The sequence below is a fragment of the Myotis yumanensis genome, unplaced genomic scaffold (assembly GCF_028538775.1).
Source record: "Myotis yumanensis isolate MYYU_CA2020_CCGP unplaced genomic scaffold, mMyoYum1.0.hap1 SCAF_1, whole genome shotgun sequence".
Classification (NCBI taxonomy): domain Eukaryota; kingdom Metazoa; phylum Chordata; class Mammalia; order Chiroptera; family Vespertilionidae; genus Myotis; species Myotis yumanensis.
Genome location: NW_027223752.1, coordinates 115178356 through 115321538, shown reverse-complemented (window position 1 = coordinate 115321538; position 143183 = coordinate 115178356). Strand labels below are relative to the sequence as shown.

The following is a 143183-nucleotide window of genomic DNA, read 5'->3' as shown; positions in this document are numbered from 1 at the left end:
TTTGAGAAAAGAAAATTCTTCCTTGATTTTCACGCCCATGGTCCATTGTTCAGCAAGACAAACGCTTACACGGAGACTTCCTAGAAAGGAGTCTTCCTAGCACCATGGGACCCCATTATCCAACTAAAGGTTGGTCATCAAAATGGGAAGTGTGGATGGAAAAGGGGCTAAATAGTAAATCTGACAAGCTCAGGGCAGGCCTGTATGGCAGTCTTGCAAACTCAGAGACCTAAAGTAATCACAGAGAATAGTCTGAAATTAAACTTTAACTAAAAGCAGTTACGATGGGTAGTTATGTCCTAGACCGGTATATTCACTGACAAGGTCAACCTCTACCTTAACTGAGCCTATTTGTCTTTTTGCATCTATGATAACATACCCTTGAAATGTCTAGGTAACTTGTAACTTCCCTTTTTCTGGACTCCTTAGGGCACAACCTAATGTGCCTGGGCGCCAGGACAGATACCACAGAGTCCTTCATTGTTATTGTTATGTTAATTGTTGACTGTTAACTATCCTGTACCCACCTAAGTATGTGTCTATCATTTTACTTTTTACCCAATCACAGAGGTCCCCCCCCTTTGCTTTCTCCCACCTCTCTAATCTATCACCAATAGACTTCATGTAACCCGCGTACGTCCCCTTCTTTGATTGCAAAGTATAAAAATAGATGAAAAAAACTGCCATTCTCTGGAGCATTATCCCAATCCGTTGAGATACTGCTTCCTAGCAATTGTCGACAGTTTGGCTCAAATAAACTCACAAAAAATTCTTTACAGGTTTGAATGTTTTTACATTAACATCACTTAGTTTTATAAATTTCCATCGAAGGGGGAGACGTAAGTGGGTTACATGAAATCCACTGGTGATAGATTAGGGAGGTGGGAGAAAGCAAATCAGGGAAACCTCTGGGATTGGATAAAAAGTGAAATGATGGACACATGCTTCTTTTACATAGGTCGGTACAGGATAGTTAACAGTCAACAATTAACACAATAACAATTACAATGAGGGAATTTGTGGTTTGGGGGAGCATTTGTTGTGCCCTGAGGGGTCCGGAAAAAAGGGAAGTTATGTTACCCTGACTTCCACAGGTATGTTATCTTAGATGCAAAAAGACAATAGGGTCAGTAAAGATCGATGTTGACTTTGTCATGGGAGATCCTGGCCAGGGACATGACTACCTACTATAAACTGCTTTTTTTTCTCTTCTTTTTAAAATATATTTTTATTGATTTCAGAGAAGAAGAGGGAGAAAGAGAGAGAAACATTAATGATGAGAGAGAATCTTTGATTGGCTGCCTCCTGCACGCCCCCTACTGGGGATCGAGCCCGCAACCTGACATGTGCCCTTGACTGGAATCGATCCTTGGACCCTTCAGTCTGCAGGCTGACGCTCTATCCACTGAGCCAAACTGGCTAGGGCCAAACTGCTTTTTTTAATTAAGGGTTTTAATTTCAGACCATCATTTGTGGTTACTTTATGTCTCTTGAGTTTGCAAGGCTGCCACGCAGGCCTTTCCTGAGTTAGTCAGGTTAGCGTGTGGCCCCTTTTCGTCCACACTACTCAGACATGACTCTTCTGATGTCTCCCTGTTTTTTGAAGCTCATATTAGCTTTCCAGTGTCTCTCAAATGCATCCACCTCCAAGTCCTCAACCTCATCCCTCAGAATTGATCAACCCTAGAATTCCTGCCCCCTCCCAACCTCCAAGCCTTTGCACGTGCCCTGTTCCCCCACTGTGTCTTCTCCCTGCTCCCCCACCAGTTCCAGTCCTACCTGACCCACCTCCGCTAGGCGCTCTCTCCACCTCTCCCTTCTGTGCCTCTTCTTATTGATCACTCTGGGGAGCCCTGTCCCTCAGGCAGACAGTGTGCTCCCCAGCAACTGGAGCCTCCTCTGAGTGCCAGCACCAGCTCTGGCTGGAATCTCAGAGGGCTGGCTGGGTGTGCAGTCTCAGCTCTTGGCCCTGAGCAGCGTCCCCAGCACCTGCTTTCAAAAGTGCTTGATTTCCTCCTCCCAGAAAAGCAACTCCCTCCAGCCCACCAGCTCTGGCCCGAGCCCCTCCTTCCTCCTGTAATTCCAGAATCAAAGAAGCCCACCCCACCCCCACCTCTCCAGCGCAGGCTCACAGCAGGTCTGCGGCCCCACACCACACACAGGACAGATTGTCTCCAGAGAAGCCTCTCTACTCCCAAACCATTTGCTGGAAACTTGATCTCCTTGGCCCTCAGAGTCACCTCAGTGGAGAAGTCTGCACAGGACTTTGATGGCTGAGTTCCCCAGCTGTGGTTGTGGATGGGCTCAGAACCCCCTACCTACTCTCATTTGTTACCATCCATCACATGGGGGGAGGGGTAGAGGGGGAAGGGTATTGCCTGAAGAATTGCATCAAGCCCTAGGGCAGTGGTCGGCAAACTGCGGCTCTCGAGCCACATGCGGCTCTTTTGCCCCTTGAGTGTGGCTCTTCCACAAAATACCGACTTCTGCACATGGGCCACGAAGTTTCAATCCCACTGTATGTGCATGCCTGCACGCGGTATTTTGTGAAAGAGCCACACTCAAGGGGCCAAAGAGCCGCATGTGGCTCATGAGCCGCAGTTTGCTGACCACTGACTAGGGGAACCACCAGCTAAGCTTTTAATATCCCAAACCGCCCCTTAGCTGCCCAGCTGGGCTGAGGGCCCTGAACAGGATGGGGGAGTTCGTCACACTTTCATGGAGCTTTGGGGCTCAAATTTTAGGTATGATCCATTTCAGGAGGACCAAAAGGCACAATCAGAGAGCTTTCTCTTCAATCCCTCATAGCCCAGTCCATGCCCAGAAGAAGGCTGAAGTTCTGGGGTAACTGTCCTCCCAACCACACTCCCCCAAAGCTGCAGGGACAGTCCCCTGATCCCCATCACTAAGCCTGGGATGGGCTTAGGCACACCATGCTCTCCCCTCCCCTTCCTAGAGGGGTATAAACAAGATTGGAGAAGGGAAAAGGGCTCATAAGGTGCTAAAATGTGGTGCTGGGCAGGCGGGAGGGATGGGAAGGGGTAAACGTGGGGGCCCTAAATTCTGAGGAGAAGGACATCTGAGACATCTTTATCTTCCTGGAAAGAGAAAGAGTGGGAAGCCCAATGATCCCAAAGTTTAAGAAGTGAGATTGGCTTCCAATGATGGTGAAGAACCCAGAATAGCGGGCACAGCAATGAGGGTGGTGCCAGGGCTGTGCCTGCTGGGTAGAAGGAGGGGTGGGAGACCAGCCCAAGCCAAGCTGAAAGGGATCCATTGGCTCTGACCTGGCCAACTGTCTTCCCCAGGGAGAGGGTATTTACACAAAAAGGGTTAACCCCACAATACAAAGAGAGAATTAAACTCTGGCCCACTTTTAGGAATCTATCCTCTAGGAACACCTGCATATATATGCAGAGAAAATGCTCAAGACTGTTTGTAACCAAGCCCAGTATACATCAGTAAGCTTTGCTATGTTAATACAGTAGGTACTACTCAGCTGACATAAAGAAGGAGGCAATATTTCCTTATGGACCGACTTGGTAGAACCTCCAAGACATAATGCTAAGTAGCAATAACCAAGAATGCAAGTTGCTAAACAATATGTAAATCGAAATCCCATTTTATGTTCTTCTAAGCTAGGTATACAAGTATGGATGTGATAGAGGGGGTAAATACATAAAAAATTAATCTGGCAGACACACAGAAAATTGTTCACAGTGGTCACACCAGGGAAGGAATAAGTTTGGGAAAATGAAGAGGATATCACTTGTTTGAAATGTTTATTTAAAAGCTAGCTATGTAATAAGCGAAAGACATCATGAGACTCTTGAAGCCTGTTGTAAAGGCATCACTGACTTGTATGAAATGGATTCCATCCACAGCTTTCCTCAAAGCTAGATGTAGTCCTGAGACTAAGTATTGGCCAATAAGATGGAGAAAGAAGTGTTTAGAATAACTTCTAACAGAGGTGTTCTTTAAAAGAGAGGTGTTTTCTTTCCCTTCTTCCTCCTTCCAGCTAGTTGACATGCAATTGTGATGCTGAATCTCAAGCAGCCCCATTGGCCAAAGAGGTAGAGGTTGTGAGTTAAATAGGATAGAGCAGTAAGTTAGTTACAAAGACAGAGTTTGAGCTAAGACCAGATCTTAGAACCAGAGGAGACCTCAGGGACTGCTACTCTATCCATACTCATCATCAGACACAGGAAATTGAGGCCCAGAGAGGTCACATGATATTTCAGGGATAGCAACTGATGTTTTGCCCAAGATCCCCACCACCATCACTGCCCCACCTACAGAGCTCTTTCTCTAGAAACCTTCCTTCCCCCAAAAAGTAACAGATTAAAAATGGCAGCAGAGTGAATGGATGCTGCACGAACATGCTCCCAAGAACAAGCTGGAATTACAAATGAAATACAGGAAAACTTCCTGAATAATCTACAGAAGACTCACTGGAGAGAATCCTGATACCCAAGGACCTAAAGTGGAGACTGCATAGAGATTGGCTGGCCAGGCACCCCCAGACATCAACTGAAGTTCAAGAGAGATATCTTAGCTGTGGTGGGTTGCCACTGAGAATTCTGGGATCTTATCCCCAAGCAGGGCCCCCCCAGCAAAGAGCACCAGAACTGAGAAGGATATCCACATAACATCTGGCTGCGAAAAGCAGCAGGGTTGTTGTCTCCCAGGGAGAGACAGCTGAGAAATTGGCAATCCTCTTAAAGGGCCTATGCACAAAATGCCTTGTGGAGCCACTCAACTTATGCTCCAACACAGGGAGAGCAGAGTGAACTGGAGCTGTGTGAGCAGAAACCAGGATTGAGGACTTGGTGATTAGAGGTCAGAAGGCAGACACCCCTGGTTTCCTGTGCTGAGTCATTCCCTCACACAGTGGAAGACATCTTTCCCACACAGACATTTGCCTTGCCTGGGGGGTGGGGGGAGAGACAATTGATCCACCCTACTGGAAAACACCTTGCCCTGAGGCCACTTAAGAGACTAAAAATAACAATTAGCCTCCAGGCAGAAGCAACTGCCCCACCCTGCAGAGAAAAAAAAACTTTTGCCACTTCTGAGGATGATTGCCTGGGGACAATTCAAGAGGACTCCTATCAGTCTGTAGGCAGAGGTGGTCTCTGGAGGATTTGAGTCTTTGCCTGATCTAATTAGTCAGAAACAGTGTCTGACACTGTCCTGTACTAGAGATTGAGAGACGTAGAGGATCTACCTAATACATAGTCACAAACCCAAACAGGCAGCCAAAATGAGGTGACAAAGAAACAACCCCAAAATGAAAGAACTAGCGAATGCTCCAGAAGAAGACATAAATGAAGCAGAGATAAGAAATTTATCTGGGACAGAGTTCAGAGTAATAATGGTAAAGATGCTCAACAGAATGAGAAAAGATATAGTAATTATGAAAACAGAAATAATGACATAGCACAAATAAAGAACACATTGGAAGGAATACACCACAGATTAGAGGAATTGAGGACTGAATCAGTGAATTAGAAGACAGGGTTGAAAAAATGATTCAATCAGAGAACCTAAAGAAAAAACAATAAAAAACAGGACAGCTTAAAAGAGCTGGGGGACAATGTGAAACGTACCAATATTAGAATAGCAAATGTGCCAGAGGAGGAAGAAAGGGTGAAAGGGATAGAGAACCTATTTGAAGAAATAATGGCAGAAAAATTTTTTAACCTGGTAAAGGAAAAGTCACATAAGTTCAGGAGAACCCCAAGCAAGAAGAACACAAACAGGCCCATGCCCAGACACATCATAATTAAAATGCCAAAAATTAAAGACAAAAAGAGAATCTTAAAGGCAGCAAGAGAAAACAAAACTGTTACCTACAAAGGAGTTCCCATAAGACTGACACCTGATTTCTCATTAGAAACTCTACAGGCCAGAAGGAAATGGCATGAAGTACACAAGGTAATGGAAAACAAGGATCTGAAACCAGATTACTATATCCAGTAAGGCTATAATTCAAAATAGAAGGTCAAATAAAGAGCTTCTGGACCAAAAAAAAAAAGGGAGGGGGGGGCTAAGGAGTACATCACCACCAAGCCACCATTAAAAGAAATGCTAGATTTTAGAAAAAATGGTGGCAGAGTAGGAGGATGCTGCACGGACATGCTCCCAGGAACAAGCTGGAATTACAACTGAAATATGGAAAGGCTTCCTGAATAATCAATGGAAAACTCACAGGAGAGAACCCTGATACCCAAGGACTGAAGGTGGAGACCACATAGAGACTGGTAGGAGATGTGGAGGCGCATAAGGGCTGGCCAGATACCCACAGACAGCAAGTGAAGTCCTGGAGAAATATCTCAGCTGTGGGGGGTGCCACTGAGAACTCTTGGGTCCAATCCTGAAGCTGGCTCCCCAGCAGAGAGCACCAAACTGAGGAGGGTACCCACATAACATCTAGCTGTGAAAAGCAGTGGGGAACTGTCTTCCAGGGAGTGGCAGCTGAAAGTTCAGGCACCCTCTTAAAGGGCCAACACACAAAAATTCCTTGTGGAGCCACCCACCTTGTGCCCTGGCAGAGGGAGGGTGAAGTGGACTGGAGCTATGAGAGCAGAACCCAGGACTGGGGACTCGGGGGATAGAACTCAGAAGGCAGGTACCCTAAGTTTCCTGAACTGAGTCATTCCCTCACACAGTGGAGGACATCTTTTCCACATAGATATCTGCCTTTCCTGGGGGTAGGAGGTGGGGGAAGAGAGTCGACATACCCTATTGGAAAACACCTTGCCCTGAGGCCACTTAAGAGATTAAAAGAAATTATTAGCCCCCAGGTAGAAGCAACTGCCCCACCCTGTTGAAAACATTCTTGACACACCTGAGGATGATTGCCTGTGGGCAATTCAGATCAGAATCCTATTAGACTGTAGACAGAGGCAGTCTCTGGAGGCTTTGAGTCTTTGCCTGATCCAATTAGTCAGAAACAGCCTTTAACACTGTCCTGCACTAGAGATTGACTGGTATAGAGGCTCTACCTAAAACAGGGGTCCTCAAACTTTTTAAACAGGGGGCCAGTTCACTGTCCCTCAGACCATTGGAGGGCCGGACTACAGTTTAAAAAAAACTATGAACAAATTCCTATGCACACTGCACATATCTTATTTTGAAGTAAAAAAACAAAACAGAAACAAATACAATATTTGTATTTGCATGTGGCCCACGGGCCGTAGTTTGAGGACCCCTGACCTAAAACATAGTCACAAACCCAAACAGACAACCAAAATGAGGAAACAAAAAAACAACCCTCAAATGAAAGAACTAGTGAATGCTCCAGAAGAAGAGATAAATGAAGCAGAGATAAGAAATTTATCTGAAACAGAGTTCAGAGTAATGATGTTAAAGATGCTCAATAGTATGAAAAAAGATATAGTAACCATAAAAAAAGAACAGTCTGAGATAAAGAATGACATAACACAAAGAAGACATTGGCAGGAATACACGGCAGATTAGGGGAAGCTGAGGATTGAATCAGTGAATTAGAAGACAGTTGAAAATATCACTCAATTAGAGAACCAAAAAGAAACAACAATTAAAAAACAGGAGGACAGCTTAAGGGAGCTATGGGACAATGTGAAACGTAACAATATTAGAATAGTAGGTGTGTCAGAAGAGGCAGAAAGGAGAAAGGAATAGAGAAGGCGTTCGAAGAAATAATGGTAGAAAACTTCCCTAACCTGGTAAAGGAAAAAGTCACACAAGTTCAGGAGGCACAGAGAACCCCAAACAAGAAGAACCCAAACAGACCCAAGCCCAGACACATCATAATTAAAATGCCAAAAATTAAAGACAAAGAGAGAATCTTAAAGGCAGCAAGAGAAAACAAAACTGTTACCTACAAAGGAGTTCCCATAAGGCTGACACCTGACTTCTCATCAGACACTCTACAGGCCAGAAGGGAATGGCATGAAATACTTAAGGTAATGGAAAGCAAGGATCTGAGACCAAGATTACTACATCCAGCAAGGCTATCATTCAAAATAGAAGGTCAAATAAAGAGCTTTCCAGACCAAAAAAGGCTAAAGGAGTCCATCACCATCACCACCAAGCCAGCATTATAAGAAATGCTAATGGGATTGCTGAGAAGAAGAAACAGAGAAAGAAACCTAGCCATACAGAATTAAAATGACTAAAATAAGTACCTCTCAATAATAACCCTAAACATAAATGGATTAAATGCTCCAATCAAAAGGTGTAGGGTAGCTGAATGGATACAAAAACATGACCCAACTATATGCTGTCTACAAGGACCCACCTCAAAACAAAAGACACACACAAGATGAAAGTGAAGGGATGGGAAAAAATTTTCTACACAAATAGAAAAGAAAAAAAACTGAAGTGGCAATACTCATATCCAACAAAATAGACTTTAAAAGCATCATGCTAAGTGAAATAACCCAGTCGAAGAAAGATAAGTATTATATGATCTCACTCATTTTGGGAATATAATGAATAACATAAACTCATGAACAAAAATTGAGCCAGAGGGGAAAAATATATACTAGAATAAAATAGAAGTAATCCTGTTATTTACAGATTTTTAATATTTCCTATAACTTTTGTGATATCATACTATGTTAGTATAGTTTTGGTAATATTATTATACTTAAGATCCTTTCATTCTTGATATATTAATGTTTATTGTGTGTAACATTATTATATTTAAATTTTTCTTGAAATAAAAAAATTGAAAAAAAGAAAGAAAAAGAAATGCTAAAGGATCTGCTGTAATGAGAAGAAAAAAACAAAGAGCAAAACATAGGCATACAGAATTAAAATGGTAATAAATAAGTACCTATCAATAATAACACTAAATGTAAGTGGATTAGGTGCTCCAATCAAAGGGCATAGTGAAGATGAATAGATACAAAAACATGGCCCAAATATATGCTGTCTACAAGAGTCTGATCTCAGAACAAAAGACACACAGAGATGAGAATGTAGGGATTGAAGAAAAATTTTCATACAAATGGAAAAAAAATAAAAAGCTGGAGTAGCAATACTCATATCCAACAAAATAGACTTCAAAATGAAGGCCATCACAAGAGACAACAAAGGTTACTACATAATACTAATGGGATCGACTCAACAAGAGAATATAACCCTGTTAAACATGTATGCACCCAATATAGGAGAACTAAATATATAAAAAAACTTCTAGAGGACTTTAAGGGAGAGATCAACAATAAGACAGCCATAATAGGGGACGCTAACACCCTGCTGACTTCACTGGATAGATTTTTCAGACAAAAACTTAACAAAGAAATAGTGACTCTAAAGGACACACTGGATCAGATGGATTTAATTGACATTTTAGAACAATGTACCCCAAAGCAACAGAATAAACATTCTTCTCAAGTGCAAATGGATCATTGACAAAGACAGACCACATGTTAGGACACAAAACAAGTCTCTACAAGTTCAAGAAGATTGAAATCATATCAAGCATCTTCTCAGATCACAGTGGGATGAAATTAGAAATCAACTACAGTAAAAACACCCAAAAACATTCAAACACATGGAGGCTAAATAGCATGTTATTAAGCAATGAATTGGTAATCAATAAGATCAAGAAAGAAATTAAAACCTCCTAGAAACAAATGAAAATGAACACAAAACAACCTAAAATCTCTGGGACACAATGAAAGCAGTCCTGAGAGGGAAGTTCATAGCACTACAGGCATACCTCAAGAAACAAGAAAAATCAACAATAAACTATATATCCCTACACCTTAAAAAACTGGAAAGAGAACAAGAAAATCCCAGAGTTAGTAGAAGAAATAAAATAATAAAGATTAGAAAAGAAATAAATAATAGAGACTTAAAAAAAAATACAAAAAATCAATGAAACCAAGAGCCGGTTCTTTGAAAGGATAAACAAAATTGATGAACGTTTAGTCAGATTCATCAAGAAACAAAGAGAGAGGACCCAAATAAATAAAATCAGAAATGAAAGTGGAGAAGTAACCACTAACACCACAGAAATACAAAGGATTGTAAGAAAATGCTAGGAACAACTATATGCCAATAAACTGGACAATGTGGATGAAATAGACAAATTCCTAGAAAAATATAATCTCCAAAAACTGAATCAGGAGGAATCAGAAAACCTGAATAACCAGCACAAAAAAAAAAAAAAAAAAAAAAAAAAAAAAAAAAAAAAAGCCCAGGTCCAGAAGATTTCACAGGGGAGTTTATGAAACATTCAAAGAACTAACACCTATACTCCTTAAACTATTTTTAAAAATCCAAGAGGAAGGAACAATTCCAAACTTTTTTTTATGAGGCCAGCATTATCCTAATTCCAAAATCAGATAAAGACACTACAAAGAAAGAGAATTACAGGCCAATTTCCCTGATGAATATAGATGCTAAAATCCTCAACAGAATATAAGCAAATCAGATCCAGCAATATATTGGAAAGATCATACACCACGACCAAGTGGGATTTATTCCAAGGATGCAAGGATGGTACAACATTCGAAAATCAATAAATGTGATACATCACATAAGCAAAATGAGAGATAAAAGTCACATGATCGGGAGAAAAAAATGGCGGAGGTTTAGACGGATGTGTCTTGTCCCAGAGCAGATAAGGGCGAGCAGCTGAAACGGGTAACATACAGCCCGAATAAGCAGAGAAGATTCAGCTGAGAGAGAGTCTGCAGCCAGGAAAGACAGAGAACTCCTAGAAAAAGGGAACGGTTAGAGACTGAGGCTGAAACCTCTCCCGGTGTGCCGGCTCAGCCACAGAGACCACACCATCTTGAGTGGCTGTTACCGGCATTCAGAGACCGGCTACTAACCCGGAAGCAACGGCTCTCAAGCAGCGAAACTACATGAACTCAGAGGAGCCCTGCTTCTCCCCACAGAAAGGTTAGACTTCCCCCAAAGGTGCAGTTTGCAATTTAGGTTGGAGAGTGGAACGCGAGCGGGGGGGAACTCTGCGCCCCACAAAGTCCACAGCCGTTGGGGCCAGCGTGACCCACAAGTGTGGAAGGGCTCCCCCAGGGCTGCTGGCAGAAGGGAACGCTATAAATAAGCCCACAGTTGGACTGGACGCAAACGGGCAGCCTCAGATTTTGCCAGTCTGCCAGCTACTTGGTGCCAGGGGCCAGAGCACGCAGAGACTCCGCGCAGATCTGTAAGGTGGAGCCTTGCGAGTTCGCACAACTTCCCAGGCTCTTGTTTTTACACTTCCTCTTAAATCTGTGCGTTTGATTGTTGAACCCAGTGCATGGGATTACCCAGTTGGAGTCAGTCGCAGAGCCTGTAAGGGAAGGTTGTTTTGGGGGAGCCTGGGAAACAGAGCGGGGAGCAACGACTGGGGAACCAGCTCTGGGCGGAGGACTTTCCCAAACCAGTTTCAGGTACAATAGAGAACACTTGGTCAGAGAGGACCTATAGCCTCAGAGGTCAATCCTGACACACTGCCACCCAGAGGCAGAGCCATGAAAGGAATCTTCTGTAAACACAGATAAAGGCTGTCTGGGAAACCAATACGGCCTGCCTTAAAATCAGGACTGTGGCTTACAACACGGAGGAACAGTATATCAGAGGGAAATTCAACATTCTCCTGAATACCTGGCGTGCCAAAAAGAAGAGTAGATCTGAAGCACCTTTATTACTGCACATTTTTTAATTATTATTTTTATTATTTTTTCACCTTTTAACTAAGAAATCATTTTTTTTCTTTTTTCATCACCTGATTTTACCCTTTTAATTACTACATTTTTATTTTTAACCAGTATTATTACTGCTACCATTTTACCATTTTTTAAAGTGCCATTTTATTTTCTCTTTATTTTATTTTGGGACTAGTGTTCTCCATTCTATTTTCATCGTTCCTTTAGCATCATTTTCCTCTACCTCAATTTTGCCTCTGTGCTAAAACCCTCTTCCCCACTTTTCCCCTTTTGCTGTCCTGTTTCTCTTACCCTATTCCTGCTTTAGATTTTCCCTATTCTTTTTACCCCCTTTCTAAATTTCACCCTACTTATATATCCCTTTTCCAATCACCTGCTCTAAATCCTTATACACCTCTCCCATATCTTTCTTCACTACCCAAATTTTTTTTCTCTTTTCTCTATTGTTTTGTTGTTGTTTGCTTGATTGTTGAGTATATTGGGTTTTTTTTAAGGATTGTTTGTGAGGTTGTACTGCTTTTTCTTTTTCTTTTTCTGTTTCCCACCCCCACCCCCCTTACCCCCCGATTATTTCTGTGCTTCTGTTTTCCCTTGCCTCGCTTGATATTATTGGTTGTTTGTAGTTTATATTCATCTCCAGGGATCCGTTGCTGGAATTTGTTGGGATTAGTGGCGGTTCTATCGGAGTTTTCTCCTCATATGAATAGTCTCCTCCCCTCTTCTACTTCATTCTCTTTTCTCTCTTACTTTTTTTTTCTGTTTCCTATCTTTTTCTCTTCTTTCTTCCTTATCCCCCAACTCTCTTAGCTCGGGTGGTCACCTTTATTTGGGGTTATTAATACCATAAATACATTTGTGTTCAGTGCCTGGTACGTTGTGCCTTGTTGTGTTGTATTTTGTGCCTTTAAATCAACGCAGCAGATCCAAGCAACAGCGGCCTCCTGATCACCACACGCTCTGTCTGAGGAACAGTTGCTGTGTGTGAAGCTTCCCTCCACCAGCCAGAAGAGCCACCACAGCTGTGAACAGCACCCATCAGAGGACCTGCTACCAACGGAGGAGCAGCTGCTTACACAACCGCCCAAGGAGCAACCACAGCCCGAGGAGCCACTGCCACCCAGGGAGCAGCCAATGAACGACTCAATATCTATATATGTCGGTGAGATCAAACATGGGTAGACAAAGAAACCCCCAAAGGAAAGAAAAGGAGGACTCGCCAGAAAAGCAGCTAAGTGATACAGAGGCATGCAACATGACAGAAAAAGAATTCAGAATAAGGGTCCTAGATTGCATAAACCGGATGGAGGAAAAATCAACAACATATACAAGAAGGCAAGAAGAAACAGATGAAAAAATTAACAACGTAAGTAAGACCCAAGAAGAAATGAAGAGCGATATAGCTGCAATAAAAAACACCATTGAAAGTACCAACAGTAGACTAGGAGAAGCGGAGGACCAAATTAGTGCATTAGAAGACAGGGAAGCAAAACACACCCAAACTGTACTTCAATTGGAGAAAAAAATTAAAAGACAGGAGGAGAGTCTAAGGGAGCTTTGGGACAACATGAAACGAAACAACATACGAATAATACGGGTGCCAGAACAACAGAAACAGGAACAAGGATTAGAAAACCTATTCGAAGAAATAATATCAGAAAACTTCCCTGAGGTGGGGAAGAAAAAAGTCACACAAGCCCAGAGAGTCCCAAACAAGGTGAACCCGAAAAGACCCACACCAAGACACATCATAATTACAATGGCAAATGTTCAGGACAAAGAGAGAATCTTACAGGCTGCAAGAGAGAGACGGAAAGTTACATACAAGGGATCTCCCATTAGATTATCAACTGATTTCTCAACAGAAATACATCAGGCCAGAAAAGAATGGATGGAAATTTACAAAGTGATGCAAAGCAAAGGACTGAATCCAAGAATACTTTATCCGGCCAGGCTATCATTCAAAATTGAAGGGGAAATAAGAAGCTTCACAGACAAAAAAAGGCTAAGGGAGTTTATCACCACCAAGCCAGCAATGCAAGAAATTCTAAAGGGACTGGTGTGAAAAGAAGAAATAAAAAGCTCAGAAAGAAAACAGCCACACAAAAAAAGAAATGGCTACAAACAAGTACCTTTCAATAATAACTTTAAATGTAAATGGACTAAATGCTCCAACCAAAAGACATCGAGTGGCTGAATAGATAAAAAAAATCATGACCCATACATTTGCTGTCTACAAGAGACCCACCTCATTAGAAGGGACTCACACAGACTGAAAGTGAAGGGATGGAAAAATATCTTTCAGGCAAATGGAAATGAAAAAAAAGCTGGGGTAGCAATACTTATATCAGACAAAATAGACCTCAAAGTGAAGGCCATAACAAGAGATAAGGAAGGCCACTTCATAATATTAAAGGGATCAATACAACAAGAAGATATAACCCTGGAAAACATATATGCACCCAATGCAGGAGCACCCAAATACATAAAAAAAACTCCTGGAAGATATCAAAGGAGAGATCGACAACAATACAATCATAGTAGGGGACTTTAATACACCATTGACATCACTGGATAAATCCTCTAGAAAAACAATCAGCAAAGAAACAGCAATCCTAAATGACTCACTAGATCAGATGGACTTAATTGACATCTTCAGAACACTTCACCCCAAAGCCACGGAATATACATTCCACTCAGATGCTCATGGGACAGATTCAAAAATAGACCACATATTGGGCCACAAGCAAAGTCTCCCCAAATTCAAAAAGATTGAAATCATACCAAGCATCTTCTCAGACCACAAGGGCATAATATTAGAAATAAACTACAATAAAAACAACCCAAAATACTCAAACACTTGGAAGCTGAATAGCATGTTATTAAATATTGAATGGGTTAACAATGAGATCAAAGAAGAAATTAAAAACATCCTGGAAACTAATGACAATGAAAACACAACAATCCAAAACCTATGGGACACAATGAAAGCAGTCCTGAGGGGGAAGTTTATAGCTCTACAGGCCTATCTCAAAAAACAAGAAAAAATGGTAGTAAATCATCTAACTCTACAACTCAAAGACTTAGAAAGAGAACTACAAGAAAACCCCAGAGTGAGCAGAAGGAAGGAGATAATAAAGATTAGAGCAGAAATAAATGACATAGAGACCAAAAAAAACAATACATAAAATCAATGAAACCAAGAGCTGGTTCTTTGAAAGGATAAACCAGATTGACAAACCTCTAGCCAGGCTCACCAAGAAGCAAAGAGAGAGGACCCAAATAAATAAAATCAGAAATGATAGAGGCGAAATAACAACAGACCCCACAGAAATACAAATGATTGTTAAAAAATACTATGGACAGCTCTACTCCAACAAACTAGACAACCTGGAGGAAATGGACAAATTCCTCGAAAAATACAACATTCCAAAACTCAATCAGGAAGAATCTAAAAATCTCAATAGGCCAATAACTATGGAAGAAATTGAAGCAGTCATCAAAAAGCATCCAGCAAACAAAAGGCCAGGCCCAGACGGCTTCACAGGGAAGTTTTACCAAACATTCAAGGAAGAACTAAAACCTATCCTCCTCAGACTACTACAAAAAATTCAAGAGGAAAGAACACTTCCAAGGTCATTCTATGAAGCCAGCATCACCCTAATACCAAAACCAGGGAAAGACAACACAATGAAAGAGAATTACAGGCCAATATCCCTCATGAACATAGATGCCAAAATCCTCAGAAAAATCTTAGCAAATCGGATCCAGCATTACATCAGAAAGATCATACACCATGACCAAGTGGGATTTATCCCAGGGAGGCAAGGATGGTACAATATACACAAATCAATAAACGTGATACATCACATAAACAAATTGAAAGAAAAAAACCACATGGTCATATCAATTGATGCAGAAAAAGCATTTGACAAAATCCAACACCCATTTTTGATAAAAACTCTCAGCAAGGTGGGAATAGAAGGATCATACCTCAACATAATAAAAGCCATATATGACAGGCCCACAGCCAACATCATACTCAAGGGACAAAAACTAACACCATTTCCCCTAAGAACAGGAACAAGACAGGGATGCCCACTCTCACCACTCCTGTTCAACATAGTCCTGGAAGTATTAGCCATTGCAATTAGACAAGAAGAAGAAATAAAAGGCATCCAAATTGGAAAAGTGGAAGTAAAACTGTCCTTATTTGCAGATGACATGATATTATACATACAAAACCCTAGAGACTCCATAAAAAAACTACTAGACTTAATACATGAATTTGGCAATGTAGCAGGATACAAAATTAACCCCAAGAAATCTGAGGCATTTCCATACACCAATAGTGAACTTTCAGAAAGATAGATTATAAAAACAATCCCATTTACCATCGCACCAAAAAAATTAAGCTACCTAGGAATAAACTTAACTAAAGAGGTAAAAGATCTCTACTCAGAAAACTACAGGAGGTTGAAAAAAGAGATAGAGGAAGACATAAACAGATGGAAGAACATACCGTGTTCATGGATTGGTAGAATCAACATCATTAAAATGTCCATACTACCCAAAGCAATCTATAATTTCAACGCACTTCCCATTAAAATACCAACGGCATACTTCACAGATCTAGAACGAACTCTCCAAAAATTCATCTGGAATAAAAAAAGACCCCGAATAGCTGCAGCGATCCTGAGAAAGAACAAAGTAGGTGGGATCTCAATACCAGATATCAAGCTGTATTACAAAGCCACTGTTCTCAAAACTGCCTGGTACTGGCACAAGAACAGGCATATAGATCAATGGAATAGAATAGAGACCCCAGAAATCGGCCCAAACCAATATGCTCAATTAATATTTGACAAAGGAGGCAAGAACATACAATGGAGCCAGGATAGTCTCTTCAATAAATGGTGTTGGGAAAATTGGACAGATATATGCAAGAAAATGAAACTTGACCACCAACTTACACCATACACAAAAATAAACTCAAAATGGATAAAGGACTTAAATGTATGACAGGAAACCATAAAAATTCTAGAAGAATCCAAAGGCAACAAAATCTCAGACATATGCCGAAGCAATTTCTTCATTGATACAGCTCCTAGGGCACTTGAAACTAAAGAGAAAATGAACAAATGGGACTACATCAGAATAAAGAGCTTCTGCACAGCAAAAGAAACCATCAACAAAACAACAAGAAAGCCCACTTCGTGGGAAAACATATTTGCCGATGTCATATCTGATAAGGGCCTAATCTCCAACATTTATAGGGAACTCATACAACTTAACAAAAGGAAGATAAACAATCCAATCAAAAAATGGGCAAAGGACCTAAATAGACACCTTTCAAAAGAGGACATTCAGAAAGCCAAGAGACATATGAAAACATGCTCAATCTAATCATCCGAGAGATGCAAATCAAAACAACAATGAGGTACCATCTCACACCTGTCAGACTGGCTATCATCAACAAATCAACAAACGACAAGTGCTGGAGAGGATGTGGAGAAAAAGGAACCTTCCTGCACTGCTGGTGGGAATGCAGACTGGTGCAGCCACTATGGAAGACAGTATGGAATTTCCTCAAAAAACTAAAAATGGAACTCCCATTTGACCCTGTGATCCCACTTCTAGGAATATATCCCAAGAAACCAGAAACACCAATCAGAAAGGATATATGCACCCTTATGTTCATAGCAGCACAATTCACCATAGCTAAGATCTGGAAACAGCCTAAGTGCCCATCAGTAGATGAATGGATTAGAAAACTGTGGTACATCTACATGATGGAATACTATGCTGCTGTAAAAAAGAAGGAACTCTTACTATTTGCAACAGCATGGATGGAACTAGAGAGCATTATGCTAAGTGAAATAAGCCAGTCAATGAAGGAAAAATACCACATGATCTCACTCATTCATGGATAATAGAGACCATTATAAACTTTTGAACAATAATAGATACAGAGGCAGAGCTGCCTAAACAGATTGTCAAACTGCAGGGGGAAGGCCGGGGAGGGTTAGGGGAGGGAGGTAAGAGATCAACTGAAGGACTTGTATGCATGCATATAAGCATAACCAATGGACATAAGACACTGGGGGGTAGGGGAGGCCAGGGGATTGTCAAGGGCAGGGGAAAAAAAAGGACACATATGTAATACCCTTTGTAATAGTTTAAGCAATAAAAAAAATCACATGATCATATCAATCAATGCAGAAAAAGCATTCGAAAAATAATAATAAAAGTGTAATATGCTAATTAGACTGGATGTCCTTCCAACAAAGCCAGGCTGGAGCGAAGCCGCCTGGGTCCCGGGTCCCAGGTCCTGGGTCTCGGGTGCCGGTCAACAGCTGGAGGGAAGCCACCCTGATCCCGGGTGCCAGAGGGAAGCTGGTGCCGTCAGCTGGGGGACAAAGGCCTATTCTTGCACTAATTTTCATGCATTGGGCCTCTAATATTTAATAAAATCTCTCAGCAAAATGGGAATAGAGGGAGCATATCTCAACCTAATAAAAGCCATATATGACAAGCCTACAGCCAACATCATACTCAATGGGCAAAAACTAAAACCATTTCCCCTAAGAACTGGAACAAGACATGGATGCCCGCTTTCACCACTCTTATTCAACATAGTACTGGAATTCCTAGCCATAGTAATCAGACAAGAAGAAGAAATAAAAGCTGTTCAAGTTGGAAAGGAGGAAGTAAAACTGTCATTATTTGCAGATGACATGATATTGTACATAGTAAACCCCAAAGACTCTACCAAAAAAACTACATTTAATTTAAATGAATTTGGCAATATAGCAGGATACAAAATCAACACCCAAAAATTGATGGCTTTTTTTATACACCAATAATGAATTCTCAGAAAGAGAAACTAAACGAACAATCCCATTTACCATTGCAACAAAAAAAGTAAGATAATTAGGAATAAACTTAACCAAGGAGGCAAAAGACCTGTGCTCAGAAAACTACAGGACGTTGAAAAAAGAGATCAGGGAAGATATAAACAAGTGGAAGAATATACCGTGTTCATGGATTGGTATGATCAACATCATTAAAATGTCCATACTACCCAAGATAATCTACAGATTCAATGCAATCCCTATTAAAATACCAATGGCATATTTCACACAGCTAGAACAAATACTCCAAAAATTTATATGGAATCAAAAAAGACCTCAAATAACTGCAGCAATCTTGAGAAAGAAAAACTAAGTTGGAGGAATCACAACACCAGATTTCAAGTTATACTACATGCCCCCATAATCAAAACAGCCTGGTACTGGCACAAGAACAGGCATATAGATCAATGGAACAGAACAGAGAACCCAGAAATTGATTCAAGCCGTTTTGCCCAATTAATATTTGGCAAAGGAGACAAGAGCATACAATGGAGTCAAGAGAGTCTCTTCAATAAATGGTGTTGGGAAAATTGTACAGGTAATGCAAAAAGAATGAAACTAGAGCACCAACTTACACCATACACAAGAATAAACTCAAAATCAATAAAAGACCTAAATGTAAGTCGTGAAACCATAAAAATCCTAGAAGAAATCATAGGCAGCAAAATCTCAAACCTCTCTCGTAGCAAAATATTTATGGATACATCTCCTAAGGCAAAGGAAACTAAGGAGAAAATAAACAAATGGGACTACGTCAAAATAAAAAGCTTCTGCACAGCAAAAGAAACCATCAACAAAATGAGAGAGAACCCACTGTATGGGAGAACATATTAGCAATGATACATCTAAGAAAGGGTTAATATCTAAAATATATAAGGAACTCATACAACTTAACAAAAGGAAGACAAACAATCCAATTAAAAAATGGGCAAAGGACCTAAATGACCCTTCTCCAAAGAGAACATACAGATGGCCAAGAGACATATCCTATATAATAAAACCCTAATATGCAAATCAACTGAACTTCAGAATGACAGGTGGAACGACCGGTTGCTATGACACGCAATGACCACCAGGGAGCAGATGCTCAATGCAGGAGCTGCCCCCTGGTGGTCAGTGCACTCCCACAGGGAGAGTGCCGCTCAGCCAGAAGCTGGGCTTATGGCTGGCGAGTGCAGCGGTGGTGGCAGGAGCCTCACCTGCCTCCACTGCAGGCAGGTGTTAAGGAGCGAGGAGTCCCAGACTGCGAGAGACCAGGACTGCAAGAGGGATGTCTGACTGCTGACTTAGGCCTGGGGTGATCAGGCCTAAGCCATCAGGCAGCCCTGGGCCTAAGTTGGCAGTCAGATATCCCCTAAGGGGTCCCGGACTGCAAGAGGGCACAGGCTGGGCTGAGGGAACCCCCTCCAGTGCACAAATTTTGTGCACCAGGCCTCTAGTGAAAAAATATTCAGCCCTAGCTGGTTTTGCTCAGTGGATAGAGCATCGGCCTGTGGACTGAAGGGTCCCAGGTTCAATTCCAGTCAAGGGTATATGCCTGGGTTGTGGACTCAATCCCCAGTAGGGCCCATGCATGAGGCAGCTGATCAATGATTCTCTCTCATCATTGATGTTTCTATCTCTCTCCCTCCCTCTCCTTTTCTCTCGGAAATCAATTAAAAAATATGTTTAAAAAAAATGTTCAAAGTCACTGATCATCAGAGAGACACAAATTAAAATGACAATGAGGTATCATCTCACCCTGTCAGAATAGTTACCAAAAACTAATCAGCAAATGACAAGTGCTGGTGAGGATGTGGAGAAAAAGGAACCCTGGTACACTGTTGGTGGGAATACAGACTAGTGCAACCATTATGGAAAACGGTATGGAATTTCCTCAAAAGATTAAATATGGAACTGCAATTTGAGCCAGTGATCCCACTTCTAGGAATATATCCTAAGAAACCCGAAGCATCAATTGGAAAAAATGTATGCACCCCTACGTTCATAGCAGCACAATTTACAATAGCTAAGATCTGGAAACAGCCCAAGTGCCCATCAGTAGATGAGTGGATAAAAAAGCTGTGGTACATTTATACCATGGATACTATGCAGCAGTTAAAAAGAAGAATCTCTTATCCTTTGAGACAGCATAGAGGGACATAGAGAGTATTATGCTAAGTGAAATAAGTCAGAGAAAGAGAAGTATCACATGATTTCACTCATATGTGGAATCTAAGTAACAAAATAAACTGATGAATGGGATGGATCCAGAGACATGGAAGCATGGAACAGACTGTGGAATCTCAGAGGGAAGGTGGGGGAGGGTGGGTGCGAGGTAATCAACCAAAGCCCTTGTATGCATATATGCATGTCCCATGGACACAGACAATAGGCTGAAGGCCTGGGGCGGGGCTGGGGTGTGTGTGAGGGGGAGTGGCTAGAGGGGGTCAATGGCAGGAAAGGGGGGATATATGTAATACTTTCAACAATACAGAATTATTAATTTTAAAATAAGAAAAGAAAAGAAACTCCCTTCCCAGAGCTTGGAAGCTGCTCCCTTCTGTAGCTGGGAGCCCAGTCTGTGGGGGTGGGCAAAGGCCTCCAGAGTTGGTTAAGTGACAGGCTGTAAGACACCTCTCAGCATTCTGTTTGGTGAGATTACAGCAGAACCCCCAAACAGGAGTTTGGGTCCTTGGAGCCAGTGGAGCTGCAGGGTAAATGGGCACATGCCAGGCAAAGGTCAGTGCTATCAATGCTGCCAGAGGCTAGCACCCTCTTCCTTTTGCCACCCCAGGAACTTTATCCCTCCCAGCCAAAGCTGGCAGAGGCAGCTGACAGGGTGAGCCCAGGGACTATGGGTACAGCCCAGCTCCTGGTCAGCTGAAGGCCAGAGCTAGAGGGCTTCAGGAATGACCCAAGAGTCTCCTGATAGTGCTCTGTGCTGGAGCCTGGAACAGGGGAGGGGAAGGGTATGCAACCTGAGGGGACAGGGTCAGAGTTACCATTCAGAGGGCAGAATTCCAAGGTAGCCAGGCCCTGACCCCAACCACCATAGTCAGTGGAGGGAAGAGATTAGGTTTCTAATTTTGCCTTTACCACTTACTAGCTGAGTGGCCACACAAGGCCCTTTTCTGCTCTGGGCCTCAGTTTTCACATCTGTGCAATGGAGAGAGGCTGGCGGCCATACCTCACTTTACCAGTCTGAGTCTGTGATTCTACCCCTCCATGAGCCCCTGGCACTGTGGACTTTGAGGGTGTGGGGTGTGGCCTGAGACGATTACACTGTGGGGGAGGGGAGGCTGCTGGAGAGGTTGAGTACTGACATCTCAGTGTGGAGTAGTGATGATCACATGATCACACTGGCCTTGAATCCAGAGGCCTGAGGTGCAGACCCATCCCTTCACTCACACCTGATTTCTCTGTGCCTCTGTTTCCCCATCTGTAGAAGGAATAATAATCTCAGCCCCCACTCTTGGGAGGGTCCAGTAAACTCACAAAATCTAGGATTCAGTTCTGAGCAGAGGATGGGAGTGGGGTGAAGTGAGAGGAGTTGAAGGTGGGTCCTTCGGGTAGGGATCTGAGGACCCACAGGAGCCGGGGGGCTGACAGTGGTGGTGGGAGGCTAAAAGGAGCGATTGTAAGAAATAGAAGGGGGAGGTGCTTATCACAGGCCCAGGCTTTTCCAGACAAAGCCAGCAGCCTCTGAGCAGCCATTCTTCCTGGGAAGGAAGAAGACTGGAGGGCCCTTAAGGCCTCTTATTCTAGGCTGCGGAAGGAAAGCCTTTTGAAAAGCAGCAGTTGCCTCCTCTGCTCACCCCATACCCCACCCCATCTTGACTCTTTCTGTGGGAGCCAGGCTTCTGCCTGGAGTTTAAACCTTTTGAAAATCACAGAAGGCTGAACCAGGGAGGCAGCTGGGAGTGGCAGGAATCCTGGGAAGGGAGTAGGGATCTGGTCCTGCTCTGCTATTCTGAGCTCAGTTTTTCTGTCTGTAAAATGGGAATGCTATCCAGCCCCGACCTGCTAAAATTCATTGCGGTTTCCATGTGGGACTGAGACCAGGCCAGGAGAAGTCTGAGCATTAGAAACTACCGACTGGTTTGCCACTTACCCCTGGGTCCAACCTCCTGGACACCAGGATGCATATCCGAATCCAAATATGGGTCAAAAGCCCTAAATGGTCTTCATTTCTCACGTGGAATCAGGATGAAAACAGCCAAAAAGAACCATTTCTTATTCTTTTATGCACAAGCAGACGCTGGGTCAAGTTTATCCATTAATTCACTTATCCTTCCATTCCTTTGTTCATTCATTCATTGTATAATGAATGCTTTAATGGTCCACCAAGCACCTACTTTGTGCCCTGCCCTGAGCTGGGCACGCAGACATGGCCCCTGAAGAATTGTCAGTCCCGTGTGGGCAAGTCATCATTTGAAACAGGAGAAGGTGCAGTGTGGCAGAGAAGGGAGTCACTAACCAGGTTCCAGAGAAGTAGGCTTTGGCTGTCGGAGAATGAGTGGGGTAACATCAGGTGGGTCTGCAGTTTGGGTAGAGGACAAAGCACTTACAAAGGTGGGGAGGGGAGACAGGGCAGAGCTGGCTTGGGGCAAGAGTGACCCATCCCCAGAACATGATGCTAAGTGAAGCAAGCCAGTCACAGAGGGACAAATGCTGTGGGATTCTGCTTCTATAAGATGCCTAGAGTAGTCACATTCATAGACAGGGACAACAGAATACTGGTTGCCAGAGGCTGGGGGAGGGAAAATGGGGATTTTAATAGGTGTAGAGTTTTAGTGTACAAGATGAAAAAGTTCTGGAACTTGGTTGCACAACAATGTAAATATACTTAACACTACCCAACTGCACACTCAAAAATAGTTAAGATGGTAAATTTTGTGTTATATGTACTTTACCAGTTTTTTTTAAAGTAACCATACACACACACACACACACACACACAGGAATGAGCCTGCCCCAGAGGCTGAGTATGGGAAGGGGGCCAGAAATGGGAGGGGTGGGGATCAGAAGTGGAGGGCCCTCAAACCAATCTAAGGCCAACCCAGTCGCCACAGGTCCTTTGTAGAAGGTTGGAGGGAGGGAAAGAAGCAAGGAAGTGTGAAGTGTTGTGGTGAGAACAGTGTGTGCATGGGGCCTGCTTGCAGGGACATGAGGCTGGGTGCAGTGCAAAGAGTTTGGACCTAGGGTAGAAGGGACTGACTCTCACCTTATAACATCTCTGAGGGCCTTGGCTGGGTAGCTCAGTTGGTTAGAGCATTGTCCAGACACCCAAGGTAGCACATTTGATTCCCAGTCAGGGCACATACAAAGAATCAACCAATGAATACATAAATAAGTGGAACAATAAATGTCTCTCTCTCTCAAATCAATCAATAAATTAGAAAAAAACACATCTCTGAGGACTACTTCAAACATGCCAGGGAAGAAAGCTGCTTCTACTGAACCTCTAAGACCTTAGGCCTGGCGGAGGAAACCCATGGCCTCTGGCCCCAGGCTCATTGGCCAGCCCCAGCTGTTGAGGTAAAGGTTTCCAGGCAGCCTCTGCCACCCACCTTCACCCCCAATGGCTAGACTGTGGCCTTTCCCAATATGAATCACAGAGTTTCAGACCATGAGAGCTGTGTGACGACATCTACCAGACTCCCACCCATCACACAGATGGGGCTACTGACATCCAAAGAGGGGAAGGGATCTTCATCTGCAAGTCAGGTGACAAGAACTTGATCTTCTGAACTCTCTTTGCCTTGGCTTCTCCTTGGGAGGCCTTAAACTGAATTGTAATCACTGCAGAGGAAACTACCACATACACTGGAGCCTTTAGCTGAGCTGGCCAATACCATCTTCAGACTGGTTATCTTTTACTTTATAAAAATGATGCATTCCAGTCAAGATGACTTCAAATAAATCTTTTGAATGAAATCTATGCTGTTCTCTTCAGAACTGTACTTCTACAATTTTAAGGCACAGAAGTTTCTTTTTTAAAAAAAAAATACATTTTATTGATTTTTCACAGAGTGGAAGGGAGAGGGATAGAGTTGGAAACATCGATCAGCTGCCTCCTGCACACCCCCTACTGGGGATGTGCCCACAACCAAGGTACATGCCCTTAGCCGGAATCGAACCTGGGACCTTTCAGTTCGCAGGCCGATGCTCCATCCACTGAGCCAAACCAGTTAGGGCGGTACAGAAGTTTCTAATAGAATAAATCCTTGAGCCAGTCTCAAAGCAGGTTTTGTAGGGGAAAGTGTAGATAGAATCTCTAAGTTCAGCTCTGCTTCTGAGATTCTCCCAGCCTCAGATTCTTCATCTGTAAAATGGGGATAATTAAATCTACCGCACAAAGTCATGTAGAGTACCTGGTACTCAACAGCTGCTCAATGAAGTGTATTGTAGATGATGATGATGATGATGATGAGGATGATGATGGAAGTGATGCTGGCTTGAAGACAGTCGGACATAGTGTGGACATCGTGTGGTCCTAGGAAGAACATGCTGGGGAGCTCTGGGGGGTGGGGCGGGGGGATGTGTCTGATTTTGAAGCTTAGGAAAGAGATTTATTTTGAGATGAATCTTTCATTCATTTGTTCACTGACTCACTTATCCATTCATCCATCAAATATTTGTTAAGTGCTGACTCTGTCAGACCCCACTTAGGGATGGCAATTCTGGGCTTTGGGAGAGTATTCTAAGAGGAGGGACCAGAATAAGCTGGCTGAGGAGAAGGAAAGGTTTTGGCTGGCAGCAGGAGAAAGAGCTGAAGTTGAAACCAAAAGTTTACAGTGAAAGATGGCTGGCTCTCCTTCAGTACCTGTCTCCCAGCAGTGCACTGATCTGGGGCTGAAGCGAAGCCCAGGGTGGTGTGCTGAGCTGAGCTGGGAGGGGGACGGTTGGTGGGAGACAGTGGAAGGAGTCAGGGTACAGTGGCAGGAGAGCAAGGTGGCCATTCAGTTCAGGAGGCAGCGGGGACACCAGAGCGGTCTGTGCAGGAGAAAGACAGGGTCTGAACTGTGGTTTAGACAGAGTGGCCTGGCAGCATGAGCCAGGAGAACCGGAAGGACAGGTCAGGGCCCAGGGCCCAGCTTCTCTTGCCCACATGTCATCCTGGTCCTGTATCCTATTCTGTTTCCTCAGACTACAAGTGCTCTGACTTCAGGTCTTGTCCAAGTTTGTCACAGGACTAGATATCCAGAGCTCAGGGAGAAGCATGCCTGGCCACCGGGAGCCAGAGCCTCATGGGCAGTGCTTTGCAGGCTGCAGTTTTGAATGCGTGTGAGGGAGGGGTGGGACTGCTTTGGGGAAGGGGGCTGAGAGATGGCTGAGCCATCCTAGGCAGCTCTCATTTCTGTCATTTAATGCCATCATCTCCCTGCCATTCTCCCTCTTAAAGTGTCAGATGTCTGCTGCTAGCAAGACAAGAAAATGGCTTTAAAGGAGAGGAAAATCACTTCCCTCCTGGGCAGGAGAGGGGCGAAGGGAGGAGGCGTCAGCAATCACAACTCTGACAACAGGGCCAGCAGCCTGTGGTGGACAGACAATGGGAAGGGGCCTTCAGAGTAGAGAGGAGATACTGCTTTCAGCTCAGCTGTTCCCCTGAAGAAGGTGGGCACTTTTCTGGGGTCTCCACTTGGAGACTCAAAGACACAGCTGGAAGGACAGCAGCAAGACCAAGGCAGGGCTCTCAGTGAGGTATGGGGCCACAAGTTACCCTGGCATGTGGCCAGCTCTCTGGGAAAGTAGATGTGGCCTGGAACCACAAGGACCCTTAAAACCACCCTCCCCTCTTTGTAGATGGAAAAAGAGGCCCAGGAGGAAAGGACTTAGCCTAGACCTCTTTACTAGTAGTTCTCAGCTAACGAGGAAAGAGGCCCTGGCTGGGTAGAACAGTTGATTAGAGCATCATCATCCCAATACACCAAGGTTGCAGATTTGATCCCCCTCCCTCTTAAAGTGTCAGAATCAACCAAATAATGCATAAATAGGTGGAACAACAACTCTCCCCCCCCTCCCCCGGCCTCTCCAAAATCAATCAATTGGAAAAATAAAATAAAAATAAAGAGGAGGAGAAAGGGAGCTGAAAAGGGGGGTTGCTGAGGAGAGGAGCCAACTTCAGCCATATTTAATTCAAGGCCAGGAACAGATTTCTGGGTGCCAGATGCAAATGGACAGGCTCAAGGCCACCTCCTCCAGGAAGCTGTCTCTGCACTGATACTTGTCCCTTCCAAAGTATCCTGTTCTGTCTGTTATCAGGTATTTCAACTAGTGAATCTATTTGGTGTAGAACTTTATCGAAAGTTCACAAGTTCTTCAACTTGCGTCATTTTTAAAAACCAGAACCACCAGTGGTAATGGAATGAGGGGTGGGATGAGAGTGGAGCAGGGGGGCTGAGGCCATGGGGATTAGGAATGCAATGATCCAAAATGAGTAGGAAGCAGGAGGCAGGGTTCAGTGTGAGTTTCAGTGACTGGCTTAGAATCTGAATCAATTACTTTGCTTTTTAGCCATGGCCCACAGGTTACATAGGCCTAAATGGCCACACCAATGCTGGTCACAGCCTTCTATAAATCCTGGCGATTCCACTGGTACAATCAATTCACCCGAGCTAACATTATATGGACAGTGAACACCTACCCATCTCCAGTCTCCAAGTTTCCTTCTGTGTGTGTGTGTGTGTGCGTGTGTGTGTGTGTGTGTGTGTGTGTGCGTGTGTGTGTGTGTGTGTGTGTGTTGGGAGGTCATCCCAGACCCACGGATGAGGGTACTGGGCGTGCAGGGAGGAGCTGAAGGGTGGAGCTTACCCTGCAAAGGAGGGAATCAGCATCAGCCTCAGGTTTGCTGCCAGCTGCACAGGGGGCTCAGCAGCATCCTTTCCTTCCTTTGGGCAGAGCTCCCCCAGATTAATCCAGTTCCCTGATGCTGCCTCCTTCACCTCTTGGCAGGCTTTGAACACATGGCTGACCCACCCCAGCACCCCGAGGCTCTCCTTCCCAGAATGAGGGTGGCCTGTCCCTGAGGACCCTTTTAAGAGTGAATGAGGCAGCCTGGGAAGTTGGGCCACAACAACCTTGGGCAGAGCTGCAGGGTCCCAGGGCCACATTCCTCCTGGCACCTCACTCGCCTCTCTAAGATATCCTGAAAGTTTAAGGACAACCTCCCACAAGCAGAGCTGTTTCAAAGGGAATCCTTGTGCTGGAAATTCGCAGTGATGGAATTTCTGGAAACATGAACTTAAAAATTCCTTGCTTTAACTCTGGGGTTTGCATCTTGGAGGCTCTTTCACTGGGCGGAGCTCCCTCCCACTCAGAGAGGAGCAGACAGGAGGAGGGGGAAGAGGGGGAGGAGGGGAAGGAGGGGGAGGAGGGGGAGGAGGGGGAGGGGGAAGAGGGGGAGGAGGGAGTGTGGTGAGCTCCTCCCCCATTCCCTCTGGCATTTACCACTTCCAAACAATCACACTTTTGTTTCACTGAAATGATTATGTTCCCCAGGAGCCTTTTAAATGGCGCTTTCAAGGGTCTTTTTTATTCTTTCCATTTAAAACGCCCTTTTTCCCCCTGGAGGGGGTGTGGGGAGAAAAAGAGAAGAAAAGCTTATAAAGCAATCACCAAACGCTGAGCACCAGACTCTAAGCCTGTGGATTCCAAACGTGGCTCTGGCACCAACAGGCTGGGGACTTTCCCGACGGAGGTGGAGAACGGAGCTGTCAGTGGCTTGCCTGGCGTCCCTCTGCCCTGTCCCTACACCTCCGTGTCTGAGGCTCTCTCCCTTTGTTCCCTCATCCCCCACTCTCTCTTCCACCCTTTCTCAGATTCTCTCTTGCCCCAATTCTGGCTGGGCCCCGGGTCTGTACTCTCCCAGTCCCAGGCATCCTTCTTCCTTGGGGCCAACCCATTCCAGGTCACCCTCCTCACCCTTCTCACCTGGGCTTTTAAATTCATGATGCCTTTCCTTGTTTCCTATTGCATACACAATTTCTATTGCCCTGGAGACTGGACTGGTGCAAGCAGGGAAAGGCATACAATGTGGATTTCGTTAACTCGACTTCCCAGTAGCTGGGCACCTCTTTGCTCAGCCCCTTCACCTCAGTGCGTGACCTTTTTTGTGGGTATTCGCTTCCAGTTTTGTGTCGCATCCTCTTTGCAGCTCCCCTCCTCTCCTGTGGAGGGAATGCCCGGCCCATATCCCAGGTAGGGCAAAAGGCTGCGGAAGGCGGTGCTCGGACTGCTACCAGCAAAGTGGTGAGAGGTGGGACAGGTTAGACAAGGTCTGCTAGCCCCCTCCCAGGCCGATGCGCCAGTCTCTCTGCTTTGGGGCCTCAGTGTACATCCCTCCTCCCCCTTTCCTGTGCTTCATAAAACTCAGAGACTATGAATGGGTCAGCACCTCCTTGCCAATGAGGCAGTTTTATGGGCTTTAGAAAAACACTCCAATTGTTCCCTCAATTACTGAGCAGATTGAATATATTAATCTCTCTCCTAACTGAATGAAAATGTCGGCTGCCGCCCCTCCCCCAGCCACCAGTGCCCCTCCGGTAGCACGTGCCAGGAGCAACTCCCAGCTCCTCCCTCCTCCCTCCCTCCCTCCCTCCCCCCTCCGCCCCCCCTTTCCCTCGCCCCAACCCTCTTGGCCTTCAGCCCAGGCAGGTTAGCCTGGGTCCAGACGGCATGCTTTTGCTGTGCAAAACAACACACACACACACACACACACACACACACACACACATCACAGCGGGTCGACAGCTGCTTTACATTTTTCTATCAATTTTCATTGATTTTTCTCCTTTGCTGCTATTTGGAAGAGCCTTTTCTTTGAGTAAACTCAATCATGGGGGCAAAGGGGGGCAGGAGCGGTACTGTGGGTGGCTCCCCCTTCTGCTCTTGTGACAACTGCCTGCAGCTTGAACACACTCTGCCCCAGGCAGCTGAGCCTTGTTAAAAGCTACCTGAGGCTTCTCTTTGAAGCTCGATTTTCTTTTATTTCAGGGGAACAAAGGCACTGTCACCCACTCAGGAAGGGGTGCAGACCTGTCATCATGGAGGAGGGCTGAGGCTGGCTGGAGAGGCAGGGTCGGCTAGCGAGGGACAAGGCCAGCCCCCTCAGGAAGAGAAAAGCCATCCGTAAATGCATCACAATGACCCTGCAGGCCTCCTGCTGTCCCCCTCTTCCCCCTTGGAGGCACTGAAAGACTCTCTGTCCCCTCTGGCCCTGAAGGAGACCTCAGACTGAGTCCCTAGGCACAGTGGATAAGACCTGAATATATGTGAGTGTGGGGTCCCATAGTTCTGTCCTTGCCCAAGCCTATTCTTTCACCCCATCCTGCCTGATTTCCAATCTACATATATGCCTTTGGAGTCATTTTAGGGTCCGTGCCAGGTGGAGGATAGGAGAGCTTTGGGGTCTAGCCAGCTTACAAGGAGAGGCAGGTGCATTGAAGTCAGGTAGATCTGGGTTCAGATCAGTCTCTGGCACTTAGTAGCTGTGTGATCTGGTGCAGGTTAGGTAACGTCCCTCAGCCTCCATTTCCCACTGTTGGGCGGGGGGGTTGCAGGGGGCGGGGGAGTCCCTGTGTCCTCTATTGCCAGGAGGGTGAGATGAGCCCCTTTAGAGTAGCCCTGCCCTTCAGGAAGTGTTTCATAATGCTTGCCACTCTAGTAATGAGTTGGGATGTCTACACTGGGCAAAGCAGATGGGTCTGGGCTTCAGTTTCTGCATCTAGAAAATATGTTGGTCTTTATTGCTTAGCCGGCCTCCCAGGGCCCCATTGTCTCTGGTGCTGGGGGTGGGAGGCAGTTTGGGGGGGTCGGGAAGACTGGCCCAGCCTGGATGCTAGTCTGGGAAGAGGCTCTGTTAGCAGATTGTTATAACTGAGCACACAGATGGCCCTGCTGCTCCTCCCGGGCTGCCTTCCCCACCCTACTCAGGATTCTCGGAGGCCCTGTGAGTGTGAATGTGTGATGTGTGTGGTGAGGGAGATGGGGAGGAGGGGGATGCCTGTATCTGCAGTCCTCCTAGCCAGCCAGGCCCAGCACCAAAGAGCACCTGATAGACTCCAAGGAAAGAGAGGGAGAAGGGGCAGAAAGGTCCAGTTTTCATAGCCTTTTAGGTCATCTCCCTCTTTTCTTCCTCATTTATAACCCTGGAAGGCAGATGTAGCCCAACAGACACTCCAAAACATAGATGCACAGACACACAGGATGCAAACGTGTTGTTATACACATACCCACCACATCTTGCACATGCGAGAGCACCCATCACAAAGATAGACTCACTGATGGATACACATGGGGCACACACCCTCCCACAAACAGGTCCCCACTCCTTGGGACCATCCTGGCCTCCTGGCTTCATTCCTGTATAAACCCCCAAGTGCAGCTTCTACTAGAAGAGGCTTTGGGGACTTGGCATGTGTGATATATGAGGTGAAATTAAAACCCAAGCAAAATCTATCTTTAATCATTGATCTTTAATAAAACTCTAAGAGCAGATGGAATAGGCAGCAGGGAAGGAAGGCTGACAGTGCCCAGCACCCGCCCTGGCCCTGATGAAGGGTTGGCCTGTTAGAAGTCAGCTCAAACACCCAATCCTGGATCCTGGACTGCTTCTGCAGAGTGCCTGGGCTCAGGACAGATGGAGGATAAGTGGGGGGTATCCCTCCATCTGGATCAGACATCCTGCCCTGGGGTCCCATGGCCCAACGTCCATCAGCTCAGGGTGGTCATCCATCCATCCATCCATCCACTCCCTCAGCACTAAACCAGGTAGCTGTATCTCCCAGCATTTATGGGGCTGCCAGGCTGGGTTGGGAGAGGAAGTAGGAGGAATTGGAAGACAATTACTTTTCAAGCTGACTATGATGGCTGGGGAGAGAAGATAGGCTGTGTGGTCATTAAGGACTCAGTTGGCTGTAGAAAAAAAAAAAAAAAAAACCCAGTTCAAAAGACCCTGGTTTAGGAGAAACCAAGATGGCTGCATAGGTAAACACCTGAAATTGCTGCCTCGCACAACCACTTCAAAAATACAACTAAAAGACAAAACGGACATCATCCAGAACCACAGGAAGGCTGGCTGAGTGGAAATTCTACAACTAGAAGGAAAGAGAAAAGCACACTGAGACTCAGAGGAGGTGCGGAAGTAAAGTGCAGAGGTACGGAGGCTCAGGGGAAAGAGCTGGCAACTGAGGACGTGGTTGTCTTTTTCAATCTGGAGGGAGACTCAAGCTCCTGACTGCTCTGAACTCCAGTGCCGGGCGAGTCTCTGGGGACCCAGACTCATACGGGGAGAAACTGGACTGTCTGGCATGGGGCAGAACTCGAGGGCAGCTTTCTCTCAGAGGTGCTTTCAGCGATTACCATGGGACACTGAGACCCGGAGCCTCTTAGGGCAGGGCTGAGGATCAGCCATAACTGTTTGCTCAGCCCTGTTGACTCCCTAAGACCCCGCCCCACCCAAGCTGTGTGCAGAGGCTTTTGCATATGAAAGGCCTGGCCCTTTGCAATCTAAAATTACCTAACAAATTGCAGCTGGGTCAGAGAGACCCAGAACATCCAAAAGAAGGCCCAAGGCCCCACAGCAGCTTGCATTGCTTCACAGCTGGGCCTCATCTGGACACCTCCAAACCCCAAACAAAGAAGAGGAATCTGCAGATCTCTCCGTAGCTCCTGCTGGGTAGCCTCAGGCAGAGGCTAAATTAGCACCTCCTTAGAGATCCAAGAGCCAGTGTACCCAGTGGTCAGAGTGGGACCATCCAGATTACAACTCCTCAGATCCATAAGGGACACACTCAGGGGGCAGACTCAGTGAGCACCAAAGCCCCACTGAAGCAAGTCTTGCCCCTAAGGGTGTCTCCAGCACAGATGTTCTCCCACCATAGACACAGCTGATTCTCACAGCCAATTGGCCTGGAGGTCAATTCATCCCAGTGATACTAACAACAATCAAGGCTTAACTACAACAAGACTGTGCACACAGCCCACAAAGGGGTGCACCAAGAGTGTTCACCTCAGGTAATTGGGGAAGCTGAGCCACTGGGCCCTATAGGACACCTAGCACAGAAAGCCACTCTATCAACACAGGGAAGCAGCCAAAATGTGGAGACAAAGAAACAGGTCACAAATGACAGAAATGGAGGAAAGCAAACTACTGGATATAGAGTTCAAAACCACGGTTATAAGGTTTTTCAAGAATTTTCTAGAAACTGCCAATAAATTTAATGAGAACCTCGATAAATCTAGTGAGACCCTCGAGGATATGAAAAAGGACCAACTAGAAATTAAGCATACACTGACTGAAATAAAGAATAATATACAGAGATCCAACAGCAGATGAGAAGATCCCAAGAATCAAGTCGAAGATTTGAAATACGAAGAAGCAAAAAACACCCAACTGGAAAAGCAAAAAGAAAAAAGAATCCAAAAATATGAAGATAGCATAAGGAGCCTCTGGAACAACTTCAAGCGTACCAACATCCGAATTATGAGGGTGCCAAAAGAAGAGAGAGAGCAAAGATATTGAAAACCTATTTGAAGAAATAATGACAGAAAACTTCCCCTAGCTGGTGAAAGAAATAGACTTACAAGTCCAGGAAGCACAGAGAACCCCAAACAAAAGGAATACAAAGAGGACCACACCAAGACACATCATAATTAAAATGCCAAGAGCAAAAGACAAAGAGAGAATCTTAAAAGCAGCAAGAGAAAAACAATTAGTTACCTACACAGCAGTACCCATATGATTGTCAGCTGATTTCTCAACAGAAACTATGCAGGCCAGAAGAGAGTGGCAAGAAATATTCAAAGTGATGAATAGCAAGAACCTACAACCTAGATTACTTTACCCAGCAAAGCTATCATTCAGAATTGAAGGTCAGATAAAGAGCTTCACAGATAAGAAAAAGCTAAAGGAGTTCATCACCACCAAACCAGTATTGTATGAAATGCTGAAAGGTATTCTTTAAGAAGAGGAAGAAGAAAAAGGTATAGATAAAAATTATGAACAACAAATACATATCTATCAACAAGTGAATCTAAAAAGTGAATAAAAAATCTGATGAACAGAATAAACTGGTGAATATAATAGAATCAGGGTCATAGAAAGGGAGTGGACTGACAATTCTCGGCGGGGAGAAAGGTTGGGGGGGTGTGGGAAGAGACTGGACAAAAATCATACACCTATGGATGAGGACAGTGGGGGCGGGGTAAGGGCAGAGGGTGGGGTGGGAACCGGGTGAAGGGGTGCTATGGGGGGGAAAAAGAGGAACAACTGTAATAATCTGGACAATAAAGATTTAATAATAAAAAAAGACCCTGGTTTAGGGCACCATTTCACAGTTGCATACAAGCTGTATGACTTGGAGCAAATCGCTTACCTCACTGGGCCTCAAGTTCCTATCTGTATAATGTGCAGAGTGTGTCTACTGACAAGGAGGTTGAGAGGCTCAGCTAAGCAAGAGCCTGGGAATTGCTCAGTTCATTAAAACCCACCTCACATTTGTCAGGGGACATCTGATCCCTGCCTCAAAGAATCAGTAGGGTTCCAGAAGAGAGGTTTTCAGGTGGAGAGGACAGTGTGACAATGGTATGGAAGCAAGAATTGGGAGATATGTGAGGGGACAGCATCAGGGAGAAAGAATGATGTGTAGAGAGACTGTCTGTGGGATGGAGAGTTGCAGGGGATGCCAAGGGAATGGAGAGTAGGTGCCAGCTCCACAGCTCTGAGCCCTCTACCATCCCCTATTTGCCCAAACTGCTCTGAGCCAGACTGGCAAGGGGGAACCTGCAGAGCCCATTGGAGCATCATATGGCTTTTGGGAGGTGGGTGGTTAGGGAAGCCTGGCTGATATCCATTTTCTGAAGCCGGAAATAAGCCCCTAGAGGAGGTGAACAGCTTCCCCTTGAATCAATCGCAAAGCCAGGCTGAATTGAGGTCTCCATCATACATTGTGTGTTTTTTCCGATGAGGTAGTCAGCACAGGTGTAATCGCTTGCAGCAGTCTTTCCCAGGGAGATTCGTGTTTTAATGGGCTTTCTAGGCAATGAGACAGGATCGTAGGAAGGAGTGGGGGAAACAGATTTCTGCCTCATGGCCCCATATCACAACAAGTCCAGCCAAGACAGGTCACTCCATGTTAAGCCAACACTAACAACGAGTGCTCATTGTCCTGGGGTTTGGAAGAAGAACTGAGGATGGAGTTTGGGCTGTCAGTGGCTCAGACTCCCCAGGCAACCCCGGTGGCCCACTGGAGTTGGCTGATGACACTGAGGGAAAAAAGTTGCATAAATAGTCCCAGAATTAAGCTCTAGCCCACCCTGAGGAGTAAGAGTCAGTTACAGCCAAGAAGGTTCAGTGAATAAACATGGATTCAGATCCCTGCGCTGGCTCATGCCAAGTGTTTTTGTTGCTGTTTTAAAGAAATCTCATTTCATTTCTTTTTTTTTAATTTTTCATTTTTATTGATTTTAGAGAGGAAGAGACAGAGATAGAAACATCAATGATGAGAGGGAATTGGCTGCCTCCTGCACGTTGGACCGAGCCCGCAACCCAGGCATGTGCCCTTGACCAGACTCAAACCTGGGACCCTTCAGTCCGCAGGCCAACACTCTATCCACTGAGCCAAACTGGTTAGGGCCATACCAGGTGTTCTTGAGCGAGTCACTTCACTTCTCTGGCCCTCTGCTTTCTCCTCTAGAAGATAAGGATAATGATGTCTACTTTGCAGCATGGTTGTGAGGATTAAATAATATGCTAGACCAGTGGTCGGCAAACTCATTAGTCAACAGAGCCGAATATCAACAGTACAACAATTGAAATTTCTTTTGAGAGCCAAATTTTTTAAACTTAAACTATATAGGTAGGCACATTCAACTTTAAATTCAACTTTAAATTCACGGTTTTCGTCTTCTGTTTTTCTTTGCTTCTTTGTAGCCATCTCAAACAGGGCACCTAAAAAAATGTTTCATTTTATAATAATAAAGCCACCAACACAAAAGAATTACAATTCTTAAATTGATGACAAAAATACCTGTAGGATTTGCAGCTGGTTGGAAAAATACAGGTAACTTTATGCTTCGAGTAGGTACTTTTGTCACCCGCGCGCGATTTGCGGACGCAACTAGCACTAACCACTGCACAATGAGACTGCTGACTGACTGGGTCACTCAACTCGTGCATGAATCTCGCGCACCTCCCCTGCACTGTGTATCCCGCGGCCCCCCCTGCGCCGTGTCTCCCGTCTCCTTGACCGACTGACACCCCCCACTTCTTCTAACGCCACTTCTTCAAAATAGACTCAACCAGGCCAAAAACTGACTTCTGCACATGGGCCATGAAGTTTCAGTCACACTGTATGTGCACGCCCGCACGTGGTATTTTGTGGAAGAGCCACACTTAAGGGGCCAAAGAGCCACATGTGGCTTGCGAGCCACAGTTTGCCGACCACTGTGCTAGACTGACTGTAATTCAGGAGCCCTGACTTTCAGAATACAGCCAGCCTGGAGAAGGGAATAGGACACACATCCACACCCATACTTAACTCTGCAGGGTGGGTGTATTGATTTCTGCACAAGAAGTGTTTGTTAAGCCCAGACTCTGCCAGGCCTGGCCTCTCAGAGTTCTCAGGCAGAAAGACAGCACAGTGAGACCACTGCAGTCATTGGATGTAGGAGGGGAAGCAACTGGGCCTTCCCTGGGTGAAAGGGTGACATTCCTGCTCTGCCACCTCCTGGATTTGGAATTTAATCTCATTGTGCCTCCTTTCTTCATCTATAAAATGGGGATGGTGACAAGACTGCCCTGATAGGATTATTGAATTGAATGTGTAGTACATTTAAAGACTATACTAACGCTCATAAAACGTTAGCTATGGTCATTATGCCGGATGGATAGCAGCTTGTCAGATAGACAAGGTTTGGAAGCCTGCGTTCTAGGCAGATGTAACAGCTTAGGCAACAGCCCAGAGGCTTGAGAGAGTGTGGTACTCAGGGGAGGTAAAGGGCGGTGAGTATGGAGACAGCTGAGGGGTCAGCCATGGGGCGTACCTGGGAGAGAGAGAGGGCTGAGCCTGCCCGCAACACTCACCCCAGCAGGAAGCCTGACTCTTGAATCACAGATGGGGAAGGGGGCCAGGAGAGCTGAGGTCCTCAGGGTGGGCATGGAGGGAGGGGTGGATATTATTTTAATCTTCCTCTGAAAGCATAATTGCTTTTTGTCAGCAGGTGTTCTGGGAGCCGCCTTCCCAAGAGATTGCTTTTCAGGCTCCTCTCCTCCAGGAGACAGTCAGGACCAGGCCAGCTCAGTGTTGCATTAATATGCTGCAAATGCGATTTCATGGCCTCAAATAAGATTAGGGCCAGGGGCTCTGCTCTCTCTCTGATAGAGACAAGGACAGGCAGTGTGGGCGAGGGGTTTAGCTGAGCAAGGAGTATGAGGGAGGGGATGGGGATCTAGCCTGAATGAGCAGTTTCCTGTAACTGGAGCTCCTGGGACCTGCTGGCTCCTTCCAGCTGCACAGCCAGCCCTGAGGCCCTGTCTGGGGGTGGGGTGCTCTGGGCTGTCTCCCCTCCCCTGAACGCCACACAAGAGCCCTCAGTAAAGGAGAGGGCTGAGATGATAAAGGCCGGCTCTGCAGCCGGATGGCCTGGGTCCGAAGCTTGACTCCTCTGCTCCTGGTCGTGCCTTTCATTTCTCATTTTAAAATGGGGACTACAATAGTACCTACTTCATATGTGATTGTGAACTGCGTTAACATGTAAAATGCATACAGCAGTACCTGGCACATAACAAGTGCTTGATCATTGGTAGCTGCTATCTGGTAGTGCACACACCAACTAGTGATGCTTTAGAAGTAGAGAGAAGGACTCTGGAGGAGGGAAGGCTATTCGGGGAGCAGGCATCACTGTCCCGGGCTGACATGGGACATCTGGGGAGCTAGCAAGGAGAAAGGCATCTGATGTGAGTGTCATACCTCACTCACTCAATGAGCACCCACATGGCACAGACTCTGTGCCGGTCAACAGCCCTCCCTGGAAGAGACAGACAAACTTTTCTCTCCCACAAAAGTCAGTGATTGGTCATGAGCCAGGGTTAGGGGAAGTGCAGAGGCTGGACCCGATGCCCCTGGGTGGGATGGGGCAGTGGGAGAAGGTTTCAGGGGAGATTTGTCATTTGCTCCAGTTGTGTCTTGAAAAAACACTATGGGTTAATCAGCCTGGCAGAGAAAGGACAGTCCAGGCAGATGGAACATATGTGAAGGCCAGAGGCCAGAGCCATCCAAGGGACCACAGGCAAGGAGCATGGCTGGAGAGTGGGTGTGAGGCAGGGATTGGCTGCGAAAAGGTTGCAGAGACTTTGTGAGCAGATCATGACGCCTACAGGAGTCTCCTGAAAGCAGGGGGCCTATCAGAGTGTTTACTGAGGCTGAGGAGTGACGTGGTCAGATTTGTGGGTTGGAATAGTGGAGGTGAGGGAACTGGTTGAGCCTACTGTCCACCCAGACCTCTCTGCCCTGAGTGGACCTCCCCACTCCACCTTGGAAGAGTGCTGCTTCTACCGCCACCACAGTCCCCCATGGAGGAAAGAGGAGGTGGCCTTCATTACTTACCCTTTTAGCCAGTCCCATGTTAATGTTATCAACTTTTCAAAAAACTCTCAAAAGTCATGTTGTATCTTTAGCAAACTGATTCCTGACATGACAATGGGACCTGGGCTGCTGCAAACAAGAGCTCTGGTTACCTAATGCTGAGAGGACTCCTCCAACATGAATGTACCTGCTGAGCAAATAAATGGGCATGCTGTTAGCCAACAAGGAGAAGAGTGTGTCCATTAATAGTCACCCCAAGTCTCCCATAGCAAGGCTGGGCCATAGGGGCTCCGGAGTGGCATAAAGGTGGGGAGCTCATTTCAGTGCCGCCTGCCACGTGCCAAGTTCCTATTCTCTCACTTGATCCCCATGCCCCTGCCAGGTAGGATTAGCCCTGCTGCTTTGCAGATGAGGAATTGAGGCCCAAGGGGTCAAGGGACTTGCCCAAATACTCTCTGGGAGGCCTGGCAGAAAGAGGGTTAAAGCCCAGCCTGGAGGATTTCAAGGGGTCATACGTTTTTGTTACTCAACATGGTGGTGCTGTGCCAGACTGGTCATTCCCAGGGAACCACAAGAACTAGGTGCAGGCACAGGGTCAGGACTATCAAGTGCAAATGACAAAACATAAAGGCACATGAGTGTAGCCCAGGACCTGATCAGATTACCTCTGCACAATAAGGGACCAAAGGAAGGTCAGAGGGGCAGTCCCCGACCCTCAAGTGCCTCCAGGACCTTGCCTTGCCCAGTCAGCCTGCAGACAGCCTGCATAGCTCCAGGGCACCGTTACCCCACCAAACAACTCACCACCCATTTGTTCAGAATAGAATGACTTCTAGACACCCTGGCTTCTGCCCTGGCTTAAAGGGGCCTAGCCCAGTAGTGCCAGCTACACCTCCAGGTGCTCCACTTCCCTCTCCATTGACACTAGTGTCTGAGGGCTGCACTGTCACAGAGCCTCATTCAAAGGGCCAGGGGTCTTCATCTCTGCACTTGACCTTTTCCATGTTGCCCCAGTTTCAGGAGTGAAGAAGGAGAGATGTGACTCCTTCCCCTGGAATTAAAGAAAAAGGCAGGTTGCTTTGGTGGTGGTGATCACAGGCTCTGGAGCCAGAAGACCTAGATTCAAATGCCAACTCTGCTGCTTCAAAGCTTGGGCAAGCCCCTTCATTGCTCAGAACATCTGTTCCTTCTTCATCATAAGAAACAACTGTAACTCCTGGGGAGCAGGAAGGTGAGAATTAAATGAGACTCCAGGTAAAACTGTGGGTGCAGAGCTTGGCACATGGTAAGTGAGCACTAAATGCTAGTGAGGTGTGAAGTGCTGGTAGCAATGATGATGGTGGTCTACCAGGACATCAAGTGACACCTCAGGCCGCAGAGAGTGGCTCATGCAGCAGGTGCATCAGTCAGGGGCCTGGTAGGAAGAAGGACGCATTCAAATTTGGTCGTTTGAAGGAAGCTTAATAGAGGGAAGCTTTGCAAAGCTGACGGTGAGGTTTAGGAAAAACAAGAGGAAGAGTGCAGTACCCTGGGGGCTATGAGAGGAGCCTTCATTACCCCTAAGCATGGATAGGCATGAGGAGAAACAGTGACCACAAGCTGAGGGGGTGCTGCACGGAGAGTGCTGCCTGCCAGGCAGGCTAGCCTTGGGTAGTAGATGGACCAGCCAACCTTAAGAACCAGCTAGAAGGGAGCCTCCTAGATCTCTGTGTGCCCTCCCTTAAACCCAGTCCAACCAGAACCCACTGATGTCAGCCTCCAGGGGCCCAGAGCAGGGTGGAAAAGAGGGAGAATGATCTGATATAGTACAAATGGGAGACACCCAGCCCCAGGTGAGAGGAGAGGAGGCAGCTGTAACTTGCAGCCACACTCACTGCTTTCCAATTTGAACTCACTCAGGGGAAGCAGACTGGCAGTCCTTGGCTGCTGTTTTGGTGTGGAAGGGACTCAGGACAGGAAGGAAGACAGGTGGGAGGGGCAGAACCACAATGATAGGGTGCCCCCCACAGCCCCAAGGAGAGCTCTGTCAACAGTGACTCCAGCTCAAACTCAGACTAGCCTTAAGGAGTAGGGTATGAACTGGGGGGCCCAGTGAGAACCATAGTTGAAGCAAAGACAAAGCCAGCTCCCCAGATCTCTCTAGAAACTTCCAGGTGGAGCCTCGTAGCTGATGTGAGGTCAAAACAGCTCCAAAGGTCCTGGCCAAGCAGGCTGTGCACTCACTGCGGTCATCGGATTTGGGACTTTCCTGGAGTCTGCCATCCTTTAGCTCACAAGTGAAACCTGCTGTTTACACTGGGGCTGAGGGGAAATGGCATTGGGAGCATAGAGACCCCCCAAGACAACTGCCTCAGACAACTGTCCAAAATCAGGAGAGGGGCAAGGACTTGGCCGGGTCCCACCCCCTGCCTCAGGCTTGTTATTTACTCGGAATGAGCTCAGTGGCATAGACACAGGCTGGTGCCACCATGGAAGAGAGGATTGACCAGTGCAGGAGATAAGGGGGTCAGGAAGGCTTCTGGATGAGGTGTCTTGAGCTGGATCCGAAGGACAAATGGGATTTAGGTAGGAAAGAAGACATTTATGGCAAGGCAGCTAAGTGGAGAAAGGTGTGGCTGTGGGAATGAGCCTGGAAGCCCGAACAGAGTGGGTCTGGGGAAGAGGCAGAGAGGAGCTGGCATATCTGGTGTGGCTGAGCTGGTGGAGATGCACAGACTGACCCTGCAGATGTTGTTTTCACGTTGGCCCATTTCTGCTGAGGAGAACCTGCCAAGTCCCAGGTTGCTTAGCAGGACAAAGCAAGCATTTTTGGAGCACTGAACTGAATGTCAGTGCTAGTGCTTTGCCTACCTTTTCTCATTCAGTCCTCAGAGCAGCACTCATTTCCCAACTGTATAAGGCCATGGTCGGCAAACTGCGACTCGAGAGCCACTTGTGGCTCTTTGGCCCCTTGAGTGTGGCTCTTCCTAAGACTTAGGAGTACCCTAATTAAGTAATAACAATGTACCTACCTATATAGTTTAAGTTTAAAAAATTTGGCTCTCAAAAGAAATTTCAATCGTTGTACTGTTGATATTTGGCTCTGTTGACTAATGAGTTTGCCGACCACTGGAAGGGAACCAAAGCTCAGAGAGGGTTAGTATTTTGAACCAAGATCACACAGCTGTGAACTGCCATTTGCTACAAAATCACACTGTTTCCACCTCATTCATCCCTTTCCTTTCCCAATTCAGCTGCCCAAAAGAAATGGAGAGAAAGTAATGGGGAAGGGTGTGTGTGTGTGTGTGTATGTCTAAGAGTGGGGGAGGGAGGGATAATGGGGGGCAGTGTCACTGTTATAGGGCACTGGACAGGACTAAGGGGAAAGAGCTTGTGGGCTCTGGGAGACACATTTCCCTGTAACTTGCTTCATGCAGTGAGGCCAAAGGGCTGCCTCCCCAGAAGCCAGGCCTCACAGGTCTGCCCAGCCCAGCGCAAAGCCAGAGAGGAGCAGGACCCCTCCTTCCCAAGTGCCAGCCTCAGATCCAGGCAGCTTTGCCGCACTCCCCTCAGCTGTGGGCTGCGTAATGGCTGTGTTTAACCCCTGGCCCCACCAAATGATGTAGCTCCAAGTGCTTTCTCCTGAGGGAGGGGGCTGGAGGAGGGGCAGGGTTACCTATTAGCTGCCAGACCAATCATTCTCTGCTTCCCCTCAGCACTGGAATCTCCCTGTCATCAAAGCTTGGGGCCAGCCCCTGGGCAGGGGAGCAGAAGTATCCTCAGGACTTTTGGGGAGCAGGCTCATTTCCCTTGTTTGGGGGAGGCGGAGCTCCACTCCTGGGGAAGGAGAATGAGGCAGGTAGAGTAGCTGGGTTCCCAGTATTGTTGAGTGGGAAAGCCACACTCAGCCCTCTCACTGGTGAGGAGGAAGCGATTCCGGGGGAAGGTTATTATAGCACAGGAGTGAGTGTCCTAGGGAGGGGTCCATGGTCCAGAAAGCTGGGCAGCCAGCGAGTGAGGTGGTAGGAAGGCCCCCTTCCCATGACTGCTGAGTGTGCAGGGCTCACTGGTGCTCTGGAGCCAGACGGCCTGGAACCAGCCCCTGCATTATCTTCTTAGGCAGAAAGGCCACTCTGGGGGCTGCAATAGCAGAAATCTCAGATGCGAGGTAGGGCAGCTGGGTGAGAGCCCAGAGCCCAAGGGTGGCCCTAGCGAAGCTGCTTAGGTGCTGGGAGAGCGGCATGGCATGGCAGGAGCCACAGTGAGGCAGGAAAAATGGCCAGGGAACAGAACTGAAGGTGTGGTAGCATAGCCCTGAGAGCCAGTGCCTTCTTAAAGTATGCTCCCTCAGTGCCCTGCTGGCCTCTCCCGGTCCTGCTGCACTGGCCCTGAGCTGGGCATGAATGGCTCCTGCAGGCGCTGGGGCAGCACAGGTCCCCACCTGCTGCTGCAGCCTTCAGCACTAAAAGGAAGGGGGCCCTCTAGGGAGACTGGCGAAGGACCCACAGAGACCTCTCTGTGCACGCTGGATTGTGACAGTGTTGCCCAGGAGCCAGGGGCATCACCCTTTGCAGGCCTGGGAAGGAGGAAAACTGGGAGTGGGCCTCCCAGCTTCTATCCCCAAATGTCTGGGTGACTTCAGCAGGTCCTTCCATTCTAACAAAGGTGAGGCCTCAGTTTTTCTGTCGCTAAATTGGGAAGAACCACTTCCTCCCTGCCTCTCTCGCTGGGGTAGAGGGGTAGAGGCAGAAACTGGAGGCCTCCTCCCTCTGGCTGCCAGGGTGGGCCTACTCTTGGTCCCCAAACCAAAGAAGATAGGAAGAACCTTCAACGTGAGTCTAAAACAGCTGGCAGAAGAAGCAGGCAGGTGACAGGGATTTCCCAGTTACCTCTCAATCTCACCCAGTACCCACAAATCTCACTGTTGCTAGCCCAGGATTCTGGATCATCTTTTGAGGTCCAGTTCAGACCTCACCCCCATGGAACAGACCCCACCCACTCCAGGCCAAAGGCCAGTCATCCTCATTCTGCCATCCCACCACACAGAAAAGCACTTAGAACCATACCTGGCAGGTGGAAGTGCCAAAAATAAAAAGAGTTATCTTTGTAATAATTTCTTACGGAGCTCAGAATTGGATAAGTCATAAACCTTGGTCCATATCCTAGATCCACTGCTGACCCATACATGGTCCTCTTTATAATTTATTTTCAATAATATAATGAACAGCCATTAACTGACCACCCAATCTAAGAGACATTACAACAACAGATCTACTTATTCCCAATTCTCTCCCCTACTTTCCCACCCATACTCCAAGTGGAAACCATTCTCTTGAACTTTGTGTTTTTTATTATTACTAGTAAACAAATGAAAAGCTATGGGCACCCAAAGAGGCAGGATGGGGATGGCTGCAGATTTCTTAAAAGAAATAGCTGTTTCACCAACCAAGTTGCAAGTTCCTTGGGGGCAGCTTCTCCTCCTCTCCTGCAGTGTGACCAGCAGGGCTGGGCACTCAGGGTGAATGCGGACTGATGGTCTGCTTGGGGTATCCACACCAGGAAGGATGAAGACTGGATTCCAGAGAGCAGGCAGGGCACAGCTTCAGGATTAGGGAAAAGGGCTCTTGATTCCACCACTGTACCTGGACTTCTGTGTGACTTCTGCCTTGCCCTATGACATCACACAGCGTTGCCCAGGTGACCCAGCTGTGTAGAAAAGCTTTCTGCTTTCCCAGGTCTGAGCAGACAGAGGGCCACCCCTGGCTTTATCTTCCTGGGGGTGCCAGGAGCCAGTTACCTAGCTGTTGACCCCTGGCCAGCTGGCCATGCCCCAGCCTCCCCAGGGCATCTCCACTCACAGTATGTCTGGCTGCTGAGGAAACTCCATACTCCTGCCCCCACCACCTCGGCTCCCTCTTTCCTTTCCCCATTGAGGTCTCAGGACCAATATATAGCACCCCTAAGACCACACTGATCACCACCCAAAAGACTCTTTTTTTAAAATATATTTTTTTATTGATTAAGATATTACATATGTGTCCTTATCCCCACGTTATACCCTACCCCCCTCCCCCCCCCCGCCCATGCCCTCACCGCCCCCCCCCCCACCCCCCCCCGCCTTGTCCATGTCCATTGGTTGGGCCTATATGCTTGCATATAAGTCCTTTGGTTGATCTCTCCCCCTTACCCCCACCCTCCCCTACCTTCCCTCCAAGGCCTGAAAATCCAATCAATGCCTCTCTGTCTTAAGGTGCCAGAGAGGACTGATGCCTGATCCCCCACCAACACCAGGTCCTGGTCGCTGAGATTGTTAAACAAGACCAAACACTGCTGCCCCCAAGAGGATGGACCTGGAAAAGGAAAAGGTGAGGCCTGGGGCATGGGCCATGCACCACCTGAATTCATCTTCTCTTCCAAGTCCCTTGTGTGTTTTTTCCCAAATCATAACAGATACTTTCCTTCTCTGTCTCAGTCTTCGCAGCTGTGAAATGGGGACTGAGGTGATCTCGGTGGCTCTTCCAGATTAGGTGTCCTATACTCGGGCCAGGCGGATCTGAAAGGTGGCGAGCTCAGTGTTATCAAGCCCTACTACACTTACCTGGTGATTTCTGCCTGTCTCCCCATGACCCAGAGTGAGATGTAGCTTGAACTGCCTGTCTCACCCTCCACAACCTGGAAAGGAGTTTCTGCCTTCTTGTTGCTGGGGTCACAGAGGCTCAGGGAGCCCAAGGAGATGGCTCACCATCACCCTTCCAGCTCTTCCAGGGGTTTCCCAGGCTGCTCCCCTTGCAGTGCTCATGCCCCACTACCACACCCTCCCAGCCCTGGCCCAGCCCCGCCCCAGGTCACAAGGACTCCAATTCCTGGAAAGAAGGAATTTTTGTCTATTTCTGTCACTGCTCTATCCCCAGTACTCAGAATAGTGCCTGACACATAGTAGGTGCTTAATAAATAGCTGTGAGAGAGCAGCACAACCCTGCCTAGACTAGAATCTCAGTGGGAAGAAAGGCAAATAGTTCCATGTCAGGGCTCCCCTACCTTCTGCTAACTGGCAAGGTTGAGCCCATGGCCTTGACTGTGTCACTTACCTTTCTGTCATCACTTACCCAAGGGATGACAGAAAGAACTAAGACCAAGGCACACAGGTATTTGCTAACTTGGAAACATCCTCTTCACAGTTACACTCTTAGGTCAAATGAACCAAATAGCTAGGAGTGCCCAGGTCCCAATGTGGTTTATACTCTGCTAGAGGCCCAGTGCACCAATTCGTGCACAAGTGGGGTCTGGCCGGGCCTATCAGGAGGAGGAGATGGCGGGAGGTTGGCCAGTCGGCCTGCCCTGATTGGGCCCTGATCAGGGTTGGGCTGGCTGTGGGGAGGGCCTGTGAGCCGATCAGGGTGGGAGGGCTGATCAGAGGCCAGCAGCCTGGGGGAGAGGCCATGGGTGGTTGGCCAGCCAGCCCTGCCCCTGATCGAAGTGGGGGGGGGGGCGGCAATCAGGGGCGGGGCAGGCCAGGGGGAGGAGCTGCAGGTGGTTGGCCAGCCCCACACCCTATTGGGGTGAGGGGGTGATCAGGGGCGGGGCCTGCCAATCGGGGTTGGGGCCAGCCAGGGGGGATGGGCCACAGGAGGGGATTGGCTGTGGAGGGGTTGGCTGGCCGGCCCCGGCCCCGATTGGGCCAGTTCACTGGCCACAGTGGGCATCATAGCAATTGGTTGTTACGGTGTTCTGGTTGCTGGTTTTTTATATATATAGACTAGAGGCCTGGTGCACAAAATTCACACACGGGTAGGGCTTCTTGGCCTGGCCAGCAATCAGGGCAGATCAGGGCCTTTGGCTGCCAGCTGGGGCCTTCCTTTGTTCTGTGCCGCCCCCTGGTGTTCAGCACACGTCATAGCAAGTGATCGGTGTCCTGGTTGAACTCCCATGGGGACAATTTGCATATTAGGCTTTATATATGTAGGTTACCCTTGACTTTGGTGTCTGTGGTTCCTGGTGCCCTCTACCCACAACTGGCTCCTCTCTTTGACCACACCCTCCCCCTTTAAGCCTCCTTCTGGTAAGTCACACACTGGGCACCAGGCACCAGGCACCAGGCTGGCCTGACCTGGGGGCCCTGAGCTGCCAACTGGTTCCTGAAGCTCACTGCCACCTGCCCACCTGAGCTGAATGAGGGAGGAAGGGGAGATTCAGGAAATGTGGGTGGAAGGAAGAATGCCCTGAGGAAGAGCCGGATTTATTTGACTCACAGCTTTAGGAAACAGAATCCCCTGTAAGGATGTTCATAATGTATATATAGTATTACATATTCATATTTCTTCTTTGGTGGATCCTCCACTCATGGCAGAGATGCTTATAGATTTCAGAGTTCTTTGTGTATTAGGGATATTCATACATTTATATAAATTGCAAGTATTTTCTCCTGTTTGTCCTTTCCTTGTATTATGGTGAAATTCAGACCATTGTAGAAGTTGGTATAGATTTTTTTTTTAGTCACCGAATCTATTAATCCTTTTCTTTATTTCTGACTTTTGTGTCATCTTTTAAAAAGCCTCTCCTGCTCCAAACACCACAACTTCTTGCTAGTGCCAATGAGTACTGGCTACTGGGGTTATGAGCCCGAGGGTGTATTGTGGCCCAGTGAGAGCAGGTTATACCCGAAGAAGGCTGGCAGCGCAGAGCAGGGACAGCAGAGAGTGCAGGCAGACAGACCTGTTCCCATTCCCAGCTCTGCCGTGCGCTCCGCTGTCTCCTTGGTGCAAGTGCAAGAACTTTCTGTCCCAAGGCCTGGTGCCTGCTTCCCCAGCTATGAAAGAGCCTTCGTGGCCACTATGACTCCCAGGCGAGTTTAGAGGCTGCAACTAGAAGGAACATGAGGAACCACTTTCAACTCAAAGCCCTTGTGATACAACTGGAGAAACCGAGGCTCCTGGAGTCTAATAATTTGTCCAAATTACTGATCAGAGGCAGTCAGACCTCATGTCTCCCAAGCCAGCGATCCCTCCTCTGGCCCCTGGCTTTCAGATGCAGGGCCCTTCTGGAGGTGGAACTGAGCTTCCTGCCGCCCAGATTGCTGGGGCAGAGGGGTGGCAGCGGGCAGGATCTGGAGGAACAGAGGGATCTGTCTCCCCACCAGGGCCAATTTAAGCCCCAGCCCTGGAAGCTGAAGCAACCAGCCATGAATTTCTTCACTGCTGGTGCAGTCTTCCTACTCCCACCCTTGTCTCCTCCCCACAGCACATACATCCCAAAATAGGCAGCCCCTGGTCCCTCGGGACATTTGCAGGCTAATCCTGGCTTATTAGGTATTGGAATTAGAACCTTCTGAGCTAGCTGTGTGCCAGGCCCTGGTAGAGGAGCTGAGAGGGCTGCTTTGTATGCTGACCAAGACCCTATCTGCACCCCAGCCGTGTTGGGGGGCTAACCAATGGAGAGTAAGCTAATGGCAGTACCCAGCTCTGCCGTCAGCCTACAGGGAGTATATTCAGGAAGTGAACTCCCTCCCCAGGGCTCATTCATCTCACCCCCATGATGGGTCTGTGGGACCTGAGACACGTGCATTTTCTTTTCCCTGATAATTTCTTCAGTGTATGCCAGGGAGGATGAGGGTAGAGAGAGGACATTGGTCCTGAAGCAGGGAAGGCAGAAAGGTTGGCCCACCAACCCTCTTCGTGGCCTCCCACCTGGCCCCAGGGCTCCCTGGCCCTGGGCTCAGACTGCCCAGTGGGCATGTGCCCGCAGGCCTCAGCACCAGGCACCACCTGGTAGTTGGCCTCATGCCCAGAGTGAAGCACAAGCAGTTCTCTCCCAAACCCCTGCAAGCTTTACCTCCCCAAGGCGAGGCACAGCAGAGGCAGAGGAAGGAGAGGACAGGGAGGGGCACAACTTAAGGTCTGGTCTGCAAAATGCCTGGCTGGGCTCTGGGGTTGCCAGGTAGTCAGTGAGAGCTCTTCAGCCACTGCCATTCAGCTGGGCCCTCATTTCTGGGGCCCTGGGGAACTTTTGACAGGCCCTGTACCCCCACAGCAACAAGGGTGCTGGGGCCACCGTCACAGGCTGCTCTTAGGAATCTGGGGGTGGGAGAGATATTAGTTGGCTCTCCTGACCTCTTTGCGGGAACTTTAGGCTAATTACTGGGAAGACGGCATTACAAGCCATTCCAGATTTACCCTTGACCAGGTGGGAAAATTAAGGCTCAGAGAGGTGGTGCAGAGAGCTGGGGGCAGAGCCGAGCTAAAACGTAGGTCTCTGGACCCCCAAGCTAGCATATTGCTTCTACACCACCAAACCAGAACAGCAAACCTGCTGGGGAGTGCATGGGGGGCGGGGGAGGGGCTATGGGGTAGCAGTGAGGGTGGAACCTTGGAAAGGCAGCATCTCAGACTATGGTGGCTCTGTGGCTGTTCCCACCCCTCCCCCCTTCATGGAGCAGGGGTTCCTTCTGCTGACCTCCCTCCCCCTCTTCCTATCCTGGCCTGGAAGAGGAATAGCGGGGAGGAGGAGAGGTAGCTCAGCAACCCTTCAGACAGTGATGGGGCCTGCTGGGTCCTGAGGTGGGGGTTGCCTCAGTCAGAAGAAGGGGAGGGATCTCTTGGTAGGGCTGGCACTTTGGGGGCTGGGGATGGGATTCTCACCTCCTAATTAGGCATCGTGTTAGGCCAGGATCCAGCCTGTACCAGGAAGGCCCTTTGGATAGTAAGTCAGACGTGCAAGGAAGTAAGGGAGCAAGCCACAGGGATGGGCATATAGGGAAGAGCGTGCCTGGGAGGGACGGCCAGGGAAAAGGCGGTGAGGCAGGAGTCACCTGGGTGTGTGCGAGAGACCTCCAGGAGGCTAGTGTGGCTCGAGTGAGTGGCCAAGGGCCTCGGGATGAGGTGAGGTCAGTTTCCCCTGCCCGAGCCCCCAGGTCTTTACAGTACTGTGAGGCCCTGAGTGAAGTGAGGAGCTGCTGCAGGATTTGAGCAGAGGAGTGATGTGGTCGGTTCGAAATCTGTAAAGATTTATTCTGGCTGCTCTGTGAGGTGGGCAGGGCAGAAGACAGTCAGAGGGGAACAAGAAAGCTATTAAGAATCCAATACAGAAACCCATTGTTTTGGCCCTCAGTGCTGGAAGTGCAGACCGTGAGAAGGGATCAGATTCTAGACATGGTTTGAAGGTAGGGCTGGCAGGACATGCTGACGGATTGGAGTACCTCGGAGCTCATGTTTGTGGTCACCCCACACCACTGTTGTGAGAAGTGAATGCAGTAACAGCTCTTCCTGTTCCCTAGTCTCGAGGCTTCCAGAAACCAGGAGCCACTGTGCCTAGGACCCCAGGCTCAGGGTGGAAACAGTGTGTAGGCACCTAGGTCATCACATAGGAAGCCGGGTGGGTTCCAGGCAGGCTGGTTCCAGCCCTCATTGTTCAGTTGGAGAAAATGGTTCTCAGAAATGATTGATTTGGGGTTTCAACCCAGCTCTCCTGACACGTATCAGAACAGAGCCAGAGTACCCACCCTGCCGGGGCTGCTACAGCACAAAGCCCACCCAGGACCAGACCCTCAGCCTCCCCTCTATGTAATAGATCATTGTTCTCAATGGTCTCCACAGACCCCCCTCTCTGAAGACTCCCCACCTTACCAGGCTGCCCTGAAATGCAGGCTTTGATAAGCTGAGTTTTCCAGATAAGAGGGTCAGCTCCCAGTGGCCCCCTAGTGCCCCATCTCCAACCTGAAGAGGCCCACTGTTCCTCTCTCCCAGACAGAAGGCCCCTCACATCAGCTGGTGCCAATTAATAAGCAAGAGAGAGGAAGGGTGGGGTGGCCTCCTGCCAGGTTAATCTGAGTCAACTGTGTCAACGTCAGTTCCAGGCACTGGGAGAGCGTCAGTGGTTCAGTGCAGGGAGAGGACCCAGATACCCAAGTCACAGCAGCCCCATGTCCACACCCTCCCCACCCCAGTGTTTTACTTGATTCTTAAATGCTTTCTTGTTTATTCACCCATATATGCCCGGCTCTGCCACATCCTGTGACTCCCTGAAGCCTCCAGAGACACTCTGAGCCTGCCCTGGTTCTCAGAATGCTCTGCCCCCTCCCACTCAGCTGCCTCGGCTCCACTGTTCTGCTTTCCCGCTTGTCCTCCCTGCTTCACCCACACGAATTCTCCCAACCCTTTAAGGCAGGGGTCCTCAAACTACGGGCCACATGCAAATACAAATATTGTATTTGTTTCCGTTTTGTTTTTTTACTTCAAAATAAGATATGTGCAGTGTGCATAGGAATTTGTTCATAGGTTTTTTTAAACTATAGTCCGGCCCTCCAACAGTCTGAGGGACAGTGAACTGGCCCCCTGTTTAAAAAGTTTGAGCACCCCTGCTTTAAGGCCTCTTCTTCCAGCTGCCTTCCCTGACTGCCCCAATCTGTGGCTTTTGTCTCCTCTCAGCAGCTCTCATCACCATGATCCTTTGGGCCATGAATCCACAAACTATTGAGTTATTGAACCCTTGCATATGAGTTGCTTGGGGCAACCAGTTCAGGAGGCCACATGTGGGTAGGCACCTCTCTCCTCCTTCCTGGTCCACGGGGTTCTCTGGGCTGAAGATAGACCAGGCATCTGGGACAGACAAATCATTCATCTTCATTAAGGCATTGAGTGGCTCCATGGATAAGCTTTGTAAACTGTACAGTGCAGTGCACAGGGAGACCTGAGGTGGACTGGGTGGGGTTATAGGAGAGACAGAAGAAGGTCAACTGCTAGGACCTCAAAAGCAGGAGGAGTATGACAGGCAGGTACCTGCAAAAGTCAGGGCTTAGAGGTGGGACTGGACTTGAAAGGTGAGGTGGCCTCTCTCATTCTGCAAGAAATGATGGATCCAGGACATGGGGAGAGGCAGGAGGGAAACTGGGAGAGATGTGGGCTGTGGGGCAGAGGTAGGGAGAAAATGGGGTCAAAGACGACTGCCCCTTTGGGAACCATAGTTACACCCTGGGTAGGGGAGTGATAGAGGGAAATGGCTACTTGGAGAGGAGATATGAGAGGACAAGAGGTACCAGGAAGCAGTAAGAAGAGGCCACTCAGCCCTGGCTCTCTCCACAGGTCGCCGAGGGCCCAGAAGACTCCCCAAACACCACCCAGACTGTGGAATCTGTCATCAGCCACCTGTCTCCTTCTAATAAGGAGACTATCACGGTCACTCTCCATGGGGCTACCAACCTCCCTGCCTGCAAAGATGGCTCTGAGCCGTGGCCCTACATAATAGTGTAAGTAGCTGCTGAGAGTGGGTCAGGGCCTGGTGTCCACTGGAGCAAAAACCAGAGCGTGGTTATTTAGAATATGAGCACCCAAAGGTTTGGGGCTGGGACTGTGATACCCAGAGGGAACGCCAAGTGTGCATCACACAGGGGCTGGGTGACTCTGCAAATGTGAGGCCTGGCATCTTCCTGCTGCATGGAAGGTGCTCGCCAGGGCTAGGGAAGAAAGGGCAGGCCACTCCTTGATCCCATAATTCACTGGGCTGGGCTTGGACACCACCTGACCTTAGGGGCAAGGCCCCTGGATGCAGAGGCCTGGGCTAGGCTCAGTGAGGGGTGAAGGTGGTCAAAGGAAGGAGAAGTCCCGGGCCTTACCTCTCCCAGACTCTCGGTGCCCCATCCTACCATCCTCCTCCTTGGCCCCCCTACTCTCTGGTCATTTCTATCACAGGGACTTCTCTAGTTCTTGTCTCTTAATGCACTGCCATGTCCCCTCCAGCTAGCTGCAGTCAGGGTACACACTTCTCATAGCTTGATATCCGAGCGAGGCCTGCCGTGCCATGTCTGCTGCCAAGCTCATGGACCTCACTTCTCTCAGAATGGCATCAAAGGGCTACAGAGTCTCCATCCAGCCAACCTTCCATTGGATGTTGGACATCTGCTCAATCTACACTAATAAAAGAGAAACATGGTAATTGGCGTACGACCGCTACCCTTCCCATTGGCTAATCAGCGTATCCTTATGCAAATTAACTGTCAGCCAAGATGGCGGCTGGCAGCCATGCACTGAAGCGAGCAGGGAGACTTGCTTCCTCCAGGAACTGCAGACTCCAACGTGTCCCTTCCGCCCCCCTCACTTGCCCGCCTCTCAACTGCAACTCTAAGCAACTATTACTATGTTGCAAATAAGGAGCTAAACAAAACCGGCTGTCAGTCAACCCCGGACCGCAACATTGTATCCATGTTTTCAGCAGTGAGGCCTCAGAGCTAAAGCTGGCCCAGAATAAAAAAAAAAAAAAAAAAAAGAAAACAAGGAGCGGTTGGGAGCTTTTAGTCAACTGCCAGCGGGAAAACAGCCCTCAGCCCCTCACCCAGACTGGCCAGGCACCCCAGTGGGGACCCCCACCCTGATCCAGGACACCCTTCAGGGCAAACCAGCCAGCCCCCACCCATGGACCAGGCCTCTATCCTATATAGTAAAAGGGTAATATGCCTCCCAGCACCGGGATCAGCGGAGCAGTGAGGCCTCCCGGCACTGGGATCAGCGGAGCAGCGAGGCTCCCGGCACTGGGATCAGCGTGACAGGGGGCAGCCCCCAAACCTCCTGATCAGCCCTGCTCTGTGCCTGATAGGGGGGGAGCTCCCCAATCCCCCGATTGCCCTGCGGCTCTGTGTGTGACAGGGTGCAGTGCACCAACCCCCTGATCGGCCCTGCTCTGTGTGTGACAGGGTGCGGCGCCCCAACCCCCCGCCTCCACGGGCCCTGCTCTGTGTGTGACAGGGTAGAACCATAACCTCTCCATCGGCCCTGCCCTGAGTGTGACAGTGGTGGCGCCCCAACCTCCTGATCGGCCCTGTTCTGTGGGTAATAGAGGGTGGCGCCCCAACCCCCCTCCACGGGCCTTGCTCTGTGTGTGACAGGGTAGAGCCATAACCTCCCCATTGGCCCTGCCCTGAGTGTGACAGGGTGCAGCGCCCCAACCCCTTGATCCGCCCTGCTCTGTGTGTGACAGGGGGCAGTGTCCCAGCTCCCCTATCGGCCCTACTCTGTGAGTGACAGAGGGGAGCTCCTCAACCCCCTGATGGGCCCTGCTCTGTGAGTGACAGGGGGCAGCGCCCCAACCCCCCTGATGGACCCTGCTCTGTGAGTGACAGGGGGCAGTGCCCCAACCCCCTGATCGGCCCTGCTCTGTGCGTGACAGGGGGTGGCGCCGCAACCTCCCCATTGACCCTGCCTTGAGTGTAACAGGGGGCGGTGCCCCAACCCCCCAATCAGTCTATCCTGAGCACCCCCCAATCAGTCTATCCTGTGCGTGACTGAGGGTGGCATTGCAACCTCCCTATCCATCCTGCTCTGTGCATGACGGGGCGGCGCCCCAACTCCCAAATCGGCCCTGCTCTGAGCCTGACCAGGGGCTGCACCTAGGGATTGGGCCTGCCCTCTGCCACCCGGGAGCAGGCCTAAGCCAGCAGGTTGTTATCTCCCAAGGGGTCCCAGACTGCGAGAGGGCACAGGCCGGGCTGGGGGACCCCCCTCCCCCGAGTGCACAAATTTTTGTGCACCGGGCCTCTAGTCTTGATTATAAAGCACTACGCAGTGCTTCCACCGCCCCCGCCCCATGTTTGCCATCCCTTAGCCCAGCGGTTCTCAGGGGTCGCCTAAGACCATCCTGCATATCAGATATTTATATTACGATTCACAACAGAAGCAACATTACAGTTATGAAGTAGCAACGAAAATAATTTTATGGTTGGGTCACAACATGAGGAACTGTATTTAAAGGGCCAGAAGGTTGAGAACCACTGCCTTAGCCCCTTCTGTGAAACAGAGCCACCAGGGCCTCCTGCTATACCTCCCTCCATCTCCCCCCCTCCACCAATAACAGCATCATTCAGTGCCTGCCTATTGGCTTTTCTGCACATTTTCTTTTGGAGAGTGCCTGCCCAGCCTTCTCCCCAACACCTGCTGAAACCCCACCTTCAAAGCCTTGCTCATGATGCCTCCTCAACTCTGGCAGCTGCCAAAGTTGAGCTCTCCCTTCTCTGGAGGCCACAGCAGTATCAAGCCAGTCAGATGCACTTTATGTAAAAAAGTGCTGCTCCTCTGTTTCCCAAACCAGGGTTCCCCAGGTCAGGGAACATTTCTCTGACAATGCACCTAGCATAAGCCTGAGCACAGACTTAAGAGGCCAAAGAGCAACTAAAGCAAACACCAGGTCACTATAACAACAACTACTGCACCCCATAGAGTGAAAGAAGGCTAGACAGTGGGCTGGAGACCAACAGGTGAAACACTTGCTTGTCTCAAAAGCCCCATCCCCACCTGCCAGCTCCCAGGCCCTCTCCTCCCCTCTCCTCCCCCAGCTCCATTTCTGCGAGAGGAAGGACAGGTGGCAGAGAGAGGGCTTGGCAGGGAGCTTGCGGTCTCTGCTCAGCTATTTCCATAAACCAATTATCGCCCATCATCTAGGGAGATTGAGGCCCTGCCTATCACCAATCCAGCCCGGTGGCAGGGGGCGGGGGGCGGGGGAGGGGGGAAGCTGGGCCCCGCTGCTCCTCCACAGGCATCACGACCTGCGCCTTCACCCGGTTGCCATGGGAACGCTCAGTTGGAGCTGTGCTGGGCTGGAGCTCGGGTGTGGGGTGTGGGGGTGGGAGGAGTGCCTTGCTGCACCCTTCAGCACCCAGGGAGGGGGCAGGGAGCTGCGTTCCCGGCCTCCTGGTGGCTAGGCTACCGCCTGCCCAAGGTGCTAATGAGATGCAAATGAAGCAAAGGGAGGGCTTCAGAGAAGGAAGGCCCAGCTGGTGGGACATGAAAAGGGCTTCAGTTCGAGCCCCCAGCTCCAGAAGCCCTAAGCCCTGAAAAGAACATGGTATCCCCGTATGTCTGATTCCAAACAATACAATGCATACCTGCAATGAGCATTACTTAGTCCACTAGTGTTTTTATTTTTCTCATGATGAGTATTTTGATGCTTAAAATATATATTACATATATTTTATATATTGACTAATAGTAAATAGTATATTAATATATATTAAACATATAATTTCATATTCTTTCAAAATATTTTTTCTTATCTTTCTGTTGCCTGTGTTTTCTGCTGCCTTCAGCTTGGTCTTCTGGCTTAGTTTCCTGCTCTCTGACATCCCACCTTGTCTCATCTCAGATTGGAGGTGGGACACTGGGGATTCCTGTGTCTGCCAGTTCTGCCCTCCTCTCTGGGTTTGTTGCATCCCAGCAGGCAGGCCCATGGTTATAGGGGGTGGAGTTGGGGTTGAAGCACAAGGGCCCAAGCTACTCATTCATTAGCCGACTAGAGGAGAGTTGGTGAGGGCTCAGGTCCTAAGAAGGAACCTCTCTAGTTTGGCATGTGGCCTCTTTACCACTATGCAGGCTCCAGCCTTGAGCCATCCTATCTAATAAAGAGGCAATATGCAAATTGACCACCACACCCTCACACAAGATGGCCACCCCCATGTGGTCACAAGATGGCCACCACAAGATGGCCGGCAGGGGAGGGCAGTTGGGGGGGACTAGGCCTGCAGGGGAGGGCAGTTGGGAGGAACCAGGCCTGCAGGGGAAGGCAGTTGGGGTGGGGGGGGGGGGACCAGGCCTGCAGGGGAGGGCAGTAGGGGGGAACCAGGCCAGCAGGAGAGAGGAGTTGGGGGAGGACCAGGCCTGCAGGGGAGGGCAGTTGGGGTTGACCAGGCCTGCAGGGGAGGGCAGTTGAGGGTGACCAGGCCTGCAGGGGAGGGCAGTTGGGGGGGACCAGGCCAGCAGGAGAGGGGAGTTGGGGGGGGACCAGGCCTGCAGGGGAGGACAGTTGGGGGTGACCAGGCCTGCAGGGGAGGGCAGTTGCGGGGGGGGAGACCAGGCTGGCAGGGGAGGGCAGTTGGGGGCAATCGGGTTGGCAGGGGAGCAGTTAGGCTTTGATCAGGCTGGCAGGGGAGTGTTTAGGGGGTGATCGATCTGGCAGGCAAAAGCGGTTAGGGGCAATCAGGTAGGCAGGCAGGAGAGTGGTTGGGAGCCAGCAGTCCTGGATTGTGAGAGGGATGTCCAACTGCCGGTTTAGGCTGGGATCGGGCCTAACCGGCAGTCAGACATCCCCCGAGGGGTCCCAGATTGGAGAGGGTGCAGGCTGGGCTGAGGGATACTCCCCCCCCTAGTGCACGAATTTCATGCACCAGGCCTCTAGTCCTATATAATAAAAGCCTAATATGCAAATTGTCCCCTCGCCACTCACTATGATGTGCGCTGATCACCAGGGGGCGGTGCAGAACATGGTGGGCATCCGCAACACAGTGCTGGCAGTGGATGGCAGTGGAGGCACTGCTGGCCCCGAGGGGCCCCCAACAAGAGCAGGACTATGGCAGGATGGTGGAGCAGGTGAGCAGGTGGCACCAGGCCAAGGCGAGTCAAGTGGGGGCCCCAATTGCCCCGCCAATCACCCCACAGATGGCAACCAGTGGGGGGTGGGGGTGCCACCCAGCTCCCAGGCACTGAGGGAGCCAGGTGGCTCCCCTCCCACCCCGATTGATTACCCCGCAGGTGGGATGCTGGAGCAGGTGAGGGGGCAATGCCAGGCAATGGTGGGGTGCCAGGCAGGGCTGCAGGGCTGCGAGGCTGGGGGTGCAAGCTGGGGCTGCGAGCCTGGGGGCACAAGCTGGGGTCTGATCCCCACAGGCCACCCCGAGGGACCCCACCCATGCACGAATTTGTGCACCAGGCCTCTAGTCTAGTAATAAGATGCATCCTCCAGGCCAATAGGTCCACTTGGCTCATCTTGAGGTTCTGCCTCTTTCCATCTGAGCCATTGGCCTGCTTCCAATCTGACCCCACTTCTCCACTGAAACAGCTTTCTCTAAAGTCACCAGTGACCATCATGCCTGACCCTACATCCGACAGTCATCTTACCTTTTGTGATCTCTCAGGGGCATTAGCCCCTCATGACCACTCATTCTGCTTGAAGCCCTTTATTTTTCTGGTTTTCAAAATGCCCCCTCTCTTATTTTCCTCTCTGTGCACCACCCCTTTATCTCTTCTTGCTGGCACTAAATGTTGACCTGCCCCAGGGTTCAACCCTCACTTGCTCTTCTTTCTCTATACTCTCCACATGATCTCATCCCCATCCTGGTATCAAATCACATTCTCTCACCCCATCCAATCCATCACCCAGCTGTGTCATTTCTCTCCTACCTTGAATTTGCTGCTTCTCTCCATCAGCTCCACCACCTTAAGCTACTACATTATTCTTCTGCTCTTGGTACTTGCCCCTCTTCAAACCCCCTTCAAAGGCAGGTTGCTATTTGATACCATGGAACCACACTATCGAAGGAACTCATTCTTCGAACCCTCCAATGACTTCTCATTGCTCCCAGAATAAAGAGGATTCTAGGCCTAGCATGCATGTGTCTTTGCTGGCCCCTTAATATGACCGCCCCCCGCCCCCCCGCCACACACACATTCTCTGCTCCAGCCACTCCAGACATCTCTCTGTTCTCTGAGCAGACCCTGTTTCCTCCCACTCCAGGCCTTTGCATACTCCCTCCCCCAGAACATTCTTCCTTTCCCTCCTCCCCTCATTGGATCTTAGCTTAGTCATCATCTCCTCAAGAAAGCCCTCCCAAACTTCCCAGGCCAGGCTAAATCCTCCCCCCTTATTATAGTTTCATGTTTTATGTGCTTTTATGTGATTATTGGCTTACTCTTCCTCAGTGCCTCCCCCACTGTGCCCCACTAGTTCCATAAGCAACCACCAGGTCTGTTTTGTTCACCATCCCATCCCTACTATTCAACACAGTATCTGGAACATAGGAAGCTGTCAACAAATATTGAATGAATGAGTAAACAAGTGAATGAGTGAATCTGGCCCCATTTCTAGCTTTCTCTGTGACTTTGGGAAAGTTATTTCACCTCTCAGTGCCTGGATACCTCACCTGGGAGCCTGCTTCAAAGGAATGTGGAGATGGCAGAGCCAAATGGGGAGATGCTGACTGGTAAAGAGTGACACGGAGGTGAGGAGTATCCTGGAGGTGAGGGGTATCCTTAGCAGCACTCACCTATCAGAAGAAAGCCTCAGGGCAAAGAAGAAAAATCAGAATGGGATCAGGAAAACCCAGAGTCTGGCCCACTGCCCCTGACTCCCTGTGTGAAACTCAGGCCAGTCCCTGCTCCTCTCTGAGTTTCAATCTTGCCGTGGTCAGGATGTGAGGGCTGGCCTCCATGCTGCTTCAAGCTGTGCTCTGGCCTGGGAAAGAGCCTTAGTTCTTGGGAATAGGAGTCACAGCTGTACTATCCAAGACAAATTCCACACCAGGTCTGCTGGGTCAATGCTCAGGCCTGGGGTCTCCCTTAACTGGTCTGGACCTGGCTCAAGCTCCTGGTCCCTGAGCATTGCCTAGAACCTGCTTCCCATCCTGGCACAGAGAGACCTGCCAGTCAGAACACAGCAGGGGCCAGGAAGGCAGTGACCTTGACAGGTGGGGTGCCCCAGAGGTCAGGGTGTGGGGAAGGGGCCAGCCAGGAGACAGCCTGTGGGATTCTGACCACCGGCCGAAGGTTGGATGGCTGAGTTGACAGTTGGTAGCTACTTCTCTGACTGCCGACTGGCCAGAGCGAATGAGCAGGGACAGAGCCAGTACTGAGATGAGAAGAGCTGCTCCCTCTGTCACATGGGGCATGCTTGGCCCTGCCCGGGTGGGAGGGGCAGGGCACAGGTCAGGGCCAGTTAGTCATACTCAAAGGAGCATTGGTTTTCGTGGATGAGCCTGAGAGCCCTGACCCTGGTCCCAGACTGAGACTGACCTTGATCACACCCTGGTGACTAACTGAAGAAGGTGTTGAGTGTAGAACAATTGTCTAAGGTCCTGGTAAGAGAGGAAGGAGGGAGGTTTAAAAAGGTTATATTTATCTAGTGCCTACCATATACCTGGCAAACATGCTCAGTGTGTCTGTGTGTGTTTTGCATCATTTAATTATTGCTTAGTCCTGTGAGCTAGGTGAAATATTGTCTTCTTTACAGATGAGGTTACTAAGGCTCAGAGCATTTCTGTGACTTGCCCAAAGTCACAGAACTAGTAGGTAACCAAGCCAGGATCCAGGATTCCAGAATCCAAAAGTTCTTTCCACCTCATCCCTGCCTAGATCCTTATGTAGCCGTTGCCCACTTGGAAGGGGACCTGTTGCATCAGGGCCCTAAGCCAGATTTCCAGAGAAGTCTGAGGACCCCCCCTCCCCCCCCCCACCACTAGGATCTGGATTGCTCACACTTTCCCCTGTCTGGCCATGGGCCTTAGCCAAAGGGCCCCAGAGGACAGGGATTTGGGTGGAGTGGATGGAGGCCTGGCATGACTCACAGGCTTAGCTCAGCAGCCAGAGGGTTGGGCTCAGCAAAAGAAATTAATCATTATTCGTCGTGACAGTGGCAGTGATCATGGCTGCACTCACTCAGAGCCTCGTTCTCCACACGCTGGCTCTAATGCCATAGCCCTGGGAGGCAGGTTGCCTTGGCTCCATGTGATAGCCAAGGAGGCCAAGGCCCCAGGCAATGAATGGACTTGAGGTCACGTGGCTGCCAGTGGGAGTGGAGCACATGAAGATGACCATCTAGTCACTAGCCACTTGCTCTGGCAGAGGCCCAGGCTCTTTCCCTCTCCCAGCAGGATGCCTGTCGGAAGAGGCACATGGCGAAGGAGAAGGCCCAGCACAGGGCCTGGGAATCTGGGGTCTTATTCCCCCTTCAGGTTCCCGAGCTGGCAGTGGGTCTGACTTTCCCGTAATGTCAGTCCCTCTACACTCAGAGCTTCAGAATTTTTGTTCAGTGAGAACATTCCTGTATCCCAGAACTATAAACACAGCTGGCATCAGTGGTTAAGGAAGGATTGGCCTGCGACACCCCCAGCCAGACTGAAGCCACAAGAATTCTTTCCAGTTCTCCCCCTATCACCACTGCCCAAGCCCCTAAGATCTTCTCATGCCAGAAACACTCACTCAGACCCAAAAAGCATAAGCTCTCCCTGGGAAGTGCCAGGATCCTGAAGGATCAGTCCAAGAGAGCAGTGCTTACCAAGAGAAGTAAGTACTTGTGGGGAGATCTCAGGCAGGGAGGCGGGCCAGGGGGCCTTCCTGGTGTCCTCATGGCATTCTGCCCAGGCTGTTTCTGAGCATGGACATAGCTGCTGGCAGGGCTCCTCCTGACTCCCAGGACACCATGAGTAGCCAGGAGGCTTGATCCTCCCTCCAGGCTTTGTCTGGCTTCCCTCTGCCCTTGTCTGGCCCCATAGGCTTCAAGGCCAGATGTTAGATGGTCCAGCATCTATTGAAAAGTGAGGAAGGCCACTGGGCAGGAATTTGGTGTTTGGGTTCCAATATAGTTCCTCCTGCTTGTGCTCTCCCCATTTCTGTCATCTGTGGTCCTTACACACACAGTGAGCTTCTCTCAGAGGAATGGTGCCTGGGAAGGCAAAGTCAGTGCCTTCAGGGCTCCAGTCAGCCAGGTGTGTGATGCAATAGAGAGTGGAGGCAACTGTGGCGAACTGGAGAGCACACAGGTTATTTCGAAAAGCAGCCCGAGTCACCCCCGCTGATTTCTGCCTTGGAAGAATGCAGGCAGCTCTCTCAAATTTAAAAGATAAACCTGAAACCCAGGTGGCTGTGTGAAACTGGCCAGTTTTTACATGCAGACCACTTGCCTCAGCTCATTAGGATCTCTAGGCCTCTCCTCATCGCCGCCTCCTCCCACTCAGATGCAACCTCCACATCCAGCTTCGCTGCTCCCTCTTCTCTCAGGGGCCAGTGACTTCTCCATAGCTATGTGTCCTCTATATGTGTCTGAGAGGCACCACTTCTTTTCCTTTGAGCAGCCTCCCAAGAACTCAAAACCTACAAGGACCAACTGCATTAGGGGCTGGGGGAGGGGCAGGCATGGAGTGGGAGTGTTGTTGATGGGCTATTGTCTGGTGAATTGGGAGACCAGACACTCCCTGCCTCCATCTCCACTCATGCTTTGAGGAGCCTCTGGCCACATCTTCTTGCCCAGCAATCCCAGGGGAGCTTGGCCAAAGCTAGAGAACACTACACCTGGGCATGGAGAGAAGGGGGCTGGAGAGAGAACAGGTCAGAGAGGACCACAAGCTTTGCTTTTCTCTCTGACTACCTCACCCCATGCTCCCAACCCACAGACCTGGATCAGCCAGCCAGCCCCTCCCCAGGCCCTAGACCTGCCCATGAGCCAGCTCATGCCCCCTCCTCTTCATCTATTCAAGCCCTGCCTCTTCCAGGAAACATTCCCTTCCAGGTCCAGCAGATGAAGAGACAGAAACACAAGAATCCAGCCTTAGCCCACCCTGCTTAGATGACCGCTCCTGCCCAGGACAACTCTCACATCCTGTCCCTATTGGGTCAAGGAGCAGGGATTGGTTTTTTTCTGTGCCTTCCAGGGATGGAGGTAGGCCTGTGGCCTGGGAGTCTGGCTGCCTCTTGGCCTGGAGGATGGAGGAGGCTGACCTTCCTGACTCAGAGGCCAGCATGAAGGGTACAGGTAGAGGGGAATTACCCTGCCTTCTTAGGGCAGAATGAAGCCCAATCATGACATACAGGTCATGGCTTGGAGCAATCTTTTTATTGATCTTTTTAGAAACAGGGGACAGGAGAGGGAGAGACAGAGAAACATTGATGTGTAAGAGAAACATCTATCAGTTGCCTCATACCCTGACAGGGGATTGAACCTGCAACCCCAGGCATGTGCCCTGACCATGAATCAAACTAGTGACCTTGGGTGCACAGTATGATGCTCAACCAACTGAGCCACCCAACCAGGGCTGGAACAATAGTAATCTGAACCTGAATCCCCACCTCCAAGTTTCCCAGGTGAGCAAGCAACAGGGCTATGGTAGACTAGGTCAAAAGGTCACAAGACCTCTCATTCTACCACCATCCGTCTAAAGGCTCTGCCTGGCGAGCATCCTTCTCAGTCTGCCTAACTATCTCCTTCCCTAGGAGCATCCTTCTGGTCTTTCAAGGTTCAGGGGTCTGCCCAGCCGGGAACCCAGCAGCCAGAACAGACCCAAGCTTGGTGTCTGGGATTGGCAGTTAGGAAAAGCCAGGTGGCCTGAATCCTGGGTTTCCAAAGCCCTGCCCGGGAGGAGGCCAGACCTTGACAGTTGTTCATGCTCTGAGGCTTTGAGGCGTGTGGAAGACCAAGAGGACGGGCTGGGCAGGTGCTAGAAGTAGCCTTAGAGACCTGGGAGACAGGTCAAGGGCTGGCAGATGGGGATAGGGTCAGAGATCTGGTACATTGCGGCACACAAACCTGTCTGGGGCAGCGTGTGTGTGTGTGTGTGTGTGTGTGTGTGTGTGTGTGTGTGTGTAGGCAGGGACAGTGGCACACAGATTCCATCCCTGACGTGTGTGCCTTGGAGGGTGGTCAGAGGTCAGTGGAGAGTGAGGGTGGCTCCGGAGCCTGTGCACCATCCATCAATGTCCTGTACTTTTCCACCGCTGACCTCTGCTCACAGCAGCAGCTCCTGGGAGCCAGACCACACATTTGCCTTAGTTATGACCTCACAGAAGGACAGCAAAGTCCTTCGTCTTCCCTCCCACTGACAGCTGGGCTTGGGCCTGGCCCCCACAGGGCCACCTGGCTAGAGTTTGTCAGACACATACATACCCCTCCAGCACCCAGCCAGGTATGGGGGGTTACATTTCCCAGCAGCTTGGGACCCAGGACTGCTGCACTGTGCCTCTGAACTCTCCCCACCATGGCTGGGTTAAGTGAGCCCCAGGACAGTGGCATGGCCAACAGCAGCTCCCCCAGGCCCAGCTAGAGGCCAGGCCAGAGCTCTAGGGACAGAGAGGGAGGGCATCATCTTGCAGATGCTGTGTGGAAGCAGGTCCTGGAGAGGCCCCTGGGCTCTGAGACTGAACTGGAGACCTAGTTCCCTCAGGGGCCTGAAGGTCCTAGAACATGGCCTTCCATGTGCCCAGCTGTAGGCACAGAATAGGGGCTGGGAGCAGGGAATGAGTTGGTCCCCTTCTCTACTTCTGTGTGGAATCAGCGGCCCCTCTAGCTCTTCAGTTTCTAGAATAACATCAAGACCTGGAGGAGTTAGCTGTGCCAGGAAAAGCCATTATCCTGACAGCCTCCCTCCACTTGCTAAAAGCTCTCTCCTTCCCCTGGGGCCTCACCCCTCCAGAGTTATTCATCTCCACTCACCTAGCCCTGACCCACCTCTCTGGTGTGTGTCTGAGGGAAGGGAGGAGAGGTGCTTGCTTAACTCTTTCTATGCCTGAGTGAAGTCAGCACCAGAGTCAGCTCCCTTGGCCTTGCTCATGGTCCTTCCTGTCTTTCCATCTGGTGTTCCTCCTGCCAGACACCCAGGAGTTTATGTAGAGAAGGGAAGGGGGACAAGAGGCCAAAGCTAACAGGAGGATGAAAGACAGGCTGACAACATGGTCATGAGTTCCAACCTGAATTCTGTCACTGCACTGCTTGTGACTGCAAGGCCTCCACTCACCCTTGGTTCTGTCTTCCTAGTGCACTGGGAGGCCCCCAGGGGATACAAAAAACTGTGCATGGTGCAGGAGCTTTGAGGCTTTGAGTAGTGTTCAGGGTGTAGAAGGGCTGACTTCCTCCTTCCATAGCTTCCTGGAATACCTGCTCCTTTAGTGCTTCCACGGAAGAGTGGAGGCGAGCATCCTGCAGGCAATTCACAGAGCAGGCGGACAAGAGTGGGTAAGAGGCTGCTTTGAGTTCGAGGCCCCTGACTTTGAGGACAGCTGTCAGGGGAGAGAAGCGGAGCACAGAGTGGCAGCAGGACGGTTATGATTGCACCCTTCAGTCAGCAGAGGTCATAGAGCCTCTGCTCTGCATGAGGGAGGTACCTGGGGGTGGGGCAGGCTGAGCTCCAGGGCCTCCAGCCGTGATGCCTTCTCCTCTCAAGCCAGACAGCACCCTTGGCAGGGTGGGGCCCTGAGTCTGAGGAAGGCTCCAGCTCTCTGGGAGACCCAGCCCTGCTCCCCTCAGCCCTCCATCAGCGCTCCCTCACTCCCCTCCATGTGGCCCTCAGTCAGGTCCCCGTTGAGAAACACCCAGGTGTTTTATACCACAAATGAGGGACCATCAGACCCTGGGCCTTCCGTGTACAGGAGCGTCACACTTTCTCCCCAGCCCTTCCAAGTACCCTTGAGGGCAGCACAACTCAGAGAGCGTGGGCTCAAAACCCAACTCTGTGTGGCTAAAAGCCTGTACTCTTTCTAGGACTTTAGCCAAAGACCCTCGCTTGTAGACAATGGGGAGACACCAGGCCAGAGACAATTAGAATTATTATTATTAACACTTTATGGTATTTAACAATGTGGCAGGCGCTTTACACATAATATTTCACTTCATGCCCACAACAACCCTGCATTTATCATCCCCATTCACATGAAGGAAGGAAGACACAGCAAGGTTACATACCTTGCCCAAAGTCACCCAACTAGTAGGGTATAGAGCTGGGATTTGGAACCCAGATGGTCTGAATCAGGGACCCTGTTTTGGACTCATACAGCCCCTCAGTCAAAGCAGAAGGGGAGCTTGGAGATGGAGCTCCCACAAGATTGGTCACCCAGAGGAGTAGGGTTGTGACATGGAGAGAACAAGGAGTCAGGCTACTGTGCCACTCAGTCCAGAGGATGGAGGGAGCAGTGAGGGCCAGGGGCAGAGTGCTTTCTGGAGGAAAGGAACAAGCTGGGCTGGGATGGACCACAGGCTGGTGCTGCTAACACCTGGGCAGATGGACTCCCATGCCCCTCACTCCCTTGGGGGAACTTCTGGGAGTGGGGCCAAGACTGGTGAGGACACCATCTCTGCTCTCCTCCCCAGGGTGCTGTTTGTGCACCCAAGTGTGTGGTAAGGCTCCCCCTGCCACAGACTCTCCAAATGACCCCTTACCTGTGACTGCCGCACCATTACAGCTCCGACATAAAAACCTCCTTGGCGGAACAAGTATTAACTCTCTCGCTGAGCTGTTTGATGGCTCTGGATCTCAGGGACTCATCCCAGAGACCTGTGAGATGCACTGGATGCAGAGGGCCCAAGCTCCAGCCCACCTTGGACAGCTTGGCACTGCACCACCTGTGAGTGCTTGAGGGCCAGAAACTCTTCACCCCACCTGCCCCATGCCCAGCTCCAGGTGCCCAGCCCAGGGCGCAGCACACAGTGGCTGCTGCAGAAGGCATGCGTGTGCTCATTGGAAGGTTTCAGAGCTGGGGGAGCTGGGCTAGAAGCTTAGGGAAGTGAAGGGCAGCCAGGCAGTACCACGCAGCCACCCTGCCCAGAGGCCTCCTCCCACCACACAGAACCTAGAGAAGATGGTCAAGACGATAACGAGAGTCTGTGTACACAAGTGCCTGCTGGGGAGTCCTGCACTGGCAGAGGCAGGAAGACAGGCAGGCAAGGTGTCTCCCCCACTCCCACCCCACCCTGAGCTCTGGTGCCTGCGTCCATGTGAAAGCCTCAGAGGTGGCCAGTGAGACAGTGTGGTCACCCGAGCAGGCAGAACAGCAGAAGACAAACCTGGCTCCCCCTGGGCCTGAGGTGACATGAGTATCTGCCTGGGAAAGAGATCTCCCTGCCCTGTCCACTCCTTGCTCAGATTTATGAACTGTGGAGTCAGGAGGGGTGAGGAGCAGGCAGGACGCCCTCCCTCTGACTCAGCCTGCCCCTCCCCTCCCAGGAAAACCACGTCTGAGGAAGCAAAGAACCAGGACTCCAAGGCAGTCACATCTGTAACCTCAGAGCCTACCAAAGCCCCCATCTGGGGTGACACAGTCACAGTGGAGATCCAAGCTGAGGATGTGGGGCAAGAAGGTGAGACAGGGGGCTGGGTGGGCCTGGTGTGTGTGGGAGGGGGCAGTAGGCTCCCTCTCAACTCAGCTGGAAGCCACCTGAATGCCTCCTTGGGCTCAGTTAAAAGCACTTTAAAGAAAAAAATCATAATACTGTCATTCCTCATCTACCTAGCCTGCTGGAAAAATGAGTTGTCCTACATAAATGAATTTTCTAGATCATGGAAGCTTATCTTCTTTATGACCATTGTTTTTTCCACGGTTGTTATTGCTGCATTTCCCACTGACGCAGCACATCACAGCTTCCTGCACACCCCAAGTCTCGCTCAGAGGAGTCGCACCAAAGAGGACCCATGCTGCTCCCACTGCCTAGATGGGAACACTGAGGTTCAGGGAACTTAAGTAACTGGCTCAAGCTCAAGTAACCAGTGAGTGGAGGACTGAGGGACTCAGCATCCAGGCGCTCACTGTAGGTCCAACGTTTTAGCTGTTTTCCTACACGGCTTTCTACCCTGCCTGGTCCTGCCCAGCGCTGTCCACAGCAGTGTTCCTGTGCTTCCAAGGGGGCGGGTCTGCTCTCAGAAACGGCCCGATAATCCTCACTGCTCCCCCCCAGAAGCCTTTCCAGTCCCCATGTCCTGACAAATTGGAACACTGCAGGCACTTTAAGGCACGTGTGCACGCATGCATGTGCACACTTGTGCTTTCTCCACTGGGGCCTGAGCAGGTGAGAGCTCTGCTCTCTGGTGTTATCTAGTCAGAAGAACTTCAGGCTCCCACCCCTTAGGTGGGCCTTCTCTCAGGTGACAGGCTTTCCTTCCTCCTTGCACCCTCACCACACCCCACAAAGCGCAGAAAGCCCCTGTGAAGACAGTGAATGGGGAGAGAGAAAAAGATTGAAGAGGGACATAGATGGAAGGGAAAGAGGCTAGTCTTGGGCCAAGCCAGAGGACTTTTTTCCACCATAAAGGGATAGGTGGGGCTGTTGGGATGATGTGAGAAAATGTGAGAGGAAGAAAAAATTGACCTAGGACTTCGTACAAATGCAGGTGTGTACCGTCTTTGTGCATGTCTGCATACTGGTTCATGTGTATGTGTGAACATTGTGTGTGTTCAAAAATGTGCTTGTGCCGAAACCGGTTTGGCTCAGTGGATAGAGCGTCGGCCTCTGGACTGAAAGGTCCCGGGTTCGATTCCGGTCAAGGGCATGTACCTGGGTTGCGGGCACATCCCCAGTAGGAGATGTGCAGGAGGCAGCTAATCGATGTTTCTCTCTCATCGATGTTTCTAACTATCTATCCCTCTCCCTTCCTCTCTGTAAAAAAATCAATAAAATATATTTTTTAAAAAATGTGCTTGTGACTGTGCCTGTAGATATGCATGTCTGTGTGTGCAGCGCGCGTGTGTGTGTGTGTGTGTGTGTGTGTGTGCGCGCGTGCCTGCATCTATGTGACTGTGGCAAGTGAATCTGGACTGGGATCCCGCCCTGGGCTCTACACAGCCGGGGTAACACAAGAAAGGATGTGATGAGTGGCCTCAGGCCTATCTGTGTAGTGGAGAGGGAAGCAGGGTTCACTGTAGGCGGGACAGGAGGTGGGGACCCTGCCCCGGCGGGCAGGGAATATTGGCAGATGCCTCTTTTCAGATTGAAGTAGCTGGATGCTTGTTGGAAATGGTTGCTGTGGTGATGTCTACAGTGGGAGGGTTGGGGAGATGGAGGACCAGCCAAGAGGTGGGGGAAGGGCAGGAAGTAACTCAGTGATGTGTTAATGAAAAGCAAAGGGGGGGTTTCAGATCCTGTGTCAGGGCCAAAGCAGGCTGGCGGTAGAAATAGCTCGCTGGCCTCGAAAAGGACAGTGGGAGGCTGAGGGGCACAGTGCCCAGAGAAGAAGCTGATGAAGCATGTTTGTAGCATAGGGACAGGAACAGGGAGGTATGGCTGTCCATTCACCCCAATTCCAGCTCATCTGCTGGCTGCCCACACAGAGATTGGGGTGGGGAGAAAGGTAGGGCACTCACCCCTTGTTTGACCTCAGCAAATTCCAACTGGATTTGGGGGCTCAGAGCCCATGGGTAATGGCCATGCGGGGCTGCAGCCTCCACAGCTACTGTTGTAGCTTTGGCTTGGAACACTGGAATCCCCCAGCTGAGTCTTCTCAGTCTGCTCAGGGCTGGGTGAACGTGTGGAGCGCTACAGATGGTTAACGAGAAGGAAAGTAGTGACAGCTATGAGGAGCACTTGCTTAGAATTTTATAGCTTGAAAAACACATTCCCCTCCCTATAACAAGATTAGGAGAGGGACAGAGTTTTTCTTTTTAAAGTTTTAACATTTTGCAGAGCAGGAACATGAAGCTCAGAGAGGTTAAGTGACTGGCCAAATGTCACAGAGCAAGTTTGTATGTTGGTACTAGGACCCAGATTTGCTGACTTCACCTCCCTTGTTTTACTCTAGTTTCTTCAAGGCAACCTCAAATCCTTTTGGTGCACAGTTGCCCCCTTCCCTTTAAGTGTGGATCCCCTATGGCTAGCTCTGAGGGAATGTGGCAAGTGTCTTTCCCTCTCTATGTGTCCAGGGTAGCTTTGGGGAGAAGAAAGAGTAAAAGTAATCAGTAAAGCCCTCAGCTTCCACCTCCACCCCCTAATCCAAAGGACTCACCCAGCTCCAAGTGGCCAGCAGCACTGAGCTTCCAGCCTGCCTAGCCCACAGAACAGGCAGCTGTACATGGTTCTGAAATGTCATTGTCTCAGGGAAGAGAGGCAGAGGCCAAGAGGGCTACACAAGAAGAGTAGACTTGTCCACCTCAATCCTCTCTCCCATTATTCTCTAGGTCTCTCTTTTACCTCCTTTCCTCCTCCATCTCCTTCAATCCTTCTCACTCCTTCATCCACCCTTCTACTCCTTTCCTCTCTCCACAGCTCCTCTTCCTCTTCAAATCATAGACCTCCAGAGTAGAAAATGTCTCAAGAGTCACCATACTCAGCCTCTCCCATCAGCCTTTTACTAGCTGTGTGATGTTGATCAGTTATACAACCTCTCTGAGATCCAGTGACCACATTTAAAAAACAGAGATGGTGATTCCTTCCTACTTAAGGGTGAGGATTTGTTGGAATAGGCTCAGGAGCACCCATCCCCATGCCTGGCACACAGCAGGTGCTCACTAAGTAGTACTGCCATGACTATTTTCAGGTCATTGGTGTTCTCCTTGGATTTCATTCGAAGTTTATGCATTTTTATGGCAAAATATAGCGTCTTTAGAGGGAGTTTTCTAAACAGTGCATCATGCTTAGTGTTTAGTTTTCATGTAGTTGGAGTAGGCTTTTACTGAGAGTTGTATTGGAGATTTCTTGAGTAGATCTCTTTGCAAAATGTGAGAGATAATCCCTGCCCGAGGAACAGGTGAGTGTTTGTGACCAAGGGAAGGAGCCTATTCCTGGGAAGGGGTACTATTCTTGCTTACTGTGTGGCTCTGAGCGTGCACGTGTATATCTCTGCCATGGGGGCTGGGCTCAGTCCTGCATGTGTCCATCCCTGAGCTGGGAGTTTCTAGACCAGCTAGATGAGAATGGCATCTTTGGGTTCTAGCAGCATTTAGCATAGAGCCTCATCCTGTGCAGGGGCTCAGGCAGTGCTTGTGAAGTGTGCCTGTGTGTGTCCCACATGTGTGCCTGCGTGTGGGTTCCTCAGAGTGGCCCCTGCTCCCCGAGTCTCAGCAATATCTCTCACCTCAGCTAAGCCTGACCCTAACTCTGTGCTCCATTTTTCTCTCTCCAGATGTGATCCTTAAGGTGGTGGACAACAACAAAAAAGAGGAGCTGCTGTTCTATCAAATCCCCATCAAGTACTTGCGTGTCTTCCACCCCTACCACTTTGAGCTGGTGAAGGTGAGTCAGCCCTGGGCTCTGGCCCGCACTGGCCTGGGACAGGTAGTGGGGAGCCCCAAGCTATTCCTTCAGAGTGGCTCTGGGCATCCAAGCCCACCCTGCAGCATGACCAGTCTAGGACCTTGTGGGGCTCAGGAAACACAGCTCCTGGCAAATAGACAGGAATGATATCCATAAAAATTTGGAATTCTCCAAATTGATCTTCATAAAACAGCCAAAATGGCATAGAATATCTACCACATTAAATGAATACACCAACTGAAAATGCATTCTGATTTCATATATGTTGTAAGAGTAAGAGTATATCTAAAAATCAATGCCATACATTATTTGCAAAGTACCTGCTATGTTCCAGGTCCTGGGCTATATGGTATACACACCATCTCTAATTCTCAAGATGAATTCTACTTTGCATACATAGGACTGAGACTCAGGAGAGAAGAATCCTCTCATCCTGGATCACAGAGCAAGTGAGGTGCAGAGTCAAGGGTGAGTCCAGGTGACACCATCTCCCAACCAGTTCACTCAGTGCTGCCTCCACATGCTACTTTGGCAGGAGAAAGCCTGAAGAGAGCTGGGGTATATGGGAGATAAAGTGTTCCCTGGAATGAACCCATCTAGTGGGCCTCTGGCCACTCATTTTATGGTCTGAACGTCCCAGGCCAGCTCCCCTGCCTGCCCCCCTCCCCAGAGCTGATTGGTAGAAAGGAGAACTTACTCTCCCATTGCTCAAGTACTTATTAACTACCTACTGTGTGCCAAGCACTAGGCCAAAGAAAAGCAGAAGCATCATTTCTCTCTCCTCCATTGCACATTCTAGTTCCCTACAGTGGTTCAGAGTAAAGAACAATGCGAAGTTGGATTGTTGGGTTCCTCTCTCAGGTCTTCTGCTTGCTAGCTATATATCCATAGGAAGCTGCTTAACCCCACGGGCCTCCATTCCTCATCAACAAAATTAAGGTAATATGCCTCCTAACATGGCCTTTTGGAGGATCAAGTACAATAATGTGCATAAAGCACCTACTATGCTCAGCGCATAGCAGGTGCTCAGTTCAGGCTAGTTCCCTTCCTGCCTCCCTTCCCCAGGCCCTAGTACAGACCTCCTTTTCAAGTGACTCCTCAACCATGATCTCAGGGGCCTGAAAGTTCCCTATGCCTCAAGGAGAACCCCACACTCAGGACCTCAGAATGAGGCAAGGAAGCAAAGCCCAGAGAGATTAGTGACTCACGTGGGAGACTCTACTTCAGCTGTAGTTCTGGGAGCATCACCAGGCCTCCTGGCTCTCTGTCCAAGACTAGTTATCACATCTTTACAAAGACAGCTGGCAGGCATGGTCCTTGGGAGGGCAATGAAATATTCAAATAGACAAGGGAAGATTTATTATATTGATCTCCTTGGAAGGGCTCACAGGGAGCCTTTAATTATCAGCTTGGCGCCCTGGTGGAGCAATGCCAATGCTTGTCTGCAGAGGGCTGGATTTATGGCCAGGGTCTGCTTCTTAGTCAAGCTTCTTCTTGTGTGTCTTCTTCCCTGACTCTATTCCCAGCCCAACAAGACTGGGAAAGCTAATGAAGACACTGCCAAGACCCAACTGTACGCAACTGTTGTCCGGAAGGGCAGCTTCATCCCCCGCCAAGTTGACGGTAACCACAGAGCTCTGGAGGTGCCAGCCTGGGGCCCTTGGGGGTGGGGCAGGGTGGAAAGGGGTGAAATTTAGATGGTGTGGGGCAGAGGTGTCTGGGGAAGACTGGGACTTTCAAAATAGCAGAAGTGGTTTGTGAAGAATAGCCGTGGGATGGCAGAGATGATGGAGATGGAGATGAAGATAAATGATGCCTTTCCGGGAATACAGCCCTGCCCTAGCCTTGTTTTCCCTCACTCTGCTCCTCACACGCCATGCGGGGAGTGCTACAGGGAGGATGGAGGCTCCCAAAGTGCAATGTCTGTCTGAATCTCATGGGGGCAGGAAAAGCCCACCGCCTTGGCTCACATCTCCTGATTATTCCTCTTCCGTTCTGTCCCTCCCAGAGTAGTGACCCCTGACGTAGGGCCTACATCCCCCAAGTGAAAGTTTTAGGGCCACCCTATATTTCCTTGAATCCTGTTTCTGAAGAGCTTTGGCTGGTCTTCTAATTAGGTATTCATTCATTCATTCATTCAATAACTATCTATAGAGCCTTCCATTAGCCAGGCCAGGTGCAGGCCCTATTTCCACATATACCCACCACTGTTATTTTCTATACTAAGCCTTTCACAGCTTCAGGAGGATTAGCGATGCTCCAGGAAGATATAGTCCAGATACCTAAACCCCTCTCCTTTCCCTCCCAGTCTTCAAACTGCCCAGGAGTGACAGATTCATATCCAGCCATGACCTGCGTCTGATCAGGGTGGAGGCAGGGAGGCCCAAGCTTCAGGCTTCCCCTGCCCCGACATGGGTGATCTGATCCACCCCATAACACAGTGAGCTGACAGAGCAAGGAGTGTTCTTCAGTCCCATTTCACAGCTGGGGCCATGGAGCCCCAAGAACAGTCTGGTATAAGAGGGCAGATCTCCTGACCCACATATCTGCTTCCCCACAGCCACCTCATGGGTGCCGGCATGTGTCAGACCTGTAGGCACCCTCTGCTCCCCTCACCCCCCTCTTCAATCATGCCCTCTCCTGCACACAGAACACCTTGACCTGCAGGGGCCTCACTGTGGATCAGCCACCCCCTTTAGAGTCTGGGCTCCTCTGCCTTCCAGTACCCTCCCGACTCCCCTACCCCAGCATAGATGTCCTCCCTATAGGCTCCTGAGGGCAGACCAGAGAGGACAGTGGGAGAAGAAATTGCTCCTATTATTCACAGGGTTGTCATGAGCAGGTATGCTTGGGCAGCTGTCTCATCCGACACCTGACCATTCAGCCCAGAACAGTGATAAATTAGTCCCCCCTCCCCTCACCTGTCAGACCCCCCTCTTAGCCGTTACACCTGTTGGAGTCCCTGCAAGCAATAGAGCCTGACAGCATTCCAGTAAAAATACCCCAGGCCCAGACTCCCACCCCCAACCCAAGTTTGAAATGCCATCATCAGAGATTTCATCATTTGAATTTGGTGAAGGGATTCAGTCTTCAGAGGCCCCCACAGCTGAAAGCCACTAAGCACTATTTTTAAATCCTTATCAGCTCACAACTGTGTGGAGTCAGCTGGCAGCCAGCTGAGGTGAGTCAGGGTTGGGTCCCGACCAAGGGGCTTAGGAGAGGGAGCTGAGGGTGGAGGGGAGAAAAGGGAGAGGGGTCCAGAATAAGTCCCTACTCCTGGGCACTCTCCTCCCATTGAAGATCAGAACTAAAAGGACCAGGGAGATTATGGTCAACCCCTCAGTGTACAAGTTAGGACATTAAGGCCCAGAGTGGAGCAGGGACTGGCCAGTGACTTAATGACCCAGACTTAGTAAGTGGCTGAGCTAGATTAGACCTATAGTGAGGATTCCACCCAGCCTCCAAGACTAGCTAACCCCAGCCCTCTCCCTGAGGCCACTGCTATTCTCCTCCTTCCCCCTCCCAAGTCTCTGGTTGTTTCTCTCACCCTCATAAACAGAGAGCTTCTTCCTATCCTTTCTCCCCTTTTCTCTTCATTGATGGCATTCATTTATCCCACAAACACACATGGGGCTTCTACTCTGAGCCAGGTGCTTTTGCTAAAAGCTGGAAATACAGCACTGAATGAGGTAGATAAGTCCCTGCCCCTGTGGAGCCTGGGGGGCTAGCAGGAGATGTGGGCCAAGGGGCAGACAGGCCAATTTGTGCAGGCCTTGACTATCATGGTAAAAATTATGGCATGTATTCTAGGGGTAGTTGGGGAAAGGGAGGTCACTGCTGAGTCTCAAGCAGAGGAATTACATAATCCAATTTCTTTTTAAAACAGCAGTTTTTGCCACCACGTATCAAATTGCCTGGGAAAGGGGATGGGTTCGGGACAAGAGCAGAGGCCAGTGAGGGGGTCAGAGAAGTAAAAGGAGCCACAGGAATCTCAGCTGGGGGGACAAGGAGTGAGGACCCAGATCCAGATCAGGAGCTGCCTGGGATGGCAGTGGAGGTATGTGGGACAGAATCCGCATCTTCTCTCACTGCCCACCCAATGCCTGGCACAGGTCCTGAAGGATAGCAGCCTTGAGCAGATAAAGACCCTTGAGAGGCAGGAGCAGGTGCAGAGGTATAGAGGCAGAAATGAGCCCATCTTTGGAAAGAAAGATGGCAGGCAGGCTAGCTAACCATGCTCCAGAGAGGGCCAAAGGCCACTTGGGGCTCACCTGCCTCCTCTCTTCCCCAGGTCTTTGTTCGGGGAATAAATGAGCCCCTAATCAACAACCCCAGCCCCATGGTGGTCATTGCCCGGGTGGTTCCCAACTACATGGAGTTTAAGTGAGTAAGGCCCAAGCGGTGTGAGCAAGAAGGGAGGGGGGCAGAATGCAGAGGAGAGGGATGGCTAGAACCCCGCCCTCCCCACGAGGCCCTTCAAGCCTCCCCACTGGGACTGAGGACCCAGGAAGCTACCCACAGCCCCTGGAGAGGGGCAGCTCAGACCTCTCCTGAGAGCAGGCTGAGGGGAGTCAGCATACAGATGAAGAAAGGGGGTACTCAGCCCTTTCAATCTACCTCTCCATCTCATACCCACCACTCGAGTTCAGGCCAAGGTGGTTCACTATCTGGTGGTGGTTCCCAAAGAAGGCAGCCTAAGGGTCATCTCAGAACTTCATGACCTTTAGCCTTGCCCAAGGGTCCCCTCCCTTGCCCTCCATGAGGTCTCCCTGGCCGCAGCCCCAACTCATCCCCCTCCCCCAGACCTCTTTTTGGGTATGGGCATTCACAGTCCTCAGGAGGGGATTCGGTCTAGATTGGCCCTGGAGACACACAGTGTGGAGAGTTCCCCAGGGAACATGTGCCCTCTGTGACAGCACCATCTCCTGAAGCCATCTGCCTCTGTCACTTCCACTGACTCTGATGGTCCGGGAGGATTCCCTGACTCATCTGCTCCATTGTTGAATTCTGACAAACTATGAGACCTCCTTGCTGGTTGGAGGAATGAAGATAACTGATGCCCTCACTCCCAGCCCTTCTATGAGCTCAGGGAGTGCCACCCAAGCCTAAACCAGAATTCCACCATGGGGGTGGGCCATTCTAGCAAGGTCTTCCAAAGGTGAGGCCCATGCAAGACCCATGTTAAAGATGGGCAGCTGGGGCATTCAGATGTGGCCAAGGCCACGGTGAGTCATGGGAAAGGAAACGTGGGAGCTGCATCCCATCCCCTGGCCAAGATGAGCTTTCCCAAGGCCCTGACTAGTGATCAGAAGGACCAGGACCCATTACCTGTCCTAGGTGGGCCACTGCACTTCCTCTTTCACATCAACCCTGAGTCCACTTGGGGGCCCTTGGCTGCCAGGCTTGGGCACAGCGTCAAGAGTGCTGGACACAGGGCCTGAAGGATGGTAGCCTTGAGCAGTGCTTGACCCCTGTCTCCTTGCCTCCCCAGGGTCAGTCAGTTGAACCAGGACCCAGCCTCCCTGGGGTTGCCCTTCACCCCCCTCTCCTTCCCTATTCCGTCTGTGATGAACTTTGATGTCGCCCAAGTCAGCCAGAACGGGTGCCCTCAGGTATGGCTCCTTCCCTACTTCACTTCCTGCAGGTCCAGACCTAGTAACTCCCCCACATTCCTCAGTCGCTCACACAGCCAGCCAGCTGTTCACTTGCCTGTGGAGCTGTGTGCTTAGGGTGGTGCCGTCTGTGCTGCGGAGACGCGGCCCACAGGGAGCTCTTGGTCTGGTGAAGGGTAAACATCAACACCAGGTAATGGATAATCTAATAACAAACCAGGAGGAGCTGCCAGAGCTGTAAAAATCAGAGGAGAGAAGACAGAAAGAAGACAAATATTGTAATTCCACTTACATGTGGTACCTAGAGAAGCAAATTCAGAGACAGAAAGTAGAATGGTAGTTGCCAGGGACTGGGGCCAGGGAGAACAGGAAAGTTAGTTTTTAATGGTAAAGAGTTTCTGTTTGGGATGTTGGAAAAGTTCTGAAAGTAGATAGTGGCTAAAGTGGTAAATTTTTGTTGTGTATATTTCACCACAATAAAAATTTTTTTAATCAGAGGTGAGAGGGATCCAGCTGCGGGACTTGAGTTTTCAGTAGGGAGTGTTGGTGCAGGGCAAGTGGGAACAAGAGCACAGGTGTGCAGGTGCGGGTGCATGTCAGGGTGGGAGAGGGGGCCAGTGTGTCTGAGTATGTTGGGGAGGGATTTGCAGACAGTGTCTGAGTCCAGGCGAATGGCCAGATCCATCTTTTCCCATGGTCTGCACCTCAGCAGGAGCTTGCCCCACATGATGGTCCCAGCATTCCTAGGGGCCTTAAAGAAGACAGGGTGCTTGGGAAGTTCTTCCTGTTGTCTGCCCACAAATGTTCATGCCTGACATGGCAAATGTAAAATGCGGCACTCTTTCAGAGCCACAGAACCTCATTTAAAGGCAAAGACATTTGAAGGAAGTTCGGATGGACATGGACCAGAGTGATGGTGGTAGGGAGGGGTGGAACAAAGGGGGACCCTGGGGACAAAGGCTTCAAACTCAAGCCAATCCTTGGCCTGATTTCCCCAGAGTCATCTCACACATGGCCCTGCATTTGCCCAGGAAATTATAAACCAATCAGCAGGCAGTCCCAAGGGGCAGGAGGCATGGCTGCTTTAATGAGTGAACCTCTCCCCACCCCCAGCCCTTCTCTGGCTGCTTTTGCTGCCTGGCTAGTCTGGGTGGCGGAGGGACCCCTTAATACAGAAACTTGCCGCAGTGCCTCTTGCATGTGTGGGACTCATGGCCAGAGGTCCAGCGACGGCAGAACACTTGTTGAAGGTCACCCAGTACTATGGCAGTTGGACCAGGTTGAGAGCTCACTGGCAGCCAGCACAGAGGTGCCCAGGTGCCAGCAGTGAGAGGCAAGCTTCTGTGGTACAAGTGAGAAGAGGGGGTTAGTGGGCAGAGCCCCACCTGGAAGGGACACCAGTCAGCAGCCCTGCGCTCAGAACTCACACAGACCCCTGCCCTGTCCCCACTCTGAGCTTCAGTTCCCTCTTCTCTCTAGTTGGGGCGCTGGGATGATCCTAGGACCTAGGATCTGCCTCTTGGACATGCTGGAGTGATTTCCACCAGCTGCCCACCAGGCCAAAGCACTATGGGCAGGGGGTTGAGGCTGGACCCACCTCTGTGACTTGCTGAGTGACCTTTGGCAGCTGCCCAATTTCTCTAGACCTACTGATCACTACCTTATTGGACTGTTAGGAAAATGTAGAAGGCTAATCTGTGCAAAGTGCCCAAGCCTGGGGTGGAGGCTAAATGGGCTCCATCCTTTTCACAGATGCCCCTCCCTTGATGCCAAATGCCCCCTTTGAGGCCAGCCTGGACATTGCCCTTGTCATGTTTGGCTATAAGTAACAGGAACCCCAACTCACATGGACTTAAGTTCTAAGGAGATTTATTGTCATACATCAAAAGGGTCCCCCGTGTAGGATGCTGCTAGAATTGGTTGATCTACTGGCTCAGCAGTGTCCTCAAGGACTCAGAGTCTTTCCAACACCCCTGAAATGCCATCTTCAGCTGGACAACAACTCATGGAGGCAAAATGTTCTCAGCATCCCATCTAGATATGACCAAGACCAGAGGAAAAGGGTCTTAACGAGGAACTTGAAACCTCCTCTGCAACCCCTGGCAGACCACCCCTCTCATCTCATTGGCCAGAACTAGGTCACATGCATTTCTCTCAGCCATTCCTGAGGAGGAGTATGACATCACCTTGCAGTAGCTAATGCAGGAGAAGGGGGCCTACTGGCCCAAAGTGGGTTCTGTTGGCTAGGAGGGAGGAGGGGAATAGTTGAGAGATAGATGGCCCTCAGTGTCTGTTCACCTCTCTCCGAGCCTGGGAATGATGGCAAAATCTGAGCTCTGATGAGTCTGCTGGACCCAGCACAAGTCTGAGACTTAGGACTTACTCCTACCCTCCTCCCAGAACCTTTGATGGGGGACATTGCCCAACAGGCTGCTCCTATTGGCCTGGCTTCCTACAGCGCTGAGGCAGAGCTCCTGGCTAATGAAACAAAAGCAGTGGTGAGAGAAGCTGTCTGCGCCCAGTGTCCTCTCCTGCCTCAGCCTCCGCAGCCAGTCTGTACACAACCTCTCATGGGGCCCCTTGTCATCCCACACATCCTGCCTTAGTGCCGGCCACGCCTCCGCTCAGGCCTCTCCCATCCATCTGGTGAGAAGCAGCCACAACGGCCTCCTGCCCAGGGCTAGTCCCTTCCTCTGGACCCCTTGTCCCTGTCACCGATAGGACAAAGCCCTCACTGTCAGCCAGACACACAGGCCTCATTTCCTCCAGCCTCCTGGCTCACTGCTCCAATCCTCACAGGCATTCTCTAGTCCCACTGGGTAACTGGCTTTCTCCACCCCTGTACTGTCCTCTCTCATCTCTCAGTCTTCACCTCTACTGTACTCTGAGCCTGGATGGTCTTCCTCCTCATTACCGACTACATGATCTTAGGTCCTCACTTCCCCAGGTCAAAAATCATTGATTTTTCCTCTGACATCCTAGCTTCCAAAAGCTGCAATTTGCTTAGGCCTCTGCATGGATCATGGGCAGGTGGGGGGCTATCCCCTTGGAAGATGATGAGCTCCAGAGGGGAGCAGGCTCTGGCTCTAGCTCTCCCATATGCCCTTTAACACAACAGAGGCATCTAGCATGGAGAAGCCCCTAGTCGAAGTTTGCTGAGTACAATTGAATTGAACTTTCACCTTCACAGCAAAATATCTATTGTCTCCTTCAAACCCTCACAACAGCTCATCGGGGCATGGAGCAGAAGACATTGGATGGTGACAAATCTAAGTTACAGAGAGGGGAAGGGACTTCCCAAAGGCCACACAGCAATGATGAGATAGACCCGGGTCTCTTGGCATCCTAGCTCCCTTGAAGCCCCACACAGCATCAGCTGTTGGCAGCTAATCTTCCCATCATGCCTGTCACATGCTTGAGCACAACAGGCAGCAGTGGGTGTGGGTGTGGGTGTGGGGGTGGGTGGGTGTGGGGGTGGGTGTGATGGACCCTGGGAAATGGAAGGAGAGACCCCGGCCGTGTAATGAAGACTCTCTCTCCCAGGAAAGCACGTCTGCCTCAGTGGCTGGAGGTTAAAGGCTTTGCTGAAGGTCACAACTGAAGAGTAATCACATTCCTTAATTCCATAGCCCTATGGTCTTTCTGGTTTGCAACTATGGCAATTGGCTTCCCCTTCCCCCTCCCCCACCTCCACCCGCCATCCTCCCGCCTCCCCTACCCAACACATATGCCACCAGCACCTTCACCAGGGCCCTAGCATTAGACTCTGAAGGTGGTCTAACCTTGATACCTTCCTAGATTCCTGCTCCCCCACTCCGTCCCCTGCCCATGACACACACAGGAGAGGCTGACCCACCCCCCACCCTCAATTCTAAGTCTGAAGGGGACTCATTTTCTGGGGACTTATTATGTGAAAACATTCAGGGAAGGAACTATCCATACTTGGCAGGCAGATACCATTTCTGGCTTTGTAGACTTCATCTGACACATGAATAGACCACAGAGAGGGCAGCCAGCATCCATTCAATAGCCCTCTCCCAGGGTGGAAGCAAGGGATAGGGCAGCGGGGCACTGAGTCACAGGTCCTTGAGTGTCCAGTGCCTGGCAGATGGTCCAGGCTATGTGGATGCCCCTCTGGAACCCAGGAGAATGGGGGGCTTTGGGATGGCATGGCTTGGCAATCAATCCTAAAAGGTCACTTCCAAGTGCCACCGAACCTAGAAGCAGCTTCCCTACCTGGCCTCATGGCCAAGCGGCTATCTGGGCGCTGCCCCGTCGCCTGCTCTCAGGAACACTGCCATCCCCTCAGCCACTGTCTGTGTTCGGATTCCCAAAGTGACTACAACCCACCTCCCCAGGGGGAGGGACAGGGGCAGACACAGCTGAGCCCCAGAACTGGAGCAGGCACATTAGTGTGACAGGCATCAGGGTCCTGCCACCGCGGGGGGAGCAGACCCGCTGATGTTCTGCGATCCTGCATCAATAGCCCCTGAAGCCGGTGGTGCATTTGCATTGACCTTTCCAGTGATGACTGACTCCAGCCGGGAATGGGAGGTGGGGCCGCTGCCACTGTTGCTGACAGCCCCTGGCTGGGGGCAGAGGCAAGACAGCCACTGGGAGAGAGTGCACCAATGACCGCCCTGTGCTGTGACTGCAGGACGGCCTGCGGCGGTTACAGGGTGACACCCCCAGGTCTCAGTCCCCACTCCCCACATTCTGGGCCTCCTCCACCTGGAGTCCCCTATTGTTCCAGGCGTCCTCCACCCCAGCCACCTCCACATTTTCGCTGGGCTGTTTTCCCACCCAGAAGACCTTCCTTTCTCCCTTGCCCTGCCAGTCCCCCTTCAGAGCCTTCCACTGGCCCCTCTTCCGACCGGATGGCTTTTCTGACCACCCCCAGACGTCTCAGGCCCTTATTTGGAAGCTATAGTTAATGCTGTCTTGTTTCATTGTTTAAGTTGTACTCACATGGTACAGGAGCTGCTGCCTTAATGTGTCATCAAATCCCCTGAAAGTCCGTTGAAGAACTGGTGTGGCCTCTGCGAGGAGCTGGGAAACCTGTGTGGACAGGGAGGGGCTGTGACAGGGGGAGAGGTCACGTCTAATTTGGCATCTCTGACATAGCAGCCGTGGGTGTGAACGTCGGTGCAACTCTTTAGGAAAACAGTCTACCCATAATGAATTTCTTTAACTCAAATTTCTGTTTTCGGTACTAAAGACGCCATTTGAGATACAGAGAGATATGTCAAAGAACATGCAGTGCATGTTAGTACAGGAAAAATAGGAAGGAAGAAACCGGGCACTTGAACATGACAGAATAGCCAACTCTGGGTGACAAACGTTACTTCTGACTGTGGATATGTTTAGGTTTTCATGGTAAATTTCAAAAATGGGCTGTTAGAATAGCAATCATATACAAAAGAGGCATAGAAAAAGACTAGAAAAATATACTGTCTTGTGAACAGTTGTCTTTAGTATAGGAACTTAGGGGTTTTTAATCTTTCTACTTTTCTATATTTCCCCAAGTTTATTCATTAAGTGTGTGTTGCTTTTATAATTGAGACAAAGGTTTGTGGCATAATTGAGACAAAGGTTTCTCCCTTGCTGGGGAAGAAGCTATGGCCGACCATCTGCTCCCACCTTCTCCTTTCAGCTGTCCAAGCCCGGGGGACCCCCGGAGCTGCCCCTGTGGAATCAGTCCTTCCTCTTCCAAGGCCGAGACGGAGCCACCAACTTCTCAGAAGACGCCGCCCTGGTGCTGGAGTACTACGCCTCGACTTCAAGTAAGAGCATACGTGTGACAGGGTTTTCAGGCCATCCTGCCTCTGCCTCCCGCAGGGGTGGTTCCAGGGCCACCTCCCAGTGCACGCAGACAGGCAGGGGAGCACCAGGCTGCCTTTCTTGTCTAAATTGCAGCTCTGGGGTACGGCCCTATTCCCATACTGGGTCCGTGTGGTTTTATTGCACCACCACCCCTCCCCATGCACTTATCAGTGAGGTGGGTGGAGGTGGGGCCCTCAGGACTCACATCCTGAGGAGTGGGGAGGAGACAGATTCTGAGAATAGCTGATCCACCGTCTTCAGTCCACACTATAAGACTGAAGCCCCCAAAAACAGGGACAAGAGAGATACCCAGAGGCAGAAATATGCTTAGAGCTGGCCTTGAACTCAGTAACCCCTAAAGAGCAGAGAAGAAGGAGGGTATTTTCGTGCAAATGCCAGGAGGTGGGTGGTGAGGGATGGGAGGGTTGGGTACCAAAGGATGGGGCCCAGGTGGGGCTGGGATCTGAAAAGCCTGAGGGGGGCACTTTGTTGGGAGCCTCAGCTTATCCTCCCCCCACCACAGTGAAAGGCGGTGAGTCGTGGACCTTCAGCAAGCCCCTGGGAGTCTCCGTGTTGCCATTAAAGAGCCATTTGTACCCCGAGATGCTGAGAGGGAAAGGCCTGAATGGGTTTCGAATAGAGAGGCTCCCCATCACCGTGAGTCTGCCACCTGGCAAGTCCACCAGTCCCACCCTACCCCGCCTTGCTCCTCCATGCCTCACCAACACAGGCGAATCTGGCTTCTCCAGCAGCTTCCAGCAGGCCCCCCATTCTTGAAGCTGAGGATGTGAGGAGTATCCACAAACACCAGAAGTCTGTCTTGCCCTTGGGCTTGTGATGAAATTGCCCCAGAGCAACTTGGAGAGGAGTACAGGGATGCTCCATGGGATAGCAGCAAGAGCTCAGGCCTCTATCCAGCCAGACCTGAGTTCAAATCCTGACTTGCCCTGGTCCTCACGGTAGAAGCTGGGCCACCTTACTTGACCGCTCTAAATCTCAGAGTGCCCATCTCTAAAATGAGAGCATGTTTGTATACAGTCTCTCTGTTTAATAAGAATTGAGAGCTCAAACTCAAGAGCCAGACTAACTGGGTTCAAATTCTGGTCCTACCACTTACTTACCAGCTTACATGACTGTGGGAAAATTACTTAAAGTCTCAGTGCCTCAGTTTCCTTGTCTGTAAAATGGGTTCATAGTAATAGTACTTTTTTCATAGGTTTGCTGTGAGATTTGGGGGGAAATGCCCATAAAGCACTTAGAACAGAGTAAGTTCTCAATAAGAATTAATACATTATTATCATCATTGTCTACCTCTATGCCACCTTTTTCACTAAAATACTTCTGGTCATATGGTCATAATAGACCTCCACTAATGGGAGCTTCCCTACTCACCAGGAGGCAAGTCTGAAGGTGCCGGTCAGGTCTCCAGTGGAGTCGGGGAGAGTGTACGGAGCAGTGAGGCTGAGTAAGGAAGGGACCTAGCCCTCAGCAGGCACCTTCCTGAGTAATCAGAACAGTGGGCTCGGCAGAGGCAGAGCTGCCCTGGACATCATGGTCTGACTGTTCCCTTCTTCTCTCTAGGACACCAAGCTGAAAACCATAAATGGCGAGGCCCCAACGGTGGATCTCTCCTTTCAGCTGCTTTCCTCTGAGGTAAGGCTGAAGGTCAGATTGAAGTCGGGGGCTGGAAGCCCTGTGCCTCCTCCAGTAGCCCCTCGGTGCGACCCAGCCTCCTTCACAATTGCTGGCCTTGTTCAGGACTGAGGTCAGGGCTTCAGGGATGGAAACACCTGAGGGTGACTTGAGGCTCCAGGAAACCAGAGAGAACGCTTAGTTAGAAAGAGGAGAGTTGGAGGAGAGAGCCTGGGAGTTAGCCTCTAACCTGGTCTAAGCCAAGCCTGGCTCACTGGGCTTGAGGTTCCACAGAGTGAACTAGGCCATCAGCTTCTGTAGCTTATAACAAACTGCCACAAACTCAGCAGCTTAAAAAACACCACAGATGGGCTCAGACTCTGCAGTAGGCAGTCCTGCACAGCGCAGCTGAGATCTGAATGCTCACAGGGTCATGCTCCTTCCTGGAGGCTATGGAGACTGAGCTCCTAGCCTCATTCAGGTTATTAGCAGAATCCAGTTCCTGGCAGTTGTAGGATGGAGGTCCCTGTTTCCTTGCTGGCTGTCAGCCCAGGGCCTCTCTCAGATCCTGAAGGCTGCCCACATTCTTTCTTACCATGGCCTCCTCCATCTTCAAGCCAGCAGCATGCTAAATCCCCCTCAAACTCCCAAACTCTGGATTCCTCTTCTGTCAGCAGCCAGTGAAAATGTTCTGCTTTTCAAGGGATCATGTGAAAAGGTTATGCCCACTCTGATAACGTTCCCATCTTATGGTGCACTGTGCCATATAACATAAGCACAAGAGTGACAGCTCAGCATGCTCACAGGTTCCGGGAATTAAGGTGTGGCCTCTTGAGGACCCATTGTAGGGATGCTGCTACCACAGCTGGGTTGGTCCAAGTGGAAAAATACCAGGGGCTGAGCCCTGCCTGACGGATGAGTCTCTTCCTCTCTAGCCAATGATACCTGGGCTCTGAGTCCAGATTGGCTCCATCATTTGGCCCCAGTGCACCTGGCAGTCACCTGCTGGAATTTTTCCACTGTCCCTTCTGGGGTATATCCAGGAATGTACCAGCCTGCAGGTGCCTCCCCACAAGGCCTCTGGTGCGTGTCTGAGACCTCCCATCAGCATGCCCTGCTGTGCAATGTTCTGCATTGCCTTCTAGAGCATCCTCTAATTCCTGTGAGAGAGCTTGTTAGGTAACTGACATACCCCCTACCAAACCAGGACCCAGAAGGTACTGAGAGGGGAGAACACAGAAGCAGCGAAACACACCAAGAAAGGGGAAGGACAGTCCTTGGAGAAAAATGTCACAGATTACCCAAATTAGAGCTCAGCGCTCCACGCCTTCTTCTCAGGGTCTAGAGCAGGGGTGGGCAAACTTTTTGACTCGAGGGCCACAATGGGTTCTTAAACTGGACTGGAGGGCCGGAACAAAAGCATGGATGGAGTGTTTGTGTGAACTAATATAAATTCAAAGTAAACATCATTACATGAAAGGGTACGGTCTTTTTTTTTTGTTTTTTAGTTTTATTCATTTCAAACGGGCCGGATCCGGCCCGTGGCCGTAGTTTGCCCACGGCTGGTCTAGAGTCTGCCAAGGGCCACTGCCAGCCCTTTCCTCACCTCCCCCTGCCTCCTGCCCTTTCACTGGGGCAAGTGTGCTCCGAGGACCCAAAGGAGCATCAAGCAATCAAGGCACTGGGGGATCCAGGCAGGCAACAGGCAGGTGTGCAGGACACTTTCCCAGTTGCCCAGGGGCTGGGCACAAAGATCTTGGTGATGAATTATTCACCGGAGCTGTGCTAAGTGCAGAATTAATCCCTTTCCTTCCAGCTGGCGACCTCACTAAATTATCCCTCCAAGTCATGCGGGAAAACGCTGTGAATTCATTGAGCTGCTGAGTGTTTTGATCTGGGCCTTGTGATTTTAGCTTTCCCTTCCCCCACTCCTCCTCCCCCTGAAGGTGGGTAAAAACCTTTCAGTAATGGATTTCTGAGAAGAAAGGAAAAGAAAGAGGGTGGAGATCGGGTGTGTACCAGGAAAATAATACTAGAGGAAATTCAGATTCTACAGCCAAGAATTCATTCACACAGTTCCACACATATACACTCACACAATAGCATTCAAATAACCACACAGTCACATGTGCACAAAGGCACACACACACCTTTGCCAGGGTGCACACATTTAATACATATATGCATGCTCATACACACATGCAAACTGACACACAAATGTTTTCACACATAGGACTGCAGGCCTTCATCTCTGCGTTCCAGCCTGTGGGACCAGAACCATTGACTCTTCCACCATTTAAATCAAACACGTTCCAAAGCCATCCCTGAGGCTGGCGGTCCTAGAGCACATGTGACACTCCAGCTGCAGGGGCTTGTGATAATGGGCTCCTCAGAGCCCCATGTCCATGTGGCTAACAACTCTGTCTTAGGTGCAGCTCCTCGCTCATGGTCAGATGTGCTGTAGAGAGGAAATAACTCAGGAAAAATAAATATGCCTGCCTTCCTGCGTGAGGACACAGCCTGTTTTCCTGGGAGCCTCCACAGGATAGCACAGACCATCCTGGTTAATTGACATTTTGGTGAACACTGTCTCCCCCCACCCACTGCTCCCGTTCTCAAAGCTCTAGGAACAAGAGCACTGTGGTCTATTCCAAATTAGGCACAGAGGTATCTCAGCAGCCCACACTGGACAGGAATCTCCTTGACAACATCTACTATGGGTGGTCAGCCCAGCCTCTCCTCTTGCTCTGCCTTGACCAGGAACTCACTATCTCTAGAAGCAACCCATGTCATGGCTCAGTAGCTACAACTGATAGAAACACTCAACCCCCACTGAGCCCACCCTGCCTCCAAGGGCCCTCCCTCTGCCCCAGGCTCCTGACTCTGCCCTCTGGGGCTGCAGAGCAATGCCAGCGAGCCTTGTGCACCGGTCGAGAGACACTGGGACGTGGTCAGCCACCCAGCATGCTGGTGGGCAGACTAGCCAACAAAGCCAGCCATTTCAGTGAATGGCAAGAACGGGTGGTCTCCTGGTTTGGGATGTTGTGCCTGAAGCTGGTTGTGTTGTGATTGATTAAGCTTTTCCCTCCAGTGGGGCTTCTCGATGGGACCTGCTGCTTTGAGTGATCTGCCTCAAGCGGAACTGTGTATATACACGAGTAGGTGTATAGATACGCACAGATACAAAGAAAACTTCCCTTATTGCACATTCTGTGGGGGTTGGCCTTGGAGGCCCACTGTGCTCTAAGAACCCCTGAGCCTATGGCTACTCCCCATATACATACACGAATAAGCCTTTGGTCTCCTCCACTCCCGCTCTGATGTTGACCTCTTCCTTTTGAAGAGTGTGATCTGCTCCTCCGAGAGTTTATGCTTCTCCAGGCTATGCAGCCTCCTCTTTTAATGAACTGGCTTCAAATTCCCGTAGACTCCTGGGTGCCCTCCAGTTCACAGACGTCCTCTTTGAGTGAGGCCCACCCTGACCAGGTTTTCTAGGCCCAGCCGTGTGCACTGGGGCCTGGTGCGCACATTAGGTGCTCGTTGTGTGGTCTCAGCCTCCCATGAGGTAGGACAAGTCCATACAGTCATTGGGTCCCCTCTTAGGGCTGGGGTTTGGGATCCAGAGTCTTGTCCAGGCCGGGTGCCAGGGCACCAGACAGAGGTAGCCCACAGCCCTGAGAGATGCTGGCAGGACTTGAAACCCACAGGCTTCCATGGATTTGGGCACAGGGAGGACACATTTGAGGAAAGGAGGAATCTGCTGCCACCCCTTGGGGGAAGGGGTGGCTCCCACAGTCAGTCTGCCCTCCCCCTCCCTGATCCCCTCACAGAAAGGGGCAGGTGGGGCTTTGATACCATGCTGCCCTGGTGTTTTAATTAAAACCACTGATTACAAAACTATCTCTGGAGACCTGCCCAAAGTGGGGGCATAGGCAGGACATAGGCTGCTGGTTTTGACTGGTGAATTTTCATGAATTTCTTTGAAAAGCACACATGACAGCCACAGGCTAGTTCTCTGAGAAGCCCCAACACAAGCTTGCCTCCATGCCCTCACAAGCACAGCTGCCTGAAGGCCCAGTGTCCAGGATAGCGTAGCCTCCTTGGCTGGTCTGTCATCCCAAGACGCCAGCTCTAAAAATACTACCATAAGGACAACAGTGGATCCAGAGAGAGAGACCCTATCCCCTCCCACAACCTCACAACATCCCTGCCTATCTTTCGTTCTGCCCCAAACTGCTACAACCCCTATCCTCTCCCTGTTCAGATTCTAGGCTCAAAGGACGCTGCAAATGGTGGGTAAGAGGCAAGAGCCTGTGGTTTTCCAGGGTTCATTATGCCCGAACCCATCCCATTAGTGCTCCATGCCTTGGGGACAAATATTGGTCCCCCCACAGTCTCTTGGTTATCATACAACTCCCCACCTGATGCTCTCCACCTCAGGGAGGGAGTTTGACACTCCCTCCAAAGCACAGGGTTCTACAGAATCTACTTGCTCACTTCTTGTGACAGGAAGCTCATTACCTCCCAGGAAGCCCTTTCCAGCATCTGTCAGCTCCTTTGTAAACCTCTTCCTTCTGTCTGTCTCCAGTTCCTCTCCCTGACCCCACCTTTTCTTTCCTAAGACCAGCCTCACAGAAGTTAGCTCCCAGGCCCACATCAACTCTACTGCTGCCTGCAAACTTGTTATATCATCTCCAGCCTGACCAGCTCTCTTTCCTCTGACTGATCTTTGTCACGCTTGGTTTCTGCTTCTCATCCTCCTGGTCGTCTCCTCTTGACAAGACTCCTCTTAAAACTCCCCCCAAAACATGGGGCTGGATCAACATTGAAGGATAGAATAGGACCATTACCCCTTTCTCCAAACACATTCTCCCCTTTGGTACAGCCAAAGTCTGTCATTTATTTTATTACTAACCAACACTACAGGGGTCCATTGAAAGCCTGTGGTCTAGTCTGGCATGTGAGCCATTGTCAGGCAGCACTTCTTCACCTTCTGCTGCTCTATTTTGAACTTGGGCAGGGTTCTCTTCCCTGCCGTATTTCACCTTCTTCATCTCAGCCATTGTCTGGGCTTGCAATCATTCTGGACCCTAATTTTATCATGCGTCACATTTACAGTCCCGCCTCCATCCCCACCCCAACCTTCGTGTCATCTGTGGATGTGGTCAGGACACTTTGAGTACTAAAAAGTGTGCATCCTTCAAACTGGGTTTGAATCCTGGATCTTCCACTTGATCTTAGAGTTTTGCTTTCCTCATCTAAAGAAGGGGGTTGTGACTCCTACCAGCCAGGAATGTAGTAAAAATTGAGAGGAGGAGCATGTGTGAGTGCCCAGCACAGGGTTTACAGACACTTGGTGAGGGGAGTGCTTAACATTCATTGTGCACCCAGGTTGCTGACAAGCAGCTGAACTCTCAGAGATGAGGGCAGGGATCCTGAGGGAGGGGAACAGTGAAGCCCTGCTAACCCTCACTTGTTGCCCACACCTCATGACAGCCACCCACCAGATTCACATCCATAAGGACATCAGGAAGCCTTGTCAAGTGCTAAATATAAACGTCACCAGCACCACATTGGTCTCACAGCAATTTTTCAGGGAATGAAGAAATGGAAAACAGACAGACAATCATCTCTCCAGAGACCAGACTTGCTGGAGTTCCCAGTGTACCCTGCCCTGCACTGGGGACTATGGAGGAGATGAAGAAAGTAAAGACCTGCTTCTTGGCCTTGAGAGCAGTGTGAGCCAGGCTGGACCAAGAGTCATACTGCAGGTTTATCCCAAATGCCTCACCAACCACAGGCCCTGTGATGCTTTGAGAATGTGGGTCTGTGACTCCCAGCCCACAGATGAAGTATATTGTGTCAGGATACAAGGATAGCTAAGGAAACTGACCTGCTCTGCTCTCCCATGAGCCCCATGCTTAATTAGTGAATTGAAGAAGGGGGAGGGGAGGAAGAGAGACAGAACAAGAGCTTCTACCAGGGGTGGGCAAACTTTCTGACTCGAGGGCCACAATGGGTTCTTAAACTGGACCGGAGGGCCGGAACAAAAGCATGGATGGAGTGTTTGTGTGAACTAATATAAATTCAAAGTAAACATCATTACATAAAAGGGTACGGTCTTTGGGCCGGATCCGGCCCGCGGGCTGTAGTTTGCCCACGGCTGTTCTAGACCAAACTTCTCAGAAAGTGGATTATGTGTTTAGGTTTCTTCCCATGTTAAAGTCAGACTACCATAGCCTAGACCTCCCTTCAGCCAAATCAGGTGCACCCCTGGTCCAGCCAGGGCATTCAGGCATGAATTCAGTAAAGCACCCCCATAGATCAGCAACACCCCTCTTGCTAATTGTTCTAGTTGAGATCGGTGCATTGAGCATCCAAAAGTCAGGCAAGATCATAGAGAAGCATGTGAGCTCTGCTTCAGAGCATCTTGGAAATGGACTAGGCAAGAGGCTTCAGGGAGAGGGAGCCACAGTGCAAAGCTGTGGAGGCATGGCAGTGTCTAGAGTGCCAGGGACAGAGGGAGGCTGTGTGGGCAGTGATACTGGAGAGTTAGTTGGGACCAGAATTTTGGAAGGCCTGGAAGCCAGAATACAGGGTTTAGACTTTGACATACAATGATGAGAAACTAAGGAAGGTCTTTGAGCAGTAATAGGATATGATCTTACCTATATATTGGAAAAGACTCTCTAATTGTAAATAGGAAGAACCCAAGGATAAAGATTAAATGCAGAAAGACCATGTTTCAGGCTTATAAGAATGATCCCAGAGCCTATCAACTGAGCCATAAATAGGGTTTTATTTAATACTAGAAAATTCATGCATTTGGCGGCAGGGGTGGGGTGGGGGGTGTCCCTCAGCCTGGCCTGTATCCTCTCACAATCCCGGACCCCTCGGGTAGGGTCCCTAGGCCTGGCCTGAGATCAGGGCCTATTGGGGCTTTCCTTCCCCCAGCTGCAGGCAGCTGGCCCACCCCGCCGCTGCCATCTGGGGTGGGCCAGCTGCCACTGCTTGCCATCTGTGCAGCTCTGATCCCCCCTCCCCTGCCACTGGTGGCCTTCTTCTGCAGGCAACAGGTGTGCAGTGTGATGGCTTGGCTGGCCTGGGCCTCCCTCTTTCTTTGCTGGGGGGCAGGGCCAGCCCTGCAAGGGGCTGTCTGCATACCTGATTGCCCCTAACCACTTTCCTGCCTACCTGATCACCCCTAACCACTTGCTTGCCTACCTAATCACCCCTAACTGCTTGTTGGGGGGTGGGGCCAGCCTGTGAGCGGTCATTTGCCTACCTGATCACCCCTAACCACTGGCCTGCCTACCTGATTGCCCCTAACCACTTGCCTGCCTGCCTGATCACTCCTAACCACTCTGCCTGCCTGCCTGATCACCCCTAACTGCTGGTCTGCCTGCCTGATCACCCCTAACCACTCTGCCTGCCTGCCTGATCACCCCTAACTGATTGCTTGGGGTCAGGGCCAGCCCAGTGAGGGACTGTGGTGGTTCTGGTCTCTGGTCGTTCCAGTCATTACGCTTATGGTGGCTGGCCTTTTATTATATAGGACTAGAGGCCCGATGCATGAAATTCGTGCATGAGTAGGCCTTCCTTCCCCTAGCTGCTGGCACCGGCTTCCTGCTGGCACCTGGACTGGGCTTACCTCACAGAGAGAGGCCCTACCACCCACCGCAGCCCACCAGTCAGTGGCCTGGGCCTCCCTCCATGGGGTGATCATGGGGGATGGCTGGGCCCCAACCAATCACATTGCACCCGCCTTGGCTGGCCTGCCACAAGTGGGTGTCATAGCGTGGTCCCGGATGGTCATCCGGATGGTCGTTCAGCTATTTGGCCGTTCGGTCGAGTTGTATATTATGCTTTTATTATATAGGATTAGAATCCTTGCCAGGATTTTTTTAAATCCATATCACTGACTCCTCTCCCCTGATCCCACAACTGGCTTCTGGATTAACCCTCTGACATCATTTACTGAAGAATGAATCATGGCTTGATTGGCTGACAGACTCAGAGCTTCAAACCCCATGGCAGCTGCAAGACCATGCAGGATGCCATAAATGAGGCTTGCCATATACAGCGGAGGCAGCAAGCCCTCCTGGAGGGGGCCTGTTGTCTGAGCCTCGCCTTCAGCTGAAGAGATAAGGACCTACAACTTTAGCAACAGGAAATGACAAAGGAGTGACTGATGGCGAGCCGCCGTTCAGGGCTCATTATGGCGTTTGCCAGCAGGCGAGACACCCTTATCATGGAGAAAATTGCATCAGGCCCCCTGAATTACTAGCGATTGGAAGTAGATTTCTTCGGACTCACTTTGTTAGATACCTAATGAGGGGGAGGTGAGGGGATAAAGGCGGGCAGAACCCAAAGCTGGCAGGGTGGGGGGAAATGTCTTTGTTAAACAGAATTTGTCAGTTTCCGCTCCAGGCTCCCTGGGGAGGATTCAGGACCAGCTAATTGAATTAAGAGCAGTGCACTCCAGCGGGAAGGCTCTGGGCGGGGTGAGAGGCCCCAGTCCGGTAGGGGGACTTTCAGCAGCAAGGACAGCAGCTGCGACCTGGCTGGTCTGTAATTGCCAGGGCAAGCTGGAACTGTTGCATTTTGCATGACCAGGGGTCTGGGGGATGGAGTGGGTAGGAGAGAAGCAGAATATGTAAGTGGAGGAGGGGAAAACAGGTGACCCAGAAAACCTTGAGCTTGTGATGCTCTTGGCCTGGTCTGTCTCAACAGACCCGCCTACAGGCATCAGTGAGGGCTGGGAGGCATAAGGAAGGGGTGTCTTCTCCCCACATGGCACTCGTAATGTGGGGCAGCTGCTGTGGCAGCACAAGGAGTGGCGGGCTGGGCTCCGAGTCTGAGCCAGTGCATGGTGATGCATTGCTCTGAGCTTTCAAAGTAAATCTCCAATTACAGCCCTAATGAAGCTGGACGTGCTGCAGCCATGGAGCCACAGAGTGAGAGGCCACTTGTCAGCCCCAAGCTGCCTCAATAGGTAGAAAAACAAGTAAGCAGGCTTGTGGGGTGGGCGAGCAGCCCCCACTCCAACCCCCATCTGGAGGAAAGGGGGAGAGCCAAGAAAGCCGGGGAGTACATAAGGAAGAATTAGCCCCAAGGCTTCACCCTCTCCCCCATTTTAGCCTTGCCCCTTCCCCTATCCTCCACCCTGACCCACCACTTCCAGCAGCCTGGCCCCTCCCTGTAGTCGTAAACAAGCTCCTTTCCCATGAGAAACAAGGAGGGGAGGGCACAATCTCCTCCCCAAAATAGGGCAGTTAAAGCTGAGGCATCTGAGGTAAAGGACCGTTAGGGAGAATGTAGGCACTTCGTGAGGCACTGTGGCCTTCCTGGTGCCACTTACCTCACATGACAAGAGCAACTGCCTCTGGCCTTGCCTCTGGGGCCTATACTATGTGGAAGTCTAAAGACTTTTCCACAAAAACCACCCACCCACCTTGCCCCCAACCCCCAGGCTACAGTAGATCCTGGCAAAGTTGATTGAAAATGTGGGCAGGAGACCTGCAGAGGTGGGTGGGGTGGGGAGGTGCTGGCATGAAACAGCTGTGGAAGCAGATATAGGCCAGGACCAGCCATGGAGAGGGCAGAGCAGTGCAGAACCCCTGAGTCTGACAGGGGCAATGGGTAGAGCAGCTGAAGGTCAGAAGAGAGTGCAATGGGCAGTATAGACTAGAGTCAATAGATGCTATGCTTTTCAGAACACACCCACCCACCAGAGACTGATGGGGTAAAGGCACTGGACTGGACTGGGGTCAGTCTCATTTTTATTTTATCTTTATAATGAAATGAAATGAATTATCCATGACAAACTTCAGATACACATAAAAGTATCTGGTGAATGCCCAGTTCCGTAAATGTCAGCTTTGAGTCACTGAGTTGACCCCTCTGGTGCTGGGGCCACACAGGGTGGATGTCAGGGGGACAGGCAGTGGGGGAGGGGACTTTCTCAGCATTGTGTCCCTGCTTTCAGAACTGATAGGGCACCTCTGGAGACCTCTCCCTTGATTTCATTACTTCTACTTCCTCTTCTAACTGGATTAGATGGCAGTCTATGAAATCCAGGACATCAAAATTGGCTTGCTGCCTGGAAATGAGGAGAAATGTCATTAAGGGTCCTGAATCAGCATCTCACCCCAGCCCCAGGGGCCACTTTGTCAATGGGGAGTTAGTCTTTAACCTGGGTGGTTACTCTTGCCTTCATTCTCTCTTACATCCATCCATCCATCCATCCAATATGCATTCTGTTGTTCTCTGCATCCATCCAATATGCCATTCTGGTGTTCAGCCGTTCTGAACAGGAGAGAGACATGGAACTTTTTCCTATGTAAAACAGACAACTCAAAATGCCAAAACCATCTGACTCAGATGCTGCACTGAGGCCCTGGGCATGTTCAATGAGGAGCCCCTGAGTGAATTTCACCCTCCCTGTACCAGAGCTACTGAGAGGAGCAGGTGAGAGAGGCAGCCAGGCCTAATGCCCAGGGACAAAACAGTCCCAGAAATCTTGATTTTTAACAAGCAGTAGGTGCCATAGTCAGCCCCAAGGTCACCCAAGCTTCATTCTTCCCATTCCAAGAGTATTCATTTAGCTGTTTTTTCCTTGGAAGTATTTATCCTTATATCCAGGGATGGAGGTGGAAGGTGGGGCTGAGGGTGAGGGTGAGGCTAGATTGGACAGGATATACCTCTGTACTTGTGTGACTATCCCTTACTCTACCGACACAAGCCTAAAAAGGCTACCTATTAAGGAATTTCTGCACACGCAACTTTATTTTAAAGGACATAAAGGATCTCAGTGGTAAAGTGAAGGGTCCTTGTCCTAATTCATCTGATTCATGAGTGGGCTTTCATATAGAGGACCAGGTTCTCACTGTTTATTCAGGGTGAGACAATCAAGCACTTATAACACTGAACACACCAGTCCTGGTTGGCACTATTCCCATTCTTCTATTTACTTCTAGAACAACACTCCAGACCAGCGGTCGCCAACCGGTGGTCTGTGGACCACTGGTGGCCCATGAGGTCCGAAAGGTTGGAGACAGTTGCTCTAGACAATGCCATATTTGTCTGCTTTTGGCCAAGACAGAATTCCATCAGCTGATGTAGGGTGGAAGTGGGTCACCTTTGAGTTCCCTACAAACTTAATACTGCATAATTCTTTGAACAATGGGCACTTTTTACAGCTAACTACAGATTTTCAACAGAGCTTTAAAGTAACCTCTCACCAGAGAGTGCATAGGTATGTCCCTGAGTCCAAGGAACTTAAAGTTTTATTAGAAAAATAAAATGGCAAACAAGCCTGGAGTTAGAGAGCAATGTGAGCAGAGAGAGCCAGCAGTTGGGCTGGAAGAACCCAGAAAAGCTTTGAGCAAGTGTGGGCAGAGGCCATGAGGCTTCCTAGAGGAGCTGGTATTTGAGTGGGTCAAATTCTAGACAAGCAGAGAGTGAAAATCATACCAAGAGAGGAGGAGGAGCATAGGAAACAAGACATTAAAGGAGACAGAGGAGAGAGAGAGAGAGAGAGAGAGAGAGAGAGACTGTTTAATGGGTGATGAGGGGGAAGAATGACAGAGGAGATGGGATGGAAAATAAGTCTGCAGCAAAGGGTGTCACCGGAGTGTGGAGATTTTAGAAGCTGTTGTTACTACACTGAGTATGGAAGTCATAGATGGCATCATTTATTCTTTCAAAAGTGTTTATTAAGCATCTACAATGAGGCAGACAAGGAATAAACAAGGTCCTGCTTACATATAACTTACATTCTAGCATGGAGATTGGAGAGGGGAGGTAGGCAGTAAACAACTAAGCACATTTTTTTGAAATTTAATTTTCTGGTAAAGTACTATGAACACAGTAAAATGGTGTATAATGTGATGAGAGAATATATTGGAGGAGGAGTTATTTTAATAGGATGGGCCTCCACCTCAAAGAGCAGAACTCTCTAAGAAAATCACATTTGGGCTGAGACCTGAGTGAAGAGAAGGGAACAGCCATGTAAAGACCCATGAGGCTTTCCAGGTAGAGAAAACAGCAGATGCAAAGGCCTAGAGGCAGGAAAGAGCTTGGCTTGTTAGAGAAACATCAAGGACAGTGTGATTAGGGCCCAGTGAGCAAGAGGGCAGGAGGTAGACGGGCCAGACATGCAGGGCCTCCTGAGCCATGAGGAGAGGCTTGGGGTGTGGAAAGTGCACTCCTGGTAGAGAAGCACAAGGGAATTTCTTTGCACTTTCTCTTCCCAGAGGCCAGAAAACTTCTTAACACCAAACAACAGCAAGGTTCTGCCCACCCTGGACCCTAAGATCTTAGAAGAGAAGCTGGGTTCCATCCATGAGTCCTGGTCTAAGGCCACAGTGAGCTCCACCATGAACTCCAGCACATCCATCTGTCAGGAAGCAAAGGGAGAGCCTCAGATGCCCCAAATGCCCCATGAAATGGTGAGTGTCCCCACACCCCCAGGTCTGGGAGGGCTGGAGCCATGATAGGGGGATTTGGAAGAGGTTTGACTGCCCCTGTGGCCTGGTTCACTCCTCAGGTGACAAGTAGACTTCCCCTTGGGAGCACTCTGTGAGTTACCCCAAATCTAAACTGTGGAAGGTGTGCATTCTTCATTTTACAGAGTTTCTTTATCTTTTGAATCAAATACCCATATGATTTCTTTTAAAACAAACCTTGCAGCACTGTATGAGCTGGTTCCATTTACTCAACTATTCATCAACTCAGAACATCCTCAGGAGCATGTCACTGGGTAGTGGGAAGCCCCTGAGAGATTCGTTTTAGCTTCTAAAATAATGACAGAGGAGATGGAATGGAAAATAAGTCTACAGCAAAGGGTATCACTGGAGTGTGGAGATTTTAGAAGCTGTTGTTACTACACTGAGTATGGAAGTCCTAGATGGCATCGTTTATGCTTTTAAAGGTGTTCATTGAGCATCTAAATGAGGCAGACGAGGGATAAACAAGGTCCCTGCTTACATATAACTTACATTCTAGTGTGGAGACAGTAAACAACTAAGCACATTTTTTGAAATTTAATTTTCTGGTAAAGTACTATGAACACAGTAAAATGGTATAATGTGAAGAGAGAGTGTATTGGAGGAGGAGTACATCAGAGGAGCCTCAAAGAAAGGACACCATCTTTGATGGTGAGAGCTGGCATGGCTTACTGTTGCCAGTTGGCCAGATGCTGGGAAAGGGTTGGTGAAGGTGGCCAAGCTGGGGTCTTAATTTGTTGAGGGGTCAGTGCTGGGTGCTAGCCCTTTGCTACAGAGAGTTGAAGTGCAGGCTACCAAAAAAACAGTCCACAGTCCCTGAGGGTCCAAGCCAATGACCATGGATGAATTCAAGTGTGGCTTCCTCCCTTCCTCCACAATGGGTCCCATGGTGAACACTGCTCCAGAAGAGCCTGAGAAAAGGCCCGAGCCAAGGCCACTGGCCAATGGGGAAGCCCTGGGTTTTCTCCTCTAGGGCTCTCCCCTCTCACGAACAGCCTCCACACCCCCCCTGGGCACTCTGCACCTTCTGAAACATGTCCCGTTGAGTGAATAGGGAGGGTTGCTGTCTGCTGGGTCTGTCCCGGGTGCTCCCACATGAAGTGCCCCTGGCCACCCCAGCGCAGGCTCCTCCCTGGCAGATGGCAGGGCACTCAGGCTACTTTCTACACTCCTTCCTCTCACCTCTGCCCCTCGGGAAAGCAGTTATCTAACCTGACCTTCCAGTTTAGGCATTAGTTGGGTTTTAAATAAAGATTCAAACCTTGTCTTTGGAGACTTTAGACCGGCGGTCACCAACCTTTCGGACCTCACGGACCACGAGTGGTCCGCAGACCACCAGTTGGCGACCGCTGCTTTAGACAGTGTTAATAAATCAATGCCTGCAGTTCGTCTTGATCTTCCCTTAAGAGTTAAACTATAAGAGATGGGACGAGATTGCAGATTGAGAAGTCAAGGTTGGCCATGAGGAAGAACCATTTTTAAGCAAGAGGTTGAGGAACCATTGTGAGTGACAGCAGGGCGGAGGAGAAATAAGTGACCCAAGGGCACTACAATGGATTCTGTGAGCTCTGAGTACAAACAAGGGGCTCGGGGTTGCCCCATATCCACAGACTGTCAGACATGTTGTGAGTGGGTCTGGATGGAGAATTAAAACATGTCTTCTCTGAACACCATGCTAGCACACCCATCAGTGGGTTGGTCTCCCCTTGCTGGGTACCTGGCAAGACCACAAGCACTGCTGCTCTCCCCAGCTTGCTGTGGGGTTAGGACCACTCAGCCATCACCATTCAGCCTTTGAACTAAGAGCATACCAGCTCCAGGACCCAGTCCAGGCCTGGCTCCACACAAATGTAGGTAAATGCTTACTGGGCCATGAGCTAGGACCCCTGGCTAGACAGGAAGTACAGCAGAAAGAACCTTAGAGAACCTCTAGTCAGAGCTCCTGGTTTTACGAAGGATGGCAATGAGGATGAGGTGGGACAACCCTGTCAAGGCTCCTGACTCTGTGTTGCCCAGCATATAGCCAAGTGAATACCAGATGGCTATAGAGGCCCAGATACCCAGCCCTGGACCCTCAGCCACCTGACACCACTGGGTGCCTCAGACACATAGTATACAAGGCAATGGGCCTGCCCCTCTCCCTTGCCCATCCCAGTCTATTCCAGGCCCCTATCCTGTTCCCTCCTGTTCCTGACTCAGCTCCATTTCATTTACCCCTGCCTTTCCTCTCTCCTCTCTCCCTTCTCCCCTCTCCCCTCTCTCTTTTTCTCCTTCTTCTTCTTCTTCTTCTTCTTCTTCTTCTTCTTCTTCTTCTTCTCTCTCTCTCTCTCTCTCTCTCTCTCTCTCTCTCTCACCCTTTGTTCTCATTGGGTCCTGAAGACCCAGCCCCCAGCTCCAGCTCTTAATAACTAGCCAGAACCTGAAAGGACCACAGTAGCACCCAGACAAACGTTCACAAGGCTGGTGCAGCACAGTACAAGCAATAGAACTTGGGTGGGTAGCAATGGAGTACAGGTCCATGAATAATTATGTAGCAATGGGTCACTGTTTCATAGCAACAAAACAAAGTCACACAGTAGTGGATGCGCTCATACAACCAAGAAACATAGTGACAAGCAAGAGAACACAATCAGGGAGCAGCGAAGTACAGCTGCATAGCAACCCAGTGCTTTCACACAGCACTGTGTTACAGGAAGACACAACCACAGGACACAGCAATGAGCAAAGAACATGGCATGTAAGCCACAGACAGAGTCACAGAGCTACAGATATCTGACTCTTCCTTAAGTGGAATGAAGAGTCAGATATCTGATTAGCACTCAAACACATCTGGTGGCAATGCCATGGCCACAAGGTATGTGACTCCTGAATGTGTGGTCAGGGAGTAGTCACCAGCAGCAGAGCCTCAGGATGTAGCATTGGGCCCCAGTGACATGGCAGTGTGGGGAGCTAAGGACTAAACTGCCTCCCTGGGCTCTCGGCCACTTTATCTGGGCTGTGAGCCTCCCAGCATCACCTGACTCCCAGAGTGCATTGGTCTATGTCTAGTCTTATAGCACACTCCCTGCAGCACAAGAAATAATCCCACCTCTGATTCCCTTCAGAGCCTATTGTGGCTAAATGGGAAATTGAATATTTCCTGAGAAAGAGGCACCTTGGGGGTGGAGAAGGGAGTGCAGGAGAGGCAGGCTGTACTCTCTCTTTAGGGAGGAGGCTGTGGATGCTCTCTGCTGCCCCAGCCCTGCCAGTCCTAACCCTACAGCCCCACCAAGCCCTACTGGGTGCCCTCCCCCTAGTATGCCCTTGGATCATCTTCCTTCCAGGACTGCAATACAGGCAATTCTTCCATCTTGAGCTCCCTTAATCCAGGACACTTGGTTTTGAAACAGGTCTTTCATGTACCATTTTGTCAATGTGGTGCAAAGCTCCTGTCCTGACTGGACCATTGGGGTCAGGGTCACATGGTTGTGATCTTGAGTCAAGTGCAGGGCCCAGGCAGAGCTAGAGGAAGCCTTCACTACCCTTCTGAGCAGCCAGGAAGTCTTTTGAAAGAGGTGGGCCTTAAGTGGAATGAAGAGTCAGAGTTATCCTGAACATGACAGCTCTCCAAACAGTAACAATTTGCAAGCATCCTCCTTCACCCCTAGACCCGCCCCCCCCCCCCGCCCCCCAGCCAACCAGACACTAGGGGAGAGCAGATAAGATGAGGGACTCCATGCTGTGTGCACAGGCCTGGTTCTGTTCACACAGGGCTTAAAAACACCTGCCCTGTGCCTGATTCCCCAGTCCTCAGTAAGCCTCCAACCAGCCAGAAAACTGCCATCCCCTGCCAGGTGCCCAGCTGTGTCCAGTTGTGCAGGGAGCAAGGACAGGGAAAGGCAGAGGCAAAGAAGAGGCCGAGGCCCTGAGCCCTGGACATTCTCCAGCCAGCAGGAGTTGAGCCACGCCCTGAAAGATGGGAGGCAAGACAGTGGCCCAGAGCAGGCGCCCAGTAAATATGTGGTGAGGGACAAATGACAAAGAGGCATGACTGAGACCATGTACCCTCCAGGTGTCACACCTTCCCAGTGCTGTTGGGCACGCCTGGTGAGCCCTCAGCAAAGAGAGAGAGGAACAAGCAGGATGCCCTGGAGGAGGTGGGCAGAGTGCTCGGTGCTAGTCAGGAAGTGTGTGTTCAGTGTTGCTGCTAGTGTGGAAATCCCAGCATGGTCTTTCCCACCTCTCTCTGGCTCCCTCCCTCCTTTCTTCCCCACCCCCTCTCTATTTCTGTTTCTCCCTGCTCTGTCTTTCTCTACTTATCTCTATTTCTTTCTGATTTTCTCTCCCTCTCCTTGACCCCTCATTTTCCCTCCCTCTTTTCTTCCGCTACTCAGAGATCTGTGGCTGACCAGGGGGCCCTCATACCAGCAGATGGAACATTGACAAGGGTTGTTTAAAGACTCAGTGGAGTTTCTGCAACCACAGGCACTGGAACGACTTTCTTCCTTCCTTCCTTCCTTCCTTCCTTCCTTTCTTTCTTTCTTTCTTTCTTTCTTTCTTTCTTTCTTTCTTTCTTTTTTTCTTTCTTTCTTTCTTTCTTTCTCTCTCTCTCTCTTTCTTTCTTTCTCTCTTTCTTTCTTTCTCTCTCTCTTTCTTTCTTTCTTTCTCTCTTTCTTTCTTTCTTTCTTTCTCTCTCTCTCTTTCTTTCTCTCTTTCTTTCTTTCTTTCTCTCTCTCTCTCTCTCTTTCTTTCTCTCTCTCTCTCTTTCTTTCTTTCTCTCTCTCTCTCTCTCTCTCTCTCTCTCTCTTTCTTTCTCTCTTTCTTTCTTTCTTTCTTTCTTTCTTTCTTTCTTTCTTTCTTTCTTTCTTTCTTTCATTCTTTGAAAGCCTTTCCCCCTCCCTGCATCTCTCCCATCCACTCCCCACATGCCACTCCCTCTGAGTAGAACGCTTTTGTTTCTCTTCCTTTCCGGAGTCTGCTAGATTCCAGAATGACCCCTGATCCCTCGGTTTCATGTCCACTTCTCCAGCTGCCCCACCCTACTTAACCTGCTCCTAAGTGAGTTGATTTCAGCTCCTCTGGACACCATTTCCCCAAGAAAGAGGACCTCATTGCCTGGGTGAAGAGAGGAAGGAAAGCCAGAGAAGCTGTGGGTCCTCCCAAGTCGCACAGCAGGGAGGTGGGGGCTGGGGCGCAGGAGGGCAGCCTCTAGCCCAGGGACCGCTTCCCGCTTCGCGCTTCCCACTTCCCTCCCGCAGGCAGAGGTGCTGGCTCTGCCACCCCTTCCCAGGATGGCTTGAAGCAGTTTGTGTCCCCAAGCCTTGGTTTTTCCATCTGTAACACAGGATGTCCCCCCCCCCACAACACCTGCCCCTCAGGGTCAAATGGTGGGGCCTTCAGACAGGGCTAGCAGTGTCGCAGGGACACCTAAGAGCCTGGTCCTGCCTGTCTGTCTGGCATCGCTCCAGGGTGACCAACCATCGTTGTTTGCTCAGGACTGAGGGGTTCAGCAGTGCTAAAACCAAGACAGGCCCAGGTAAGTCAGGACGCGGCTCGTCCTCCATAGCATGGGCTCTCCCCTGCCCAGCCCTGCTCCATTTGAGGTTGCCAGACTCTCGCCCCCCTCAGCACCCAGAGCCACAGGATACACAGTCTCTGCTCACTGTCCAGCCCAGCTCCACACTGTCCCTTGTACTCATCAACTCTTTGAAGTGACCTTGAACTCTCTTCCCCTTTCTGGGTCCCAGTTCCTCTGTCAGCAGAGGTTGAGCAGATGTTCCCCAGTCCCAGGGACTCCTGCACCATGACTAGGGCCTTGGTCCTGGCCCAGCCCCCTGCCCAGATGAGGTCGGCAGACGGGTGAGGCTGGGCTCAGATCCAGTCTCGGATCCCGTGGCACCACCTGGTGGCAGGTGATGAGTTTGAGCAGGAGCCTCCTGCAGCACCAGCAGTGGTTATTTAACCCTGGACACTACCCACATCAGCGGCCACTAGTAGCAGGAACATCAGCCCAGGGTAACAGCATCACAAGGCCCAGGAGCCTGGGGCTGGCTCCCACCAGCCATGGAGACACAAAGCCCAACCTGGGAGGCAGCTCACCTGGGTCCTGCGAGTCCAAGGCCTTTGGAGGCAGAGAAAATACAACAGAAATGGAGAGTGAGACAGAGACAAAGAAAGAACAATCATCTGGTGTCCACCTCAACAGCCTCCAATCAGACACCCTGACTCAGTGCCCCCTGCAGGTCACCCACACAAACCACCAGATACATTCCCGAAACACGCCGGTCACCCCTCCTCCCTTCCACACCTCAGTTTCTGTCCCCCTGACTCCACGCCCCGGGCTCGTGGTCCCACTCTGCCAGGTCAGGCTTCCGTCCCGGTCACCTCTACAATCTCCCCTGCCCTGTCCATGTGCTGCGAGGCCCACCTACTAGTAAGGCGTGTGCTCCTCACACAGGAGCACCAGGTCGTGTCCCTGGGGTCTAAAAATCAGTCTTGTGAGGTTTCAACAGTCATAGCTCCTGGGCACTGCTCAGAACCTTCATGGGGGGACTCCCTCCTCTTCCTCTTCCGACTTCCTTCTCTTCTACCTCCTCCAGTTCCTGGGGTGGGGGGACACTTAGCATTTGAGAAAGAAAGGGAGGGAGGAAGGGTAGAAAGAAAGAAATAGGATTCATCCTGCCTGTGCGCCTGTCATCTCCCGCAGACCCTCCTGCCCGCCCCTCTCGTCCATGTGGCTCTAGCAGGTTTGAGCCCGTATCTAACACTCAAGAGCTGTGTGATCTTAGATACATCGCTCCACCTCTCTAGACCTGTCTTCTCACTGTGACGTGGTGGGAATACTGCCCTTCTGAGGCTGGGGGAAGATTCAAGAGAGTGGCTGGCAGCACCTTGGAAACTGCAAAGAGCTGTCCACTTAGCACAGTGGTTCTCAACCTTCTGGCCCTTTAAATACAGTTCCTCATGTTGTGACCCAACCATAAAATTATTTTCGTTGCTACTTCATAACTGTAATGTTGCTACTTGTTATGAATCGTTATGTAAATATCTGATATGCAGGATGGTCTCAGGCGACCCCTGTGAAAGGATCGTTTGGCCGCCAAAGGGGTCTCGACCCACAGGTTGAGAATCGCTGATAGCAGGAGGCTTATTAATAGTCGCTATATTCTTGGGGCCCTTCCAGACAGAATAAAAGGGAGGAAGCACAAATCCCTAAGCCTCCCCTCTTTGACCCCTTCTCCAGAAGGGCTCTTCCCAGAGCCCTGACCCACTTCCACCTCCCTCCTTCCCCCCAGCCCAGAGTCTCCCTGGTGGGTCATTCTCCTCCTCATCCATCACCTGGGACTAAAGAAATTAATAAGCAAGACTCATAACTCAGCTGCTGGGGTGCAGCAGATATGTACAGCTCCTTTTCAATTTGCAGAGAGATTAAGTGTTTATGGATTTATTGTCTCTTGGTGTGTTTGTGAGTGGCTGGGCAAGGCCCCCTGCAGGCCAGCCTCCATACCCCCTCCCCCACTCCACACACTCTGTCTGGTGGGCTCACCACCCCCACACCATCCCCACCCCCACCTGGTCCCAGGAGCCTAGTGGAGGGCCACTGGCCACTGGAGTGGGCTTGTCTTCCTGACCAACTTGCCCAGAGGGGCAGTGGCCCAGGAAAGAGACCCAGGACCCATGGGACCAGGTATTAGGCAGGATGGGAGGGAGGCCATCCTTAGATGATTGAGAGGGCCCTTTCTGGGCCTCCTTCAGCCTCAGCTCTCCCCACAGAGCAAAGGATACACAGGGCCAGGTAAATGTGGCCCAGAGCCCCAACTCCACAATTCTAGGCCACTGTCTGGGTATCCAAGATTCTGGGGTCCAAATGGACCTGAGTCTGCTTGTGAGGACTATGCAAACCTCCTCCTGAAGTCCATTCTCCCAAGGGTTGAATAGTTTCGAGGGACTGTGCCTCTAGGCCCAGGGAATGGCTGTTGGGAGCCTCCATCTATGCTCCGGTCCTGCGCCCCACAGACATTAGGGGTGGAACTGAGAGGAGGAGGCAGGCTTTCATGGAGGAAGCCCCAGCCTCACTGGGGAGGAGTCTGCAAAGGCCAAGGGAAGTGAGACAGCCTGGGAGCAAGGGGCACCACCCCGGGGGGTGAGAAGGCAAAAGCGCTCTGCCGCGTATGAGCGGTGCTTGAGGAGCCAGAAGCGGGCGCTGGGAACAAAACGGTCAAGTGTCCCCCACCCCACGGACCCTGGGCTGCCTCTTCCGTTCTTATTGACGCCACAGCCTGCCACGTGCACTCACTCACTCATTTGGCCAGCTTTTACAGCATCTGCTACGTGCCCAGTCCTGTGATATCCCACATAGACACCTCTACTCATCTGTGCAGCTGTAGCAGGTTGAGTCCCATCTCCACCACTCAAGAGCTGTGTGACCTGGAATAAATTACCCCACCTGTGTGGGCCTACCTCATCTGTTACGTGGAGGGAATACTCTCTCCTACCTGAATCTCTAGAGAGGATTAAAGAGAGTGGATGGTAGCACCTTGGAAACTGCAAAGGACTGTCCACTTTGCAGGAAGCTTATAGTCATTGTATTCATGGGGCCCTTCCAGACTGTGGGGGAGCGGGGAAGCAGCACAGCTCACCAGACCTTCCCTTCTGACCCCTCTCCAGAAGCTCTTCTCCAAGCTAAGCGACAATAACAGAAAGATAACCTCCTGTCCTCCGGAGGATGCGTTCAGCAGAAAGACTCCGGGAATCAGTGGAGAAGGGTGTGTCCAGGACTGGGGTGCAGTCTGCTCAGAGGCTGATGGAAGCACAGAGGGAAGTGTACTTAATCCTAACCCTCACCTACCCCACCAGGCAGGGCGCACTTCATACAGAACGTCAGGGGGTGGTCCGCAGATGTCACTGTCATCAATGGTGTTGGTATAAAACCATGACAGATCTTTGATTTGCTGGTAGCTGTGAACGTGTTTCTGAAAGAGGAGTCAGGGAGTGGAGATGTGTGTTTCCATATCTCTTTCCCACCCAGAGGCACTGTGGAGCCCCTGTCCCTCTCTGGCCCTCAGTCTCTTTATCGGTAAAATGGGAGGAGTGCCTCCCTCCAGTGAGGGATGAGGAAGTCTTAGGTGTGTGGAAGAGAGAACTGAGGAGGTAAGTGTGACAGCAGATTGACCAAATCAGGGCCTAGCTCCGAGCACCCAAAGGATCCGGGGAGATATGGATGAGCAGGTCACTGGGGCAAGGAAAGAAAACAGCTCAGAAAGCCTGGTATGGGAGGGGCCCCCCACTGCCCTCCCTGGGCCCCAGTCTCCCGCTCTGTGCAGTGAGGGGCCTGGTCTTATTTCTTCTTTTATCCTGGCATTCAAGGCAGGTGGAGTAGGACGGCCTCCTGGCTCTGCTCCTTAGCAAAATGTCTGCTGCTGCCCCATCACTGTCCATTTCAGTTCCTCAACTAAGCGGCGGGCGGGTGAGCAGGAGCGCAGCTCTCTCGGTAAATAAAGCCAAGACGATGAGGCCATGAATTGCTGAGGGCTGGAATCATCCATTGGTGAGGGCAGGAGGGACAACAGAACCAGGGGTGACTGGGAGAGATCTGCTAACCTGGGAAATAGGACCCACCTCTTCTGCAAACTTAGCGCTCCTTTTAATACCACTAATTCCATCCACCAATCTTTATTGAGCTCTTACTCTGCTCCCAGAGCTTTAATCAAAATCTTATTTCATCCCTATACCAATCCGATGAAGAACATACTATTATCCCCATCTACAGGCAGAGAAACTGCTGGCTGCTCGGGGCAATGACACAGGAGAGCACTGGTCCAGCACAGGTCTGGGCTCACCAGCCCAGTGCCCGCTCCTGCAGCTGCCCTGGCCACACCTCCTTACTCAGAAGTCGAGAGCCTGGCTCAACCTCTTCCCCATTTGTCTGGTGGGCAGTCTTCCTCAGTTTCCGAGTAAACACCAAAACAGAGTTCTGCACTGCGGCTCCCTGCCAGGCATGCCCAAACCTTTGAGCAGCCTACACACCATATGGCTAAACTCCAAATAACGAAGTGACAAACCAAGCTGTAGCTAACAAACCATGGTCTAGTCTTCCTCCTTTACAACATCTCCTTCCTAACACCTCCAGAGTCCCCAGCCCCTAGCCTCCCTCTGTGCCCTTCTCACCTGGCTCAGATTTAGTTCCACACACTAATGACCCAATGACCATGTGAGACCTTTCACATAAGGTGCATAAGGCTACACTGTCACCTTCAGGAGGACAGGCCCAGGAAGTAGAAGGGTATTCCAGGGTCCCAGGTAGCCAGGCTGTGGTTCAGAAGGGTGCTCAAGCTCTAGCTGTGCACCCCCCCGCCCCCGCCCCCGGCCCACCAGTTCCTCACCCCATGGGGAGAGTTGTAGCCCTAGGAGGCCAGAGCAGGACACTAACACACAGGGCCAGGGCCAGGGCTCTGCTTGTCCAGGGCTAAGAGTAGAATTGCCCCGCCCCCAATTTAGTAACTCTGTTAGGGTGGACTCCTGAGCTCAGATTAAATGCTTTCAGTACAATCCAATTTCCGCTGACATGGACTAGAAAAACCCACTCTGGGCACACACACACACACACACACACACACACCATTTGGTGTTAAATATCCAATCAGGTCCAAAGATAACAGAGAAAGGCCAGTTCATTCCCAGTTTAATCAGATAAAATGCCCATTCATCGGCTCCTGCCATAGGCTGCCGTCCCCTCCCAGAGAAGCCAGGACAGAGGATGGGGGAGGGGGCTGCAGGAGAGGGGTTAGAAAATAGAGGGAACCATGGGGGCCAAGAAGCTAGAAGCAGATTGAATAGGTGGGCTGTGCTTTTAAATCTTCAAGGAGGTGGGCAGCAGTTTGCCCTTGGGGGACTAATTATCCTTCAGCCTTTAGCCAGCTCTTACTCAGACAGACAAAAGGGGGCTTTGCAGCCCTGATGGCGCTAAGCTTCTATGAAGAATTGTTTTTACTGTCAGATATGCAAATATCTCGCGGCATGGTGGACTCCGGGGAGGGCTGAACAGTGGCTCAGGGATTTGGAAGGGCAGGGGCAAGGGCCTGGCAGCTAGACCCACTCTGAGTGTGGGAAACTGGAGGCATCTGTCTCCCCCTCCTGCCTCTGGCTGCATGGGGAGCCCCCTCGGAGCTCTGCTTCATCAGCTGGGAGAGTCTTGTGGAGGCCAAGGTGAAGACCCCTGCCTCCCACCTTCTCCTTTATGTGGGTGGAAGGCCTGGCGGAGGGCCTGAGGGGCTCCCTCAGGAAGCTGGCTCAGGTTCCAGGAGCTGATAGTCCAGATGGGGCCTTCCTGCCCATTTGACCCCCCCACCCCCACCCTAGGGCACAGTCACCAGGTGACCTATCCAAAGCACAAAATGTGTTGCCCCTTCTTGCAACCCTTCCATGACTCCCTCACCTGTACCAGGAGCCCCTCAGCCTGGGGGCCCCTGTGACTTCTGAAGCTTGTGCCCAACCTAGAATATTCTACCCACACCTAACCCAGCTCCAGGCCTTTTCTCCTTGACTCTCTCTGCCTTATATCTCCTTCTCCATCCCACCCCAGGTGCCCAGCACACAGTAGGTGCTCAGTAAATGAGTCCAATGAATGCATAAAATGCCCCTTCCTAAGCAGCCACATGTTCCGGAGAAATAACAGATCTTCATCAGAGAGAGGATGTTTGCCTCCCACTCAGCTCCCAGCCACCACCTACAGGAACCTCAGTCTTTTCAGCTGTGAAATGGGGATGATGATAATCCTTACCCCAGGCTGGCTGCAAAAATCCTGCGGTGCCTGGAGAGGCCTCTGTGAGCTGTGCTGGGCCTCAGATGCCTAATCCTTCACAGAGGTGAGGAGGGCCGTGTAGGAGAGCTGGGGGCAGGGGGTTAGAGACCAGATTCCATCTCTCTCAGCCCCTCCCTGGCCCTCCTATCAGACAACCATCGGCCAGTCCCTTGGGGAGTCCATTCCCCGACTATAAATGGGTCTCTGCCCTACCCATCCCCAATCCCCAAGTCCTCTACCCAGCCAGGACTTCACAGGCATCTCAGCAGGAGGCCTGGGGCCTGGACCTTAAAGTGGGAGGGGAGCTCAGAAGCCTCAGAAGAGTGTTTCTGCGGCAGGACTGGAGATGGGCGTGGTTCAGACGGTCTTGGTACCAGGATTTGCATTCTGAGCCTGAGTTGAGGTGGGCGGGGCACAGGCATCCTGAGAAGCTGAGTGGAGAGGATGCCCCAGGCAATAGAGCACCCCCATGAAACCCCTTCCCCTCATTCCTACGGGATTTGTGAGGGTCTGGGCCCAAAAGGATTGATGGGGGAGAGCTAGTCATGAGGGGAAAATGGCCTCAAAAGGCCAGCTGACAAGCCAGGTGACAAGGGGCGCTGAAGGGACCAACTCCCTGGTGGCTCTGCCCTCCAAAAACAAAGTAGGTCATACAGATTTCCAGAAGCACTGCCCAGGAATCTGAAAGTAGAGACACTGTGCAGCCCTGGGTGAGCCTGGAGCCCTGCAGAAATGGAGGACTCCAGGGCAAGGAGAGTGCGCCGGCCTGGGCTGGAGGCAGGAGGGGTGAACCAGCCAGGAAGGGTCGGGGCAGAGGACATAGCCCCTAAGAAAGAATCTAGATGGGGCCAGAGGGGCAGAGACAGGTAGGAGAGTGCCGAGGGACGGAGACCTACATACACATGCCCTGTCCCACCTTCCCTAAGGTACAGCAGCCATGCCAGCCTCCCCACAGAAAGCCCTGCAGGTCTGCTCCTTCGGCCCACAGGCCTGGCATCTGGAGCAGAGGACCCCACCCTCTCCACTGGCCCTCCCAGGGCTGCCTTTCCGGAGCTAAGATGAGCCTGAAATACAGAGAAGGGAGGCCTCACCTGTGGCTCCCCTTTTAGCCCAGTCCCACCCCCATCTACTGTGCCTCCCTGGGTCCCTCAAGAGGCCCAGACGTCTGGCCTGGGCTCCTTCCCCCTCACCAGAGATTTAGCAGGTGCCCCAGGATCACCCCCTGCAAAGCACACTCAAGAGATGATGCTCTAATAGTAGAACCGCGATTCTCTCCAGCTGAAGGTGACCAGGAACACTCCTGCGATGGAAGCACGTTGGGTTTATTAACTCACTGCAGCCCAGGGGCCACCGACCAGGAAGAAGGTGCTGGAAAGGACAGAAAGGACCCTAAGAATTGTAATTCTTATCCAGAGGGTAGGGGTGTGGAACGAGGCTGAAACTGTCCTTGGTGAACAGCAGCAGACACTCACGCTATCCAGGCTGCTGTCTGGTCATTTTGTGGTTTGGACAATGTTCATGTTTCAACTATGTGCAGACCTGATTGTCAGAGTGGCCTTGTCGTTCCACAGAGCAAGGCCTGGCGGTGCATGCCAGGCCCACTGCCGGCCACCAGGGCTGCTGCTTGCTTTCTCAACAGCTTTGGGCATAGTGACAGAGGAGAGAGAAGGGGCACGTGTTACACACGTACCAGTGCCAGGTGCTGTGCTCAGCCCTTGACAGACTCTGCCCACTTCATCTTTACACAGCTCTCTCCCTGCTGTACGATGATGGGGAGTCACGAGTAACTGGCAAAACTGGGATGGAAACCCTGAACTCCCTACTTCCAAAGTCCCCTCTACCTCAGCCCTTGTTGGCTTGGAAGCTGAGCCTCCATCCACTCCCACTCGTGGGAAACAGGACCCTGAATTGTATTTCCCACATCCCAGCTAGGCACCTCTTGCTGCAGGGCTCTGCCAAGCTGTCATAGGCCAGCCGCAGTGTCACCGGCCACTCCAGCTCAGGCTGGTCCCCTGTGCCTGGAGGTGTGAGGGGTAATGAGGCCCCATCATTAAGGTTTCTGAAGACCTGGCTGGGAAATTTATAGACAGGTTTGGTCAATAATTGTGCTCCCAGCTGCAGATCCAGCAAGACATTGATAAGTGCTCGTTACAGCTCCTCCCACCCCCGCCCTGCCCCCCCTCCCCGCCTGTCAGCCGCCTGTCCACAGCGCCTATGTACACAGGTTTCGCTCAATTAATTTGCACTTGTTGGGACCATCTGTTCTTTTCATGCGTCCTTCTCAAGGGTGTGTGGGGCCCTGCCTCCTCCTCAGATGTGCTCCAGACCAGGGACATGGCACCTCCCTCAAACTGGGACTCCCAGAGCAGAACCATGTGTCCCACCTCAGGCTGGGGCTCCTCAAGGTGGGCACTGTCTCCCCCCGTAATCTAGGACTTCTGAAGGTGGGGCCAAGCCTACTTCTTTCATCTCCCTCCTCACCCCTGGCCCCTCACCCTGGGGAGCCATACAGGCCCCCCACAGAGCCTGACCCACCAGGTAGGGCCTTGGTGCCCCCAGAAGAAGCCCCTCAATTCCCCGGAAGGCTGCTGCCCTTGGGGCTGAAAAGCAGGTCTCCATTTCTGGTCCCAGCTCTTGCTCCTGCTCCAGGAACAGTGACATCATTGATTTACAGGTCAGAGGGGACTGAGAAGCCACTATCAAGTCTGTTTCTCTCACACAGCAAGGGTGAAGGGTGGCACAGGGATCAAGATTCAGACAGCCCTCAGGCACAGGGTGGGCATGGCCTGGTGACTCTAGGATGCCAAAGCAGGTAGCCTATCCAAGACCCGAGAAAGGGCAGCAGCCTAAGGTCACTTGCCTGTGGCTATCTCTCCAACCAAGGTTCCTGGTGGCCAACATCCCACCCCTACTCCTTTGGGGGCCACTCTTTCCAGCTCTGATAGTCTGTGCTGCCAGACTGGGCATCTTTGTAAGGTGACCAGGCCTTATCCTGGGAGGGTCCTTATAGCCATGCTTGATGCCAGCATCTAGCTCAGCCCAGCCCATTTCACCTGACTGTAACAGGCTCCTCGTTGGATATTGGCCTGGCATTCAAGACCTTAGACTGCAGCCATGCCAACCTTATCTCCCACCACTCCTCCTCACTGTGCCAGGCTGCTTCTCACCTCACACCTTTGCTCCTACTGTTCCCTCTGCTGAGAATGCACCCCTTCATCACTTCTTTATCACCTGACAAACTCCTACTCACCCTTCAAAACCCATCCCAGCCCTGACTGGTTTGGCTCAGTGGATAGAGCGTCGGCCCGTGGACTGAAGGGTCCCCAGTTCGATTCCGGTCAAGGGCATGTACCTTGGTTGCGGGCGCGTCCCCAGTTGTGGGTGTGCAGGAGGCAGCTGATCGATGTTTCTCTCTCATCGATGTTTCTGGCTCTCTGTCCTTCTCCCTTCCTCTCTGTAGAAAATGCAATAAAATATATATTTTTTTAAAAACCCATTCCAGCTCTAAAATGCCCTTCCTTACACCTCTGCCTGTACCTGGAGTGGTAAGGGGCCTGGCTGAGGGCTATATTGTGCCTGCTACCACATCCACTAGAGTACAAGCTCCTCGGGGCTAGAGACTAAACCTTGTTCACATCTGTGTTCCCAGTGACCAGTACAAGGCCAGGGCAAGGGGCTGCTAGAGAGAAAAATGGATGGGCCTAGTGTCCTTAGCCTGGGTTGGGGGTGAGGCAGTGCTCACCATCCTCCATAGATGGAAGGTGGTGCTCCTCCTGCCACCCTGGCTGCCCATTAATAGAGTCATGGGGATCTTACGGACAATTATTAAGGCCAAAGACAGCACACAACTGGGGAGGCACCCAGGTCCCTTCCCACCCTGCCCCAACCACTCCCACCCCGAGTCCCTCCCAGGATACCTGTGTAAGCCTTGTTGTTAGAATCACAGTGAGTCCTCTGCTGTAGAGAGTCCCAGCATGTGTCCTGCATGGGTGCTAGGGTTGGGATTTGGCCAGATGGTGGATGTGGGGGAGGGTGTGACATGGCCTCCATTGTGTTTTAGGCCCACTGATGGCATTTCTGCCAGGAGAGGGTTTTAGAAATGTAGGCCTTCAGGTAATCCTCCATGACAGCCCGTGTACATAGACACAGAACCCTGGGTACCTATGAGCCCCCACATAGGCTGGAACAGAGAGGCCAACAGCTAGACAGGACCCAAAGAGATCTAGTGACATGGCCAGAATCAATGGCCAAACTGCCTCAGCCCCAGCCTTCTCTCCCCTTCAGCCCCCCACCATGTGATGGCCTTATTTCAAGGGGCATGCAGCAGCCAGACCTGGAGCCTGAGAGGGTGGGAGAGCAGAGAGCCAGTGACTATTAATAGCCTGTGTACCCCACCCTGTGTTCTCCTGAGCTGGGGTCAGGGGAGCCTCAGTCCCTGATCCTAGCCCTAGTGAGTGAGGAAGTGGGGAGCATGAGCCCTGCCCTGTGGACTCAATTGAGGACAGGAGAGCCAGCCCCAGGGTCCGAGGAGGTGGTTAAGAGTACAAATTCTGGAAGCAGATTCCCCACTGGGACAAATTCCTTGACCTCTTCCTCTGTCGAATGGACATCTGCCTTGTCCAGTTGCATGGGGGGATGAAGTTAGATTGATCCACATAAAGTATTTAGAACATTTCCTGCCAAGGTGAGCACTTGTTTACCCTCCTGGTTCAGGCTCTGGAAACTCACAAAAGGACATCCCTCTGACCCAGGAGAGTGGGAAAGGCTTTTGCCTGGAGGCGAGCTCTGAAGAACAGATCAACAGAGACAGGGCAAGGGCGCCTCTGTCCTGTCGGTGAAGGAACTGTGAAGGCAGATACTGGACAGAAGAGAACTGTTCTTCCTGTGAGGGTTCTGAAGCTGCAGCAAGTGGGTGGATGCTTGTGAAAGGGCACTGGGCTCCAGGCTGGAAGGTGGTGGGGCTGGATCACAGGGGACCTTGACCGATAGCTGGGTGAATAAAGCCCCCGATGTCACCAGGCATCTCTGTGCTCCCCTCCTCCTCCTTTCCACCCCAGCCTAGTGCCCACCCTGCTTCCTGGGGCCCCTGGAAGGAGGACTCCCCCAGCCCTACAAAGAACCCTAGTATTCACATAGCAACTCTCCGCTGCGTCTTATCACGCTTTAGGGGTCAGGGCTCCTTCGCACCCATTTGATAGATGAAGCACCTGAAACTTCTGTAAAGGGTCCCGCTGGGCTTCAAGAGGCAGGTTCAACTCTTCCGATAGCTTCTCCTGCCTCTCAACATCCCACACTTGATCTGTGTTCAATGAGGAAGCTATGGGGGTCTTGGTGCTCCTCCAGCCTTCTGCCAGAGCAGGGCCAGAAGGCAGCCATGTCAGGCCTGGCTTTGCACAGCCAATGCCTCCGTGTGGTGCATTATTGATGGGGCTTCTAATTGTGTGTTTCCCAAAGTCTACAGGCCTTTGATGAAAAATTCATGGCACACCCGAGGATGGGAGCACATTCAATCGATTGGCAGCCCAGCGGGCGCGGGAGCACTGGGCCTCTCTCTGTGAGGGTGGCTAAAGGCCGGGCTGGGAGGGAGCACCAGTCTGACTTTGCCTTTATCCTAGGCTTCTAGCCCAGGAACTTGGGACAGGAGGGGCACACACAGCAGAAGGCAGAGCCCATTTTCCCCTGAGGGAGGGAGTAGAGGGGCAAGATGGGGAAGGTCTAGGCCAGCCGTAGGCAAACTTTTTGACTCGAGGGCCACAATGGGTTCTTAAACTGGACCGGAGGGCCGGAACAAAAGCATGGATGGAGTGTTTGTGTGAACTAATATAAATTCAAAGTAAACATCATTACATAAAAGGGTACGGTCTTTTTATTTTTTAGTTTTATTCATTTCAAACGGGCCGGATCCGGCCCGCGGGCCATAGTTTGCCCACAGCTGGTCTAGGCCCACATCTGGGATGCCATCTGGGTAGCTGGTGCTGTCCAAAGAGGATGGCTATCTTATCAGCCTACTTTTCATTTCCTAGAGGAATATTAGTCCCTCCAGGGTCCTCACAGAGGAGGGAGTAACATTTTCAGAGCCACTCATGGGCCAGGCAGTCTGCTTGGAGCTCCACACCCACAACCTCACTAAACCCCCAACAGCTCTAGGAGATGGGCACAGTCATGCTCTCCATGTTACAGAGCAGGAGTCTGGGGCTCAGGCCAGTGACTGCCCTGTCCAAAGTCACACAGACAATGAGCAGGAGCAGGGACTCGAACACAGCTCTGAGCAAGCTCGAAGCCCACTGTCTCCTCTGCTCCCGCAGCTGGGTGTGAGCCTCCAGAGCAGTGTGGGCTTGTCCTGTCCAGCCCCCTGCCCCGTCCCTGCTGTGCAAAGGAGGACATCCCAGTAAGAAAAAGTGAGCTCGCCAGGGTCTCAAAGTGAATTAAGCAAAACATTAGGGCTGAAATGAGGTGAGTAAGGGTCCCCATTCAACACTGACAGAGGCCAGAGCCTCCCCTGCAGAGTCCTGAGCTAGTGCCCAACGGCCAGGGGTGGGGGTGCCTTAGGGGTGGAGCTTGTGAAACAGGTCGAGCTATCTGTCCTGGCCTGTGCAGTCAGGGATACTATTGTGCCATTAGCAACCTCCGTCCATTCATTAAACAGGTGAACAACTATCTGCGGAGCCCCAGCTCTGTGCAGGCACTTTGCTCAGTCAGAGGGGCACACCTATCAGGAAAGGCTTTGGAGCCAAGCTTTGCTGGGACAGACAGGCTGGACCCAACTCCGTTGGAAAAAAGGCAGACAGACCTTTCCATGCCCTAGGAGCGAGTCTCTGCAAGCCAGGCCCAGGACAGATAAAGCAACGGCCCCGCCTGAGTGACCAGAGCCGTCTCTAGGTGGTGGGCGGCCTTGTTTGGGTTTGTTTTCCCTTTGCTTCCCAGTGAGTTCCTTTAAAAAACATCTACCCATGTCTCCACTGAACTAAAGGGAAAGGAATTTGTCCAGACGCTCAGGAAAGCAGAGACGGGAAGGCTCTGGGCAGGCAGCCCGAGGCCATGCTGTACAGTACAGGAGGAGCCAAGCTGCTGAGGGGGCTTTGCTAAGAGGGCAAGGGGTGATGGAGGAGCAGAGACAGGGGCCGATATAAGGGGTAACAGAGGGAAAGGGGAACAGGAGGGGGAGCTGTGGCGGAGACTGAAGCATAGCTAGAAGGCAGGCAAGGATGCTGACGGGCTGAGGGACGGAAGGCCACGGCCCTTCAAGCCACAGCCCCTTTCCTGGCCACAGCCCTCCCAGGCCCTCATCTCCTTGTACTTCCCTAGCCAAGGAATGAGTCTAGCCTGATGGCAGCCACCCCACCCTGGAGCTGAGGGGATTGGCCCCAGGGGCCTGCCTGCTTCCAGCTCAGGGCTGGGCTCTGTCACCAGGCAGGTACTTGTTGTAGCAACAGTCCCTGGGGACCCATCCTGGGGAGCAGGACTGCTGGCAGGGAAGATGGGGGAGCCAGGCTCTTCATCCCTTCCAGCCCCCAAGGCTGCCCCAGACCTCCTTGACAGCCACTCTGTAAGTCTGCCCCCACACTCACCAGTTCTGGAAGGATGGGTTGGCTAACCTAGCAGACAAGTGTGTTGGGGTGTGTTGCCTGGCAGCCAGTAGAGGCATTCCCAGAGCAAGGTCCAGAGAGAAGATCAGGCCTGCAGACATTCACCCCAAATGCCCATGGTCACGGGAACTTCCTCTGGAGCCTCTAGCTTCTGCCCGGGCCCCCTGAACCCAGAAAACCAGGAGGAAAGAGGGAAGAGCTTCTGGGTAAATATGGCCATTAATATGGCCATTGTCTCCTGCTCATTCAGACCCTGGCTCTGGTCTCTTGGGGTTCAGCCCTACATCCTAGAAAGGGTCTGTGCCTGGGCTAGACTGGCATGTAGAGCCCAGAAGGCTTGCTGGCTGTGTAGAGCTCACACAGGACTGAGAGGGAGAGAGGTTGAGGTAGATGGGGACATCCAAGAGGAGGTGCGTCTAACCCAGGCCATTGGGTGTTGCCTGGCTTAGTGACAACAACCTTCTCATGTGAGCCACAGTTGCCAAAGTATTTTCTTTTTCGTTGTGCAAGAACCCCAGAGTACACCCCAGCAATGTCATCTCCCCAGCTTGCAGATGAAGAGGCACAGAGTGGGCCAGAGCCTTGCTTAGGGTCATACAGCACATTGGACAGAGCTCTCCCTGCACCCCACATTGGGCATTCAGAGCAGCAAAGCTCTAAGGGGTGGGGGGTGCTCTGGCAGGAGGTGACCAGAAAAGGTTCTTTCCCCCCCTTTTTTTGGAGGGGGGGGTTCTTTATGGGAGAGTAAGCAGGGCCTGCGAGGCCAGGGCTAGGATCTGTAACCTCACCAGTACCCTAAGTCCCTGGGCTGAGGGCAAGAGCCAACTCCAAGGTGAGTCCAGGAGAGGCAGGACCCTGACCCACAAACCTGAGGTGGAGTGATGGATGGCTGGGCTGGAGGTAGCTCAGGGGGTCTTCCTGGAGGAGGAGGGCCCAGAGTGGAGACCTGAAGGTGGAGCAGGGTTCCGGAAGGCCTGGGAGGGGAACTGGAAAGAGCATCTTTCAGGAAGCCCCTCCCCCAAGCCAGCCCCAGCCCAGCCCCATTGTTCAGGCACAGACCAATTAGCAGTCCAGCTCCTGCAGGGGCCAATTACGCAGGGGCTGGGATCAGTGGCCAAGGTCTCACCACCCCTCTGAGCTTCACATTCACCATGCTAAGCACAAAAGGTTTCTAGGCACCATCTCTGCTGCAACAGGAAAGAAAAGAAAACAGAAGAAAGGAAAATTCACTCTCTTTGTTTCTTTACTATAACCTTGGGCTGAACAAAGAAGCAACTGCCTCCCCCTTAGGGAGTCTATTTGAAACAGCAATTTGCAGAGATTTGCTTGTAGCTGGGGGCTCAGTTGACATTCAAGGGGACCCTGGAGCAGGGATCTGGGGTGAGCAGGCGCTGACCCCAGGACTTCCGTGCTCTGGACTGCCTCAGAGCAGAGGCAGAGCTCCTGGGCTTGGCCTGAAAAGCAGTGGCAAATGGAGAACTGATCCTCCAGGGTCACACTTCCTCCAGGCTCCCATCCCCAGGACCAAGGCCCACCACAGAGACTGCCTGTCCCCTGCCCATCCTCTGCCCTCCCCGCCCTCTGTGCTCTGCAGTGGAACCTCTCCTGCTCCACCTTCAGCTGCCTGACCTCAGGCTGGCCGGCCCTGGGCCTCACATCCCCACTGGCAGTGGTGCTCACAGGCCTCCCTGGCCTTCCTTGGGGGGGGGGGGGGGGGGGGGGGGCGGGGGAGAGGGGAAAGAGAGAGAGAGAGAGAGAGAGAGAGAGAGAGAGAGAATGAATATGAGAATGAATAGCGAAAAGAAAATGGTTTGTTCTCATGACTGTGGGGTTCTGTTGTCAGTGTCCTGGGCGAGACAGAAGGGCCCCAGGCTGGGTGGTCTGTGGCTAAGGGCAGGGGCCACAGATACAGAGGTGGCGGCCTGGGTGTACCTAGGAGCAAGAGGCTACTTAGCCATGGTAAACCTTGCCCCCCAAAAGTACTGTTCTCCTTCAGCAGATCTTAGACACAGCCTCCATCCTCTCCCGCCTCCCTGAGACAGCCCACAACTGGAACTCAGCGCCGGAGGCCAGTTCCAGTTTGCACAAGCTGAATGTGTCCATTTTAAAGAAATGTGGTTAATTCCCCTTGACAGTGTTAGATACCTTAGATTAGCCAAGAGGGGCCTCTGGGATGTCCTGAAGGACCTGCAGGAGATGAGTCAGATGAAAGCAAATCTAGCAGGAGCAGGTTCTCGGCTCCCAGTCCTGGGGGTCTGCTTGGCCCTATTCCCAACTCAGGACAACCAGAGGCCGCAGAGAGGAGACAAGGCCCTTCCTCGATGTCAGGATCTCCTTGGAGCAAGAGGGAGAATGTGTAGGTGGTCCCGGGTGGAATGGGGAATGCCAGGCTGGAATTCGTCAGTAATGGCTTCTTGGCAGAAGTAGGTGAGGCTTTGAGGAGATAGGAGGTTCAGGCTGGCTCATGAGCGGAGTGACCAAGAACTTATTTCTGAAAGGAGATCTGGCGCTGGGACAGACTGCCTTGAAATTCAGAGTTGGAAGTTTATCATGAGGGCATGTGGGAGCCACTGAATGGCTCTGAGAGGCCGGGGAGAATGTGCCGTTACCTACTGCAGCATAACAAACCACCGCAAAACTATGTGCCTCAGGGCCATCCTTTTACATTTATTATCCTAGCTCAGCCAAGGCACAGCTGGAAGGTCTGGTGGGGCCTCAGCTGAGCAGACCTGCAGGGCAGGGGCTGGAGCAGCTGGACTAGGTGGACATGGCTGCCTCCCACACTGTCACTTGGCCTTCCTCACAGCATGGCAGCCTCAGGGTAGGGAGACTCCTTTCCCGGGGAAAACAGCAAACATTCCAGGAGGAAAGGCCTCAGAAATTCCAGAACATCACAACATTGCATTCTGCAAGTCTCTAAGGCTCAGGGGGGCGGGGGGGAGGCGGGGGGGGGGGGGTGGATACCACCTCTCAGTAAGAGGAGTAATACAGCATTTTCAGCCATCTTCCATCTACCAGAGAGAAAGACTGTGTTTTGAAGCAGCACAAAGAAAGCTCAACCATAAGGGAAGCGAAGAACTAGGAGGCCTGCTTAAAGGAGAAAGCTACAGAGATCAGACGAGTTAACCAGGAGCAGTGGGAGGGGGCTGCCCACCCTGGTGCCTGGCACTTCCTTCAACCAAGAGATGCTCCCTGGCAGAGGAAGTTCTTGGGGGAGAGTGGATACATTACATCAGGGGTCCTCAAACTTTTTAAACAGGGGCCAGTTCACTGTCCCTCAGACCGTTGGAGGGCCAGACTATAGTTAAAAAAAAAAAAAAAAAAACTATGAACAAATTCCTATGCACACTGCACATATCTTATTTTGAAGTAAAAAAACAAAACGGGAACAAATACAATATTTGTATTTGCATGTGGCCCGCAGGCCGTAGTTTGAGGACCCCTGCATTATTATTAGTTGGTTTCTCAGGGGCAGAATTGTGTCCTGGGTAGAACTGGCCTTGGGTAGAGTTCCAGGGGCACCAAGAAACAAGCCTGGCCAGGCCCAGGGGGTCAGGAATCTTCCTATCCCTGACTCAGAAAGACAGCCCCTCTAGGCCCTAAGAGCACACCACAGCTGGGAGAGTATTGGATGGGCCTGGGCATCCTCCCCTCCCCCAGCAGACTCCTTGCCCAGGAAAAATAGCCCCAGTCCCTGGTGCAAGGAGAAGGTCAAGGGCAGGATAGCACCTTACTCAGTCCCCTGGGAGACCGTAGCTCCGGCCCCACCAGCTGGTCTGTGTGGGCTCTCTAGTAGCACATGCCCTCACCTACAGCCAGAGGCCCAAGCAGAACTGCTGCTCTGCCCCTGGCAGTGGGGCGGCCTTGAACAAGCGACCCAGCCCTTCCTGCTCTGAGCCTCAGCCTCCTCCTCAGAAAACGAGGAATGAATGAAAAGGCCTCCCTTTCAGACTCATTGCTTGGATTAGAGACAAAGTGTACTGGGCTGGCCAGTCGTGGGCATTCAACAAAGGCAGCTGCTGCCTTTAGACCCAGGACCCTGCAGGCCCTACCTGGGCGCAGAGTCCATACTGTGTCTTCCTAAGTGGATTGAAGAGCCTTGTCTGATTTGCAAAGGTTTAGGCTTTGGTCGGTGTGCATGTGTTTATTACACTTTCCAAGCTGCATCCAAGTCTTTGTGCACAGAGGTGAGCCTTACGTGTCCGCTTCTGTGACCTCAGATGAGGTCACTTCAGTGCTTTAAGATGGCTCTTGTCCCAAGCTTTCCCCTCCCCACTCAGCCCTATCATTTCCCTGGTGCTGGCTCATGACAGAGGACCCAGTTGAGGTTCAGGATTTGCTGTGTGACTTCAGGCAAGTCACTACACCTCTCTGGACTCCATAAGTGATTCTCAGCAGGAGCGCCCATCAGAACCTCAGAGCTGGAGTTTGGGGACAGGAGGTGTGGAAAGGCTGGATCATCTGGAGGGAGGACATATTTTCCTGGGGCTGGTCAGCAAGACAGTCCCCCATGCGTACCCCCCATCGTGAGCTCTGGGGCCCCTAAGGCTGGCCTCATTCCTGCTACAGGTTGAAGCTGAAGCATTTGTGGGAGGTGGCTGCCCTCTGCCGGCTGTAAAGGCAAACCGCAGGACAGGTAGCCTGAGCCTGCCAGCCTGGAAACCCAGAGGTCGGATGGCTGCACTGGGTAGGGCAAAGAGGGAAGAATGTACGCGGGACCTAGCAAATCCTCTGCCCTGGCTCAGCCTCGGCACCCACCCACTGCATCTACTCCACCCCCTGTAGGGGCCTGACACCCACCCTGCCTCTGATCCAGACACCTGCCTCCACCTGCCTGGGGCTCAGGCCTCTTTCCTTCCCCCTGGGACAGTGGTTCTCAACCTGTGGGTCGCGACCCCTTTGGGGGTCGAACGACCCTTTCACAGGGGTCGCCTAAGACCATCGGAAAACACATATATAATTACATATTGTTTTTGTGATTAATCACTATGCTTTAATTATGTTCAATTTGTAACAATGAAAATACATCCTGCATATCAGATATTTACATTACGATTCATAACAGTAGCAAAATTACAGTGATGAAGTAGCAACAAAAATAATTTTATGGTTGGGGTCACCACAACATGAGGAACTGTATTAAAGGGTCTCGGCATTAGGAAGGTTGAGAACCGCTGCCCTAGGAGAATGAAGCCCCTCTCCCACTACACCCCTTCCTGCTAGTGTCCTCATTCTCCAGAAAATCCTCTCACGCACCCTGTGTCCCCAGCTATCTCTGTCCCTTCACAGTCTCACTGTCCCCCTCAGTCCTCTCTCTCCTGCACCCTGGCATCCAGAGCACTGGCCAAAGTCACCAGGGGCCACTTTCTGGAGATAACACCCAGAGGCTCCCTCCACAGATTTGTAGGCTATTAAATGTTCTCTCCTTTTTTCTTTTTATTTCCTTCTCCTTCTCCTCCTCCATCCTCACCTAAGGATCTTTTCCCCCATTGCTTTTCAGAGAGAGTGGAAGGAAGGGCGGGAGGAAGGGAGGGAGAAACATTGATGTGAGAGACACATCAACTGGTTGCCTCCTGCACCCGCAACCCATGTAAGTGCCCTTGACCAGGAGTGGAACCTGCAATCCTTTGGTCGTTCGCCAACATTCTAACCACTTAGCACACCCACCAGGGCTCTTTTTATTTTCTTAAAAAATTACTTTTTCAATTACAATTGACATACAATATCATATTATGTTGTACAGGTGTAGAACAGATTGACTAGACATTTATATAACTTACAAAGTGATCACCCTGATAAACCTAGTCCCCATCTGACCCCATACATAGTTATTACAGTATTATTGACTACATTCCCTACGCTGTACTGTACATCCCCATAACTATTTTTATAACTGGCAATTTGTACTTCTTAATACTTTCACCTTTTCACCCAGCCCCCAAACTCCCCCCACTAAAATCTGGCAACCATCAATTTATTCTCTGTATCTATGAGATTATTTCTGTTTTGTTTGTTCATTCATTTTTAGACTCCACATATAAGTGAAGTCATATGGCATTTGTCTTTGTCTGACTTATTTCATAATATCCTCTAGGTACATCCATGTTATCACAAATAACAAGATTTCATTCTTTTTGTGTGTATCCGTACCAAATCCTCTTTATCTATTTGTCTATCAGTGGACACTTCTATGTTTCCATGTCTTGGCTATTATAAATAATACTGCAATAAACATAGGGGGTGCGTATATCTTTTTGAGTTAGTGTTTTGGATTTCTTTGGATATATATCTAGAGATGGAATTGCTGGGTGATAAGGTATTTCTATTTTTATTCTTTTACTGATGGATTGGGGGGGGGGAAGAGACAGAGAGAGAGAGAGATTGATTTGTTGTTCTACCGATTTTATGCATTCATTGGTTGATTTTTGCATGTGCCCTGACCGGGGATCCAACTCACAACCTTAGTGCATTGTGATGACGCTCCGACCAACTGAGCTACCCAGCCAGGGCTTGGTAGTTCTATTTTTAATTTTTTGAGGAATCTCCGTACTATTTTCCATGATGGCTGCAGCAATTTACATTCCCACTAGCAGTGCACGAGGGTTCCCTTTTCTCCACATCCTCACAACATTGTTGCTTGTTTATTTATTGGTGATAGTCATTCTGACAGGTGTGAGATGGTATCTCATTGTGGGGCTTTTAAAATATATTTCTTTATTGATTTCAGAGAGGAAGGGAGAATGAGAGATAGAAACATCAATGAGAGAGAATTATTGATTGGCTGCCTCCTGCATGCCCCCTACTGGAGATCAAGTCTGCAACCCGGGCATGTGCCCTTGGCCAAAATTGAACCCAGGACCCTTCAGTCCACAGGCTGACGCTCTATTCACTGAGCCAAACCAGCTAGGGCTCATTGTGGTTTTAATTTACATTTCCCTGATGATAGTGATGTTGAACACCTTTTCATGTCTATTGGCCATCTGTATGTCTTCTTTGAAGAAATGTCTCTTCAGGCCCTCTGCCCCCTTTTTAATCAGATTATTTGGGGGGGGAGGGGGTTGGTGTTAAGTTGTATAAGTTCTTTATATATTTGGATATTAACCCCCTTATAACAGATGTATCATTGGTGCATATCTCTTTTTATTCAGTAGACTGTTTTTCATTTTGTTGCTAGTTCCCTTTACTGTGCACAAACTTTTCAGTTTGGTGAAGGGATTGAGCAAAAAAGAGAAATACCTCATGGACATGGACAACAGTGTGGTGATTGCAGGGGGAAAGGGGCTGGGTAGAGGTGGAAGAGGGTAAAAGAGGGATAAATGGTGATGGGAAAAAATAACTTTTTAGTTTGATGTTGTTCCATTTGCTTATTTTTCTTTTGTTTCCCTTGTCCAAGGAGACATATCCAAAAGGGAGCAATGTCAAAGAATTTACTGCCTATGTTTTTTCTGGAAGTTTTATGGTTTCAGGTCTTACATTTAAGTATTTAATCCACTTTGAGTTTAATTTTTGTATATGGTTTAAGAAAGTTTCGATTTTTTGCACGTATCTGTCCAGTTTTTCCAATACCATTTATTGAATAGACTGTCTTTACCCCATTGCCTCCTTTATCATATATTAATTGACCATGTAGGCATGTGTTTATTTTTGGGCTCTCAATTCTGTTCCATTGATCTGTGTATCTGTTTTTATAACAGTAACATGCTGTTTTGATTTCTATAGCCTTAAAGTATATAGTTGAATATCAGGTAGTGTGATACCTCCAACTTTCTCAAGATTGCTTTGGCTATTTGGGGTCTGTGTTTCCATTTATTTATTATTTTATTTTTTATTCATACCTGAGGATATTTTTCCATTGATTTTTAGAGAGAGTGGAAAAGAGAGGGAAAGACAAAGAGAAAATTGACGTGACAGCAACACATGGATTGGTTGCCTCCTGCACATGCCCCAAGCAGGACCTGGGCTGGGGAGGAGCCTGCACCAAGGTACATGCCCTTGATTGGAATTGAACCCAGGACCCTTCGGTCCGCAGGCCAACACTCCAGCCACTGGGTCAAACCGGCTAGGGCTGTGGTTTCATTTAAACTTTAGGATTATTTATTCTAGTTATGTGAAAAAATGCCATTGGTATTTTGATAGGATTTCACTGAATCTTTAAATTGCTTTGGGTATTATGGCCATTTTACTGATGTTAACTCTTCTTAACCATGAGCACAGTATATGCTTCCATTTATTTGTATCTTTTTCAATTTCTTCCTTCCATGTCTTATAATTTTTCAAGCACAGTCTTTTATCTCTTTGACTAAGTATATTTCTAAGTATTTTATTATTTTTTATGCAGTTGTAAATGGGATTTTTTAAACTTATCTTTCTAATAGTTTGTTATTGATATATAAAAATGCAACCAATTTATGAATATTTATTTTGTATCCTGCTACTTTACTAAATTCACTTATTCTAATAGTTTTTTGTGGAATCTTTAGTGTTCTCTATATATAGTATCATGTCATCTGCAAAAAATGCCAGTTTTACTTCTTTCCCATCTGTATGCCTTCTGCCTTCTATTTCTTATCTAATCACTGTGGCTATTACTTCCAATACTGTGTTGAATAAGCCCTAACCGGTTTGGCTCAGTGAATAGAGCATCGGCCTGCGGACTGAAAGGTCCCAGTTTCGATTCCGGTCAAGGGCATGTACCATGGTTACGGGCACATCCCCAGTAGGGGGTGTGCAGGAGGCAGCTGATCGATGCTTCTCTCTCATCGATGTTTCTAACTCTCTATCCCTCTCCCTTCCTATCTGTAAAAAATCAATAAAATATATATTTTTTAAAAAGTTATACAAGTGAACATCCTTGTATTATTCCTGATCTTAAAGAAAAGGTTTTCTGCCAGAACCGGTTTGGCTCAGTGGATAGAGTGTCGGCCTGGGGACTCAAGGGTCCCAGGTTCGATTCCAGTCAAGGGCATGTATCTTGGTTGTGGGCACATCCCCAGTATGGGGCATGCAGGAGGCAGCTGATCGATGTTTCTCTCTCATCAATGTTTCTGGCTCTCTATCCCTCTCCCTTCCTCTCTGTAAAAAAATCAATAAAATATATTTAAAAAAAAAAAAAAGAAAAGAAAAGGTTTTCTTTTCTTTCTTTGCCAGCATCTTGTGGTGGCCATCTTTGACCACATGGGGGTGGCCATCTTGTGTGTTGGAGTGATGGTCAATTTGCATATTACCTCTTTATTATATAGGATAAATTTTAACTTTCATTTTGTTTATGTGGGGTATCACATTGATTGATTTGTGGACATTGGACTAACCTTGCATCCTGGGACTAACTCCCATTTGATCATGGAGAATAACCTTTTTAAAGTGTCGCTGAATTCTGTTTGCTAATATTTTATTGAGGATTTTTTGCATCTATTTTTATCAAAGATATTGGCCTATAATTTTCTGTTTTGTAGTGTCTTTGTCTGGTTTGGGTATTAGGGTAATTTTGGCCTCATAAAATGAATTTCAGACCTTTTCTTCCTCTTCAACTTTTTGAGACTTATTAATTCTTTGAACGTTTGATAAAATTCACCTGTAAAACCACCTAGCCCAGGGCTTTTGTTTGTTGGGAGTATTTTTTACTGTTCAATTTTATTAACAGTTATCACTCTGTTCACATTTTTGTTTCTTCTTGATTTAGCCTTGAAAAATTGTATGTTTCTAGAAATTTATCCATTTTTTCCAGGTTGTCCAATCTGTTGGCATATGATAGTTCATAGTATGTCCTTATAATCCTTTGTATTTCTGTGGTGTTGGTTGTCACTTCTCCACTTTTATTTCTGATTTTATTTATTTGGATCCTCTTTCTTTTTTTCTTGATGAGTCTGGCTAGTGGTTTATCAATTTTGTTTATCTTTTTAAAAAACCATCTCTTGTTTTCATTGATTTTTTTTTTCTAATGTATCTTAGACTCATTTTTTTCCTATATTATATTTCCTCACCCAAGGATATGTTTGTTTGTTTGTTTGTTTGTTTGTTTGTTTGTTTGTTTGTTTTAGAGAGAAAGGAAAGGGGAAAGAGAGAGAGAGAGAAATGTCAATCTGAGAGAGACATTGATCAGTTGTCTCCTGTATGTGCCCCAACCAGGGATGAAACCCACAACCTAAGCATGTGCCCTGACCAGGAATCAAACCCATAACCTTTTAGTGTATGGGACAACACTCCAACCAACTGAGCCACCCAGCCAGGGCTAGACTCAATTTTATTTATTTACTAGAGGCCCAATGCACAAAATTCATGCAAGAGTAGGCCTTCCTTCCCCTGGCTGCCAGCACAGGCTTCCCTCTGGCACCTGGGACCCGGGCTTCCCTCTGGCTGCCTGCAGGCACCTGGGACGTGGACTTTCCTCACAGCCCCGGCTTTGTCCGGAAGGTGGACCTGAAGGACATCTGGAAGGACGTCCGGTCTAATTAGCATATTGTACTTTTATTATTATAGATGCTCTGATCTTTATTATTTCCTTTCTTCTCACTTTTGACTCTGTTTGTTCTTTTCCTTGTTCCTTTAGGTGTAATATTAGATTGTTTACTGAGATTTTTCTTGTTTCTTGAGGTAGACCTGTATTGACCCTCAGGCTGCCTGGCTGGAAGGATTGGCTATGACTACAGCAGACAAGCTGTTTTGTGGGGGCTCATTTCATGGAGCAGGAGTCTCTTTAGGGGGGCTCTAGTGCTCCCTTTAAGAACTGCTTTACCTTCATCAAATAGAATGGGGGTCATTGTGTTTTTGTTTTCATTTGTCTCAAGGATCTTTTTATTTCTTCCTTGATCTCACTGTTAACCCATTCATTGTTAAATAACATTTTATTTAGCCTTCATGCGTTTGTGTGTTTTTCAGTTTTCTTTTTACAATTGATTTCTAGTTTCATACAATTGTGATCAGAGAAGATGCTTGATATAATTTCAATCTTCTTAAATGTACTGAGATTTGTTTTGTGATCTAACATGTGATATATCCTGGAAATATTACATGTGCACTTGAAAAGAATGTATATTCTGCTGATTTGGGGTGAAATGTTCTAAAAACATTTATTAAGTCCATCTGATATAGTGTGTCATTTAAAGCCACTGTGTCCTTATTGATTTTCTGTCTGAATGATCTATCCATTGATATCAATGGGGTAGTGAAGTCCCCTTCTATGACTTTGTAGTAGATCTCTCCCTTTATGTCTATAAATACTTGCTTTATATATTTAGGTGCTCTGATGTTGGGTGCATAGATGTTTATGAGAGTTATATCCTCTTGTTGGATTGGTCCCTTTATCATTATTAAATGCCCATCTTTGCCTCTTGTTACAGTCATTGTTTTAGTCTGTTTTGTCTGATATAAGTATTGCTACTCCAGTTTTTTGTTGTTGTTGTTGCCATTTTCATGAAATAACTTTTTCTATACATTTACTTTCAGTCTTTTGAAAGGAAATTGGTCTCTTATAAGCAGTGTATAGGCATGGGTATTTTTTTTTTCTTAATCCATTCAACCACCCCAAGTCTTTGGATTAGAACATTTAGTCCATTTACATTTAAAGTAACTATTGATAGAGAGGCCTGTAGTTGTTGCCGTGTGATTCATTGTTTTCTGGTTGTTTTGTAGTTCTTCTCTATTCCTTTCTCATTCTCTTACTCTCTTCCCTTGTATGTTGATGACTTTCTATAGTACTGTGTTTGGATTCCTTTGTCTTTATTCCTCCATGTCTCTTGTAGAGTTTTGATTTATGGTTACCATGTGTGTCATATACACCAACCTATGTTTATGTGAGCCTATTTTAAGTTGATGGTCACTTAAATTTGAACACATTTTTAAATCACTGCAATTTTGACTCACCCCCTCCACATTTATGTTTTTGTCATTATCTCTTACTTGTTTTTTTTGTGTGTGTATTTGTGTAGATTCCTTAATTTGTTGTTGTACTTACATGAGCTCATCCTACTTTTGCGTTTTAAACTTTGTGCTAGCTTTGTAGTTGGTGGATCCACTGCTTTTACTAAAATGTCTGCCTTTGTCAATGAGAATTTTTTCTTTCCTATATTTTCTGATTCATATTTTTTATTTTTTTTCCTACTTAAGGAAATCCCTTTAACATTTCTTATAATATTTGCTTAGTAGTAATGAACTCCTTTAGTTTTTTCTTGTCTAGGAAACTTTATCTCTCCTTTGATTCTAACTGCTAGCCTTACTGGGTAGAGTAATCTTGGTTGTAGGTCTTTGCTTTTTATCACTTTGAATATTTCATGCCAATCCTTCTGGCCAGCAAAGTTTCTGTTGAGAAATCAGCTGACAGTCTTATGGGAGCTCCCTTGCACATAACTAACTGCTTTCTTTTGCTACTTTTAAGATTCTCTTTGTCTTTAATCTTTGGCACTTTTATTATTATGTGTCTTGGTGTGGTCCTGTTTTGGTTCATCTTGTTTGGGACCTTCTGTGCTTCCTGGACTTGTAAGTCTATTTCCTTCACCAGGTTAGGGATGTTTTCATCATTATTTTTTCAAATAGGTTTTCAATCCCTTGCTCACTCTCTTTTCCTTCTGGTACCCCTATGACATGCATTGCTACACTTGATGTGGTCCCAGAGGTCTCTTAAACTGTCCTCATTTTTTTTCTTCTTTCTTTTTTTGCCTGTTCTCATTGGGTGTTTTCTACTACTTGTCTTCCAAATCACTGATTTGATCCTCTGCTTCATGTAATCTGCTGTTTATTCCCTTAATGTGGTTTTCATTTCAGTTATTGTATTCTTCATTTATGACTGGTTCTTTTTTATGTTTTCTATCTCTTTATGTAAGTTCTCACTGAGTTCATTTGTATTTTTTTCCCCTCTAAGTTCATTGAGAATCCTTATAACCAGTGTTTTGAACTCTGTAGCTGGTAGATTGCTTTTCTCCATTTTGTTTAATTTTTTTTCTGGAGTTTTATCTTGTTCTTTCATTTGGGACATGTTTCTTTGCCTCCTCACTTTGGCTGCCTCCCTGTGCTTGTTTCTATTTATTAGGTAGAGCTGCTATATTTCCCAGTCTTGGCAAAATGGTCTTATCTACTAGGTGTCTTGGGGAACCCAGTAGTGCAGTCTCCCTGTTCACCTGAGCCAGGTGTTCCAGGGGTGTCCCTTGTGTGGGTTGTGTATGCCTTCCTGTTGTAGTCAAGCCTTGATTTCTTTTGGCACATCAGTCAGTGGGATTGATCCTCAGGCTGATTGGCTGGGAGGACTGGCTAAGACTACAGCAGAGATGCTGTTTTGTGGGGTGCATTTCATAGAGCAGGAGTCTCTTTAGTGGGCTTCTGATGCCTGCTAAGTCTACCCTTTGTGTGTGTCATTTATGGAGCTGGTTGGGTGGTGCTCTGGTGTGATCTGAAGCTGGACACCAGGAATGTTGGTTCTGGAGGCTGTTGGAAGGGGTTCTGGTGCAAGTCAAAGTCAACCATCATTTGTGCTTGGCTCAGGTCCACCTGGTGAAGCTATAAAGTAATCTGTAGCTAGTTGCCACTTGTGCAAGGCTTAGAAATGTTTGGGAGATGCTATGCTGAAAACTTTGGCTGGCTGCCACTAGTGCTGTGCTTGGACCTTTTGGTGGGCACCACGATGTAAACTGAGGCCAGCCATCACTTGTGCTGGGCTTCATTCCAAGCCAGCACTCAATGTAGCTTATGCTAGGCTTGGGACCACCTGATAGGAGTTATAACGCAAGTTGAGCCCTGTTGCTGCTTGTTCTGGGTTTGGGGCCATTTAGCAAGAAGTACGGGGCATGCTGAAGCCAACCATTGCTTGTTTAGGGATTTGGGGATCTTTGAGAGATTTTAGGAAAGTCTACAGCACATGCTAAGGCAGGCCAATTGTGTGGAAAAGCCTCCGGAAGTGGCTTGGACTGAGCACACGAGTTGAGTGGGACAAGGTCTCAGGAAACCACTAGGGCAGGGTGAACGGTGCTAAGTTAATAGCTCATATTTGGTGCCTGCCTGCACCTGAGGGCTGAGTTGGGGAAGAGTTCAACAAAGGAGCAATGGGACTGCTAGCACTTCCATCCCTGGAGGCAGCTCTCCTGACCCTGTCCCTCCAGCCCTCGCCGTGAGGCTAGTCAATTCAGTTCCTCCCATAGGTCCCTAGCATTTTTCGAGTTGTTTTTCCTGCAAACTTCAAATGAGTGAGTTTGTGAGCCAGTGAGTCCATGAAGAAACCCCTCAAGAGGAACACCTGGAACTCCAATAGCCTTCTGTCTTACTTAGCTGCTATCCCTGCTGGTTTTCACAGCCAGGTGTTGTGGGGACTCCTCTTCCTGGCACTGGTGCTTCAGGCAGGGGAGCCTGGTGTGGGGCTGCGACCTGTTTCTCCTCAGGGGGACCTCTGCACCCAAGATATACCTCCTGATTCATAATTGCCACACCATGGGTGTGGGACCTTCTTGTTCCACATCTTCTCCCCTCCTATAAGTCTCCAGTGGCTTCTTCATTATATCCTTAGTTATAGACGTTTTATTTAGCTAGGCATGAAGTGGTTCTCAAGAGTGGTTGCTCTCTAATTTTGGTGTAGTCATAGGAGGGTGCAAGCAAAACATTTACCTACTTTGCCATCTTGGCTGGAAGTAAGTCCTTCTCTCCTTTTTTCAAAAACCTTTTTTGCCCACCCCAGCTGGTTTGGCCCAGTGGATAGAGTGTCGCATGCAGACTGAAGGGTCCCAGGTTCGATTCTGGCCAAGAGCACTACCTGGGTTGCAGGCTCGATCCCCAGTAAGGGATGTGCAGGAGGCAGCCAATCAATGATTCTCATCATTGATGTTTCTATCTCTCTCTCCCTCTCACTTCCTCTCTAAAATCAATAAAAATATACATTTTTAAAAACCAAACAAACATTTTTTGCCTGACCAGTGTGGCTCAATGGTTGAGCATCAACCCGTGAACCAGGAGGTCACAGTTCAATTCCCAGTCAGGACACATACCTGGGTTTTGGGCTCAATCCCCAATAGGGAATGTGGGAGGCATCCGATAGATGATTCTCTCTCATCATTGATGTTTCTATCTCTCTCTCTCCCCCTCTCTCATCCTCTCTCTGAAATCAATAAAAACAGCTCTAGCCAGTTTTTCTCAGTAGATAGAGCATCAGCCCGTGGACTGAAAGGTCCAGGGTTCAATTCCAGACAAGGCCATGTACCCATTACAGCTTGATCCCTGGCCCTGGTCAGCGCGCATGCAGGAGGCAACCAATTGATGTGTCTGTCTCACACTGATGTTTCTCTCTCTGTGTCTCTCCTCCTCCCTTTCACTCTCTAAAAATCAATGGAAAAATATCCTCGGGTGAGGATTAACAAAAAAATTAAATAATAAAATAATAAAAACATATTTTTAAAAAACCTTTTTAGTTATAAAACATAATCCACATGGAAAAATTGCATTGAACATAAAAATAAAACACAACACAACCAAGTTATTATAAAACAACCAAGTTATGATAAAACAAATTCATGTACCAGTGGGGTCCCTTGGCCTGGCCTGTGGGATCGGGCCAAAACCGGCTCTCCGACATCCCCTGAGGGGTCCTGGATTGCGAGAGGGTGCAGGCCAGGCCAAGGTACCCCACCGGTGCATGATCAGGGCCCGGGAGGGACTCGGGAGGTTGGCCAGCCAGGGAGGGGAGGGGAGGGTTCCAGGGTGTGTCTGGCCCATCTCGCTCAGTCCCAATTGGCCGGACCCCAGCAGCAAGCTAACCTACCAATCGGAGCGTCTTCCCCCTGGTGGTCAGTGCATGTCATAGCAAGCAGTTGAGCTGCCTTAGCATATCATTAGCACATTATGCTTTGATTGGTTGAATGGACAACCAAACACTTAGCATATTAGCTTTTATTATATAGGATATCCATGAAACCACTACCTAGGTCAAGAAATAAAACATCACCAGTGCCTGGAAGCTCCTCACACCCCTCCTTTCCTAGACAAGATCACTGTGTCATCTTACTGTATTGCTTTGCTTCTTTATACTGTCATCACCTAAGTCAGTGGTCGGCAAACTGCGGCTCGTGAGCCAAATATGGCTCTTTGGCCCCTTGAGTGTGGCTCTTCCACAAAATACTGACTTCTGCGCATGGGCCACGAAGTTTCAATCGCACTGTACATGCGCGCCGCATGTGGTATTTTGTGGAAGAGCCACACTCAAGGGGCCAAAGAGCCGCATGTGGCTTGTGAGCCGCCGTTTGCCGACCACTGAATAAGTGTACTTCCCTAATCACTATGGCCTAATAGTCCCTGTTGTTACCTTTAAAAGACATCATACCATGTGCATTATTTTGTGTATGGTTCTTTTGCTCAACTTTATGTGTGAGATTCATCTGTGTGGTTATTTGGTGCTGTGGTCCCTCCTTTTTATGACTGTGTAGTATTCCACTGTATGGGTCCCCATCTGTCCCTTATCTCTGTCCAATAATTCCTCACTATCTTGCCAGCTCTTTAATATTTTTAAGTGTGTAGTTTTTATTTTGTATCCAGGTTTTAGGTTATCTCTGAGGTTGAGAGTTCTATATTACCCGATGTGCTATTCCCCAACATGGAAGGCCATTGTCCCTCCATTTTGAAGCTCTGCTTTCCAGCCTGATTTAGCCCTTTTTCTCCCATGTCTCTGACAATTGTCCTGATCTTGAAGACTCCTCTCCCACTACCACCCTCCCTTTGTCCTTAAGCCCATTCCCCCTGCAACTCTACATTTCCCTTAACTATGGAAAATCTCCTCCATCCCAAGGCTTCACTCACACCTCTGAGGGCTGCCCTCCCACCCCTCCATCTTGGATCTCCAGCCCGAGAATCTCTTCAAGCTTGACCGCCATCAACTGCCTGTGGCCACCTGCACCTGGAGGCCACACAAGCACCTCACACTCAACATGCCCCTCCCCTCCCCAAGCCAGCACCTTCTCCCCATCACTTCCTGCATGTACTTCCTCGCTCACAAGACCCAAGATTCTCCTCCTTCTCCTCACTCTTCTCCCTCCTGCAGCTCCTGCCCTCATCTTCGTGCCCATTGCCTTTACCTAAGCAGGTCCCATGATGTGTCACCTTGCCTGCTGCTCTTGGCCTCCATTCCCCCCATTTATTCTCTGTGTTAAACAACCAGAGAGGTCTTGTCACATGCACCCCCTGCCCCCAGCTTAGACCCTTCAATGGTCAGTCCAAGCTCCTGAGACTGACCTTCAAGGCCCTCTTCTGTCTTCCCTCACACCTCTCCAGCCATACTCCTACCCCTCTTCCCTGCATCCTGCTCTCCAGAAATTTGCCTGTTTTGTTCCTCATTACACATTCTCTCACCTCCCTGCCTTTGCCACAGTGTCTTCTCTGCCCAGAGAGCCTTCTCCCTACCCCAGGTAACACCTACTCATCTATAAAGAGTCAGCTCAGATTATGACCTCCTCCAGGAAGCCTTCCTGGACACCAGGATGGGTTAAGAGCCTTCTCTGAACTCTCCTCTGATACAGGTACTTCTTGCCATCTTCTCAGTGTAGAGAGGAGACCACTATAGGCAGAGACCATATGGGCTCCTTTGTGCTTCATGGCCCCAGCATGGCACAGACCTGGCCCACAGTGGTGCTCAGCAAGTGTGGTCAGGTGTTCACTGATCTGCTTCTAGCCTGGGCTTTCTAACTTGTCTTCATGACCTTGGGCTCACTGCTGAGAGCTGGGTCCTTGTGGGGTATCAGAGAGTGAGGGGATGCAGTGGGCACTCAGGGTCAGGCATAAGTAAAGTCAGTGCCCTGAGGATGTGCTAGCCCAAGCAGGCTGGGAACTGGGGGAAGGAGGAAGCAGGCAGAGGGGCAAGACCATGACAGGAAATCTGAGACACGGTGTCCTGTGTGTTCTCAAGGCTGGACTGTGACGCAGAATGTGGCCCTGAGTGGGGAGCCCAGCCAGGCTGCTTGCATAGGTCAGGCTGCAGCTTCTCAGCTCAGCTGTGCTGCCCAAGGTTTCCACTCTGCTATGAGGGTGGGCAAAACTGGGGAAGGAGGACAGGCCTGCCAGGCTACCTCTCTGGGTCCCGTGGACAGAGAAAACTGGCCAGGGTAGAGACTGAGGAGGATAAGCCGGGACCAGGTCCCTCTCCATCTTCCTGGAAAGACCTCATGCTCAGAGAGCAGCCAGGCTGGGGTGGCACAGGGGCCTGGGAAGGTCTATAGAGTTATTGTCCAAGGAGTGGAGTCCAGAAGAAGCCATGATCCTTCCTCCAGCAGGGCCCATCTGGCTGAGGAGAGGACACCCACTTTATCTGGGCCTCAGCTTTCTTCATCTGTCAAGAGGGGATGTTAACAAAAGAGCTTTGCTCACCCCTGGGACTTCTGGGATGAAGAACAATGGGATCCTAGAAAAAGATGAACCCTGAATGAGAAGGGGGTGATCAGATTCACAGAGTAGACAGAGGGCCTGGCAACCCCTTCCCCTGGGACTCCCTCCATGCACACACACACTATCAGTCCTCATGTGATTAAAAATATCTGGCCCAGCTGGAGTCGACCTATGAACCAGGAGGTCACAGTTTGATTCCAGGTCAGGGCACATGCCTGGGTTGCAGGCTCGATCACCAGTGTGGGGCGTGCAGGAGACAGCCGATCAATGATTCTCTCATCAATGATGTTTCTGTCTCTTTCTCTCTCTCCCTCTTCCTGTCCATTTGAAAGCAATAAAAAGATATTTAAAAATTTTTTCTGGATAGAATATAAAAGGACAAATTAGGTTTTAGGAATGCAGAAGTGGAGGTATGAAGGGAGAAATAAGAGTGTGGGAAGGGAAGGGCTGGGTCAGTGTGCATGAGGGGGAAGCTTGTACGAGTTTTTATATGCCAGGCTTTGCATCTGATCCAAACCTCAGGAATTTACTCTGAACCACAGCCATAGAGATCCCAGCCCTCCACCAGCACACACATAGACTAAGGTGCCCGGACTGCAGCGTCCAGCAGGGTTCTTCCTTGCCTAAGCCCCTCTGCCCCCTCCCCTACTGTGGGCAGGCCTCACCTGAAGAGGAAGCTGGTGAGACAGCAATGGGATCAGGCTGGCTTATTCAAATCTGCTGTTTTCACACTGTGCTGGGCCAGGTGCAGGCCGGGACAGTGAGATGAGCTACACCTACCTCTTCTGACACAGAGAGGCCTGGGCACATTTGGCTCCTTGAAGAGCAGACAGGGGACCTCCTTCTTTCACCTTTGCCCCAAGGCAATCTTGGCCTCAGGGACAAAAAGCAGAATGGGGCCTCAGGACATCAGATGGACATTGGTACCTACACTGGCCACCTCCTCCATCAGCGCCCCTTAATTTCTGTAGACAGATTCAGTCAGTCATTCTTCCCTCTGGGTGAGGCCCCAGCCTTCCTCAATCAAGTAGATGCAAAGAGCACAGGTTTTGGAGCGGAGTCTGAGTTCCAGTGCCAGCTCCACATTTGCGGCAGTGTGACCTTACGTCACTGAACCAGCGTGAGTCTCAGGATGTTCTGAGGCATCGTGCCAGCGCTCAACAACTATCAGCGTGCCCACCTGCTCGTTTTCAGAAGGGCCTGGCCGGAGGCATCGCTGAATCCACCCAGCCCCCCAGGATCAAACTGGGAGGAGGCCTCTCAGGGTACAGAGGCTGCAGTGAGGGCCCAGGAGCAGCACCCACAGAAGCATTCACAGCTCAGAGCTGAGAAGAGCCCATTGTTGCAGAGAGTTGAGGGGATCCCCAGAGGAGGGCTGCTGTGTGGAGCTTCATGCACTTAACCAAACTTGAGCCAGGATTTCATTTATTTTTTAATTCATTAAATGTTTTTAATTTGTTTATGTGAAGTACAGCACACATTCAGACAAATGCACAAAACATAAGTGTATTCGCTGTGTTGAATTATTACAAAATACATAGCAAATGCTCAATGAGGGTCAAGAGGTACAACACGCCAGCACCCTCAAAGCTCCCTGGTGCCTCCCCAAATGGATCTCATACCCTGACTTCTAATTTTATAGCTTACATTTGTCTATTTTTTAACCAAATCTACATGGAATCATTGAGTAGGTGTTTTGTGTTTGACTTCTTTTTTGTGCTATATTTGAGAGATGTTTCCATGTGGTTTCATGTAGCTGATGTTGGCTCATTGTTATTGCTGTGTAGTATTCCACTGTGTGACTATCTCACCATTCTACTGTGAGGGGCATTTGTGTCGTGTCCAGTTAAGGGTTATTACAAATAAGGCTGGTAGCAATGCTCTTACCTCTGCTTCTAGATGCATTCACACTTGCATGTTTATTGGGTATATACTCAGGAATACAATTGCTACATCATAGGCTTTGCATGTGTTCAACATTAATAGTATCCAGTATCCAAGCAATTCTCCAAAGTGATAAGTAAGGCAGCCAGGAAAAAGAGGAAGGGGTCTGACCTGCTGATAAAGCGGCCACAGAACAGAAATAGGGTTGGATAGGAATGGATACCTCCAGGTCCTACCTGCCCTGGCAAGGCCCTGTGCCAGCCTCCCCACACACTCTGACTCTGAGCCCTGCAGCACCTGTGTTTATCCCGTCTGAGGAATCCGAGGCTCATACAGGAAGGGGCCTGTCTCAGTTCACTCAGTGAGTCAGTGGCCACGCTGGGCTGTGCCCAGGGCCTGACCACAAAGCCCTGTGTGGGCTCTGGGCTGGCTCCTAATTAACGGGCTGTCTGAGGGCACCCTGTGGGCAGATCTGGAAGAGCCAAGACCTGGAACTCGACTGGAGCAGGTGCTGGAGAAATGGGCCCGGCCCTGGCACTGGTTAGAGGGAATCCAGCCAAAAGCCTAGACAGCAGCAGGTGACAAGTGGTGTCTGATGAACCCCTGCTGTCCAGGAGCCTCTCACCAAGAAGCCAGTGGCCCAGCCTGCAGCTGGTGGTTGGCAGTGGTTGGGAGCTGGGCCTCGTCCCCAGTCAGCATGAGGCCTAGGTGGAAACTGAGTGCAGAACTCTGCTTCTGGGAGACTTGGGACCCTGGCCGTTTTAGGAGCCCCACCTCCATGTGCAAGTCCTCCACAGTCCCTGGGAGGCCAAGCAACCAGGGCTTAACAAACTCCTGCTGTCTTCACCCGCTCCTCCCCCAGCCGAGCACCCACCTCCTCCCCTTCTATGGCCCTTTCTGGCTTCATGTTTTGGGTCCCTATTATATCTTGTGCTGTTTGGATTTAAGAAACTCCCTTTATAAAACTTTTTCTAAGTAACAAGAGGGACTTTCTAATTATGAAATCAATGCATGTAAATATAGCTTAGTAATTCTCCTATCCACCCAGAAGGTCAGACATAAATAATTTCCCCACATTGAGATCACACTGATGATTCTTTTTAGTAGCCTATTGCATCACTTCTCAACATACTGGGATGTTTCCATGTCGGAGCCTCATGGCAGGATTGCACAGCACTTAGAACACAGATTCAAGTGCCACTGGAGTCTGTGAGCTGAAGTGTGGGTTTCAGACCTTGGCTCTGCCACTCAGTTTTGCAACTGACCCAGTTAGTTGCCCATCTGGGCCTTGGTTTCCTTGTCGGTAAAATGAGGATGATAACAGTACCGACCCCCATTGGCTTGTTGTGAGGACAACTGAGAGAAGCCCTCCTCCTAACCTGGAATGTAGTGAAGCTCAATGAGTGCCAGACATTAAGATTTTTGTTACTCTTAAGCTAACAACAGAGCCTGGCATCCTGGCCCCAGATCTTGGAGCTGGATCTCCCAGGCCTACTTTCCTGACCCCTAAGCTGGCTGGGGTACTGGTGCCTGCGGTCAGTTCCCAAGTGGCAGTCAGTGGAGTTTCTGAGAGGTTCTCCCTGGGTTCTCAGTGACATGAGGAAGGACAGGAATTAGAAAAGAGGGGAAGGAGCAGGGAGAAGCCAGAGAAGTAGCCCTGGGAACCTGGTTCCAGGACCTGTCGAGTCTCTATCACTCACAATCTTCCCCACCTGGTGTCTGAGCCCTGGGTCCCCCCAGCTGGCATCACGGGAAGAGGCATGACCTCTGGGAGAGAACCCGAGGGCGACTTGTCTCACATGGTGCAGATCAAATTATAGCCACCCCTCGGAGGAGTTGCTAAGAGTTGAGGGCATGCTGTCCATCGGCCTTGGGGTTGACCCACTGACTCTTAAGTGTGGGTACAGATGTGGGCCGGAGGCTCAGCTCTGAGCACTGGGATCCACAGGAGATAAACAGCTACCGACAGGCCATACAGACGATGGCTGAGGACATCCTGTCGCTGCGGAAACACGCCAGGGTCCTGGAGGCAGAGAACCGCATGCTGAGGAACCACCTGATCCAGGAGGAAATGGAGGAGGAGCAGGACAATGCTGACAAGACCCAGAAGCTGAGTGAGGGCATAAAGGCCACCAAGGGAGTCCGGGTGCCCGCCTGATCCTCGGCTCTGAATTGTGGGACAGGGCGGTGGGGACCTTTCCCAGGTGTTCATGTTACTGGACACGGGCTGATAGGAGGCAGCTGGGCCCTCTCCATAGTGGGAAGCAGGGAATCCAGTCCTGTCTCAAGCCTCAGGGCTGAGAGACACCCGCCCTCACCCCCAAACTGTGCTGATTGGAGCTGGAAGATGCTTCCTGCCTGAGCCTTCTCTCCCCATGCCCCCACCACCAGTGTCCATGAGGCAGAAACTGCTGCTGAGTGAGCTGGACACGAAGAAACTGAGGGACACGGTGCAGCAGCTGCAGAATGAGCTGATTCGAGTGAGCTGGGGCAGAGAGCATGGGGAGCGAGGGTGGGAATCTGTGGAGAAGTGTCTGGGAGCAGAAGGAAGAAGGGCCTAGAGGGAGGGGAGCCAGCACAGTGGAGAACTCAGCAGAGGGGCTGGGGTGAGCCCTCTAGGCCAAGGGTACCACCAGGCACTCCTTCCCGCTTGCCCCCGTCCCCCACCATCAGAAGAATGATCGAGAGAAGGAGCTGCTTCTGTACCAGACTCAGCAGCCACAGGCTGCGCTCCTGAAGCGGCCACAGGACAAGCTGCAAAAGATGAAGGCTCTGGAGGAGACCGTGCGGCACCAGGAGAAGGCAGGTGCAGGGGGGAAGGCTGCCAGGGGCCGGCCACGGAGGGAATGTGTGGAGCCCCCAGCCCAGGCCAGCCTCTGCACTCTGCTCCCCAGGTGATTGAGAAGATGGAGGGGTTGCTGAAGAACAAGCTTCAGGAGAGGAGCGAGCCCCTGCCCAACAGGCTGCAGGGAAAGCCCGGCAGGGGTGAGCTGCTCCCCCGGAGTCATCCAGGCCCTGGAGTTCTTCCCTCCCAGAGCTTCCCAGTTCCAGGAGTTCCTCCCAATCGTGGCCGATGGTGGGACACCCCTATTCACAGGCCCTTGCACTCTCTTCTCCCAGGAAACCCACAGGACACAGAGTATAAGCCAGGCTAGAAAGACGTAGGGGAGAACCCTGCTGACCAGAGTAGCAGAGAGGGGCTACCCGGAAAGTTTCCAATTTCTTAACTCCAGGATCCTTCAAATTACGTCCTCCCCTCCCATGTTTGCAGAATCTGCTTCTATATAAAACAAACAAAATGCTTTGGTTAAGTCAATGATTTGTTTTTTCCATCGATGTTAACCAAAGCCACCTAGAACTACCATTTAGAGGTAGCTCTGGTGAGCAGGAGAGAATCAGGTCACACCTAGCAGGCGAGCCCAAGCAGATTTCCCTGTGCCTGTCTGGGCCGCCTCACCAGAGACCCCTGTGAGCCCAGCCAGCATTCAGCCTTTACTGCGTGGGACTGGGAGTGGGGGGTGTGCTTCTGAAGGCCTTTAGAAAACAATGAAAGTAGGGCTCCCCTTTCAGGCCCTGAGGTCACCCGGGAGTAGGATGAGAAACAAGAAGGCAGCTTCAGGACCAAGGAAATGACCATACCAAGAGCAGAGAAGGGAGGAAAGACAGAAGGATGAAGAGCTAGACCTAGGACAAATGGCAGGGGAGTGATTAGAGAGAACGGTGGGAACAGATTCTAAAGAGTTGAGAATAATGGTCTGAGGAGTGTGGGCCTGATCCCACTGGTAGTGGGGAGCCATTAAAGGCTTGGGAGCAGAGGAGGGGCAGAATGGAGCAAAATGCTGAAGCAGATCAGGCCAGGGACGTGGAGACAGGAAAGCCCACCTCATGAGCATCTGTGGCCATCTCCGTCTTCCCCATGCTCTCATCCTCAGGACTTCCCCAGGATCCCACAGGAGAGAACCTGCCTGTTGACCTTTACTCAGCGCTGCTGGCAGAGAACTCGAGGCTGCGGGCAGAGCTGGACAAGAGCCGCCAACAGTCGGCCCCCATCATTCTGCAGCAGCAGGCCCTGCCGGTAAGAGCCACCAGCACAGGCTTGGCCTGGGTCTGCCTGTGCAGGTCAGCAGGTGCCCGGCCATCACCTAGTACAACCCAAGTCAAAGACTAAGACCAGAAGTGGGGCTTCCCAGTGTCTCCTGGAGTGCCAGCCCTCAGGCCTTGCTCTTTCTCCTTGGGGGACACACATGGGTCTGAAAGCTTCACCTGGACCCTTACCTAGCTTCCTGGGAGAAAGCACCCCTAACTGGCCCTTGATCTCTGACTCCTTTTGCCACCTGGCTGGCCTGCCTTGAACTCCACACAGACCTGTCAGAAACTCCAGTCTGAAGCACTTCCTGGGACTGGTACAGCCTTGGAGAGTCCTTTTCCCCTACCCCAGATGGGCCCTGGGGAGTTGGGAGCAGGAGACCTGGCAGAGGGGCTTTGAGAGACAGATGGCCCAGGCCCCTCCAAGTGCACAGAAACCCTGCCTGCACAGGTGGGTGCCCAGGCTCCAGACATGCCCTGGCCCCACTCCACATTTGAGGCTGCTATAGGGGCCCTGCTTTATGTAAACCCAGAGACAGGCCATTTGAGTTACAGGAGGTGAGTTCTGTTTGAAAGCATTCCTGAAGTATGGACATCTAGGGAAAGCGCTGGGGACAGTGGAGCCCTTGTTTCACAGATTCTTCACTTCACAAAAACTCCCAGTTCAAGATTCCAGTCTATGCACCAATGGGCACTCCCTCATGCATTTTACATTTAAAAATTGATGTGCAGCCCTGGTCAATGTGGCTCAGTTGGTTGGAGTATCATCCTGTGCACTTATTCCCAGTCAGGCCACATTCCTAGGTTGTGGGTTCAATCTCCAGTCAGGGTGTGTAATGGAAGCAACCAATCGATCTCTCTCTCTCTCTCTCTCTCTCCCTTCCTCTCTCTAAAATCGATAAAAAATATCCTCAGGTGAGGATTAAAAATAATAAATAATCTATAATAATAAAAGCATAATATGCTAATTAGGCCAGACAACCAAACAACCTTCCAGATGTCCTTCTGGATGACCTTCCAGAACCACCAGTGGGCGGAGGGTGGGGCCAGCAAGCCTGCGCTGTCAAGCCAGCCATGGCAGTCCTGGCGCCACACCTTCCTCAGAGGCAGGGGTGGGGGGGACAAGGGGTGGCACAGTCCCAGAGCCTCCATAGAGGCCAGATGGGGCGCAACTGCAGTGCCTCAACCTCCCACGGCCCCTCCCCTGGCCAGCCTGACCCCAGATCGCCCCCTCCACCAGTGGGGGGGGGGGGGGGGTCAGTGCTAAGGAGCAGTGAGCCTGGCTTCTGGTGAGTGAGCAGCACTCCCCCCTCCCCACTTCCCCCAGCCAGAAGCCAGAAGCCAGGCTCAGGGCTGGCGTGAGCCTCTCCTATCTCTGGGGGCAGACAGGCAGTAAGGAGTGAGGGTTTCTGGACTGCAAGAGCCTAGACTTTGAAAGAGATGTCTGAGTGCTGGTGTAGGCCCGATCCCCAAGGGGTCCTGGACTGCGAGAGGCCACAGGCTGGGCTGAGGGACCCCGCCCCCCACCAGTGCACAAATTTCATGCACCGGGCCTCTAATAATAATTATTATTATTATTATTATTAATTATTATTATTAATAATAATTATTATTATTATTATAAAATTGATGTGCAAAAGCCATATACCCAAAATCTGTGGGAAGAAGAGCTGTGAAAAAAGCACATGCCACATCAGGTCTGAACTTCAGGAAAAGGCTTTAACCCTTGTCTGAGGTTCTACATCAGAGAGCTGATTTTGGCCTCAGCTGGGGCCATGTGTGAGTTTCTGCTTTGGCCACAGGATCTTCTTACCAACACTTCAGACAAGATTAACCTCCTGGCCAAGCTGGAACAAGCTCAGAACCGGATCCTATCCCTGGAAAGCCAGGTAGGTGAGGCAAAGGAGTTGGTCAGACTGGGAAGGCTCACCACTTGGCCCATGACCAGGGTTGGAGCTTGGTATGTGAGCAGGGTCAGGCTCAATCTATGACCAGAGTCAAGGATCAGTGTGGACTCACAGTCAGGGTTCAGGATGATGTTGGAACTCAAAGAAGATCCATCTGTGTCTTAGCCAGACTGACTTGGCCTCTCTGTACCCAGCCCTGCCACCCACGGTCTCTTGGGGAAGCAGCAAGCTCAGATTGCCCAGGGCTTTGCTTTCTGCCCAGAGAATAGGCTCAAGCTCTGGTTGTCTCAGATCTCAGGGATGGGCCCTGCTACCTAGAGGTTCCCCATCTGTCCTTCCCATGGTGGCAGTTAGAGGACTCAGCTCGACGCTGGGGACGAGAGAAGCAGGACTTGGCCACACAGCTGCAAGAGCAAGAGAACGGCTTGGGTCACCCTTCAAACTTCATCATCGCAGACCAGCCTGTGAGTGATCCCTCTGTAAGAGCTCCCTGGGGTTCGGGCGGTAGAGCTGGCAACTTCTACCTGGAGTCACTGGGCCATGAAAAAAACTGTCCAGGGGAGCCAGCTCCCTAGCTGGAATTCAGAGGACCTAGGTTCAGCTTCTACTCTCTTACCAACAGAAGAAGCCCTGGCCTTGTCTCAATTCCTCACCTGTATAAGGGGAATAGAAAACCTTGTCAGAACTAGCCCCTCCCCCATGGTGATGGTGAGAATCAAAAGGGAGAGAGCTGTGGATGAAGTGTCTACACAAGCACTCCTGGAATGCTCTGGGACTGGCTGTACTTTAGGACTGGATTTACTCATGAGCAAAGTACACATGGCCATCACCCAACTCCATAGTGCCTAAGACTGTCCCATGAGCACACCCTTCTTGGGCAACTGCAATGCTGCAGACCTGCCAGGGATAGGAACATGTTGCCAGAAACATTGCAGATTCCTAAAAACAAATAGACCTGCTCACAACTGTCCCTCAAGCTCAGCCTGGGCCACCCAGCCCCCAGAGCAAAACCCCTGATTGCTCCTGCTCTTGAGCCATCAGTACTCAGCTCAATTCCAGGCTCCTGGCCAGGTCTGAAGAAGATGGGGGAACTGACAGGGAACATAGGGATTCCTTTGCAAATTCACCTGCTGGGCTCCCGGAGAAATTGGATACAACCTGCTATGGTTAAATGAGTTTGGAAATCTTTGGGAAATCATGGCCCTCTAAGACATGGCTTGCCAGGCAAGCTGCATTTGAATGGGCCCCGTGCTCCTCGAGGCAAGGGCAAACTCACTTCATCTTGCTTTGCACAATGCAGAACTCCTCAACCCATGCCAAGGACTATAGCCGACCCTCAAAACTGGACCCCTTAATGCCCAGCTCAGAGACGAAGGTCATCAAGCCCTCAAACTCCCAGCAGACCTGAGTCCCAACAGACCTGAGAACTGGAGCAGCTTCCTCACTGTGTGCTGGGGTTTTTGACCATATCCTCAAAATGACTTTATTAAATGCTGTAAGTCAGTGAGCATCTGCCTCTTTCCTGGAGCAGGGCAGGCTGGAGGTGCCCAGATTCCTCCTCCCAGACCCCATTCTGGGCCGGGGCCCTCAGCTGCAGTGAAATAGTCTTCTGCCTCTCATCTGTGGAGAGCCGAAGGCCAGAGTGGACCCAGGAGGGTGGGGAGAAAAGTCCTTCCAAAGCAGAAAGTCTCCAACAGTGGAGCCAAGGAAACAAGCTTCTTCCAGGTTTCTGGAAGAAGTGAGACCACCAGAGACCAACTCTGTTAGGAGATGTGAGAGAGGGTGGGATTTCCACCTGCCCCCAAATATCTACCATAACTAAAATCCCTTCAAATTTAGTTTACCTGTTTCTTGGGAAGGGAGACACTTGAAGTCTGCCTGTGGCAATCAGTTATAATAGTGTGGCATGCCCCATCAATGTAGCCAGGGACAGGAAAGCAGATGGGACTAAAGGAAGGAGTCCTCCCCAGAAAGGAGCCCTGGGTTCTCACTACAAGCATGCAATGTGACCTTGGGTCACTCAAGCAACCTCTCTAGGCTTCATTTTCCCCATCCATCCCAAGCAGAGCTTGACCTCTCTGATGGTAAGACCCTTTCCAGCTATAACATTTCTGAGTCAAAAAATGACTCAAGCCAGGAGAAGAGAAAGGAAGGAGAGAGACAAGAAAGAGTATTGTGATGGGGAAAAGCAGAAAGGCTCCAACAGTGGA

At 50.2% G+C, this 143183-nt stretch overlaps 1 protein-coding gene across 1 annotated transcript; it reads left to right on the top strand.

The window, feature by feature from the left end:
- The first annotated feature begins 44477 nt into the window (after positions 1–44477).
- On the top strand, positions 44478–142432 carry CCDC33 (coiled-coil domain containing 33). Its single transcript, XM_070418467.1, has 19 exons — positions 44478–44498; positions 51207–51370; positions 65801–65934; positions 69686–69795; positions 71343–71459; positions 74108–74199; positions 75308–75428; positions 81082–81211; positions 81775–81908; positions 82833–82904; positions 95141–95335; positions 136929–137094; positions 137372–137460; positions 137654–137782; positions 137875–137966; positions 138890–139055; positions 140869–140955; positions 141324–141437; positions 142274–142432. Exons 1-19 carry the CDS (start codon positions 44478–44480, stop codon positions 142379–142381), a joined length of 2241 nt encoding a protein of 746 aa, XP_070274568.1. The 3' UTR covers positions 142382–142432.
- The last annotated feature ends 751 nt before the right edge of the window (positions 142433–143183 follow it).

What these genes read in the sequence shown, in the direction of transcription:
- CCDC33 (XM_070418467.1), top strand. Translation starts at nt 44,478, where the DNA reads ATGGACCTGGAAAAGGAAAAG. An exon ending in CCGTGGCCCTACATAATAGT is followed by an intron (nt 51,371 to 65,800) that starts GTAAGTAGCTGC and finishes CTCCCCTCCCAG; the next exon opens with GAAAACCACGTCTGAGGAAG. An exon ending in TCATCATCGCAGACCAGCCT is followed by an intron (nt 141,438 to 142,273) that starts GTGAGTGATCCC and finishes TGCACAATGCAG; the next exon opens with AACTCCTCAACCCATGCCAA.